The sequence below is a fragment of the Fringilla coelebs genome, assembly GCF_963513975.1.
Source record: "Fringilla coelebs genome assembly, chromosome: 2".
Classification (NCBI taxonomy): domain Eukaryota; kingdom Metazoa; phylum Chordata; class Aves; order Passeriformes; family Fringillidae; genus Fringilla; species Fringilla coelebs.
In genome coordinates this window covers 102,641,426-102,785,604 of record NC_140029.1, presented here as the reverse complement: position 1 = coordinate 102,785,604, position 144,179 = coordinate 102,641,426, and the positions used below count along the sequence as shown (strand labels likewise).

Below are 144,179 nucleotides of genomic sequence, written 5' to 3'. Positions count from 1 at the left end.
TTTGGTTTGTCCATGTTTGGGTTTTTTAATTAAATGTTTAAAAAAATGTTTATTTTTAAAGAAACACACATTTTAAAAGTAGTATTTATATAATTTAGTCACCTTTTTAAATAGAAAAATGCAGTTGACATTGTAAAGTTGCTATTTGCTCATTTGCTCTAGTCTTTTGATCATACTGCTGTGAAAAGTGTTTGAACAAGGGAATCTTTATGTTACTTTAATCTGTTAGCTTTGGAAATCAAGCCCACTTAAGCCTTTCCACCCAAGGAGACAGAAATAATTTTTATTTTAAAATGGCAAGCATGGTAGTGGAGTTTCTCTTCCACTTGTACATCAGTGTTCTGTCCTTACCTTGCTCTGTCTGGTGGAACATGAGCACATAAAGTCCAGAAAGACTTGATTGGACACACTGGGATTCACAGTGGGATCCCACCTGTGGAGATTGAGCTCTTCCCTTCTCATGGTAAATTTCCCAATGGAATTTCCAGCTGAAGAAGGCAGTCTGTTCTACACACCAGAAATTACATTAAATGGGGAAACAATGCTTCAGATCAGCACCTTTAGCATTTATATAGTCAAATAATTTCAGACAGCCAATTCACTGGAACACAAATCTATCTTCAAAACACCTCACTGAGGTCAAGACACCCTGTTGTCATTCAGCCAAGGACAGCTGTGTTCTGTGACACACTTGGTGTCACCCACTAATTCCTGAGCAGAACATTTTCTAACAGAGGGGGAAATGAATGAAAAGAGAAAGTGTTTGCCCTTGTTCTGACCCCAGCAGATCTTGCTGCCTTTCCACAGCAGAGGACCAGCTGGTTTTTCTGCCCACTGCATATCTTGTCTCATGCAGCTCTGTTGTTTATGATGGATTAGAGCTCCTGGGACCATCGAGAATGTTCTTTTTAGCACAACTTGACCTTTCAAATCAAGAGTATATGGAGGGACTTTTGGATGACACATTAACTGACGTTATGGCTGAATCATTCATGGGCTTTTTTAGTTGTTTCTGAGCCAGTGCCTTACACTGCAGTAATGAATTTGGCACTACTAAAAAATACCTTTTTATCTCTTGTATGTTTTTATCCTTTAGAAAAGTATTAGAATATTCTACCTTTTTGTAGAAAATTCTGACAACTCTAGTATTTGGACATATACACTCTTAACACTAAAAGAGTTTAGTGATTTTTGTAGAATGTCTTTATAAAGAGGTCATAAATCAATTCAAACAGGAATCCCAACATTACATTTAAGTGTAGTTCTTCCAGTTTCATTTGAAAGTGTTTTCTGGGGAGAAAACTCTCTTATCTTTTTCTGAGATTGAATGCTCACAGCTGAACTTTTTAGCTTTCACTAAGTTATCCTGCATGTTAGGGTGCTTGTTTAACTCTTGGCATCTGAAATCACTAGGGCTTGGAAATCTTATTTTAGTTTTGTAAAGTGTCATTTTCACCTGCTACCAGTCTTCCAGAAAGCTGGAAATAGGAAATCAAAGTACTTAAATTTATTTTGAAAAAAATAAATTAAAAAAAGAGAGCGAGAACTTGAATTATTATTTTTTAAAATCTCATATTAAAACCAGTTTCATTACAGAGTACAAAAGGCATGAGGCTTGCCAGGTAAAGCCCTTATGCCTTCATTTATTCTGTGACACAGAATTTTCTGAATTTGCAAGAGAATACTTACAGTGTTGACCTTGCAGAAGTCCTAAAGAAGACAGCAGGACATCCAACAGTCAGTGTAAGCAGGCATTTTTATGTTATGTTAGGATGAAAAATTCCAGCCCACTGGCCTTGCAGTCTTGCCCTGGACACCTTCAAGCCAAGGTTCCCACGTCCTACAGTCACAGAGAGACATCTGGAAAGGGGTGGACACAGTATAGGATCTAACAGAGATTTGAAATATTTGCCATTCTGAAATTGTTAATCCCATTAGATTCTACAAGGAAAACTCACATCTAGAAAACAAAATCTGTTACAAAGACTCAAATCTCAGACTAGCACAACTAAACGCTGCAACAACATAAAGAATAGCAACTTAATGATAAAAAGAGCATGCTGACATGAAACTACCTGTTGTGGGAAAGAAGGAGCAATACCTGTGACAAGGCCCAATACTGTTAATACTGTTAAAAATGAAAATGTTATAGGATTAGATACTTGCTTTGCCTGACTTCACACTTCCAGAAACAGACTTATAGAGCAAGTGGTCACTGCTAAAGCTGGACCATCACATTTTTAAAAATAATACCCTACTTTTTACCATATGTATGTAGGCAAAAAAAATATATAAATATACTTTAAATATGGGGAATTATTTCAAGAGCATTAGAAGTCTCATTCTTCTTAGATGTATATTGGATGAATTCCCTTAAATAAAGTTATGACGAAGCTGAGGTACTTGCAGGCAGAAGAAAAGACAAAGAGACAGCCTGATTGAAAGAAATGCCTTTTTAGTTTGATGTAGCCTTTCAATCACTATGTTTCTCACAAAGCCTAGAGAGACAGTCACAAAAGAAACATGAATGAGATACAGAGTTCTACAGAGTTAAATAACAATGTCTATTTCTTCATTGAAGATGGAAAGTGGAATTCTGAGAAGAAAACATGTTTTCAAGATCTAGCGAGGTTTTGAGGAATAGAAGCATCCAAAGCCAATTAGGTTCTTTTAATGACAGTTTGTTAAAAGGAGCTAAAAATGTTAGCACAGTTGGGGCCAGTGAAAGGAGGAAATTAGGGACATACATCTCCATAGTCAGCTTCCTGGAACAGCTCACCTAGTTATTTCAGATCAAAAAGTTGAGAAACAAAACAGGGTGTTTCAGCTCCCAAAAACATACTTTTGATTACACAACAGAAACCTTTCAATTAGTGGTTAGAATGGCACATCAGGAGAATTTGGCAGCTCTAAATCAATAAGCTGACCCTAGGATTTTTTTTTTATTTTGCTTCAGACTATCAGGAAAGGAAAATAATAGCATCCAAGGGGAGAAAGAGTACAGCAACATAAACCATCTGTACTGCATAAACAGAACAATGGTGACACAGATTTTTCAATATTTTTTCTAGCTGCTCTTCCTCGACCTTTCTCCACCTTATTGCACTGCATTTAAACAAACAACAACATTCCTGTGGTAAATCAAAGTCTAAAGTAGGTTATTTCGTGTTTCTGTCCATAGCAGGGAGTTGGAACTAGATGATTTCTAAGATATCTTCTCATGCTGTCTGTGATTCTATGATTTTTCAGCTGTTTTCCAGTATATTCTCACTGTGGTGATCTTCTAACTATAAATTCTTCTCTGTAGGTATGTTCCAGCTTTTTTTCTTTTTCTTCTTTAAACCAGAATGAGACTTGACTGAAATAAAGCTGAGCAGTTGCCTAGATCCTATGGATCTTAGAGATTGTAGATAATGATCTCTCCATAGTTGTTCCTTTTCTGTCAGCACAGACTTCCAAACAAGCTGGGGGTTTTCCTGTGTGTCCCACAGCTTTAAAATGTAAAATTTATTCAACCTTATGAAATTAAACAAAAAATGTATCCAAAAGAGAAAATTTAGTTTTTTCACTTTTCTTCCATCACTTCAGTTTCTCTTGACTATAAGTAAATTAATCACATTCTGTGAAAGGTTTCTCTGTTCTCCTTCTAGTCCATCCAAGGCTAACAATTCATAACAGGGACAGCTAGGAAAGCAATTCAGGAATTAAAGTGAGGGTGTGTGCTAGAGCCATTAGAAAGTGATAGACCCAGGAACCAAATACTGTAAAATCTGGGTAAAATCTAAGCTGTGTGTCAGAAGGCTCCTCTTTTCCCCACACCACAAACAACACAGAAAATAACAGGTGAAGGGACACCCACACCAGTGGGGAGCACAGGCCACAGGTTTTGGCTGGAGATGACTGGGCAGGACACCTGGCCAGGAAGGAGGTTATGGCAACGTCAAGCTGCCCAAAATCCACACATCAAAGACTGCACCAGCAGCTGCTGTGTGAGAGCAGACATTGCTGACAGGCAAAGAGCAGTAGGACACCTTCTCTCCTGAAAATCCTCTCTAAGGAACGTAGCTTTTATGTGCTCAGATGAAACTACAGACTTTCTAATTTGGAGACATCCAAAGACGATGCAAGAAAAAGCCAAGGCAAGGCTTGATCTTGAATGTTGGACCAGCCTCCAGCAAAAAGCTGGATTTTGGCCTTTGTGTGAACAAATAAATAAGGACTCTAACTACAACTTCCTCATGAGGGGAAGAGGAGAGGCAGACACTGATCTCTTCTCTGTGATGCCCCTTCAGCACCTGAGGGATTGGCCTGAAGTTGTGTCAGGGAAGGTTTAGATAGGATATCAAGAAAAAGGTCTTCACTCAGAGGGTGGTTGGACACTGGAACAGGCTGCCCAGGGCAGTGGTAATAACACCAAGCCTGACAGAGTTCAGGAAGCATTTGGACAATGGTCTCAGCCAATGGACTCTTGGGAATGGTCCTGTGCAGCGCCAAGAGGTGTATTCAATGGTTCCAGAGGGTGCCTTCCAAATTAGCTTATTCTGTGATTCTGTGAGTCTATGATTCTGTGAATCTGTGAATGTATAGTAGGTTTTAACATTTTTTTGCTTACAACTCCAAGTTGTGTCCAATTGTTTGTCACCCTTGTTAAGTCCCAGTTTTGCCCTTTCATGATTCTCCAGCAAACTTCCCTGATCAGGGAAGACAGGCATAGAATCCAGAGCCCTCCTTTCATAAATGTGTGCTGAGAGGCATAAGAGAAATGACACGATGCACACCTGTGCAGCACAGCCAGGACATGAACTAGCCTTCAAATGCCACACCAGCAAACCAAGAAGCTCCTGGTCCTGTGCCTGCACCAGCTCCGTGAAGCCACCTCCTGCAGCACACGGCCCACTCCACAAAAACTCAAACATCCATCAGCAGCCAAATGGGAATCTATATGCTCATGCTGGCTCATCCGTGCCTTGCAACCTCCAGGTTAAATTATTGGCATTGCTCCCAGGGAGAGGAGAGAAAGATAAATACCATAGACGGAATTTCCAGTGGGAAATAGGGATTATTTTCTTTTTAATGTACGTTTTCAAGTTTGAAAATTACAAGCAGACTTGCCAAAAATAAGTGTGAGCATGAGACAAAAGGCAGAGCAAGCCAGAAGAAAGATCACTGTCAGAAAAATCCCATAAAAGCAATGCATTACACCATGGAACTTAAGCATCACAGCCCCATTAAAGGAAAAAGTTTGATTGATTTCCTCTCAGCTCCGTGAGTGAGGTCCTTTATCAAATGCCTTTGAAAGTAAGAACTCCTGCTGGGATTTTATATTAAGCAGAGGGGGAAACCACATTCCATTGTCAGGGTTGTTGCAAGGATGAAATCAGTGGTTTGACAACCCAGCCCACAGATACCAAGCAACTTGGAAAAAATCACCATACTTAATAGTTGCCATTTTTCTTTTCTAATAGAAGGTTGAATATTACTTTAAAGCTCAATGGTATCTGTTCTGGTTTGAAAGCAAGACCAGTGAGAGACTCCAAGTCAGAAATACAATTTTTTAGGAAAAGGAAAAAGAAATATAATACAACATGACACCCTGTGGGTCAGGGTGTTGGCAGCAGTCCAGTTGGATTGGTGGCTGCAGTCCACTTGGAGTGGCAAACATGGTTCTCTTGGAGCAGTGATCCTGTAGAAGAGTGTAGTCTTCTGAAGATCCAGAGGAAAAAGCAGCCATTCCTCTGTGAATCCAATGGAAAGACTGACTGCTCTGTCCTGAGCTCCAGATTAGATCCAGGCGGGTGTGCTTAGCTCCTCCCCCCTGGGCAGAGCATCTCATCTGTTATTCTGTGTGTCGTGTGGTGTGTCCATTAAACAGAAATGGCTCCTGGAGGGAGTTATCTCTGAGCCATGTGGCCAGGCATTGATGGACTCATTAACAGGAGAGAAGGGAAAAAAAAAAAATGCCCCTCCTGGTTTCAACAACTCTTCGAGATGGGAATAGAATACATCTTAATATTGTAACCTAGGACAATATCAAGGGTAGATAACATTAAAGCAAATTTCCTTTCCTCTAACTCCTCATTTTCCTCATCATTGTGATAAAGTGATAATTGCCTGGTGATTGCTTATTGTAAAGGCAAGCTCTTCTTGCTTACAAATTTCCTCTTTAGGTCACTGTCCTGACGAGCAGATTCATTTACAATATGAACCATGAGCCTGAGACAACTGTTTCTTTTCAGTTGTATTGAAAATTAAAATGAGGGTAACCGAAGGAATAGTGGTGGAGGAGGAAATTTCCATAGGCATCAGGTATCTTGGGAAGCTACCACATTACCTAAATGAATGGCTGCCATCATCCATCTCTGCTCAAATCCAAAACACCATATAATCAGTATGAGAAAGAAAATTATCTGCTTGATTAGCTGATTAAGGTCCACCAGTCCAGAGAGGGAAAACATTTACCAAAGGCTTCCTGTTCCTGAAAATTACTGGATTTGTGTTTTCAGTATAAAGTCATTTTTGGAAATAAATATTGAGTTAGGACATCACATTTATTTCCATTTACTCTTTACATTGGCTGACATGGACTTATTGTGTAGGCAGAATAGACGAGATCGAATAAAATCTTAGTTCCTATGATGTATTATTATAATTGAATTCAATTATTATAGTATAGTTTATTATTACATACTATATGTAGTGTTATATATTGTTCTGTTTCTTGTATTACTGTATAGTTATTATATTAATGGAAAATGTATGTATTTTTTATATTTTTTAATATCTACTATTATTATATAATATGATTATTCTGTATTTGTTTTAGATTATCTAAAATTAGATTATGTATTAGTTTAGATCAGATATTAGGAAAAAGTTCTTTCATATGAGTGTGGTAACACACTGGCACAGGTTTCCCAGAGAAGCTGTGGATGCTCCAATCCTGGAAGTGCTCAAGGACAAGTTGTACAGGGCTTGGACCAACCTGGTCTAGTGGCAGGCACCTCCCCATGGCAGGGTGTGGGAATGAAATGATCTTTAAGGTTCCTTCCAATCCGAGCCATTCCATGATTCTATGAAGAAATATGAACAGTATCTTCCATATCCAAAATGCCAACAGTGTGTGTTTGTTTATAATTCAGAATTTTTTGCTGAAGACAAAAAGAAAGGAAAGAAGAAAGTGAGAGGAGGCACACACACAAAAGCTTTTCCTTTAAGAGGGCATATGTGATGGGAACAAAAAATTGCAGCTGCATCCAGCAGAAATCTAAAAACACCTGCAGGTGCAGTAGTAAAATAATTTGGAAAGAAAAATATATGTATGTACTGCTCCATGAAATATATTCTTTAACCTAGCAGGAAAACTGCTCAACATGAACAAATTTTGGCAACTACAAGCTTCATGAGATGGATATTACTTATTTACCCGCTGAACCAGAAGTATTTGCTTGCTGTGGTAGAGTCTCCCATAGGCACAGACAGACATGCCAGACAAAGTCAGTTTGGGCTCAGATTCCAGCTCACTTGGACTGCTGGCAGCCTTGGGGCTGCTGTAACCACACCCAGCTGCTGAGGTCCTCAGAATCCCTACAATGAGCAGGGACTGCAGAAGGGCACTGAGCCACATCTGAAGGGACAAGCCCATGTGACAAATTGACCTCACCGGGCAAATCCTCCTTGAACTGACTATTCAGGATGCTACTTTTGCCAGCTTGACAAAAGTCTTCAGCCACCACCACGGGCTTCAAGCCCCCATCATGGGCAGCCTGAGGAACAGCCTCACTAGGTCACAGGCCATAGAATAAGCTGAGTTGGAAGGGACCCATAAGGATCATCGAAATCCATTTCCTGGCCCTGCTCAGGAGATCCCAACAATCCCACCCTGTGCCTGAGAGCATTGTCAAACACTTCTTGAGTTCTGGCAGCCTTAGGGTGTGACCATTCCTGGGGAGCCTGTTCCAGTGCCTGACCACCCTCTAGTGGAAGAACGCTTTTCACATATCAAACTTAAACTTTCCCTGATACTAGTTCTGGCCATTGCCTTAGACTCTGTCACTAATTCCCACAGAGCAGAGAGTCTGCCCACCTACTTCCCCTCATGAGCAAGGGGAAGTTGTAACTGCAGTGAGGTCTCCTCAGTCTTCTCTTCTCCAGGCTGAACAAACCAAGTGACCTCAACCACTTCTCTTACAGCTTTCCCTTAAGGCCCTTCACCAACTTCATGGCTGTCCTTTGGACGCTTTCTAATCGTTTTATATCTTTTTTATATTGTGGTGCTCAAAATTGAGTAGGATGATAATCAATGTTATGGAAGATATTTTCACATATGAGTCAAATGCTCAGGCAGCTGCTTCTCCTTTAGCAATACGTAGCAATATACTTCCTTAAAGGATTGATATTAAAAACAAGAAGGGTAAAATATATTTTGGAATATTTGGAAGCAGGTAAGGTCTGCACCAAAAAAATTCAATCATCCCATCATTCACCTTGAAGGAAAGAAAAACATACAAAAGTATAAGTTGATTAGGTGTTGGCTTATTATGCCTTGTGGAGAGAAGAACCAGAAAATTTTGAAGTCTGAGTGTTCTAATGTCATGATAACCAAGAGCCACTTGCTTCATTTTTATCCTAGAATGTACTGCATTCCAAAACAGTGGTTGAAATGACAGTGGAATATGGATAGTTTTCAGCCATAATTTGGTCTTAAGTTGATATAACAGTTTCTTTATTTGTTCTTCTACAGAAGAACAAATATACATATACATATACATATACATATACATATACATATACATATACACACACCCACACACTGCATTTTGGTAGCATGTGAGAAACCAGCTGGATCACCATACCAGGTTGGATTAGCAGCATGCATTAGAACTAGAATAAAATTTAGAATGTTAAACCCCTATTCAGAGTGTTATCCTTCTCATAAATTCATAAACAATAAATAGATTAAAAAGTCAGTGGGCGTTTGCTCACAAGTCAGGTTCAAACCAGATCAAACAGGATCTAAATAGACAAAAACAATTCAAATGGTTGAAAGAAATTCCAGGAGTTCCCTAAGACCTGCTGTGCTCTTTTTCTTTAAATTTCCACACAGTTGGAGAAATGCTGCACTGTATCTGGAAGGTGAATGGAGCACCACACACAGCCCCTTTTCCAAAACATGGACTACAAAAAAGAGGAAAGAAAAAAGTCAGAAGTATCAAAAAGTCAGAAGTATCAGATCCAGTCTCAGATTATAAAAGGGGTATGACTGTGGCATAGGTAGCAATAGCAATCAGTTGGAAGGAGGCAGTAACACATTGAGGAGAAAAGGTGCTGAGGTCTGAAAAGAAAGACAGAGACTGAAACATTATGTTTGTGATATGAAACAAGTTATTTCTCCTCTGTGGTTAGCTGAAGTTTTACTTCCTCTTTCCATTATAAAAGAATACATGAACATTTTGAGTTACCCACAAGGCTCAGACTCAAAAAGAGAAAAAGCCTGAAGAGCTTGTGGGTTTTTTCCCAGATCCATAGATCAGCTCATCCCAAAAGAAAATGACAGAAATTCTCTAATAATAGATATTGGGGGTACAGTCCAAACGCAAGATACCAGAGCAATGTCTCACTCTTAACATTCTAGATTTGTACCAGAACTCAAATATTGACAGTAACTGAAGAGAAAGAGAAACAATTTTAAGTAATTTAGTAATTTTTTTGAAAGTACACTGAACAGAAACAAGAACAACTAGAAACTATCATGTTCCTTTCTTTGAGAAAGGTGGAGAAAAGAGAAGTTTCACACAGGAAGGTCAACACTGCCTCCAGAAAATGTTGTGCTACAGGTGGTATAAATGTAAATGAGCACTTGGTAGTCTGGAACAGGAACTCAGTGTTTGGGGTTTTTCCTTTTCTTTGGTTTTTTTTTTTTTTTTGTTGTTGTTGTTTTTTGTTTTGTTTTGTTTTGTTTTTTAACTGTAGAGATTTATTTAGCATACTGATACTGCTTTAGTTACAAACTTAAGGGTGCTTGGAAGGACACTCCACAGTAATAGTTTCAGGTGGTTCATTATCTCTGATAGTTTCAGCAAGTCCAGAAGACTCCCTGCCGATTCCCACAATGTTTCTCTTTCTGTCACCTCTCATGCTGTATGTTCCCTGTTCTCCTCATCAGTCCCTAAGTTTCCAACAGAGACACATATTCCTAACTCTGTACACGTTGTGTTTTTTATCCCTGTCGGTATCCATCCTGAAACTGGTTCAAACTGTGATTCTCTGCTCAGAAAGAAAACTGCATCCTCATCCTCTTCCCTCAGATGGTCCCCTTTTCTTCAGGTGTGTTCTTAACTTACACTCCAAATGAAAGAGGAGCCATTGGTGTGATGAAAATCAGGGAGACTGATCACTCTTTGTTACTGTCTTTCTCAATCCTGATTTTTATAGTGAGTAATTTTTATGGTGTCAATTCTACATTTCAATTTTTTACAGAGACATTCAAGCTATCTTGTCACCGTCATATTTTCTGAAAAATCCCCTTGCCTGGGATTTCTCTCCTGGGAAGCTGAGAAGCCTCAGAGGAAAAGGAAAACAATATTATCTCATTTGCTTCTCCTGTGTTTTGCTGCTTTGGAATGTGGTTTGGACATTGTTTACCAACAGGTGCTTGTTTCATTGGTTTCATGTGAATTGTTTTAACTTAATGACCACGCACAGGTTGTGTCAGGACTCTGGAAGGAGTCACAAGTTTTCATTATCATTCTTTGTAGCCTTCTGTCTGTATCCTTTCCGTATTGTTTAGCATAGTTTTAGTATAGCATTCTTTTGTATAATATAGATCATAAAATAATAAATTAGCCTTCTAAGAACACGGAGTCAGGTTAATCATTCCTCCCAGCGATGGGGCACTCAGAAAATACCACACTATCTCAAAACATGCTGCTTCAGGTCTCAAGACTGTAGCCCTCAAGTGCATATGCAGCTGTGTTACTTTTACACTAACTTTTTTTAGAGCTTTACCTTCCCTATATAAATTTCTGACTTGCAGGGACAGGCAATTATCTACTGCACACAACAGTTCTGTGACTGTTTCCCAGATATCTCTAAATGGAGCCCTTCAATCAACTGCAGTTTGATTTTCCACTTGCTGAGAGTGTAAACTGTTCTCATCAGGTAATCTCTAAATGCATAATCAAGGTAGCACGCACTCATGTCATGATATATCACTATAAATGTCTTCATTTACGTTTAAATTTATTTAGCATAATCAAAATATAAAAGGCCATGCATGGATTTTAGACAACTTTAAATGCTTCAAGTTTGTAATACTTGTTTAATTTTTATAATTGCTACACATCTGTCCACTCTCTTTTAAGGACCAATCCCATAAAGCTATCATGCATTAGAATGCTGAGGTTGTTTGCATGTCTTGTGAGCAAAAGCCTTATGATAAATGAGATTAAATAATTATTTACTTCATCAGCTCTTTCACACATCTCTAGATTGCTTGCTGAAACTTTAGATCCTCTAGCATGACTTTTTTTCCATAAAATTCCCTCAGCACACACTGAAATTATGTTTGCTAGTCATTCTTGGAATTGGCAATTCATAAAGTTTTAATTCAAAATTAAAAAAAAAAAAAAAGAAACATGCAAGGATATACACACCAGGTGGTAAAACAACATATTTTGAAAGTAATTTTTTGAAAAATAAAACCACTGAGGTATGTTTCTATTCTGCTATAGGATATCCTTAATACACAATGATTCTGTTTTGGAATTAATTTAACAACTGCTCTTTCATATGCTCACAAAACATGGTTCATATCTCTCTCACATTTCTTTCCTGGTAAGACTAAATGAGCTGACTGAAAAGCTCTGTCTTCAAAACTGTTAGCAGAGCAATTACCTTTTTTTTTTTTAATAAAAGATGTCTTTGGGGTACACAATTTCTGTCTTCTATTTGTATCAATTTTGAGCAGACAGCATTCCATATGCATTTCTTCATTTATTCAAGGATGATGCACATTATACATGGATTGCAGCAAAAATCAGAATTATTAAGTAGCAGGATGGAAGCTGCCAGTGTGATTGCACTTTTTAAATGCTTCACTTGAATTTATTTAAAGTTTCAGCTTCACTCATTCAGTTCCTGTTTTGTCTTTGCCCTTGGGACTATTGAAGCCACTACTTTTCCTCATTACAGCACTGTACCTAAGTGTAAAAAGATAGTTATAATATTACTTTGAAAAAATACTTCAAGAAAGTTAGGTAGGCTTTTTAAGGGACACTTATTTAGGTTATCAACCCCCTATGCTTGCAGTAAGTCACTGACAAATAGGTCTTGTTGCTCTACCAGCCATAATACTGTTTCATTTCTGCACCAAAGTAAATTCTGCATGCATTTGGTTCTCTAACCAACAAGAATTATTTTTATTGCTTCCTATGTACAGGAAACACCAAGAAAAGAAACAAGTGCTTTACAGACAAACTCACAAATACCAAAACTGGTGGTTTTGTTTGCTTGTTTTTGTTTTCTCTTTTAAACATTTCCAACCAAGACTTCCTATTGTTATAACTCTTTCCAGGGGAGTTCATCCTGCTTTAAATGTTCAAAAGACCTTTTTTTACCTCACAGGAACACCCCGGGCCACTGAAGGGCCACAGAAATGCTGGACATAGTAAGGAAACTCAGGCTGAACAAAGTCAAGGTAGCAAGGGGCAAGGCCAATGCCCCTCCTCCAAAGGGATCTAGAACCTGCTCTAGTTACCCTTTAGTAATTGCACCAGTGGAAAACAGGGAACTTGAGCCCAAAGTTAGCCACATGAGCCAGAGTTGTTATAAAGAAAATTGCAAGCACTGAAAAATGTTTGACTGCTGCACCAGGAACTCAGTCCATGACATAAGCTGCTCTTTGAGGCAGATCATCACACCTCACTGCACACACAGTTTTCATCCACTAGCTCCTCCATCCTTCCAGTCTTCCTCCTGTTTGATGCTCAGACCTTCCTGTTTTCCTTCCCACACAACTCACTTCATCACAGATAACAGCATTTGTCATGCCCTCTCTCTGTTCTGTGTTTTCTGCCTCCTGTGCCACTTCAAGCAGTGATTCACAAATTATTCTGTCATTACTTTTATTTTTTAATGAAACTTCCAACAGGGTAATGGTCTTCCAAGTAATAGTTAACTCCAGGCACATATATTGACAACATAAAATGAAATGCTTCTGTTTATACCCTGTGCTCCTCTTTGTGATACATGAAAAGTGACTTAAATGATTTCTGGAAGTCTTTTTGACTCAATTGCTGTTCCTCGGTGGAATCAGTTTCCCACAGCCTTGTAGACCTTGCCCTCTGTAGTCTCCCAGTCAAACCCTGGCAGCCAAGATTCACTATTTCTGCTATTGTTTTCCTTTTAGAAACAGTCAGAAAACACCTTTGTGATGTATAAAAAAGTTACTAAAAAATATTGCAGTACTCTAACAGCAAGAAGATAGCCATGAATGACAGAAAAAAAGAGGACAGATTTGTAAACTAATGGGATAAAATTTTATGTTTGGAAATAAGCTCCAAAAGGCCAACAACAAATTAAAATGCTCCATACTTCTATTCATCACATATTGTTTCTGATTTTTTTTCCTAAGCATATTCTAGGTCTAATGATCTCTTTTTCTCATATATGCCTTTGTTATATATTAACACTTTGTGTCTATGTGAACCCAAAGGAAATAGAAAGGTAAACTCACTATGAAATTGCCAAAAATATTCTACTCATGATTAATGTCTTGCCCTTTAGTTAGAATGAAATGCAAACACACATATTCCTTTTATAATGATTTTCTTAACTTGCCTGTTTTGAGTAACCATATCTCCCTCTAGGGCTAATTCAGACTTATGCAAGACTGATTTGGTGCTGAATAGAAACATCCCTGGGCAAATTATAAGGATTAAACAAGAAATATTTTGTCAGCTTGACTTGTAATAATATGGATGTTGCTATAGTTACTCAGCAATTTTGTAGAACTCATCATTAAAATATCCCATAAGTTCATGTCTCACCACACAAGAGTCTCAGAAAGGCAGTGTAACTTTCAAGGCTAGATTCTGGATATTTTTAAAGGGTAATGAAATTCAACCCTTTTTTTGATGTAATGAATGGGACTTTGAGGAAGAAAGCCTCATTGCCATTGCAATGGATGCAAGGGTTGCTTATTTCTTCGATGATTTTATTTTGAAAGTTACTAACCAAAAGTTTTGTTCAATCCATAATAAATCCAGTAGCAACTCTGAATGAATCACATACTTACAGTAATGTCACACCTTTTTTCTTGTGAGCATCCTCTTTTATGACTCCCTAAAATCACAAAGAACAAGCATGGTTTTCCTAACAGACAAAGTTACAAAACACTAATTAAAAAGTTGACATCATTCTAATATTTATTAAACCAGAAGGTTAGTAACCAATAAAACAGTTGCTAAATGCTTTTTATGGGGTATTTTATGACAGTTAAATTTCTCTTTTGAAAAAGAAGCATATAAGCAAATCAAGCAGCAAGACTCGTTTGTATCCTCCAGCAGTCCCCGAATCAGGCTGTTTTTTCAGCATCTTAAACTGGCAAATCACTGCAACACAACACCTGGCACACCTGACTGCATAGTTCCCTATTCTTCCTTCCTGTTCTCTCATTTGGATTCTTTTTATTTGTTCTTAAAAATTTTGGTGTTCATTTATTTAGCAATTTAGTGTTCACTTCTTTACAGAGTGTTGGTAAACTCGCTATCAAAAGAGACTGTAGATCCAGATAAGCATAGAAATGATCAGAACTTGGCTGTAAAATACTAAACCACAACCTTAGAAAACATCAAACTCTTCATCAATTCCAAGAAAGTGCTAGCTATGCTCAGCCCCTGGCTTTAAAGAACAGTTCTTTGCTATTCAGAATATAGAAATCAAGGACTGGATGACAGACCAACATGAAAGACTGTAATATAAAAAGTATTTTAACAATATTCCAGTTGCAGGGATCACGTAGAATAGACACTGAAACATACCAAGTTCTGGAGATCAAAGAATGTATTTGTTGTCTTGTTTATTAAGATTACTTTAAATTTCTCAGCAGTCATCAAATTTCCAAGGATCCCATTGCAGAAATGAGGCCTGTTGCTGTGAGATATGTGTGTGGTGAAGGGATCTCCATGACTCATGTCCTGAGATATCCAGTGAAGGGATTTCCATGAGTACAAAGGCATGCTGATGGGGTAATAAGTTATCAAACCATTATCACTGCCATTGGCCACTTGGAAGAGGGAGTGATACCAACATATCACAGTTCTATCCTGCCCCTACGCAGGACTCACGGGCTTTGTGATCTCTCTCATTGCAGTAGTCATTTACATATAATGTTCTACCCCGCCATTTATGACATCAATAACAGCACATTTGACTAGAGTCTCACCTCCATGTCTCCCAAAAGTATAAACTGACATTTGAAATCCTCCAGGGTGGAGGAGGAGAATACAATTACCTTCCAGATAAGTCGACATACTTGCTTCTCTCTCCTATCCAAAATAGGGACACCTCTTCAGTAAGATTTGTGCCCTTTTAACTTGGGGACACTTCTACAGAGAGCTAAACATTGATGTTTTGCAGATCTAGTGCACTTATCACATTATCTAGATCAATTTATCACTGCAATAGTAAGAGTCTGTAATCTGTTGCTTGTAATAAACCACACTATTGGTGAATCTGTGATCATGAATGAGATCAGACAGAGTGTGAGCCACACTGTTGGTTCTTCCGGGATCTTATTAAATGCAACCATATTTATGGTGTCAAGTTTGGCACTGGAAATTCAGCCCAGCTGCAGTGAGCACCTCTGAAATCTGAGGATCAGCTGCAAAGCAAGAGGGGTTATTTTCTACCAAAGCTCTATCCTCCTACCACAACACTCATTGGCACAGTTCCAACTCACCACTGGATGTCCAAAGTTCCCAGGCTATAGGAATCACCTTGCATTGTACAATAATAGCTTCTGAATATTATAATAAACAGATTTCCAGAAAATTTAAGATAATAATAATGAAAATGGTTGAATGTGTTATACAATATCATCACAGAAAAAGCCAGTAACATAATGCACTGTATGTAATTACTGGGATGTCACATTAATGACCGTTCTGTACACTGAAAGATAATTTTCCTGAGATTCATATCTGCATTCTGCCATTTTTTAATCCCTGGCAGAACTATTCACAGTGCATGTGTGCTTAAAATTGACATATTCTGAAGATTTGCTGCTCTTTTAATGATATTTGTTACATTTAGCAGAATATAAGATTTCAGATTTAAAATGTTTCCTACCTCATCCCACTATCTAGATCAATATATTAAGCCAGTCTAGCAGAAAGTTGGAGGCAGACACAGGAAAAAAAAAAAAGAGGGTTATTTTAAGATCAAACAAACAAAAAAAAAGTGTTCTATTTTCTTGTATAACTAACAATGAATAAACATTTATATAGTAGGTTACTTACCAAAGTACCTTCCATGTGTTCCAAAGGTACAGGGGAAGAGGGCAAGGATGCTGACTACAGAGAAGAGAAAGTTTATTGACACAAAACAAATTTGCTGCTTAAAAAGAAAAACATGCTGTCTAAATAAGGAACACATCTAGCAAGCCAATGACAGACACTCTTCACAAAGGCTCTTCTTTCTTTTAAGAGAAAGCAAGTTTTTACTCCTAACAGGGAATACAGGAAGCTAATTTAAAGAGTTTATATTTCTTTGTAGGGATATTGCAGCAGGCAATCAACTCCCCAAAGAGATTGAAGACAAATGTTCATTTCTGTTTTGTCATATTTCACAGGTCTCAAGTAATTTTTTTTTTATTCTTTTGAGATATTCTCAGAAGATAATGAGAATGCTCATTGTACACATAGAATTTATCTGTCCTTTATTGGCTTTTTGAGTCATCCTTCTCCAAGGCTTCTCTATATGAAACATAACAAAAAGAAATTAGTGTCAGAGGTAGAAGAATATGCTGTATATTATGGGTAGAAAGTAGAAGATATTGTGATTCACTGTTGAATATCGTAATGGATAGGAGAACAAATTCATAAATTCAAGAAAAGCTTGTTTCCTTATGTATCATAAAAACACATTATTTCCTAAAGGGTGGATTTACTGTCTCTGGATTCAAACAGCCTGCCTTGCCAAAGAAAATTGTAACATTCTCTGAAGGATACCTGATAGAAGTGGCCACAGAATTACTGCTACTGCTAATAAATCTAATAATAAGAATAGCAGAACATGAACACAAATTGAAAAAAACATCTAAAAATATGATGTTGCTACAGACAGCATCAATAAAGAGATAAAGTTAAAACATGAGAGAGACAGAAAAACAAGTGTAATTAGCCCACCATGCAATTTTAAAACTAGGCCGAGGAAAGACATGTAATATGGGTTGTCCTGAGATTTTTGTCTTCATATGCCAGAACCACTTATAACTGAGGTCAATTTCTTTTTGTCTGAATAATTAACTCTTACTATTTATTTTAGGAGCTGTTGAGGCACTCCAAAAACTGAAAAAACCAGTCATAACTGACTATATGATCCTTCTGAATTATTCCATTGTATAAGAGAGGCTACAAGGAAAAAGGAAACAGTCCATAAGGAATTATACTCAGAACTATCAAATAAATAATGTATTAGACAGAATTTATAAAAAGTCTCCAAGAATAATGTCCAGGGAAATAAGTGGAAATATAGAGAGAAGGAAAGAAAAGAAAAGAAAAGAAAAGAAAAGAAAAGAAAAGAAAAGAAAAGAAAAGAAAAGAAAAGAAAAGAAAAGAAAAGAAAAGAAAAGAAAAGAAAAGAAAAGAAAAGAAAAGAAAAGAAAAGAAAAGAAAAGAAAAGAAAAGAAAAGAAAAGAAAAGAAAAGAAAAGAAAAGAAAAGAAAAGAAAAGAAGAAAGAAAAGAAAAGAAGAAAGAAAAAAGAAAGAAAGAAAGAAAGAAAGAAAGAAAGAAAGAAAGAAAGAAAGAAAGAAAGAAAGAAAGAAAGAAAGAGAGAGAGAGAAAGAAAGAAAGAAAGAAAGAAAGAAAGAAAGAAAGAAAGAAAGAAAGAAAGAAAGAAAGAAAGAAAGAAAGAAAGAAAGAAAGAAAGAAAGAAAGAAAGAAAGAAAGAAAGAGAAATGAAAGAAAGAAATGAAAGGAATGAATAAAAGGAGTGTGTCCTGGCCAGATAGTTAGCTTAGCAAAGCAGAAAAGATTAAATACTTGCAGATCTGGGAAAAGGGAAAAGAAAGGAAAAACTAGGAAGTTATCTGGACAGCACTCTTCCTACAGCTGTGTAATAATCAGTGAGACCAAGCAGACAATCATTTAATCTACAAAGAAGACAAGCCTGGCATTTGGCTAAGCCATTCTAACTCATCACAGGCTAGATCAGACTTTCTCTAAAAGCCAACATCTTTTATTTCCAGTCAGACAGAAAGCCATGTATACTTGCCTAAAATGTGTTCTATGCTCTGGAGACAGAGACAAACAAATGAAGCCTATGGACCCTAAGGTACCATAAAAGCAAATATCAGATTTAAGCTGAAGGAAGGTCCAAACGGTAGAATCCAAAAGATTGACTAAGCTGTGGCAATGCATAGAGAAAAGGGAAACAAAAATTAAAACACTGTTGACAGGTAAGGAATGAGGTAAAAAGGAAAAGAGAAAGAATGAAATTTAAAAGATTGTAGGAAAGGCCATCTGAAGGACTCTATCAAGAGTGGTGTGGGGACAAGGAAGGAGAGAGGGAGAGGCAAGGAAAAAAGTAGGAGATGGGATAAATAAGGCAAAACTACATAACATATGGACCTTTGGATTTTCAACTCACTTTTGTCTTCTGATTCCTCATCTGGCACTGATCCGACTGATCAACTTTCTGAAAAGACTTTGGAGAGTGTATGAGGGACTGTGGCTATGTGTGCTGCCTTCAGTGTCCTCAGTCAGCTGCTAAAGCTCTTTTATCTGTTTCAGAGAGAGAGGAGACCAAATGCTCTTTTAATGTGGGTCATGGAGAGCGTGAAAAGATGCTTCATTTCCAAGTCCGAACAGAAGACATAGTCTTTCTTTCAACTACCTAAAAGGTTGAAAATGTAAATGTATTTTTGTTGCTCATACTTGCTAAAACTGTATGTGTATTAACCTTTATTTTTGCTCGTGTCTAATAGTGGCAGCAGAAAGACAACAAGTGCATGCAAAAATATCTTCTGCTGAATTGATTTTGATGAAGGTCCAGAGCATTTACCATTAGTCAAAAATCAGACCTTAATAGCAAGTAAAAAAATTGAGTTTGTCAGCAGAAAAAAGAGTCAGATGTAAGAATAACTTCCTTCAAACTCAACCACCACTGTCAAGTTAAACACCTTGTTTTATTGACAAGTTCTGTAACTTGATAAATACTGTATCTTGAATCTTCTTATTGGAAATATTTTTTTTTAATTTTGACATTCATTTTTTTTTCTCTTCATGCATCTGTTCATTCACTATTACCCATATAAGCTTATTAAAGAAGTTTTTTAGTCCTTCATCTCATTTCTAATTAAGCCTAAATCATTATTTAAGCTTGGAAAGCATCAAGGACACCATTACACCTTACCTGTGTCAAAGCTGAACATAAAGGAAAATCCGATCTAAGGAAATGAAGTTGTGTAAATCACTGGCATCCATAAACATTTATGGAAAATATCTCAAGATTTTGACACATCTGTCCTCCCTCTCCTACCAGACTGCTTATCAATCCAAGCTTCTTAGAACCAACAGCTAAAGATGCCAGGACCCAAACAGTCTAGCCCAGGACATTTCAGTGTCTGCACCTCTGCCCCATCTAATCCTTACATCCCAGCAGCACTGGGACTCCAATCAGAGTAAGGGTTCCAGACATTCCCACCTCCTTCCCCTACTGATGGAAGCAAGGAAATCTTTAAAGCCATAGATATGTTTTCTATTTTTCCCCAGAAATAGCAGAAGTTGAAGATTTTAAAAACCAACCCAAAACTTTCTCCAGCTCTTTGCTCACAAAGCAGATTCCAGACGCTGTGCTGTACTGCAGTTCAATGTAAGCATTTTCAGGGTGTCAGAGTTTCCCCAGCACAAAAATGCTGAGCTTTTAGTTGCTCTCCTGGCAACTCACTTTCAGATCAGATACATTTTTCTGTTGAAAGAGGCACATGTTTTCACAAATACACAGTTCACTTCTTCAATTGGGGTAGTGAAACACAGCTAATGTACAGATATTCTGTGTCAAAACAAACAGCATATCTTTCTGAATACAGTTTTAAAAGAATAAATCTGAAGCTTTCCTATTAGCACTAATGAACACTATTAATTTAAATACCCTGTAAAGAGAAGAGAGAATGGGCATTATCTGTGTATGAATAGTCAGCAAGTCTTACAAACTGCAGAAGCCCTGAGGAAAATTCGTATTCTAAATGAGTCAGTGTGTGATTGGAAGTGATGCATCAGGGAAGCATATTCCATTTTATGCTGTTTATGATGGATTATATTTTGTTTGCCAGCAATTCTGTGTTTTCATGGTTAGCAAGTATGCATCTGCTGCTTCAGCACTCCAAGGTACTACCTTCAATTAATGTAAAATTAAGATATTTATGTCTATGCCAATACAATGGGAAAAAAGGATAGCATAGTTCATATCTCAGTTAAATCAGAGGTAAGGGCTTTTAAAAAGCAAAGAATTATTTTATTAACACAAATATTACACACATATTGAAATCATGTTTGTCTTTAGTTATGGTAGAGTCTAGGTACCAAGGGTACAGTAGAATGTATTTATTCTGCTAAATTTGGTGCCAGACTGCCATCAATAAAAGGAATAACACCCTGAAATAAAGACAGGTCATGTCTTCTCAGTTTTGGAGCTGCCATCATTTTTGCAGTTCTAGTCTTGAAGAGGCACTCAAGAGAAATCAAGAAGTGGCATGCCTTGTCCAGATACAGGCTTGGGCTTATGGAAGATCTTTTTCCCCTTCTTAAATTCCAACTCTTTGCTAGATTTTACTAGCTGGTTAAATAATAGACAGTCCTGCCTTAAAATGTGTCTCTAGTCTGTGCAATTCCTATCTGGGCTTATGTCACCCAGACTTATGTCTAATGTCACCCAGACTTAGCTTCCCTCTCCTTCCACTGCTCTTTCTTTCCCTCATCACACAGTCACAGACCCAAAGGACACCATCCTAAACAAGTAGGGGAACAGGGAACAAACATCCATTCATCACCTCTGAATCTTTCCTTCAGACTCATTTATATTCCAGTTATCTATGGTCAGTATCTTCACATCCTGATTTTGTAAAAAACAGACACTGCTTGTCAGTGAGCTCACTCTGTATAGATTGTTGTATGAAGTCTGCATGATAAAACCTCAAACCCTGAGTGAGGCATCACAGAGGTATGAAAACAGTACATGCAATTTAGTGCCCTGTCCTGGCTTGGCTGTGTGATGCTTGTATCCCCAGTGGTCTCTTCTGTTATGCTGGATAATAAGTTTCCACCTTCAAGAATGATTCCAAGAGCGAAGGGGGAAGAGAAGAAGCGCAGGGTTTGTTATCAGAAGCTGCACTTGCTCCTCCACATTCCTGCTCCTGGACTGTGTTGTCTGCAGACAGACAGACAGGGGCACAGAGCTCTCCTTTGCTTTTAGTTAGTTTTAGCTAGCTGAGGCAGAGAAGTTCCCTGGACTGTGATTTTTCTTTTTGTTGGACCTGTTTAAACCTGCTCTGGACTGAACCCCCAGAAGAGCACCAGCAGCTCTCCCCTGTGTCCCACTGGGCCAGGCCTGGGCTGCAGCATTTCCAGCACCAGAGGGACTGATAAGAGACTGAGTGAGCTGGGCTACAGCCCACAAAGGGACTTCCTGAGTCTGTCATCTCTTTTGGAGTGGCAAGAGGTTTTATTTAATATTGTTCCTTTTTTTTTTTTTTTTTTTTTTTTGTGCTGGTGAATGCTTTGCCTGTTAAAGAAACAGGGTTTTTACCACTTTTCTCCAAGGGAATCTTTTCCCAAACCAGTTGGGGGAGGGGCTGCTTGAATCTGCTGTCTAGAGGAACCCCTTTAGAGGTTTTTCTCCCCAGTTTGCCCTAAACCAGGACATGCCCTCTTGGAAAATTCCTTAAATCTCTTTTGCTTCCTCAAAATGAGGTTTAACACATATTCAAACACACATTTCAGAATGATATCTCTGGTTCATGTATAATCCCTTATTGAAATCTTTCCCAGAAAAGGGTGGAAAAATCCTGGTGTTATATATATCCTACTCTTAATATTATTATCAGTATCAGTACAGACACCATAACTGTCAGGGCACACAGGGCACACAGTTTGCTAAACCACATAATTGAAGAAACCTTGAAGAGAAGATAAATTTGGGAAAAGAGCATAACCTGAGTTCTTATTTAGCACATTAGAAGCTGATACAGGTAAGTTCAGAAAATAGGTGATACAGGCAAGTTCAGAAAACTCTATCCAGTTTTCTGACTCACCAGCCCATCATAAGAGAGTCCTATGTTTACTGCCCTAATAAAAAAAAAACTCTTGAAGTGGTTGGAAATAATTTGACTTCCTTTGCATTCAGCATGATACTGGTTTTGTTGTCTCTCCTCAACTTCAAGTCCTATTAACTACCCTGAAGTACTTCTATTGGCAGGATTAACCATACATCACAGATTGAGCCTGCCATCAAGGAACACCAAAATCAGGGATCTGATCAAGAATGAGGATTCTCAAGAAATTTCTCTTAGGATTTAAATATGATGAATGTTGAGTATCTCATACACTCATCAGTACCTAATGTAGTCAGAACCATGTCTAGCATAGTGTTGCCCATATGATCTCCATTATCTCACTGGAATTCAACTCATTTACATAAAAACCTTGCTGTCTCTTCATCTCCACTGCTACTTCAGGAAACCAGTGAAGAAGTCATTAATAGGAGCTATTTTCTTAAGACTAACTGATAAGGCCAGGAAGTATGAGGAATGCAAATGTCACTCCTGAAGAGCTCTTAGGAGATGTGCTCATCCAAGAGCTACCTAAACAGAATGTTAAAGAGACCCTGAGCTTCCTCCAAATGACACTGTCAACAGAATTACAGAGGAGCAATCCATTCAAAGCCCATGTCTAATACACTCTGGAGCTCCAGAAATGAAATTATTAAAGTTCATATACTAGTCCTGAAAAAGTGAGAAGACACATATCTTCTCTGCAACAGGCAGAATTGTACATTTATCAGTGGGTTAAACAAAGCTCTCTGACTGCTGTGCAAGTATTGCAAATTTCATAAAATGTGGCTTCTTAGCTAATCCTTCTGCTGTGAACTATGGCACAGGGGCTGAGCTAGTAAATGTTTCCACTAGAATAAGGGAAAGGAAAACAGTGCAGAAACTTTGGAGTCCTTACTAAATGAAATTAAATAATGTACAGCCTGTAGCAATCAGCAATCAGACTCCCATAGCTGCAGCTCCCAGAAATGTGTTTAGAAAGGGGTTATACTTTCTAGAAGCATAACTGTGTAATGGTAGAAAGAGAATGTCAAATGTGATTCTTCAAAGAAGGTACTAAATTTTCCCCAAGAGCTGGAAAATGTACAAGGGAAGTGCTGAGTGTTGAAGTTGCTTGAATTTCTTTCTTTATCTATTTAATGACAACCTTTTTCAGAATTTAGGTTGTGATTTAAGCAGACTTCAAAATACTTGTTGTGAGATACATGTGGTAATCATACCTGTTTCAAAGATTTTACCTTAAATTTGTGTCTATTGAGTTCAACTCCATAATAATATAATGGGACAGTGGATTATTGTTTGGTTTGGTTTTGACTCTGTGTGGTCACAAATTACCTTCTTATTTTAGTCATTATCTTCAGAGATTATAATAAAAGGGTTTTTTTAACGGGCAAAATTATTACAGCTAAAAATGTTTCACTGTTCATTTGAGAGGGAGGGAGAGAAACAGAGAGAGGGAGAATGCAGAGTAACACTGTATACTCATTTTGGAGGGATGTGTATTACCACAAGGAAATGGCTCATTTTCTTCTGTGCCATCCACCCTCTTTGGTTAAGGAATCATATCATCCACCACAGACGTGTTGCTTACTATGGAGATTAACATCTCAGCCATCTCTCCATTCCAAATATTATTTTACCATAAAGAGAAATACAGCAGCTAGGAGATTTCCAGCAATTTTTTCCAAACTGCCAAGCCAGAATCCTCTGGTCTTAAAGGCCGTTGGATGATGAAAGATTATGGAGCAAGAAACATCCAGTACTCTGGCCTACAAAGAGTCCAACATAAAAATCAGCAACAGATGGTTCCTACAACTTTTCAGAGAGTAAACCATTTTACCTATTGCCCCTAGCCCACAGAATAACAATGACTCACTGGTTTCCTTTGTTGGTCTTACACCTTCTAATATTTATATAATTTCCACATATCATTTCCACCACAACTTTCATCTTCCTTGTTTCCCAACCCATATAAACTTGGTCAAAACACTTTGATAAAGATACAATAGAAGAACTTGTTTGTGACCCTGGAAGACACAAAAAATTATGGTGCCTGTGCTTTTTTCCTTTTTACATGTGCTGGCTATAATTAATTGTAGTAAGGAATACATTTAACATTAGATTTTGGAGGAAGTTATGCTTTGCTAATCTTCATATTTTATTTCCCATTATAGGAGACCAGGCATTTTTGAGGTGCAGTATACAATAGTCCTGTAAAAATAAAGGTTCTTAAGAAGAACCTTTATGGGCTTCAAGGAAGAAGCAGATAACTAATACTTCCAAGCAACTAATTCATTCAAAACCCACAGAGGCCTGAAAATGAGTATGTAAAATTTGAATGGCATATGAGGCTACTGAGGTAACATTCCCTTTATTATGTCATTGCCTTGTTCCCCTTTGAGCTGAAACAAGAGGGGGGAAAATGAAGGGGCGCATTTTGAAAGATTTTCTTATATTGCATTAGCAACTACCCTTTTCATTTAGCACTTTTCTTCTAAGTTGTTAATATTGATTTTATTTTACACACAACCTAGTACAACAATCACTTGTGGAAGTCTTCCTTCATAATTATAATCACTTCTGTGTTATACTAGAGAAGATGAATATTGATGTCACTGCCTTGAGAATTTGTAATATAATAAAACACTGCTGTACAGCACATACTGTCATTGTTCACCAGCCTCACTCAGTTTGACCAATGCCTGTTAGAATACTTGAGTGATTTTCTTACTAATAAATGGTATTTTTACAGGGACAGCATCACTCTGTAAGCACATGTGTTCTTATCTTTTGTGACCTATGAACAGGGACATGAATAATTCTCTGCAGAATTAATTTTAGCTTTGCAGCATGCTGCAAACTAATACCACAGTAAATAGAGAAATATGTGAAAAAATCCATTAAGCAACATGATTCTGGGATGTTTTTGGCATTTTCTGAGGTTTACAAGTCATAAGTGTTGGCTTTAATTAGAATATTTAAGTTCAATAGAGACAAATATCTGAAGCAATTTTAAGAGAGTATAACTTTGTATTATTAATTAATATTATTGTTACTTATACAGCAGCAAATTAATTGCCTATAACAATACTGATGACAGAGGTAAGCGGCAAACAGCAACTAAATCCTGTGATTTTATGAATAGCGATCATTCAACTATATACCAAAAAATTTAAAAATCAACAGATGTACAAGCAGTTTTGCATTTCCTTGATCAAAATATGTGACTCATTGTTTGTGGATGGCGAAGAATGTTGTGGATGTTAATCAGCTGCTCTTCAGGGAAACCATGGATAGAAAGGGAGGCAGAATCTAAAAGGACTTAGAAAGTTTATTACGCCATGGGCGGCACAGGGGGGAATTGTCCCCAAAATGTGTGACCTCACCACACAAGGTTCTTTGCCTTCTATTTATTTCCCAAAATAATACGTATGCATAACCCCAGCACCTCTCACTCCCACTTTGTATTAAAATGAGGTTATTAGTCCTTCACATGTGTGCAATTCTTCTCTTCAATTGGGTCAGTGGTCTTGAATTGGGTCAGTGGTCCCAGGGATGAAGTCAGGAACATCTTTGTCAGGTCTCTGTGACCCTCTAGCATGATCCAAGGCCCCCTGCTTTGTGATGGATTAAAACAGAGTCCAGGTGTTGGGCATTGTTCTAATGGTTTCAACGTGTTCCTATAATGGTTCACTTGCTTCACTTCTTTCTACAAATGAGCTCATAATCTAACAATTAGCTTTAGCTTAAGCATCTAATGATCATTAACCTATCATCGGTATACCTAACTTCAATATGAATTGGTTCTAAGCCTCAGCTAAAATCTTAAATTTTTAAAATCATGATTCATTAGGCAAACCAGCATTCTCACAGAAAATGGAGAGCAGGACACAAGAGGCACAAAGAAGAGGAAAGACTCTCTAATTTTCTCATTCAGTCCAATCTCATGCAGGAAATAGAGCAAGAGAAGTTTTGGATTTCTATGCTACCAAAAAAGTGGAGCTCCCAATCTATAACTACACATCATGGTTTGAAGGAACCCCAGAATTTTTCATCACCCAGTCTGAAAATGTTGGTTCCTCTCCTATATTTTCTTTCTTTTCAGGTCTTGGGCAATTGGAGTCCCAGATGTTAATTATTAGATGATTTTTTCCATTATTCAGAGTGACTGTATGTCTTGGGTTAGAATGCAAGATGTAACCAAAAGTATGTATTCTATTACCATCTGTATAAGATGTTCAATAGGTGGGGCGGTGTTCTTTATCTTCTCCATGACTCAGCCCTGATAACACCCTCTGGGGGAAGCAGCAGCTGCTTTGTGGGGAGCCATCTCCATAACTGGCCTTCAAGGTCTCCCTGCATGACTCATAGAATTACATCATCCCTTTGTGATATGCCCCACACTGAGAGGATGAACCGAACATTCCTACCTGTCTATAATCTGAGAGTTGGAACACCATGCTGACACTGCTGGATTCTTGGAGGAGCAGAGCTCGATAACCACCATTGGACCTCAAGAGAAGGACCAAATCTTTCTCCAGGATCACCACTTTGAGAAAACCACATCCATCACTCCCAACAGGATTGTAGCCACCATTTAATTGGACTGTAAACACCACCCTGACCAACAGGGTGTCAGGTCATATTTTGACTTTGTCAGTTTAAGCCAGTGTTTCTGTACTATTACCTTTATTTTAATTTTCCTATTAAATTTTAGTTCTGACTTGAAATCTCCCACTGGTTTGCTTTCAAACTAGTACACTGTAGCAGAAAAAGCCAGTGAAGAGGTAAAAGTCAGTTGTTTTGGAAAAACCATCTGGTATTCATGAAGCTGCCTTCTTGAATATGGACTACTCTCCCTACTCTCCCTCATACCAATGAAAAGCATTTCACTTGCTTGACTTAAGCAATGATCAGCCCCAGAATAACATCAGGTCCATGATCTTGTAATATTAGATTTCAATATTTGTAATCACGAGAAAACACAACAGATCATGCTGTTCAAGTAGTTCTTGCCCTAAAACATCTCAGTTCATTAGACTTCTCAATTTATTAGGTCTTTCTTATATTATGTGCAGGAGCAGGTAAATTGCGTGATTATTAGCAGTTCCTATTATTCTGATTATTAGCAATTCAGATTATTTGCACTTGAGATCTCCAGTTCTCAATAATTTATAATTGTTGGCCTTGAGGGCTGCATCAGCTCTGTCCTGTTACAGATGCAGTAAAGCATCCACACAGTCACAGCTCTGACTGCCCATTCCTTCTGCATTCTGGACTGCTAGAGGAACTTCCATGGGACACCCTCACCACACCAAGAGGGAAATTACCCTATGGCTTTCTCAGGTGTCTACATACATGGTATCTAAATGGCAACTCTGAACTAATGCTTATAATGTAAATAAATATTTACATCAGAATATTATGCTTCAAATTAATCACAACATCATTAACGCTGCTACAGATGGGATTTAGGTTATGGGAGGTTTTGAGTGAGGGTTATGAATCTTCCTTGCAATTTGAGGCACAGGGCTTTTTGGGATTGATAGAGGTTATAAGAAAATATTCACTGATCAAGAAATTAATATTTTGGTCCAGCTGTACTCCCAGGTAACACAGTTAAAATATTTCCCTGCTGAAAAACAAACAAAAAACACCCTAAAAAAATCTAAGCCTTTGCTAAGTACCGTACACTTCTGTGCTAAATCTGAGCACACAAAAATAAACATTCAATTTCTCTTTAAAAAATGCTTCTAAATATGATCCTATACCATACATCTTATATATTCTTAATAAGGAAAAATGCAGGGGTTAATGTTAATGGTAAAGGTTTTATCCCTCAGTATTATGCTCTGAAAATGTATACCTGAAAAATGTATGTCTGATACATGTAAAGGTTTATGTGAACAACCCTTATTAGATAGTTGTTTTCTCTCATTATCATGATGGAGTCCAACTCATCTGTGAAACCTGATTTCTATTTTTTTCTGCAAAAGTTAAAGGGCAAAATGGTTTCTTGTCAGTCACCATGATATTTGTTTCTAATAATGAAGACTGGAAAATTATGGTAATAACAATAGAGATATTTTTATGAATACCTAGGAAAAAAACATTTTTAATGAAAAGCCACAGATTTGTTTCAATGGAAAACTGAGACAGAAGCTTCTTGCAATATGATCCTTCTCATGCACTGTTTCCAGTTGTTTAATGAAAACTATTTTACAAGCTAGATACCGAAGGGACAATAAATAAGTTGATGTCTAATATTTTGTTATAACAGCGAAGATCACTTATACAAGTTTAATTTCATTTAATTTGCCTAACAAACAAGGGTTTATCTTCCTAATAGCTTGTGAAGGAGTCTTTTTTATTTTCAAAGTTCAACTACAAATAAAATTATATATTCAATTACTTATCGGTACTTTTCTATGACATGGACAAATTTTTCAGTGCAAATAACAAACCATCTTTTTTATTTGGAAAAAAACCCATATTTTAGAGATTATATTTAAATTAACCATTCTTACAGTTACTGCCTACTGTTCCCCAAAATAGTCTCTCTTTTCAACATAAACAATGGTTCAGTATGATGGCATTTTGGCTGCTCCATAGCTAAATTCACCCTTTCCAGCCTCTTTTTCCAGGCTAAAGCACTGGGGATCCTCAGTCCAGAGGATGTGCGCAGGCTAGACCAACAGAGTGCAGTGTTTTAAGACTTCCTATGGAAAGAGGAATTTTCAGTACAAAAGGGGTGTTATGGGAAGGTTGTCACTAAGTATGACAGATTACAGGTGTGTCCTCTTTTTCCTGGAGATTTCCTTAATAGACACCGCAGTTGACATTGCCTTTCCCAAGCTTCATAAAAGACATAAAATGTCTGAATTTTATCTCCCTATATATCTTCATGTTTTTACAAACATTTCCATCTGGTTTCATAAGCAAAGGCAGCAGAAAGAAACCTTGTATTTAGCATGAACTCCCATGAGTCTCCATAAGGATTAAGGAGGTGCTGAGAGGAGTTGTTATTCAGTAGCTCCGTATTTACTATTCCATTTAGTCAAATGTTGCTAAAAGATTGTAATCTTTCAGAAAACTAAATTCAAATTATTTTAAATTCTTCACACACACACACACAAAAGATACATTGTAATTCTGGAGGCTTATCAAAGCATGACATGACAAACCAAGCATAAGGGAAGATGCAAAGAATAATGCTTGGTACATTATCCTGTTCAGTGATGGAAATAATTCCATTTTACAGTTAATGCTATATAGTTTTTTGTATGCATTTTGGGATTATAGTTACACTGCAGGCAGTAAAAGTATACACTATCTCTTTCTTCCTTCAAATTCTTAGTAAAATAACAAGTTCAAATACCTTCACAGATATTTGTGTTTCTAATTGGATTCCTTCTAGGCCACCTACTACAAGCAACATGATTGAGATGCCTGCAGCAGCTACATCATGAGTATATTGCATAAATAGCTCTGAGAGTTCAGTAAAGAGCTGAAACACACAACAGGTTTCACAAACAAGAGCCTTCATTTGATAAAGGTGAAAAGGTCAATCCCTCAATTTCCAAATTATTTTTTCCTTTTGAAACACTAGAGGATAAGTGATTGAGATGAGGACAGAAGGGAGCAGGTCAATTTTTACTTTTTCTTTAGTATTTATCTAGGTCTTGATTCTAAAATATGTTAAATAAATGTAACAATACAAATTGCAGATGATTATATGCAACACTCACAGTAAATAATACAAGATTACAACAGACAGCGGGTATAAAATGAACTGGAATGAGACAAAATATATTGCTGCAGTAAAAAAAAAATCCAGTACAGTTAGAAGGCTCAGAAATCAAAAGTCCTTTAATAGCATAATGTTGTTTGAACAGCTAAAATGGATTATGATCCCTCTGGGTAGGTGTGTATTTTAGCATCCCACATTATGGTAAAGAAGATAAAAATTCAAGAAGCAGCTGCCATCAAGAGAAAATCTTCAAATAGATTTTCTCTGCTGGCAAAATTACCACTTATATTTTCTACTTTATGAAGAAATACAAAGCTGTGGGTTTGTATTAGGATAGATTATAATTCATGTCAAGAGAACTAGATAGCTAGATAAATAGACTGCAGTAGACAAACAGAAACATTTTATGTAAATGCACATGCTTTAGTTGCATCAAAGGTCAAAAAAAAAAAAGCTACTGTGTGATGCCTGTAGGAGTTTATAAATGTAAAAGTTAGGATTTTCTGTCAAATTAGCTATGTGTTTGCCACAGGAAGTGGTGCTATCTGTAGGTGTTACACTGATTATCCTAGCACTTTAAAGTCTCTCAGACCTCTCTTAAATAGAGCTTCCTCAGATGTTTCATGCTAAAGCAATCCCCTAATTTTCCATCTGGGAGGACTAGTCTGAGCTCATCCACAGCTGCTCAGAAATATAATTTTGCTGACCCTCTCAAAACAGAGGGACAGAGGGGCAGACAAAAGACAAGAGAGGAGATAATTTAGAATCAAGATTTACAGATCCTTCAGTGTCATTCCTTGAGGACTGCTGCTAGCAAGGAGCTACCTCCTTTCCAGCCAGTAGCAGAAGCAACCAGCCTGTATAACACTAAGAGGAAGTAGATGTAGTCAACCTGGCTTACCAGGTCTTTTTCCATGTACATGGCTCACCATGTGTACTGCAAGGTTTTCTTAGTTATGCACAATTTAGTCAATTGTCATCTTTTTTCCATAAAGAAAAGGCAATGCCCTTATTCAGAAACAAGTCCCACAGCAGATGCTTCCAAACAAAGAAGTGCCAGTTCATCTCAGTGAAGCATTTAAGATCTTTTTAAAGGTCAAATGTACTTCCCCCTATTTACATTCTGGGAAATTGTCTAGCCATGCAGTTGTACCTCTTATACAAATAAAAGAATGACACCCTGCATAGGCATTTTCACAGAGAACATTTTAAGCTGTGAAATCTTCTAAGAAACTGAAAGCAAGAGCTCAATACAAAAGAAAGTCAGATTTTAGATGCAGTCCCTGCCTACACATGCCATGGAAGGGGGTAGGCAGGGGGTGAGGGTGGGAAATCACCCTGGCATTGTCTTGCTGCTCAATGCCTGAGCAAAGGTTTTGCTCCAGGGAGTAGTGAGTTGAGCTTTGTAAAGAACATCAGTATCTCCAACAGACAGCACAGCACTGCAGGGCAGATACATCAGGCTCCCTCCACCAGTCCACATCTTCTGAGGAGCACTGAGGAGGAAGGAGAAGGCAAGGATGTTTCTTTCAGTCCAGTAGTTTCAGCAAATGGTAAGCTGCCAATGGTCCCCTCGCATTCATGGTCTGCAGTAAAGGAACCATATTTGTGGGTGTAAAATTACTTTCACCATTTGAGGGAAAAAAACCTCCTAAAAATACCTGTATTTATGCCTGCACTTGTGAGTGGTATCCTTAGGATCCAAGATGGATGGGCTCTGTTAGACAGAAGCAACGAGGCCCCACAGATTCTTAGGATGCTACATGAGGTGACATTTCTACATTGGCTCCATCAGTCCACCCTTGCAAACCTCTCATGCTTTTTTCCTCTGCTTTACCAAGCAGTGTAATACATCCTTTTCTGCATTCTCTTTTACAATTCATCTTATTGCTTGCTAATTCTTCTAATTAAAAAAAACAAAAAAAAAACCAAACTAAAAACAACCCCATCATATTCCTTTCTCTTTCACGCGAGTGTGGTTTTCTTCTACTTCAGTTTTCATTCTTCTCTGCACCACCTACATAATCTTTCTATGCAGTTTCTGTTGACACACTGGGCATATGCCGTCTGTCCTGCAGGACCTTGGTCTCACACTGAGCAGAAGGATAGGGGGCACCCACAACTGAAGGGGAAAGCCTGCTCAGTCCTTGGAGCCCAGGAGGGCTTATGCACAGATTACTCAGTTGGACGTTGTGAGTATCCGCATACACAGAGAAAACCTGTGAAGTACTTAGAATACACTTAGGCAAGAAGACACACCAAATACTGAAATTTCCAAGCTCTTAATAGAGTTCTGCTAGGTACTTGTACAATGATAATCGTCTAGGCTAATCATATGGTCAAATGTGAGCCCATTCCCTAGAGATGGTGAAAATTGTTGATACTGAAGGATCCCTTCCTATTTTCAACAGTTCTTCAAATCACAGATATGCTAGACGTGCCTCATAAATAGCTGCTTAATATTTTTAAGAGTGTGCAGGGTTTTAAAACTAATTTTGCTTTGCTGAAGCCTTCCAAAACTGTTTGCACCTGTCAAATTGTGGGCAACATTCCATATCTGCACTGGCTCTATGTGAGACTGATAGCTTTGCAGCTGGTGCACTTTTCTTCAGTAGTACGAGATTATAGTAGTCTCTCATTAACTTGGTTAAGGAGCTGTGTGCTTTTTTTTTTTTCCCCAAAATTCAAATGGAATAGATTGGGAGAGATTTTTTCAATTCATTAAAAGTTTTTAACATCATGAACTTGATCAAGAAAGAAAAAGTTAATTTCCTAAGGAGTTGAAAATATTACAGCAATACAATTTATTTTCTAAATAAAGAAAATATTATGGATTTGGATGGCTCATTTTTCCATTAGTACAACACTTCAGCTTTTCATGTTACTATTGCATTTACTCTGGATTCTGGCATACATAGTAACAGACCTGAAACCTTTAAAATTACTTGCTGTTGAACTGAGTTGGCTTTTAAAACCATCAAAACTATGTAAATTGCAATGCAATTCCAGAAAACTAGGAAAATAGGATGGAAGTGCTGTGAAAAGAAACTGACATTGTGCTCCTGCCATCTTGTGGCTGTGTTGCACAGAGTCCTAAGAGCATAAACTCATTCATTTCTATACTTCGTCTAAGTTCCACTATTAGCTCTCCTAATCCCTATGTGTAGCACAGGACCGCCAGTAACAGTTGTGTACACATGAGCAGTTCAGATAAAGCATAGCCATGTATCAAAATATTAAACGCTATGTATCAGGACATCATACCCAGAAAGAGATAGAGATTCTTACTTTGTAGACCTCTTTACTTCTCCTCTGGGCTCCAGCCACCCTTCACAAAGGAAAGAAAAATAAATTTTATTACATTTATAGACACAAATATAACAGTATAACAGTTTGAATGTTATATATATTTTTTAATATAACATATATAAGTGTTTTACATAAATTATATATATTATATATATCTTTAATATATAAGCTCTAGTCTATATTAGTAATATATTACTAATAATATATTACTACTATATAATTATATTTTAATAAACCATTATTGCTATATTAATGATATCTTTTATTAATATTATAATATATTTTATATTATAATATTAATAAATTGTATAATCGATAGACCAATAATATCTTAGATATAACATAATAATATATATTATATATTAGTTATGTTATATATATTTTATATAACATATATTAAAGTTATATATATGAATTTTTTATATATATGTGTGTGTGCTTGTGTGTGTTAAAGTATTTTAATGTATTTTTCTCCTAGAAATACATACATTTGTACATATACATACCATTCAAAATGTATGTATTTACATATCTCTGATTCTTAGTTGGACCTGAAGATGCCAGAGGATAAAATACATGGTCAACCTTACTTATTTTAATTTCACTTCTTCCTAAGAAAATCAAGACATATGATTACTTTCCTCACAACTGTTGCTTCCAGGAGCTATCGCATCAACTCAGACAATCTGACCTGAATGCAAACCATTTTACTCCATTCAACAAACAACCATGTTTCCTTTCAGATAGATCCAGTCTGAAATGAAATATTGAGCTTCTTTTCCCAATTGGAAAGCAAAACACTGCAACAGAATTGAAACCTAAGCAGTGAAAATATCCATTTTGCAGACTTTGGTTTGTTCAGCTCATTGTGGTCACGCTCGGTTTACATTAGAAAGCCTTAATCAGATCTAAGCAAAAGCCACCAGCTGATCAATTCAGTATGAATGGAAAGTGCTGGCTTAATTCATGTGCTAGTTTTGCATCTCGGAAGTGATGTTTTGGGAGAGGCTGCTGGCAGTTTCCTCCGTGTCTGACAGGAAACCAACACATGGTTGGTTTTGGGAATCAACAATCTGTTGAACCACTGGAAAATTGGTTCACACCTCTGCGAAAAACACGTGGTAAAGATGAAACAAACCTGGAAATTCCCTCTTTTTCCTTCCTGGGCCTGGAAAGAGAGGTTTCCCCCAAGTCCCGGCCTTGTGGCTGGGAGAGGCCTCCAGCAAGGTAGGGCTGGGCCATGGTTGATAACATCTCACTGACATTAGTGCTGCCCGGGAGCAGCCTTCAGCCAAGGCAGGACAGGGCCATGGTTGATTGATAACATCTCGCTGACATTAGTCCTGCCCAGGAGCAGCCTCCAGCCAAGGTAGGGCTGTGCTATGGTTGATAACATCTCGCTGACATTAGTGCTGCCCAGGAGAGGCCTCCACCAAGGTAGGGCTGGGCCATGATTGATTGGTAACATCTCACTGACATTAGTCCTGGTGGCTGGGAGAGGCCTCCACCAAGACAGGGCAGGGCCATGGCTGACAGATAACATCTCACTGACATTAGTCCTGCCCGGGAGCGGCCTCCACCAAGGTAGCGCTGGCCATGGTTGATAACATCTCGCTGACATTAGTGCTGCCCAGGAGCAGCCTTCAGCCAAGGCAGGGCTGGGCCATGGCTGACAGATAACATCTCGCTGACATTAGTCCTGACCGGGAGCGGCCACCACCAAGGTAGGGCTGCGCCATGGCTGGTTGATAACATCTCGCTGACATTAGTCCTGCTCCGCTGCCCGGCCCAGGCCGAGCCAGGGGCCACAGGGCCCCAGAAGCAGCCCCAGGCCAGGCCAGCTCGGCCAAGATTCTGCCACCATTGAGATTCACTTACAACCTCTGGGCCGGGGGGAGGAGAAGCCATCAGCCCTGGCCTGTTGGCTGCTGACATCCGAGGCGCTTCCCCACCACAGTCGCAGTTCCTGCCACAAGCTACAGAGCCCAGCCGGGCTCACGCAACCATCTGCAGGCCCCAGGTTAGATATTAATTCTTGCAGTGCTTCAATCCTCCCTCAAGTGAGGGAAAAGTACAGGCATATAGAGGAGTAACATGAAGGCACCAAAAAGTCAGTGAAGAAAGAGTAAAGTCCCAGGTGGGAGGGATGTGTAGATGGGAGGGATGAGGAGATGCCCTGATCTTAGGCCTGAAATCCTCTTGTAAAGCTATGGAGAAGGATCTAATTGATACATCACTCTTTCTCCCTGTAACACATGCAAGTATGGGGGATGACTTGTTCGAACTGAAGGCAAAGGCCTCCATGCTAAAGTAAGCAAATGTTGAAGTAGCTGTGACCTCATGAGAAGTTTGAGCAGAGAAGGAGAGAAGAGTGATGACACCCTGTGCCCCCAGAGAGAGAAGAAGATGTCTGTTCTCAGAGATGAGATAAATGAAGAAAACCTTTACTCTTGAACAGCTCATCTTTAAAATAGTACCCTATAAGTTAACATGGCCCATAGCCCCAGTTGTGGGAAAAACTGAAAAAATAGGAGGGACTTCGCAATTGCAGATTTCTCTGAGCAGCTGCTATTCATGGGAATTGAGCCACAAGATAACTTGTGGAGAAGTCTCCATAACATTAACAAGAGGGACGTATCTCCCTAAGTGACCTTAAGAAAGACTATTCTAGAGGTGGTAAACTGACTGAAAATTTTAGGATTTATCTCTGTACATTGTCAGTAGGAAAGAAAAAGTTGTAGGGGGAAGTGTTCTGAAGGTTTTGTTCTGATTCTTATTACTCTTTCTTTTAGTTACTGTTAACAAATTTTTCTTTTTACCCTTTTAAAGTTTTGAGCCTGCTTTGCCTTTCTTCTAATCCTACCTCCCAGAAGGAGATGAGTAAGTACATTCTAGTGAGTACACTAGTGATTGACCAGCACTGAACCTACCACAATTAATTTTACCTTGGAGCCCAAGCATCAATATTTCTCTGTCCTGAGAACTTCAAGCCTGACCACCTAAGATCAAGGCTTACATAGTTCATCTGCCACCAGTTCCATAGAGCTAATAATACACACCCCCACAAAACCCAGAAAGGAATCAGAGTGTGAGCAATGGGTGGCCATGTTCTTGGGGTCCCGCAATGACTTCTTGAAAAGAAGAGGTCATGATATGGGAATTTAGCAGATATTACCCTACAAAGAAGGTCCATGCAATTCCTACTGCAGAGAAGGTATAAAGTGTTTACCATTGTGTCCTGGCCATATCTTACAACAATATATTAAAGGCTCTTATTTTTATGTGAAAGGATTGGCCCATTAGAGCACTGCCAAGACCACTCAGCTGTAGATAGCCCTTTCTCTTTCTGATGGAAAAGGAAAACTACATTTGGAGAGAAAGGATTGAATCAGCATCTTCAGGAGACTGTAACTCATAATACCATTCAAGAATTTTTACCATGGTAAAGAAATTACAGGTGTTCACTGAGAGGATATTGCTGCTGGTTCACTGAATATTCTTTGGTGCCAAGTGACACAAATAGTTAGCAACTGTGACAATTTCTCATACACAGCTGGGATGAGTGGTTAAAATGGAAATTGAAAAACCCATTTGACTCCTTGACTCTGTACAGGAGGGCTTTACCAGCTGTGCAAACAGTTCCAACAAAGGGACTGTACTGACTCACATGATTGGAAAATACAGATCAGACTCCCATTCCACCATCATTTTAACAAAGCAGCTACTGGAAGACTTTACTCCCTTTTTAGAATCACCATAACTGTGTCTCAAAGGTGTGCTATCCCAAAAAAGTGACTGTGACATATGGCATCAGCAAACTGCTTTGCACTCAGAAGTATTCAGTGTGCAAGTGCTTCTCACTTTGATCACCCAGAACTTCATAATAGATAAACTTTATCATGAGCATGTTTACTATATTGTAACCCTAAGAACCAACAGATGGTTGTTAGTAAAAAAATATTGATGAGTCTTACTTTAAAAGTTTGTCTTGCCCAGGCAAAGAGACTTTTTTGGAGATTATAGATCCGTATAGCTTGTAAAAGACATTTGAGGCCTGCTCAAAGCAGGATGAACTCAGAGCCAGCTGCTTAGTTGAATTATGGACACCTACAAGGCTGGAGATTTCACAATCTCTTTAGAACATCTGCTCTATTACTTGAATAACCTTATTGCAAAAAAAAGAAAAAAATAAAATACAATTCTAGTATCTCATTGGAGTTTCCTGTACTGCTCTTTATGCCCTTTATCTCTCAGCCCTTCACTGTTCAACTGAAATAAGACTCTAGCTCCATCCTCATTAAACTTGCCCATTCACTCTCTGAAAGCAGCAATTAAAATCCCCCCCATCTCAGCCTTTTTATCACAACACAGAACAAAGACAGCACTTGGTACACCACATGTTCCAGCCCACTCTTCGTTCCAGTTCCCTCCACGGAACTTTCTCCAGTATGCCTATGTCTTTCTTGTACTTTCTTTGGGGAAGCCCCAAACAGGCCACAGTAGTCCAGCCCAAATGCTAAACAGAAGGGAATGATCACTCCTCTGAGCCTGCTGACTACAATTTTGCTAATACAGTGGATATGGGTGGTTCTTTCCTTCATTGCACTTTGCTCATTCATGTTCAGCTTGTGAACCCCTTTCCTGATAGTCAGAAACCCAGAGTCTGGATGAGGGCTCCATCATTTCACCAATCTGACTACCATAGCATACAGCAGATTCTGGTTGCTATCTAAGGATCCTGAAGTTGAGGAATCAGAGTACAAACAATTTTTGTACAGCCTTTTTGTCCCTAGGATATCAGTTCAGATAGGAATTATATCTTGAAACTTGATATTAATACTATAAAATATTCTTTGCATATACTAAAAAAACCCCAAAACTCTGATGATTATCAGAAAGATGAAGTTTTCAAGTCTTTGTTCAAAAATATTTGGAAGTTAATATCTGGTGTCTTCAGGTTTCTGAAGAATAGCTCACATAAAATATTTGACAGGTAATAACAAGCTCTACTGAAAGGGAGAGTTTTCAGGTGTTCTGAGAAACAGACTGATCTTTCCACAATACAGTTATGTTTCCAGGCACTTTCATTCTTCTGAACAACTTTTTTCCAGCTGAAGTCTTGTGTCCTCTTGTCCTGTTTATAAATTATTGCAGAAAATTGGAGGAGCATCAAGTAAGATATGGAAAAAAGAAATTAGCTTGTTCAGTTATAAGAAAATAATTATAATACTAGTAATAACAAAAATATTATAATACTGAGACGATATTGCTGGCAATAACAAAATATAAAGCTTTCCACCTTTATTTGGATCAAATATGCTGGAGGAAAAAAAGCTTTAACCATGACCAAATACATTCTGCAGATGAGCTGCAATTGGATGAGCTATGAGAATTGAAAACTGAATATATAATACATTACCGTGCGCAAGATCTCCATGAAACATACTTCATTGATGGATGACCATGCCTGATTTTCAGAAAGAAGAGTGAATATATGTGTTTAACTATATTGCAACAGCCCATACCAGAATTGCAGCCCCCCACCAGCATGCATCATCACCAGAATCCTGTAGCAATGAGTACCATGTACAGCAAACAGAGACTGTCTCTGCCTCAAGAAAATAGTATCTAGGACCAGGACAAGAGAAACCAGAGAGAAATGCCAAACAATTTCCAAGAACATCAACATGAAAAAAATTCCAAAATTAGTAACATATTAAAATACTCTGGGCCTTCTATGACTAAAATTTCCAAGGCCAAGTTCCTCTGATATTAGAGAGAAAGCGTGAAATCCACTGGCCAAATGAAAGTTTTAGCACCACTTTAGTAGCAGTACACAGAGAAGAAGTGTCAGTTTTATCAGTTGCTTTTAACTTAAATGCCAGAAGTATGAGTTATTGATTTAAGAGTAGCAACTGGCCTCATGGTTGTATGTTGCTATAGGCCCTAATTTTCTTTCTTAGCTCTTTGTCTTCTGATTTAAGACCTTGAAAGTTATGCATAATTGCATAACTTTAAGTGACTGCTGTAAAATTAATTACACTAAAATTAAGAGATGTGAGGATTAAAGTGGTGTCTGTCACACTATTTCATACTCCTGGTTAAATGCATTTTAAAGATCTTAATTATACTATCACATGTTGTGCAGATTTCTACCTCACTCAGTATAGAGTACAAAGGATTTCTTGGAACACATCACTGCTTTGCAGCAAAATAAGTACTTGCTCATAACACCTTGGTTTGATTTGTCATCGGCACTAGGAGATGTAAACTGAAATCAGAATCAAGATGACCTTCTGAGAAAGACAGCTGAAATCTATCCCACTGAATCACATTTTATCCCTGTCTCTGTCACAGAGATTCATCAGCTGATCAGAAAAATTTTTAAATTATTTTCTCAGGTGTCCACTAATTATAAGTTTCTCATTAAATCCCTGAAGTTGGCATCCAAAACTGAAACATTTTGGACCTAAAATCATATTGTACCTCAGTTTCCCCTCTGTGAAAAGCAAGCTGGTATTTTTACGTCTCTAGACATGTAGTATACTAAACAAATTTATCATAGTTCAACAATCAATATCACAAGTTATTATTTTGTCTTCAAAGAAGGCAAATTAGAGTAAATATTGTAGTGAATCGCACTGTGATATAAATAAAATATTAAATAGCTTCTCACTAGGTAAACATAAATTTGAAACAATAAAAAATAAACAGAATACCTCAAGGAATATATGCATAAGGGTCTTGCTCAGCAGTAAGGTTTCACACACAGAGAAAACCTTCGTTTTTCTTTTTTTATGCTCAAGATACTTGGTCTTGCAGCAGGCTCCTTTTTACGTAAGAGATTTGATTTTTAATATTTAAATTTCAGGTAATCCCCTTCAATTTAGTCACTGATTGAATTACAAATACAGAAGTTTTGCAAGAATCAGCATATTTATATGTGATATTGCCATCAAATTTTAACCTTTTTTTCTTCAGCTCTAGAACAGGGCAAACTCACAATTGCAGCTTATCAGTAACACCTCATAACTACAAGAGTTCCAAATAAATCACTTCGTTTGGTTCAGCATTTTTTGTCTCACAAGACTGTTACATTTTAAAGCTCCTAACACTGGGATAGACTACAGACATTAATCAGCAAAAAAAAAAAAAAGAAGTTTATGGCTTTATTGTCACGGAAACTTGGCTGTTGCTAGTATGTATTTAAGCAGACAAAAGTAATCACTCAGATACAAAGATAATTGCAGCAGGTAAACCAAAGGTAGAAATTTGTATTTACATGACCGTGTCTGTGTTGAGCTCCAAGAAAGACTGTAGCTTTGTGTATTAATAACATTAGAAGCTGATTTTTTGAGACTGAATTTTCATCAGCTTCTGAAAAAGGCAAAAGACTTTCAAGTTCAAAAATAATCTTTCATATACCAGAACTATATGTGGTGTGCTTTTTTGTGGTAGATTGGCTTCAATCCAGCTCCCCAAACTGCCTTTAGTGATACTTATGATTAAGTCTTACTCACTTGTTGTACAGACTGTTTAACATTTAAAAGGAAATTTTATTGAAAACGTTGCTCCTGTGGTTGAGACACTTTTCTTTTTCCAAATTACTAACTACTAATACTTCCTGCACTGATTACTGAACATTCAAAAGAACAGTGGAGGACTAACCAGAAATATCCATCTCATTCCAAGGTTAACCTAGCCCTATGATCCAAATGTAAACTTTCAGACCAGCTATCACAGTTTCAGCTCTTAAAGCTGTCCTCAAATACAACTGATGCATCTTCATGGCCACTTATTACCATAATTAACTGAAACAAAACTTTTGGATGGAAGATGACCAACTTGCAAAATTTTGGTTTTACTGATCGTATACTGGCAAAATGATAAGAAAATAAACTGAGGTTCTATGACTAAAATTGTGAGGATTTTTTTGATAATAGGTGATGACTTACTATATGGAACAAAACTGCCAACACAAAATGTTTTTGCTAAAAGGGAGGTCCCATTTTTAAATTGTGAAAAAGCAATCTTTTTCTACTTGAGGGATTTTTAAGTAAGAAAAAGCATCAAAACTGAATCCATTTAAAAATTCTGGGGAGAGGATATACCAGTGACTATAAAGAGAGAATCACCTGAACATGAAAATTCTGTTTTAATATCCAGACACTAAAGAGGAATGCTAAGCTTGCAAAGAAAAGGTGCTGCTGAATTATTAAAGATGAGGAAGAAGGTAAATCACAGTATGTAGAAAGGACAATCCTAAGAGGTGCTGGAAAGTGACCCTTCAGAAGCAAGAAGCAGCAACTTCTGCTTTTTAAAAATTAAACTCTATGAGCAATCATTCTGACATTTTGGTACAGGGTTCTTCTCCCCCAAAAAATCTGGGCTGACCCCAAATTATTATTCTTTAGTGCATAGAGCAGAGCTATGAGCATATGTGTAGTTCTGCAGGGGACTTTTATACTCAAAAATATTTTAAAGCGATTTTGCTAATGGTACTTGAAAGATTATTAGTAATATATACAGTTGTAAAGCACTGGTGATATCAGCACAGAAAGAAAAACAAATCCTTTGGGTTTAGAGAATATAGGAATACTGAATATTAGGGATGCAGGCTACAGCATTACCAAATAGACTGTGCAGGAAATAGATTCACTGTGGTTACTAGATCTGGATGCATTGCTTCTCATATGAGGTGCAAGGTGCTTGGAAATCCCCAGTGGAAGCAGTTCATTTTGCAGATTCAGGAGACCTTCCTGTGCCTCCTTCAGCCAAGAGCTGCTGCAGAAATGTGGATATCATATGTGTGACATCCCTGTCCACAGTTATAACACTGGGCACTCAGCAGGGCCTGGCATCTTGCTCAAGCTGCCTAGTGGAAATGCATAGTAGGATCAAGTTTCTTTTCTAATTCTCTTTAAAAAGACAGGAAGAAATGCAAATTAAAAATTATGCAGTAATAGCTGTCCAAGAGCCCAATGAGCGTGTATGGATAGAAAATTCGTGTCATACAGTCACACCCACAGGGTAATTAATTGCATCTTAATACAGGTTTGTAAGAAAGTAAGGCTGAATCAACAGCTGGTAGGAACTATATTCACCTACTATTTTTAGAAAAAAACCCACATTAAAAAATTAGGTTAAGAAAAAGTCTTAGTGCAACCAGATATCTGTTAGACAGCCATGAAACCTAATATATTTCTTCACTCAGAACCTTCCTATTTGTTTGTTACTGTCCTCAGCAGTCAGTGTCATATTCTACTGCTGTTCTGAAATTTTATAGAACATTTTACAATTTTATTATTTCTGTAATATCAAAAAAGGATCTGCAACATTTTACTATAAATGGATTGTAAATGAACAGTTTGCTACAAGAAGCAGAGCTCTGACAAGTGCTAGATGCTTCTTAATTCTGCACTTTTAGTCATTCCAGGATCATCAAAAATTCAACAAACACTAATAAGTAGTTCAGCACTAAAACATATCTGAAAATCCAAACATTGCCACTTTCTGTCTTGGTTAAGGTTGATATAACTTTCCTTGGAAAACCCTAAAAGACAACTTTTTCCTCGCTTCTCCATTGTTTCCTCATTCTTTGAAGTAGAACTGGTGAATCTCAAAGGGTTTTTTTAGGTTTTTTTCAATTCCTCTGAGTATTTGGTTTCTTTTACAGTCAGGAGGTTATAAGTGAAAAAAACCAAAACTTACGAAGAGGAGGAAAACAACTGAAGTAATATTTTCCAAGACTGACGTGGAAAGGGAACATTTGGGTATAGAAAGGGTTAGGGTTTTTTCATAATTTCTGTTCCTAATTTCTTCAAGCCTTCTTTAAAAAAATAAGAATATATAAATTACATGTCTACTCAATGTCAGTGTTAATTGTTTTAGTTTCAGTACAAACAAGATTTAAAGGGTGAAAAAATAGTAAGCATATGCATACAAGTTAAATAAGGACCTTGAAAAGTACTACACTAAAATTCACAATACAACTACCTTGCTTCATTTGTTGTTTGCAGTTTTTCTGTTTTCCCTCAGGAATTTAATGCCTATGCTTTTAAATGCTAATTTAGGTGTCTCCCTTATATACGTAACCTGTTATTTAATCTTGTAGTTCAAAGTTTTTCACTTTGTCTGTGCTACTAAGCTTATGCATAACAGAAGTGAAAAATATGATTAATACTACAATCAAGAGTCTGTACTAATATCTTCTATCCAGAGAAGTCATAGGTTATTTCCAAGCTGATGTCATTTGTAGAAAAAAAAACAGTTTTGAAGTCCTGACATGATTGGGAAATTTATAATCTAAAATATATCCTCCATGTTGAGATTTTTATTCTGTGTCCCCTTTTGCCACCTTCATTTTGTGAAATACTTCAGGAGCCTTATGATAGGCACAGCATAAGCAAAAGGTCAAAATTGTCATATAAAAATGAGTACTTCAGAGGCTTATACTTAGAAGAGGTGAATCAAAACCACATCTGTGTATTTCCCATCTAAGCAGAAATTATTGCTGACCTGATATTCATCCACAGTACTTATTTGTGCTATGAAATTTTGCCTTCCACAGCATGTGGTCCCCCAGCTCAGAGGGCTCTGTAGAGAGGCCAAGGCAAGGCTGCACCTGAGCTGAGGATCCCAACTCCACCAGGGAGAGAAGGCTTGGGGCTGATCTTATACAGAGCTCCTGGAACCACAAGTGTGGATGGAAGCCCCAGGTGAGGCTGGTCAGGGGGTTTATGGCTTATTAGTGTACATCAGGCCCTGATAATGGTGACTGAAAAGGAACACAACCATGCCAGGCTACGGGTTCTCGGTTTTACCAGTACATAAATACATGCTAAATATTGGCATGATTGTCCCCAACCAGAGCAAGACAGAAACAGTCATTTCTAACCCAAGAGACACAGGAAGCACAAAAAACAGTTCTTAAATTCAATACTAATACTTCTATAAGCAGCAACTTTTGATTTGTCTATCAAAAGCTGTTTCACAGAACCACCGAAACCAGGAGAGGAATAGGTTTAAAGACACCATCTAGTATATTCACCTGCTTCAAATGCTGTAGAACTCCTTCTATTCCTAAAAGCTGATCTGAAAAATCTCAAGTAATGGCTTTATATAAGGCATAAGCCTAAGATACATGTCCTGTTGGAAATTATTTAGGGTTTTGTGTAGGCTTAACTCAAAGAGTTTACATCAGAGTCTATAATTTCTTATCCTAACAATCAAGAACACAGAGAACAGATCATTTTTTCCTCTTTCTTCTGGTTTTCAAAACTGATGAACTGCTACCTCCCTCATTTCCTTCCTGACTAAACAAGCCCAGATCCTTCAAGATTTCCTTGTAGGTCACGTGTTTTAGGCAGTCAGCTACTCTTGCAGTTCATTTTTAAATCTTCTCCAATTGTTCTGTATTGCCCATGTAGCATGAGGATTGAAAGAAATACTCTGGTTGATGAACACATGGTAAACATACCAGAAAGTTGACCTTCAAGGCACAACCTGGCATTTGTCTTTATTGTATAGCACCTTTTTCAAATTTTTTTTGGAAGTTTACCAGGAACAGTTTGAATTTTAATGCTATCTTCTATTGTCATTCGTGTCATCTGTAAATATAAGTCATGCTCCCTATTACTTCATCATGGACACTAATGAAAATTTATTCTCCTCTTCTGGTGAAGCATCACTAATTGATACTCTGTAAGAACAGGTTTCCAAACAGGTTTGCACTCTACAGCAGTTTCATCTAGATAATTTTTCTACAGTTTACTTATGGCAATGTCATGTAAGAAAGTACAAAAATATGGAAAATCAAGCATCTTTCCTGGCACAAAACCAAGTTCACCTTCATTAATGAAACTGCTTGACTTAATTTGTCAATAATTAATCCATACTTGTAGGGGTTTATAAATTCCTTGTTTTATTATTTTTCCCAGTATTTTTTGGTAGTAAAAGATAAGTGTCTATAACTCCCTAGATTCCCTTTGTGATGTGCCTACCCTCCTGCAGACTTTTTTAGTATCACCTGTTTTCTAAAGGTTTACAAAGAGAACTGTGAATTACTTTAAGCCCATGTCAAGCTTGCTCTCTCATTTCAAATAGCTGCCCCCAGCACAAATCAGCTCCAACAAAACCTGCCTGTAGACCCCATCACTCCCTTTTGCCACCATTTGCACTTTCAGAGGTGTGGAGTAGGAGGTGACCCCCTGCATGACTGTCCTGTAGACCACATGCTGACATTTTCCCAGATACTAAATCCCATGGATAGCTGACAAAAGATGAAGGCAACCCTTCCTAAAGAGCAGGGCCCTTAAAGGAGTTATGCCTGTTCTTACGAAAGTTAAGTATTTTGTGTGTTACTGTCTCATTTCTTTTTGATTCTTTTCCAACACAGCTGAGTGTGGCAGATCTAGCAGATGCTGTCAGAAGTATCTCATCCACTGTCTTCAAGAAAAAGTTAGAGGAAGTCAGTCATCTTCCTTATTGTATTCACTGAGATCACTGAAATACTTTCCTTCCTGAAAGAAATGCAGTCTCTGCAGGGAATGAAAACAGCCTGCCCTGAGGTAGCATAGGTTAAATTCATATGCCATAGTTTTAGATGTCCATTTTCTAGCCAAATATTTGGTTTTTTGTTTGTTTGCAAAATAAAGCAAACACAACTTTAGCAACAATAATCTAAACCAAAGTATTATCACCTATATATTATTATTATCACCTACACAAAAGTCTTTTGAAAGCCAAGGATGCACAATTATTATCATTGTTTTTCCATTCCCAGCAGAGAGGTTAACATGCCCACCCATGCTCTAGATTGAAGAAAGTAAAAAACTTCTCAAGACAAACTGAGAAACTTGATGCTAATCTTTCCGCTATAATCTGGAACATCATCAACAGATTTCCATCTCCAGGTTTAAATAGTCACTTTGAAGCAAAGGTTGAGTTGAAGTGTGCCTGGAATATTTTCCCAGGACAAACATTCTCATCACCAGTTTACCCGCTACGTCTACACTAAGAGCTTTCCCATGTAAAGAGTCACTCTAGAGGTGTTTCAGCTGCACTTCAGGATGAGACCCAGTGTTTGGGGGGGGGGGGGGGGGTGTTGAGGAAAAGCAGATACAGAGAAAAAACAGGAAGAAAATGTGCTCTAACATGCTTCAGTTCACTCATGAATATCCAGATTTTCAGTTTGGTTTATCAATAGATTAATATTGCAGCATACATGAGTATATGGCATGGTTTGACACTGGTGCAATGCCAGTGCCCCCATGAAAATATATTCCCTCTAGTGTCTACTGTGAGATGTGACCAGAAACAGAGCAAAGCAGGCTCCAGCTTAGGAATAAAGGAAAAAAACTTTATTAACTTACTATATACAAAAGAAACACACAGAACTCAGAATGAAAACCTTCCAAAAACATTCCTCCTCTCCCCCACCAAATTTCCAACGCATCTAAGTAAGACAACACCTGGGATTCTCAATTCAGTTACCATCCCTTAGATAACCAACTCTCAGTTCATCAACACCCTTCAGATAATCAACTCTCAGTTCATCAAGAAGAGAGGAGTCCCTCTTGTACCATAGGCTTCCACAGGAAACACAGTTGAAACCTCAGGTGTTTCCATGTCACACGTGGCACCACCTGGAGATAATCTGCCATCATGACATCTTCCTTCCATGCCCAGTGCTCTCACCACTGCACATGCACCAGAGCTGCTTCTAGGGCTCCCCTTTTTAAGGATGCTTTGCCCAGTTCCAAAAAGAGCACAGTCTCTCACTTTCAGGACACCAGTTCCCCCCAGATTCACCCCCTGGGTCCGAGGGGTCTTGAGAACAGAGATCTTCTTCTTCTTCCCTGAAGATCAAGGGCCCTACCATCCTCCTCACCCATTGTCTCTGTTCACTCACTCCTTCACATGACAACACTGAACTCTCTTGGCTCCAAGCCATTGCGTCCCCCCACATGCAGTCTCTTTGTTACAGGAAAATAAAAGTGCTTCTGTCCATGGCTATACAAGAAAAGTCCAGCCAAAGGCCACTCCATCATCTCCTCCCACCTAGGATTCTTCTCAACTTCTTCTGACATCTTTCACTTGACGGACTTTCATCACACTTGCCCATTTCCTCCTATTTCATCTCTATCTCTCTTCTTATTCAGTTCCAGGAGGATCAGTATTTGTAAGCTTTCCATCATCCAAGAAAAGGGTTAAAACCTTGGGCTCTGCCTGCCCAGAACGCTCCCAAGGCTGCCGGGCACCTCCTCTCTGCTCCCCCTTCTCCTTCTCTGCCCTGCTGCCAGCACATCATATTAAATTTTAAGGTGGCACAAGCACAGGCACAGGCTCACTCTCTCTTTCTCTCCCTCTCTCTGGAGAGCTGCCCAATGTCTCTCAGGGTTCCCCCACCCTTCCATCCTGCAGGGGCCTTCACCTCCCTTCTGTGTCCAAGGCCCAGCCTGCCTCACCTGGCCGCATGGATTCCCCTCCCACACCCAGCCTGCAGCCGGGCAGGGCAGGTCTGACCTCTTTCACCCACCAGAACCAAGAGAGCTTCCCCCTGGGAGTTCTCTGCTTTTAACCCCCTGTGTTCTCAGAGGCGTATCCATGTCCTCAGTGGCCACACCAGGTGTCAATACTCAAATCTCATCACCCTTTGGTTTGACCATCAAGCTCCCAAAAAACTCATTTCCTTTTCAAACCAGGACAGTTCATCGGCTCAGATTCAGCTTTTCAATGAAGTTTCATCTGTTCTGCATTTAAGAAACACATTTGCTTTATCTGCTTTTAGCTTTTAGCGGTAATATCCTAATTTACCTCTTGGAACTCAAAAAACAGCTCCATGTTGAAAGTGCTAGAATGTCAGTCACAAACCCTGCTTTAAACAGCACTGTTTTGATTGCTTTCTACTTCTCAATGCATCTCCTCTAGTATTCACATGTTTGTTGAATTCTGGAAATTCTTCAGAAGCCAAATTTCCAGAGACAGTTTTGACAGTCTTCATAGTCACTGAAATGTTGATAGCAGAGGGAACAAGATAGAATCATAAAATCCTTTAGCTTGGAAAAGACCTCCAAAATCATTGAGTAAACCAAGGATTACCATGTTCATTGCTAATCCAAGTCCTGGAGTGCCACATTTATGTGTCTTTCAAACACCTCTAGGGATGGTGACTTAAACACTTCTGCTTGATTTCTTCTTTCAGTGAAGAATGTTTTCCTAGAATGCAGCCTAAATATCTCCTGGCACAACTCTTGTCCTGTCACTTGTTACCTGGGAAAAGAGCCCAATCCTCTCATGGCTGTACCCTCGTGTCAGGGCATTGCAGAGGTGAGGAGGTTTCCCCCAAGTCTCCTTTTCTCCAGGCTGAGTGCTCTTAGCTCCCTCAGCTGCTCCTCACCAGACTTGTGCTCCAGACCCTTTCCCAGCTCTGTTGCCCTTCTCTGGACACACTCCAGCCCCTCAATGTCTTTCTTGTAGTGAGGGGCCCAAAACTGAATACAGGATTTGGGATGTGGCCTCACCAGTGCCCAGACAGAGGGACAATTACTGACCAGATCCTGCTGCTGCACTATCACTGATACAGGCCAGGATGACATTGGGTGCCTTGGCCACCTAAGCACAGTTGGGCTCATGTTCAGCTGCTGTAACCAGCACCCCCAGGTCCTTTTCCTGCTTTCCAGACCCTCTATCCCCAGCCTGTGGCACTGCCTGGGGTTCTTGTGACCTAAGGACAGGATCCAGTAATTGGCCTGGTTGAACCTCAGACCAATGGTCTCAGCCCATTGATCTAATCTGACCCCTCTGCAGACCCTTCCTGCCCTCCAGCAGATCAGCACTCCTGCCCAGCCAGGTGTCATCTGCAAACTGCCTGAGGGTGCACTCAATCCCCTCATCCAAATCACTGATAAAGAGGTGGAACAGGGTTTTCCCCATTACTGAGCCCTGGGGACACCACCTGTGACCAGCAGCCAGCTGGATTTATCTCCCTTCACCACCACTCTCTGGGCCTGACCATCCAGGCAGTTTTTAACTCAGTGAAGAATACACCTGTCCAAGCCCTCAGCAGCCAGTTTCTCCAGGAGAATGCTGTGGGAAATGGTGTCACAGGCTTTATTGCAGTCCAGGTAAGACCACACTCTCATCCTTTCCTTCATTTACAAGGCAGGTCCCCTTCTCATAGGAGGCCACTGAGTTGGTCAGGCAGGACCTGCCTTTCACAAACAGTGCTGCTGGGTCTGATCTGCTGGCTGTCCTACACATGCTGTGTGATTGCACTCAGGATGGTCTGCTCCAGGACCTTCCCCAGCTCTGAGGTCAGGCTGGCAGCCCTGTAGTTCCCCCATACACCTTCCAGACCTTCTTATAGATAAATGACATAATTGCCAATTTCCAGTCAACTGAGAGACCTTTCTGAGTTAACCAGGGCTGCTGGTAAATGACTGAAAGTGTCTGGGATAAAAAATTCAGGAAGCCAAGAGAGTGAGATCAAAATGAGTTTTTCTTTATTGTTACTGATGAAGATTTTTGGAAAAGGAAAAGAAGGCACAGACAGTTTAGGTAGAGGGAACGTGAGTGTCGGAGTGAACACATCAGCAGACGCACATGTAGGATGATAAAGTCCTGATCTTCACAACAGGGCTGAGATCAGAAATCTGCTGAGATGCAGAAATTCACTTTCAACCACTCTTTTAGAATTACCCTTGTTCAGTGGGAATCCCCATTCAATGTAAAAAATCAACTGAGAATTGCCAGGATGAATCATAGCCGTGCTTCAACCTGGCCTAGCCAAAACTAGAGATGCTGTTCCAGACACCTTGGGCTTAAAATCACTAAAAAATGTGTTGCTTTTTTAAGTCAAAGCTTTCATTTGCCATTATTTCTGTATGCATTTTAAGTCCACTCTGCACAAGCCATGTTGCTTCATCGTAGCTCTAAGACTGCAGCAATAGCAAAGGGATACATTTATTCATAAATATATACAAAATTAATAATTCTTTTTAAATTGTTGCCTGTAGTTTGGTGGCAAACTTGATTTCGTTTTTTTTTTCCTCTTTGTGGCAAAAGCATGAAGATTTGCAAAAATGAACATAAGCAGATTTCAAGAGATGAAAACATTTAATGAGTCAGAATGATCACTGAATGGTATTCACATATATCACACAGTAAAACAACTCCACCCTGGGATGCAAGAAACAGCTGGAATTATAAGGGAACTTAATGGCATGTGGTTATCCAAAGGAAATAATAGTCGTCTCACTGCCTTCTCTCTCCATCTCTGATTTAGAGGCCTTAAAATACAAAAAAAATTACTCATTGCAGGTGCAAGTCCCAAGAAGGAAACAGATTACCAGCCAAAAATGAGATGTAAATGGTCTTTAGGTAATAGCCTTTCTTAAGGGTTTGTTACAAGGGATCTAAAAAATCATTTCACTGTCTTCTCATGTGCATCATGGTGATCTCCATGGATCCTGCAGAAATTCAGGTTCTGATCCTACAAACAGATTTACTCTACCTTAAACTTTTCAATAGTCCCATTAGGTTTGCTGAAATTCCTCTTTCATGTGAAGCCAAGTGCTGTTATCAGGATTTCTGTGACTACAGGAAAGTTTCCAAAGCTCATTAAAATATTTTTCAAAGAGGCAGGTTGCTGAGTAGGCCACTAGGAGTGAAAGTGAGATGTAGGACACTTCATGTCGTGTTAAGGAGAACTATACACACACTGAATATTGCTGAAATACCTGAAATTGCTGAGCATATTTTATCTGGACACGCTCCTGAAGAATAAAATAATTTTAAGTGTATTCAAGAAATTAATAGCGAACTAATAAAATAAAAGTAGTGAGAATGGGTATCATTACTTTTACTACACTTAATGCTTCACAAAAAGATAATAGATGCACTGTCTTCTGACATGTTGAACAGAGCAGTTCTCACTTCTGTGTGCACAACCACAATAGTGGGCCTGTGGACCAGGAGAAATGAAGGGAAGGCATCACTTTGTCCTCTCTGAGAGCAGAAGAAAATTTGAGACCACACTCTTCCCCTATGGCTGGTAAGAACCCTGAGTAATTTCATATTAAAACACAAAGTTTCAGCATGAAAGGTGCAAAAGTGAGAGGTTTTAGATTTTCCCTGTAACATTCCTAAGAGAACTGTCAAACCATCCCCACACCAGTGAGATTCTCAGCTTAAAATAACCACAGGCCACTAGAAAAACCAGATTCATTTCTTGAACAGGAACATGAAGAAGTGACACTTGTGTAAGACTCCATATTCTTTCAGTTTCAACTAGGTTTTCATTGTGGGACCTGATTTTTAATTTTGAATAAAAGATATTATTTGAGTTCCAAATTTAATTAAAATTTTAAAAAATTATCCCAGATGAGATTTTCTACTTTAAATAGAGAAATCTATCTCCACATTATTTTTCTAGCCATTGAAACCCTGGAAAATCAAAAATAAGTAACAGTTGCATGTGACAAAAAAAAAGACTACACAAGATTTTCTATTTAATTTAACAGTATGTTTTCACAGTGTCTCTGAGTAAGTGTATGTATCAAGGTCTATACATATCATATATATATATCAACTCTTTGTTCTTAGAAATAGTTCATATTTTCTGTCTTCATATATTTGGATCCAGCTTTTCCAAGTCACAGTGAAGCAAGTGAGAGTCTTCAATAGACACAACATTAGGAACAGCATGAATTCTCTCCAATCTTTATTAATTTTACATAATATTCAGACAAAATAAAACCTACTATTCTTATGGTATATGTCCCATGGGCTTCAGTGTGAAGATCACAAGACACTAGTTAATATGGGTTTGAATAACCAACTATTTTTTGTTGGTTATTTTTAGGAATCCATTCAAGTAATGAGTAACCACAATCAGTTGCTAATGCCATGTCATACCCTGCAAGAAAATTGGCTTCCTACTCCATCAGGGTTAAATTTAATTATATATTCCACATGATAATACATTTCTTTCTATTTAGCTTTATTTTATAGTTTCTTAGCAAATCTGTTCCAAAGGAGAAGTCTGGAAAACTCATCCTTCTTTTAAAAAATAAGTAGGAACATGTATGCCAATGCAAAAGTTTTTTTGTCGTGGTTTTAAATTAAATATCACTCGTGTTTGATATTTAATTAACAAATTACCTTTCTTAGTATCCTACCCCCCCAAAGGAACTGAGAATGCCAGGTTTCTATTGATGTAATTGATTGGAATGAAGCATCTTTTCTTTTCCAAGTCCTTCTAGGTCACCCTACTCCACAAGTTAATCTCTTCACTCTCGTGACCAGTGGCAGGACTCAAAGAAATAGCTGGAGCTGAGTCAGGGAAGGTTTAGGTTGGATATGAGGAAAAGGTTTTTCACCCAGAGGGTGGTTGGGCACTGGGACTGGTTCCTCAGGGAAATGGTCACAGCACCAAAGCTGACAAAGTTCCAGAAGTGTTTGGACAAGACTGTTGGGCACATGGTGGGATGCTTGGGGTAACCTGTGCAGAGCCAGGAGTTGGACTCCATGATCCTGATGGGCCCCTTCTAACTCAGAATATTCTACGATTCTTTGATTCTAACTTTGGCTGAAATCCAAGTTAGACTTTTCTTTAAAAAATAATTTTTTTTTTCCCTGTGCATGTCTCAGAAACCAGTCAGAATATAGTAATTTTGTTTCATAGAGAAAATGTTGTGGCTAAAACACAGTCCTGTTTTTAAAAATCTGATAAAATTGAGTGACATTTCCTGTTTGAAAGATGGGAGCAACAGTGTCTTTCAGGAGCGTGCAATGCCAGAAACACTCAAGTGGTGCAACTGCTTTCATAGCACAGTGCTCTGAGCTGTGGGGTATGGAATAACCTTTGTTTACAGCTCAGAATGTAAAAAAAAGCATTCCCTGCCCTCAATACCCATGTGTATTGTCTTACCTATTTCACCAGGTGGTAGGAAGGCAACATCAGAGGAGGTCCTTAGTGGCACATCTAAATAAAGGTATAATGTGTACTTCTGCAAAGCTGTGAGTAAATTCCTTCCCTATCCACCTTTTTATGTCTGTGGCATTGCTAGATTATGGCAATCCCATAGGTTACGATCTAGATTAGATTAGGTCTAGATTATGGATCCAGTCTGCTAACTCCAAACAAACCTGATCATCTGAATGTAGCAAGCCTTTAAGGGCTCAAGTATGGCTATCATAATTTGGACGTCTGCATATAAACATCCACAGAAAGTTTTGATGTTTAGATCAAGAAAAATGTTCTTGCATTGCACTCTGTAAATAAGAAACTAATCAGTTAACTGCAATCACTGCCTGTCAAGAAAGCCCTCACTGTGCCAGAAGATGTCCAGCCTCTCTCCTTATTTACAGCTTTTGGCAAATAGAGGTCATTACAGGTACATTTACTCAGATGATTTTTTTGAGCCAGCTGTAGATAAAACTGCAAATGGATAAAGTCCATGTAGTAGCTTTCATTGATGGTTTTCAGACATTTTCTTTACTTTTTAACTGTGGAATCTTAGAGACTTATTTGGATCCTGCTACAGCAAATTCATGTATTCATCTGCAATATCATATGTTTAAAATAAATCAATTTTGTTAATACACACCTGAAATATTTTAAAATAACTCTACAAAAACTTTGGAATTGTGTTCATGTTTCTAAAGTTGGTAATCAACCCTGGATCTCAATTCCTGTACCTATATAACCCCCTGTTTCAGGAGAATGCTGAGATTAGTGCACTTCCTTGGGCTCTTCTGGTTAATCAATGATTTAGGATGGGCTCCAGGAATAGGATTTGTCTGAAAAAACGTAGTGTCTAGCATAAATAGACCTGAGCATCTGACATAAATGTATAGGTTTTCTGAGTAGTCATGGAGATAATTAGGTCTTCTACATTACAAGTCATCTCCATCTAAAGTAGTAATCTAAACCAGGCCAGATGAACTGTGTCCAAAAAAGTTTGTTTCTTCCCTCTTACAAACTGTACAGAGGATCCAACACAGACACAGATATCAATATCATTAAAGTCCATCTCATGAGATTAATCCCTTGTCAACAACCTAAACCTGCTTCCATTCAAGCCCAAATGACTTCAGAATCACCCTGCTCCTGTACAAAGTCCCAGGTCCATTAAAATTATTGTCCCTGGAACATCACTGGCAACAAAGGACTCCGTTAGCCTCCTTGTTCACCTGCATAAGCAGTAAATCTTGAGCAAGAACTGATCTTTTCCATGCATCCAGACCTGCTCGGTTCTAGTTTTCGTATGAAATAGTTAAACCCTGCCTAGGCATCTCTTACTTGGATTTTGAAATATCCAGTAGCCTTTGTTGGTAAACATCTGGAAATCTGTGAGGTCACCATGTGCTGCAGTAGGGCAAATGAATTACTGTAAAAATGACTATCAATTGCTTAAATCAGTAAAATTAGGACAGTAAATGTAAAATAAAGCCATATATCTCTAGTATGACATACAGGAGACAAAAATACATGTATCTGGACAAGCTAGTTTTTAGAGTTCGTTTTTAAATGTCTGGTTTTTTTCAAAAATAAAGTATCCAAGTGCCCAGGCAATATATGTTATGCACAAAAATCCATGCAATATGATAAATGGTGTGTCTGTAAGTAAATGAACACACATCCTTATACAGGATTAAAATAAAATCTAAAACAAGATTGAGTGTGTAAGTTTATGAATAAGTGAAAGTACACAAAGTTAGGCATAAGTAAACTTATCTTGTGTTATATGAATCATTCTTGACATATGACTGTAACGGCAGCCTTCGTTAGAAAGGGGAACAGCAAAAACTTCTAAGAAATGAAGTAGGAATGCTTCCTAACGTTCAGTGGTTTGGCATTCTTTGTTTAAGAAGGTGAAGAAGTCATAAACAGAGCCTGCATACATTTCATGAGTCACTTCAGAAATTCAATTTTTGTGCGTGAAGCTATGTCACTTTGAAAAGAGGCTATCTACGTGGAGGGCAAGAAAATACTAGACACACTTCTTGTTATTAGTTTTGGGCTGTCCTTTATAAATGTTCATCTTTCAAAGGCTGAAATTTCAGAGAAATATGTAACCTTTAATACCTGAAGGTTTTCTTTTTATGCTATAATGTAGGTACACCCTATAGAAAGGGATTATAGGATCTGGGGCAAGAGATGTGTGCCTGTGTGTCGGTGAGTTTTAACCTTGTACATTTTCTGGAACCATAAATTAATTTACAGATCTACTGATCCTCCATCTGATGTTGTCTTTTTTTTTTCTGAAAATCATTCATCAACACTTTTAGCATTCTGAGAAGTGCCCACAGTCATCCAAGGACCTACAACAATGACCACCATGGGCTGGCATGGAGACAAAAGAGATAAATCCATGTTAATGCACACACTTACACACTTACAATGATTACATTCAACCTCCAGGGGCAGACTGAGCAAGGTCTTTACATGTCCTAGGAGGAATGGACTCTTGCTTGCAACCAGTTTCTTCATCTCAAACTATCTTCCCTTGGGTTAAGGGGTTTTACAGCTACTGATCTGTCTCATCTCTCCCAACTAGATTATCCCTTTCCATCTCACCAGCTCTGCCTTGGCAGCAAACTTTCTGGACAAATAAATGTTGTTTTGCATGCTGGAAACTGGAAATTCATACCAATTTATCTCTTTGTAGCATCCAATGCACAGCAACACAGTTGTCTGATGTTTTGAATCATTAGAAAGGACTATGTCCCACAAAGTTTCACTTGTGCTTAGTAGGTGACATGGAGCTGAAATGACAGAGGTAAATGTTCTGGTTGATGCCAGATCTTCCTTGTTCTACTCTGCCACCTGTTCTTCCTACAGGATAGGAGAATGCACAAGCTAAAAGAATGAGGTTCTGCTGTAGCTACATTTCACTGGGCGGAGCACAACACTGAAGTGTTGGCTTATTGGGTGTTTTCCTCAGCAAACTTGTACTCAAGATTTCTGTAGTAACATCATAGTTCCAGTTTTCATTTGGGGAGGCTTGCAAGCCCTCATGGCTGCACACAAAGAAAGTGAAAAAAATATCTTAAAATGGAGAATATGTGAAGGAACAGGAAAAAAAATGGTTTACCACTTCTGAGTGAATATGCTGGCATTTTGCTTCTTACCAAAGCTTTTGCACTTGGAGACATCACATAGAGTTGGTCAAGAATCCAGCAACATAGTGCAATTTTATGATGACCATAGGCCTCATGGAAACATTTCTGTTTCAAAAGACTTTTACTAAGTAGGGAGCAGCATTTCCCCTGGTTTCCTGCCACCTCATCTCTCCCAGTGAGCTCTGCTCACTGAGGCTTCTGGCCCCAGACTATTACTTCACTTCCACTAGGACTGCCTCAGGACCAAACTGTCCTGAATTAAAGTAGGACTTTTAAGATGCCTTAGCAGAAACTCCAGCAGTTCTGGAGGAGCTGGAACCTTGGTCCCTGCTGTGCCTCACACAAATGTAGGATTTTATGGAGTCTCTTCTGAAGCCAGCCATTCTCCTGGGCTTTGCACTTCATACCAGGGATCAACCACTCCTGTGTGCCAGCGATTCCCTGGATTGAAATACCTGCCCATGATTTGATGGCTGCTTCTAACAGCCACTGATTTGCCCAGACCTCCAACTGCATCACATTTGAGGAATCTCACTTCCACTTCACTTTCATGCAATGACCTGTGTGTCCAGGTTAGCAATTCTTAGGCTGAGGTAACTTCTGGAATATTCATAGAACTACAACCTACACGGAAATAAGATAGATAGATAGATAGATAGATAGATAGATAGATAGATAGATAGATAGATAGATGAGAGGTAGATATACTCTATACTCTGCGGCACTGCCACACTGTCAGCCAGTTTATTAGGTATAATGCTACTTCTCTGCTCATTTGTGTTTGCTCATATGTGTTGAGGACAGCCCTGGTCTGTAGTATTTTAATTTGTTTTTCTCTAGTTCCAGAAATGTAGGTGATCCAGATCCTACTGTTAACAAACACAAGTGTTTAACCCCACACATGGCTGGCTGTGTGAGGAAGGACTCTCATCTCACAGTCCTCAGTGCTACCCTGTCCTTTTTTAAAGAGATCATGCTGGTACATGCAGCTGTAACTTTTCTCAGGGAAGGGTTTTGTTGCTCTCTTTCTAACAAGACAGACATATTACTTCATCCCTCCCTCCAACAGAGAAGAAATCTGTTGAGGCTGTGACTCAAAATAAAAGTGATGGCCCCACTGAAGACCACTGCCTCTCCTTTGAAGTCCATGTTAAGTGTGAAGTAATAACATGATTTTTAGGTACATAATTACTAGTGGGTTTCTCCAGACAACCTGATGCTGGCACCACATGCTGTTATACCCTCAAGGCTTGATTATTCTAGTTCTGCTGCTGCCACTTAGAGAAGGCTGTGATTAGGAGCCCTAGAGCTCCTCATGGCATTGAAACACCCTGTCCTCCCTGCAGCCATGAGCTTCCAGGATGCCAGCCCAGGAAAGGTAGACTCCATTTTTCCTTTCTTCTAAAAAGCTAAATAGAAGTGAAGTTATAGTGATATTGGTTACAGTGACATCTTTCCTACCCAATGAGTTTCTGCTCCCAGCTACAACTTGTGACACTCCCCTGCCTAAAAATCTTTCTCAGAGGGGTGTTACCTCCCTGAAAGCCCTCTCCACTTGTTCATGTGTTGCTTTTGTTTTACTTACCTATTCACCCATTTCTTGAATGCAGAGTGCTTGTATCTAATGAAAAATTCTAATGACTGTGATTCAGCAAATGAGGTTTTAAATTATTTGTTGTTGTTCTTACTCTATTGCTACTGCTACTTTATTAATAAACTTTATTGATGTTTATTAATATGCCTTACTAGCATTTAAAGAGAAAATACAATTGGGGAACAATTTATAAAGTTATTCCATTTTCCTTGGAACACAGAAAAGCATAGAATACATCTAAACATGTAATTTTTTATTCAACATCCCTCTCCCTCTCTGACACAAAAATACTTACTACCATATTACCAGGCAATCTTTTTTCTTTCATTGATCTCATGTCTCTGTAGTACCAACCAATGTTGTCATTAAGGGTGTCCTGGGAAGGAAATATTCATCATGGAGAAAAAAGCACAAAATCCCATGTACTTTACAGAAAGAAAAATCATTGATTGAAGACTGACTTCTTCAGAAATTTTTGAACTTTTGTATAGCTTGTAAAAATTCCCCACCCACATTACTGTCTCTGAAGATCTCACAGAGCTGCTCCTTCTATTTCTTGCCATAAAACTGTCAGCTGAGTGTTTCATGGTGTGATACAGCTCTCTATCGTACAGGAAATTGACCTAAGTCATTTTCCTGTGGGTATAAAAGAAGGAAATAAACTCCATTAACCCCTTCAGTACATGTTATATTTACACACTTGTAACCTTGCATGTCTTATGACAAAGAAAAACAGTCTCTGTGGGAAACAGCAGTGGCTGCGGCGAGGGTATTTTCTTTATGAACTTTTTGTTCTACTCATTGTGTAATTTATTTATCCACAGAAAATATTTGTGGGTGTTTTCATGTTCTTTACAACGTTGCTTTTAATAACAGCTACAAAATATTTTTCTCATACAAAACTTTAGCATACTCTCTCAGCCTAGAAAATTAACGTCTGTTTTTCTTCTTGATTTGGCAGCCTAGTATGCCCTAGTCTGTTGTTGAAGCAGAGCTGTTCCATGAGCTCAGACCCAACTCTAAATTATCAACTCATGCTAGATATTTCTGATTTAGTTCTTGCTGAAGTCTTTTGCTGGATGAGTAGAGATGGGCAGACTGCAAGAGATTAGGAGCTGTGAAAAAAACAATGCAAATTCATAATCCTTATCTAAATTTTCCTAGACATCTAGACAAAGAGAAATTCTGGAGCTGTAAGGATACCTTGCACTGAGGAATTCCTAATGATTCTTAATGTCCTGCAGATAATGGCTTATCAAAATAGACACTCACTTAGAAGTATTCTTATACTCCATATGGATAAAATGGGGAGAAGACAGGGCAGAGGTCTTTAGCTAACACCATAACAAGAGCTGAGCAGTGATCATAAACTCAAGATTCAAAACCCAAAATATGTACCATTAACTTCATCTTCTGACAGAATGTTTTATCTACTACCTGTGAGTTTTGCATTCTTTTCCAAGAAATCCTTTATCTGTGCTATATTCTACCTGAATTCTCCTGTTGGAACCACTGAATAACACCCGGTTGGAAGGAAATTCAATTACAAGATCAACCTAATCTTGCTGCGCCTGACCATAGGGCAAAGTGAATAAACACAACCACCAAAGAGAACACAGATGCAGCTCAGGAAGGAACAGCATGCAAATCATCTTTAAAGGCAAAATAAGTTTTAGTTAGGGGAAGGATTTTTGACTTTCCAGTAGCACTCAGAAAAAGCTGCAGATGGCCCCTAAAATATTGCCAGCTCTTCTCTTGTGAGGAAACAAGAGGCTTGCCATTCTTTTGCTTTGTATTCAGTCTTACATTCTCATAACTTCTGAGCTGTTGTTCTACTTCCCACACTTTTGCTGAGGATATGTAACCATGTACGTTTGGAATTTAATAATAATATTTCAGTAAGTTCAAACAGTTAGTGATTATTTTTGAAGGCAGATGTCCCTTGGTCCAATTTCACATCTAAAACTACTTGTTTGGGGAAAGGTGGGAACAAGAGAATACAGCATTTCTTTCACAGCACTAAGCTGGTTTATGCAAAAAAACCCCACAATTACAACCCTCAGAAATACAATAAAACTTCTAAGAAAATAAATTCCACAGACTTGCCATTTTCTTCAGCTTAAGTGATCCATAATCTATAGAAGTGTTCTTCTGATTCCCAAAAATTTAATTCTGACTTTTCAGAAGGAAGTGAGAACTGAAGGATTTGACACCTGGTGTGCCCTTGGGGGCAGTTACCTGTGACTGACACATTTTTCTGTGTAACTTGTCCAAAAATCATACAACTACTGTTCTGACTACTCGGGGTACTTATTCTCAAATGCCACACAAGGAAGGCATACAGTGGTAAATGGCCTACAGATAGAAGGAGGTTCCACAGCAGTGAAGGCAGTCAGAGTTTCCCGGTTTCCCCTTCTTATGGCTGCATTGAGAAGGCCCCAATGAAGGAGGAAAGAGAAATGATGCATCTGACTCCATCTTATCAGAAGGCTAATTAATTACTTTATTATACTATATTATTCTCTACTATATTACACTACATCTAAACTGAATCTGCCAAGCACTCCACTCTGCACACACTGCGCAGAATCTCGTCACTGTCACCTGACAGTCCTGACACACACACACACTTGGCCCTGATAGGCCAAGGAAACAAAACACCTTCACTTTGGGTAAACAATCTCCATATTGCATTCTAGTTTGGCACAACACAGGTACAGCAAATGAGATAAGAATATTCTTGGGAAGAATTGTGCCTTGCTTTTCTCTGTGAAGAGAAATGTGGCTACACCTTCTCTGTGAAAAAACAAGTGCAACAGTTGGGCTAGGATGAGAGAAAAAATTCTCTCTTAGTTTTGGATTGAAGCTTAGCTGTGATCCCTACTAAGACACATATCAGATTTTTCAGCTTAGTGAGGGACCTAAAGGGTTTGTGAAGGTCATTTCTCCAAGATGGTGCCATGTTGTCCCATACCTACCAACACCAAGAGTGAAAAAAGCCATAGAAACATAAAACGTCCCTGCTAAGGTTACATACATATTTTTGTGGTTGCAGCTTGGACTAAACACATTTTGGGGTGAATTATTTCCTCAGTCATATTTTCAATGCCTAATGCAATTGTAGACTACATTATACAGCTGAACAGTAAAGCTCCAGTAAGTTCTTCAGGAGGAGACACGTGGAAATTCAACGTTTCTGAACTCTGCTACAAAAGCATCTTTTGCTATTTCATTACAAAGGCAGCACTGCCCTTTCCTTTTTCCTCCTGCCAAGCCCAGCAGGGATTTCTCTTCTACCTGTCCTATATTGTCCCTTCCTTCTTAGAAACAAAGTGGAAAAAGCATGGATGATAAACATAATGAAAAATAAAGGACTGTGTCACAGTCTGCTAGAAATTAAAATTACTGAAAGCCTGGTTCTCCTTTAGGAATGAAAGGCTGTAATAAACAAAACATCCAGAAACTATGCAAGCTTCAACTGTAAGCTGAGGACTCTGTTAGGAAAAATCACATTGGGATATAAATGCAAACATTATTCTTTGATGTCTGGATACAATTTAAAGCACTTAAAAATTAGATTATTTAGGAATTAAAAAATATTTTTAATTATACCTGAATTCTCTTCTGTCACATTTAGACTTATCGAGGATGCATTAAAATGTGTATTTTATGACCATAGCCCATTCTACCAGGTAAAGTTAATCTCCAAAGCAATTCACATTAACATCCATTTCCTTCTTGTCTTAAAACTGCTTACTAGTTCCAGTTTTCACTTCTTTCTGGGACTGAATCTTTCCTTTAAAGAAGTAGAGGAAATCTGTTTTCCATAGGATCCAGCTTTTCAAGCAGTTTTCTCCATCACTGCCTTGTCTTCCCAGGGCTTGGGCATGGGGACTTTGGAGTTCATGTTCAAATTCTGATGTCCAGTTTTATCACTGGGACACCCTCCAAGCTGCACTCCACCATCTGCACCACCTACTTACTGTTCTGGTATGTGCTCCTGGATTCCTCACTGTCCATTTTGATATGAATGGAGGAGGACCACAAGGTTTTCCTGAGCCTTCACATCTCCTGGGGCACTGGCTCTAGCTCTAGGTCCCCAGAAAAGACAAGTTCCAAGGAAGTCCTGCAGAGCATCTTGCTTTTGTGGCAGATTTAGAAAGCAGCATCTCCATTGCAAGGACAAGAAGATGGACAAGAAAGAGAAGGCACTGTTCATCCGTTTTAAAGCTCCACCAGAAAAGGAAGATAGATCTGAGCAATCATATTCTGTCCTCTCTTTGGCTCATCAGTACAATTTCATTATCACAGTAGAAGGCACTTAAAGAGTAACTTGGGCAGAATTTTGGTATCCACAAGAAAAACATATTTTCCTTTAAAAACAATTCATTTTACTTTAAGACCCAGGATTGCACAACTTGAAGAACCAGAAACTGTGGCAAAGGAATACAGGAGAATGGGAAGATGATTTTAAAAAGCTTCAAACATCCATCTCAAATGTTTTAGACTACACAGTGTGACAAGAACTGATTAAACTATATGGAATACTTTTTGGCTAACTGAAATAGTAACATTTCAGGAACTTTTGTTCAAAAATATCTTGTCTAATAAATGTCAAAATTTCCATGAAATATTAAAAGGATACTGAAAATAAAAATTTACAGGCAGCTTTTATTGCAAAGGCAAGTTTTAGCAATTTTGAAATTTTCAATGGAAAAACCCTCTTTAAGGAATAAAACTTAATTCAAAAGGGAGAAGATAAGTCTGGACAGTCTGAAAAAAATTGCAGCTAATTAAAAGAGAAGCTGGCTACATGTAGATTTTTATTACCTTTCCCAATGACCCTTTTTTTAAAGCTCTGCAGTTACTCATGAAGAAACTCTGTTTGAAAATAGTACTTCTGTCATTAAGCAACTTAAATTAAACCTAGCATTTCCACCTCCTCCATTGTCTATTTTCTAATAGAGCCTAAATTGTGATTTGCTCCTGTCTCTGGTAAATTATTTTGAGCCTTAACCACTACCTCAAGTGAAGTTAGTGCTGAGTGTTATGGGTCTGACCAGTGTCACACTCAGCTCAAACTCACCTTCAATCCCATCAGTTTTGGACTGGAATCTATTCCTTGTATGAATATATTTCTCATAGAAGACAGGAAACCTAAGCATCTTTGCCTTGTTCTCCAGGAGATTTATGTTTCTATGTAAGCTGGACAACTAGAAAGACTCCAGGGCTTTATCACATTTCTGCAAGGGGATGTTCCTTTGGGCCTCAGAGTAGCCACTGGAATCATATGAACACACCTGAAAATACAAATAGTGTTTATCCTCTCCCTGGAAATTATGCTGCACCATGCTCAAGTGCAGAGCCATGCTGATAATTGCTGAAAGGTGCAAAATAGAGTTTAGGGAGTGAAACCCAGAGGAGCAGGAAGAGAGCTTGGGACAGCCTCAGCAGCACCCCAGACCCCAGGAATGCCACCAGACCACCTCACAGCATCTGTGGTCTGAGCATTTGGAGCGGCTTTTCTACCTGCCTTCCAACAAATGTATGTACAGAACCCTAAACCCTAAACCTGTATGTACAGGACCCTAAGTAGGCATCAATACCTAGCTGACAGTTATCCTGCTGAATTACCTGTGCATATTGTTCTTAGCAACATTAGGATTATATATGTTGTTTAATCCAAAATTATGTATCAATCAATGTATCAAGTGGTGTTTTCATGCAATTAAAATAATCCCTTACAAACCTGGTCATTTTTTGAGTGGTAAAATGAACAAAATCTTATTGCCTATAGAATTGCAAAATTGTGATATTTAATAAGAGTCAAACTCCAATTATCATCCTTGCCACAAAAGGGAATTTTAATAACGTCTTGTCTAATCTCCACATTTGTTTTCACAGAAATTATAGGAACTTCATATCCTCGAAATACCCTTTCATCATCAAATGTATTCAAATTAATCCCTTAATTTCAAGTTATTAGAGAGGAGACCAGCGGATATGTTCACGGACCTACAAAATAATTCCCTAAGTCTCATCTTCTTAGGAATATAGGTTTTCAATTTATACTGATATCAAGCTAATCAAGCAAGTTAAAAAAAAAAAAGAATATGAGATTAAGAAATAGTCTTGTAATATGATCAGGTTGGTGACAATTTCAGTGTCTAATCTCACACTTCCTTCCCATAAAATCTGGCCCCAATTTTTGGCCCTACATCAAATACCACATGGGAGAAGATCATTGGGGAAGAGGACCAAGTAGCTCAGGACTTTTTCTTTTTCCTCAGTAAGTGCCCAAGAGAAATCCAGCCTTGTTTCAAGCCACAGGAGCAGGAAGAAGACAGAGAGGTGTCTGCCACAGCCTCCCCACCTATCCAGAGGCATGAGCACTAGAGCTCAGCCCTGCTGACCACCCTCCTCTCCTCCAGTGGTGTTCCCAAAGCAGGGGCCCTGGGAGACAAAATTGTGTTTCCAAGAGCTGCTTTGCCTGGGATGTGTCAGGGAAACACCACTGCTCCAGCCACAGCTTCAAACTCGTCTCTATAACCATGGAAGTCAAACCCTATCCCATTTTCTGATGGAACCATGGAAGTGCAGATATGAGGACAAACACCAGAAACTTAAGTGGGCTTACTGGGGAAAATTAGGACGTTTGTAATCACACACCTAAAACAAAGAGAACAACAGTATGTTTAAGATGGGATTTGATGAAATTTTTTTCCTTATATTTCAGTGGTTGGTAAATGGAACTACTGTATTTCATCCATCTTAGTGGGATCTGAAAGAAAATATAATTGAAAGCATCATAGAACTTCCAAAGCTCAAGGCAAAAAGATCCTGTATTCACAGTAAAAATGTATTCATTTTGAAAAGATACAAACCTCAGTGTCTGAGAAAAATCAGGCAGTAGCAGCCACCATTTTTGCTGCTGGAAATTAAAATAAACTGGATTTTTCAGAGAATATGTTCAGAACCTAAGGACTGTATAATATTGTATCTGCTGTCCATTTAGACCAACCTGTCTTTCCAGTCATCTGCAGTGGTCTTTCAATGGTGTTAAAAAATGCAATATAATTTCAATAACAGGTTTCCACAACCCACTGGTTTACAGTCCTCCACATACACCCTAAATTCACTTAAGTATGTCCCTGGTTTTAGAGGTTTTGCAGCTGTTCCAGCTACAGCTGTCCAGTGTCTCTGAACATTTCTTGAGGTTTTTTTTTTTTCCTAGATCCTCCAGGATTAATTGTTACGCAAAAATTCCATGCAGGACAGCCCTGGATGTAAAAGGAATACAGAGAAAAGTAGGAAACACCTCACCACAGTGATCTCCCTCTTCAGTCAGAAGATACTGGCATGAACTCTCTCTCTCTCTCTCTCACAACATACCCGCAATGTGTTTAAGTGTACCAGCACCACTAAACAATCATTTGCATTTATTATTATTATTATTACTCAATTCAAAGGCTGATGTCAAGATGTCTGAGGCAAGGAAAGTACATGGTGCATTTTTAAAAAGTCCTCAATTTGATTGGAGTTTTCTGTTTTCCTTGGGGTTTCTCTACTTTTTTTTTCTTCTTTTTTTTTTTAAGCTGTGTTCTAAGAAAAGGAAAGCGGGGGATTTACTAAAAGCAAGGCAAGTCGGTTAGTTATGAGTCACCTTCATGACTTATAAAGGGTCTCAAGTTGTTTGGAGAGGCTTTCTTCACCTAACTCATGCTGAAGGGATATCAGGAGCCAGCCAGACCAACATATCTCTGTGGCAACTATTCCTGCCTCATTTTTCATTTACCTTCTTTCTCTGTCTCTCTCTTTTGCTCTCTCTCTCTCCTTAAAAAGGAAAAAAAAAAAAAAACAGCCAAGCTGAGTGATCATGGTTAACCTGTGAGATGGAACAAAGGAAGTCTGTGGCCTTCTTGCTGCATTGGTTTTGCTTGTATCTCTGTGTAAAGACACTGCCTCATAGCAGGTAGGTTTTTTTAGCTTGGTTCTTTGGGGTTTGTTTATTTTTGCATGCACTCTTTTTTAAAAGTGAGAAGCTCGTGTGCTAAAGGAGATGGGACCAGGCCAAGGGAGGGGCCCCCAGGGCAGGGCTTAGAGGGCTCAGGAGTCAGGGAGGCTGAACTTCAAACTTTTGCACACATGCAGAAATACTCTAGCAGGCATCCTTACGGAATGTGCCTCCAGCCACCCAGACTCACACAGCCTCCAGAGGATGCAAAGGCAGCTCCTTGCTGGTTTTGAATTCACCTTCACGGTGACTTCATTTACCTGGTGGGACAGCACACACAGGAAAGGTGCCTGCATGCTGCTTGTTAAATCATGCACTTCTCCTTCTGCTCTGAGGTCAATAGTTTAGCAGACCACACAGCATGGAATAGAATTTCTACAGCACTTCAATTGCCTCCTGGAAGAGTTTCAGGATGCATCTGCAGTTACTGTCTTGCCTACAGCCTGTCAGAGGCGTTTTGAGGTGTGGAAAACTAACTGTGTGACTTTTTAAATTTTGACCAAAGAAATAGTTTTGGATAATGTGTCAAGTTTTTGTCCTCACTTCATAAATAAGCAGCAGAGAAATGCCTTCTTTAAAATATACCCATTAGGCTTGCATCATTTACTATGGTTTGTTTTAATTCTTTTTAAAATTAACACGATTCAAATGCTGATGTAAGAACTCAACATAGCTTTCTTGAAATCCCTAATCACATCAACAAAACAGGATCTCCATGCTCATCATTAATACCTGCCTGATGAAAACTCTAAGGTTTTATTTGATGATAAAAATTTGCTCTGGATTTGCTGCAAAATTTTGGCAGCAAATACCTAGGATCAATAATTTATTCTACTGGTTTTTCAATATGGCAATTCTTAATTTACAAAGGAGCAAGTAAAGTAGCTGAAAGTTAGTATTAAAAAAACAGATTATCCAGCTACTGAGCCACAAAGTGGAGGTATGCTTTATTATACAGAAATGTTTTTGGCAGAGAAAAGCTTTTTCTATCTACATACATATCTTTGGAGCTCTTCCAGTATCTTAAAAACCTGAATTCAATATTTTTTAAATGTTTTTACAATAACAGCTTTGCTTTCTGAGAAATTACATGAGAAGACTTAAAAACCTCCTGAAAATGTAAACAGGATATGTGAAAATGGATGGTTGTATACTGTTCACATGTAACAGCCTTTTGTAGGTGATTAAAACATTCATAGACTTGTTAATTGTATTAACTCTAATTCTCTTTTAGTCAAAATTAGATTTTTGCTATTCAAAGCTAAAACTGGTACATTCCTTTTTGGTATTATTTTTTTACAAAAAAATAATACCAAAATGAAATGAAATGAAAATGAAAATGAACTGCAGAACAATAAATATTCAAAAGACACTCTCATACTACCAAAGCATCAGGCTTGGGGTCTACCACAGTCCAATTCTTCCAACATGACTGTGAATTTACACGCTTATACATGAGTTTATATACTTATACACTGCAGATTTCTAGCCTTTGTGAACTGCCTTTCCTCTCACCAGAAAAGGGCTTGGTAGATGTGACAGCACAACCCTAAGCATCAGCAGATAAGGCTTCCCAAAAGGCAAGTTCTAAGTTATCTTGCTGTTTGGAGAACACCTTTTATCTTTCTAAACTGGCTACAGAATTTTGTAGAGTTAGCATTACTTTCCTAAGCTGTACATGCTTTTCCTTAAAAAAAAAAAAAAAAAAGAAAATATTGGGAAGTACTACCAAAGAAGCTTGCATGTTTTCTTCCTATCAATCCAGGGACAAAAAGTTGAATTTTATTCCAGATTTGTGACAAAGAAGCCCCTCCAGTAAATAAGTAAATAAGAATTTGGTCATTGGAACTGGAGAGGCAAAGCTGGCTAAGATTCACATAACCTGACTAATGAGCTAGATGCTTCTAATCCTTCAGTGGGCTACTGTAAGTCCCCTCAGAACCTTTAGGTACCATTAAAAATGTCCAAATGTACAGGGGGAGAAAGTTAAACTGTGACAAATGCTTCTGAGTACTTTGAACTATACTTTTGATGATTCTTCTGAAGGGAATCTGACATTTTAATTGGACAGCTTCCATGGAGGCAGTAGCAGTGAAAGCAGACATGAAGTCTGAAAATGAAAATAAAACACACACCTATCTGAGGTCACTGCCACAGATGAAGGAACAGAGAAGCAGATGAGTGCATGGGACCTAATGACCAGCGGTCAGCAGATAAGATAGAAAGGACACAGGTTTTATTCTGATTACAGGGGAAGAAAGACAGTGCTGAAAAAGGGAAGAGGAAGGTCTCACCAGACCTTATGAGCTTTTTCTTTATTAATGTTGCAAGGGAAATAACAGGGGATTTTATTTCATTATATTTAAACCTGAGGAGATGGTCATGGTTTCCACTGATGTCAAGGCCACATTTTTAGAGCTGTTTGAGAAGACAGCAGGGAGCAATACAGGTATTTGTTCATGTAAAGGAAAGCTGACAGCTGTACAAAAGGCTGTTACAAAGGTTCAGCAAGAGGAAACACGTGTCATTTCTCACCACTTCCTGACAAAGCATGATTTGTATTTCTGCCTTTAGCACACAGAAGCCAGACAGTTTGCAGTCTTGGAGGTGCTATGCAGCTTTTAAGCCCAAAACTGAAATGCAAGTATAGCAACCTAGGCAAAACTATTCCATTACATAAATCCTAAATCATGGGAGTAGAAAAGCCCCAAAGTAAATTCCCATTTGTGGTTAAGGCCTTGTACTTTTGCCAGGAGGGGCTGGCTCTGGAGTAAAGCTGCAGAGACCAAGTGTTGCCCAAAGTCTCTCACTTCTATCACTGCTCAACAGTACTGCTGGAAGTTGGCATGGGCAAGTACAGCACTCATTCAGCTTCTAGAGAAACAATTCTTAGATTATTTAAGTGATCAGTTTCAAAACTATCTCTTCTCCAAGTCTGAACACAGGCAGACTGAAAAGTACTGTCAATCACAAATGGTTGCTGCAAACCACAAATAAAATCATTTGATTTTTAGCAAAACCCATGTAAGACATTAAATAATTAGAATTTGGAAGCATGGTATAAAGAATAGCAATGTGGAATACATTTAAGAGAATGCAAATTAACAAACATATTCTACAAATATTCTAGGGGCAGTAGACTTGGAAGTGACAGAAGCTTTTGGTATGAAAGCTCTTGCTCTATTGCCTAAAGTGATCCTTATCCAAAGCTTAATGAAGACAAATGTAGTGTTTCCACAGAAGTAACTAATGTTTTGCATTGAGCCCTTCATACACACCTTTGCCCTCTGGGTGACATCAAGTGAATAAGGACTTAGGGACTTGGAGACATTAAAAGCACAATAATTGAATTATAGAATAATTTAGGTTAAAAAGATTCTCTGAAGATCATCAAATTCAATGCCCTGCTCTAAGAATGTTCAATGCAGAATGAATTTAGGTAAAACAATAACCTTGTGTTGACAGAAATTACAGGTTTGCTTTCTCCCTTAGAAACAAACAAACAAAAGCCCCAAACCAAAACAAACAAGAAAAAAACCCTACCAAAAATTAATACCTTAACTTGGATCTTTTATCCTTCTCCCTTGGCCTTTGTCCCTCATCTTACAAACACATACCACAAATAGACACAACATTTTATCACAGGTTTAAAAACTGTTCACTTCACTGCCCACAAATGCAAATCTTTCACCACAGCTCTCTATGCCCAACTTTAGTGGGAGTTTACTCTGAACACTCACCAGAGCTCTGAATCATCACTTTAAACCTGAGGTTTGGAAATTTCTAAACCACTTTTTTTCTGCCTACCAAAATTTTATATTCACCTTGGAATTTTTGCTTGCCACTCACATATTGCAGCCATGTATGAGGCTGGTTTCATTTAGAGTGGCACAAAGTGAAAGGTAATTTCCCTAAAATCTCTAAATTAGATCACACTCTTACTATGACATTTTAACTTCCCCTTAAAACATGTGTTAGTAACAGTAAGGAAGTTATAAAAGTACATCAGTTTCTTTAAATTTACATACACAAAAAGATCTCCAAAACTGCCTCATATATAATGTCTCATTTCTCATACAAGCTTTCTTGTTACTTTTTGATTAAACAACAAAAAAGTGGTTGTTTTTTTTTTTTTTTAAGCCGTTACTGGGAGACCAAAGAGAAAACAAACAAGATTCAACTATTTATGAACTCTGCACAGGAGCTGATACTTTATTTCAGAAGGATAGATAAAGAAAACTATATACTTAGCAGAGAACTAAATGGGCATTACTTAGGTCTTTTTAGAACTGCTTGGAAAGACTGTCTCAGCAATTCAACCCTTATTACTGATGTAAGTAACTGAAAATTGTAAAAATAAATCACGTAGTTTAATATATAATGATGATTCTCTATCCTTGCTTTTACTGAGTGTATTTCTATTTCATTATATGATTTCTTTGCAGATATTTGAAACTGCTGTTTTCTAAAATTGTATCTCCTTGTTTGTTTCCAGAGGAGAACTGATAATAGGCTGAAATAAGTAAAAATAGTGTTCAACTTTGGTCAAAAAGTTTCAGCACATTAATTTTATGGTCAAAGCATAAGTTAATGGACTGGTTAATATTATGGAGCAATTAGCAAATGGTTCAACACAGGCAATTATATTAATTCATGTCATTCTAATGTACTGGTTAGAGGTAGGTACGAGGGTGTAGGAGCCCTGCACATGGATTCTAGACCAGCAACTAAATCTGTCCAAAAGGTTTTCTTTCTGCTTGCCCATTTAAACCAGAATCCAAAGGAATATTTGTTGCCTAATCATCAACCTTGTATACTGATGAAACTATGATTGTGTTTTAGCTCTGTTTCACACACCCTATTAAAGAGTCAACTCTCCTGAGAGGCATTTTTTCTTAGTTAAATCAGAAAAGATCAAGTCATTTTTGGTTTTGTTTTTTGGGGAGTTAAAAATATTTTGAGGAACTGGGTTTGTATTAGAAGTCTTCATTAACTGATATCTAAAGGGATACAAAATTAAGGAAGACCATGCTGCAATCTGTATTCTGCCTGTTCACTGCAAGCTCAATGAACTCACTGCTCAATGCACTTTGGTTCTCTCTCTCTAACTAAAACAATGGCAAGTTTGACTGGGTTGAAATGTACAGCAGATGGTTCCTGTGTATTTAACTGCAATAATTTCTTCTCTGATATTTTTCCATCCTCTGCCATAACTTCTTTATATGTATTTTTTTTATTTTTTTCTTTTTTTTTTTCTTTAGGTATGTCAAGGGGAAAACCCAGTGCTTTGAGTTCTTTATGTCTCATACTCCAGTCTCTGGAGTTCTGTTGGCTGTATGTTGTTAATGCTAATCGTGATAGGGGTTTTTACCTATGACTGACTCCTACACGTTAGCATTAACACTGTACCATGCCTCTTACCAGAATTCACACGGAACAAACTGGTGCTGTGGGAGGAGAACAGAAATCATGAATCAGTCAGTGCTATGCTGGGAAAAACCTCTGCTCTACATGTAAAAAGACATGTTGTTCTGCTAACAGGCATGCTTGCTAGGTATAGAGTCTGGAAAAGCAGTGAAAAAATAGTAGCTTTGTGTATTTCCAGGTCCTAACTAGGATGTCAAATGTGTAATATTTTGAACACAACAACTTGTGCTTTACTATATCACTTTTTAGCTTTTTTTGGTTTTACTTCTGACACAAATATTTCATTTCTTCATTTTTATTTAGGAAAGAAAAAATATGGATTAAACTTCTGGTGTGTACAACTTCTATTAATTTCTATAGAATTTAATTATACATAAGAGAAAAACTGACAGAAAACGTTTCTTTCAGATTCCATTGTCGGTTCTTTAGGAGAAATGGGTCAATGGGTCATTGGGAGAAAATGAAAGTATCTTTAGTTTACTTTAGGATTACCTGTGCATTACAAACTTCAAGAGGTCTTAGAAAATTGTAGAGAAACAGGAAAGTAGTGTTATATTTATTTTGTGGAAGGTCAAAATAGTTCCTGAATATTCACACAAAACCTGAGTGACAGAGTCAGTCCTTAATACTCTCTCTTATCTCTACTTAAATCTGCTTGGGGAATAGCTTAGCTATGAAACATTAATTTGATGGGAGAAAAAAAGGGAAAACTAAAAAACTCAAAGTACTCACCATAAATTAAGAAATATGGTTAATGTTTGTGATGTATCAATATGAACACCTCTTTCTGTTAGCAGTGCTCTGCCGGTGAATCCCCAGTACAAGGAATGATCACAGAGCGCTCAAGACCACAAAACTTACAAATCAATCGTCTCATAAAAAAGTGTCCCATACAGAGTCTCACTGAAAGTGATTTTTACATTCAGACAGAACTGCTGCAGGACATAAATATTTTCCAAATCAGGCCCTAGGTTAAGTGGCTCCCCCAGGATGCATACAGCTGAAGGGGCCATAACCACCAAAAAGGAAAAGCCACTTTTATCCCTTCCAAAGCCACAGCTCTGAGAGGGAACTCTCAAAGTGGTGCAGCATATTTTGGTAAAGAAAAGCATACTCCTATTAAATTTCCAGAGAAAATGGCTTTAAAAGCAGGAAGAAGATTGTGGCAAAAGAGACTCCAGAGACAATCTCATTTCTTGGGTGACCCTGAAGCTCAGGTGGATTTCCCTGTCCATTCGAGGCCACATTCAGCAGCATTGGTTTGCTGAAGCAAAGATGATCCTAGAGCTTCTATGCCGTATAGACACATGTCAATTGAAGGTGTCTTTAGGAAGAAAACAGATCTTTTCCTTCACCATCTTGATTCATAGCCATGCCATAAAAATCAAGTATTTGTTCCCTCACATTTTCTCTCTTTAAAATGTGAGTAACTTGCAAATTAAGAAATAGATAGCTATTATAAATATGGTCAAATGTTAGACCAATTATGTGTATTCTTTCTGCATAGTTGGTTCCCCAGAAAAGTGGACATAGTTAGGCTGTGGATATTATATTAGCAGATACTAAAATAATAGGTTTTCTTTTCACTCTGAAAAAATGTTAATGCTGTCCATGACTGGGGTTAATTCTTGTGAAAAACCACAGCATGATAGCATTACCATTTTCAGATGGTTGGTGCTCTTCAAGAAATACCCACTGCCAACTCTTCCCAGCAAACACCTTGATGCTGCCAAGCTCCTGTGTCTGTAAATACTAATAAAATAAATGTAGCAAGTTCACTGGCTTCAAACACAACAAAGTACTGTGCTGAGTGGAGTAGTCCTAGCTAAAAAGCAGTAGAAGATACCAAAGAGCAGTAGAAGATTACTCCTTGACAGAAGTTAAAATTGAAAGGGAAACTTGTTCTGGCTGCTGTCATGAAAGGACTTGATGTCTACTGATGATTGTTTTCATCACTTGCATGTGTTCAATTTCCCAGGGAAGACCTTTACAGCCTGGTAAGAAAAAAAACCAACTCTTTCTTAGCATTTAATGCCTTCTGTTATTAAATAAGTCATACTATCTCCCAATTGCCTTTTCTATCTTCAAAATCCATGATAATGTGATATACAGAATATTTCTTTGGAAGAAAATTTCTCAGTTGGTTATATGTGTCAGCTGATACTGCTCAGCCTTCCTACTGCCACCTCTCAGGATCAAGACACCACGTAGCTTTAACCTTAATATAAGGTTTTCTTTTTTTTGGATAAAACCAGTAAAGAAAAGTGAAAAATTAAAAGCTTCAACTCTTTTAAACAAGATGCAGGAGGAACAACTTGAATGTGAGAAGCCATGAAACTACTGCTGAGATGTGCAACAACAAAGAAGGCCTCAGGCCTTTTCCCCTATCACTACAGAATCCTGGAATGGCTTGGGTTCAGGAGACCTTAAAGATCATCCTGTTCCAACCCCCCTAGATCAGGATGCACCAAGCTCCATCCAGCCTGACCTTGAATATTTCCAAGGCTCAGGTACTCACAAGTTCTTTGAACAATACGTTCGAGTGTTGCACCACTTTCACCATTAAAAAAATTCTTATTTATTCCCTATCAGAATCTGGCCAGTACCAGCTTCTGCTCATGTAAATTGGCCTAAGTGACCCTGCCCTCCCCTTTCTCCACTTTGCAGCATTGTGTCCTCCAAAATACTTCCTTACTTTTAGCTGGTCCTGCAGTTCTTTTGCTGAGTAAAAATTGCCTCTTTACACATAGAAATTTAATAAAAAGAAATAGTCAAGAAGGGGACTTGGCTAAATTCTGCAGTCTCTTTTGCCCATCTATCCACCCCTAATCCCTGCAGTTTCCTATAGCATTCAGGATAGAAAATAACATCTACTTTCTTGTCTCTTTTTGAACTGATCCATGATAGCGTCTTCTGACTATTTCCAATGGAGAAGATTGGGCCAGGCCCCAGGGAGGGCAGGAGAGTGCACAAACATCCAGAATCCACACTCATTCAGAGCTTCACCATGTCCATTTCGGCATTTTATATAACCCCATATGTTTAAGTTTGGTATACAGTGATAGTTGCAGGTATGTGTCTGAGCACAGCCCCAAGCAGCCAGCCAGGCTGGAACCACCCTGCAGTTCAGCTGAAGTTCAGAAAACCTAAGTCAAAAAGAGACAGGAAACATCACTCTGGCTCACCTGCTGCTGAGCCTTCTCAGCAGACAATTTCAGTATTTTATACACCAACAGTCAATGGTAAAATAAATGGCCTTGAGCTCAGGGTTGTATCTCCCTGCTGCTCTGTGGCTGCCAGGGGAACTGAGCACTGCTTCCATTTGTTCTCATGCTCATTTCAGAAATGTTCAGGACTTTTCTAGCAGTGCCATCACTTAATACAGATCAGGCAGAGAGTACTCAAAACACTGTATGAGCCATCGCCCCCAAAAACCACACGTTTTTCTCTGCACATGTGGCTCTGAATCCCATATTGGCAGAACAGACTTCAATCTACATTCCTGTAGATTACTGTTTCAAAATCTGCTATGGTGAGAAAGAAATGAACACTATTGCCCAGTTCTCTTAACTGTTGCTGTGCTCTGTGAGGATCCTGGTGCTTTTCAAAGGCACCCTCCAGCTACATCTCTCCCTAAGGAAGACCTCTCTAATGGACACCATGGAAGCCAAGGTGTGAGGTAGCACAGAATTCTACAGAAGTTTGAGCTCCCAACATTTTATGCACGACCTCCAGGGAAGGGTCTGCTACAGACGTCAACAACATTTTCAGTATTGTAGTCACACACTTAGAAAAGTCCTTTTTGTGGGGGTTCACCTGTGGGGTTACTTTCCTGCTGCTCCAACCAATAAATTTCAAACCCCAAACATAACAAAAAAACCAGAAAAAAAACCTCTCCCCAGATGCCCAAAAAAGACCATGCCAGAAAAACTCTGAAATTCCAGACAGGGTTAAAAAAGGATACTCCTAAGTGATAGCGGCCATCTCACCTTCCTCTGCAGCTGGTGGAATCCAGGAGGAATTTTGGATACCCAAAATGGCAAGCAGATATCAGGGGGCTTTCTGGGTTGTAATAGAACAAGCTTAAGATTCAAAACAGATCACCTGGACTGGATCCCAAAATTCAGATGGCAAAATTTCACCAGTCTTGCGTTAATCAAAAATGGCAAGTACTGCATTAAACAACAAACAAAAACCAACCAACCAAGCAAAACTAAAAGAAAACCACAACAAAACCCAAAAAAAACAACACAAAGAGCAAATTTCTGTGTTTCTTAAGACAAGAAACAATGCCTGCTTCTTCAGCAGCACCAGAACAACAGGTTCAAAGCCAAAGTACGCTCCAGCAAGTTCAATTTAATGAAAATATACAGAATGTGTAAATGCATATGTGTGTATTGAAGGTAAACTTTGAATCAACAATCTTATTTAAAAAAAAATAAGCATCTGATACCACTATAAACAGTCCTCTGCAACATTAATCAAGAGGAAAAAACCCCATCTGTTTTCCAAGTATCCTGAGAAGACGTGGGTTATACCTAAATATATTTTACTGAATTACTACCCTGCTCTCACAAAACTGTGGTGTCAACTGATTAGGAACCATGTGATGCAATTAATGGTAAAAATAATAACTGGGATGAAATTCAGAGAAAATATTTGCACTTCAAAAAGTAATAAAAATTTCCTCTGGTATAATGAGGAATAATATATTATTCCTAATGAGTTAGGGATAAAAATACAAAACATATGAAAACATCATCTAACAAAACCCTCTTGCAAAATTTAATTGAAGTCACCATATTTAAGTATCAAGCAAAGAAAATGCATAATAAATCTTAGTACACTAGGAATCCAAGTAATGAACTAACCTCTTGGTATTACTCTGGAAAATTATCTTTAACAGCACTTGTGCAGCAGAAAGAAATCATTAAACTCCAAGAACTTTCTGGCCTTTACAGACTACTATTTTTTATTGATAAAGCAGTGGAAATTATACCTTTACATACTTTTAAGGTTATCTTTTTAAGATACTATTTGTCTCAACTTTCAATTGCAGTAGGCAACAACACATGGATGGACACATGCAATTACTGTTGCCACAGTAAGGACAGGGGCAACTTGCAAGTTATTGCAGATAAAAAATTAACTTCCTTCACCCACCCTTTTTTTCTTTAAGGAAACCTTTAAAGGGGACTGAAACCTTTTGTGTATACCTGTGTCTATACCTATTTATGATTTACATCACAGAATTCGAATTAATTACCCAAGACACTTTTGTAGGAGGCACAAACAAGTAATGTAAAAATTCACATTTTATTATGTACATTTACAGGTTCCACTTGATTTAAATTGATACATGTTTTCCTTCTTCAGTTCCATCTTTTGCCTCAAGAGATTGTGCTGCTGTTTCCAAATATTCTTCTTCAGTGACCTGCAGAAAGATATCAATTTTGTTATATTTCTAAAAACTATTTCACTTTCCTTGATCCTGAAATTCCTCCCCTCATACTGTCATGGTAACAAGAAAGGACAATCTACAAAGACTATTATCTTCTCCAAAATTAAACAACCTGAAGGACAAGAATATTCAAACTAAGTGCAGGGAAGATGCCTTGGCTCAGAACATATCCATGGCTAACAAGTTTCAGAAGACATGAAGTACTTTTTTTTCTGTCTCTTACCAAACAAGTAAGTAAAATTATTGATCGAAAGGCTCTACAACAGCTACTCTTTAATTCTTACAAAGACTTCCTATGTTTAAATATGTCTTGATATTGGTTATTTTGTTATATGTGGATTATAATATCTTATAGTTCCATTTACCTTGAAGTATTTTTTAATTGGACAAATCCTATCAATCAAATAATATATGTTTTTAAATGGTGCAATGCTTTTTAATAACAGACCTCAGAAACAGTGCTACCACATCCTTTAATAAACAAGCAGTTAGATTTCTGATTTCCATTCACCTGTGAATATTTCCATTCCTAAAGATGTGTTCTTGAATATACTACCTACCACTAATCATTCACAGTGTCCTCTATCAAAGCATACCTTTGTATTTGGTAACCTGTACTTTACTTACAGTGTGAGTGAGACTTACCAGCCTCTTTGATCTTTCCACCAGTTTGTGCCACACAGTGTGGTGAGCCTGTGTGAAATGTCATTAAATGCTGTTAGCAGAGGTAAAAAATAATCTTATCATAGAATAGATGTATAGAAATGATGGCACAAAACCATAATTTTTAACCAGTCTGAAGATTATGGGCTGCTGTTATCTCATATTGGAAACAGAAACTTGTCCTTGGAATATGAGGACCTTCACTGACATCTACAAAGTTCAAATGTTCCGTTTTAACAACTTAAAATTTTGGTGTCCAATTTGACCATATTCATGTGGGGGATGTGAATAAATGTCTACCCATCACATGCACCATCCCTTGTTCCACATCCATGAAGTGTTCTTGGCCAGGCTGAATGGAGCTCTGAGCAAGCCAGTCCAGGGGAAGGTGCCCCTCTCCTTGGAGTTGGAACTATATAAACTTTAAGGTCCCTTCTAACCCATAACATTTCATGGTTCTATAATTCATCCACTGTGTGGAATCCTTAAGGAATTAATTGGCAAAAAAGGGAATTATGCTTAGGAAGGGAACACAGAGATCAGCTGAGGACCCCTTGAAAACTTCCCCAACTAAGACAATAGTACGTGTCCTAGATCACAAGGTCAAAATCATGTAAGTCAACACGAATGGGAATAAAGACTCCTGCCTCCACCTTCAGTTCTTTGTCTAAGACTCATTAGAGTTAGGATATTTTTTGTTTTACTTTGGTGTCATGAAATTCTATGAATGGTATATTTATCATGAGTATAAATACAAAGTTCTGCTCTTTTAAGCACTGTCAGTAGCCTACATGTCAGAAGACTGGCATGCACAACTTAGGCAAGCAGAATGAAATATCCATGCAGGAATTATACAACTGAAACAACACCTTCTGTACTGAAAAATAACATCATGGGCCCTCTCATGCAAATTTTTCCAGTTCTGACTACACATCCACAACTGTTTCAGGAAAATGAACCCCAAATATCCAACACAGTCACAATCAGGGGCCCTCCCTTTCCACGGCTCTCAACTATGAATTCCATTTAGCTACCAATACAACACCTAACAAAAATGAAAACACAGCTAAAATGCTCTAATTTAAAGAAAGAAAACCTGTGCAAAATGGATTACTTACCTTCAAATGGACTGGCAAGGACACACCCTGGAATCTCCTTATCAATTCAGACCGGTCAGTCTCAAGATTATGGGCTGCTGTTATCTCATACTGGAAACAGAAACTTGTCCTTGGAATATGAGGACCTTCACTGACATCTACAAAGTCACCAAACCTGGGGGGACAAAAAAAACCCCAGTTTATATACCAAATATATTTCAAGCAAAATACAAGGAGATTAGGTTTTATTTTTGATTAGCAAATTCCAACCAACAGAAAGAAAATCCACACAAATCCCAAACCAAATCTAAACAAATCTCCAGCTCAGCATTTTTAAGTTTCCTAAACCAAAACTACAGGTCACACAATTTCCTTAAATGAACTTAGAAAATTTAAACCTCAAGTCTAGGAAAGGATCTTAGGTTTAAAAAGTCTTTGCTGCCATGTTGGCTCTAAAACTGGGATGTCATTCACCAGAAAAAGATTTGTCTCCAAGATCGGTTTTCCACACTACAGTGCTTACAACCTGCACAGTTATTTCCCTGTCCAGTTCTTGGAAAACTGCAAATCAAGTAAGAAAAGAGAGACAGCATAGTACAGCAAAGAAATACTGAGAATGAACCTCTCCCAGAAAGCAATAGGTAAGCCCATTTTCCCCTTTATTGAGCAAATCAGAATGGGAGGAAGGAAAGAATGACACAACATTGTTCTAGAATTTTAAGAACCACCACTGCAAAGACATCTGTTCCTTTAGATAGATGATGCTCCTTACGATAGAACAAAAACAAATTAGGAACTCTTTAGACATCTACACAACTGAATATCCTGCAATAGCCTAAGAGAACTGCCTGAGATACAGGCAATTATCCTGCCTCCAGGCTAAGAACTCTGTATCTTACACTGTATCCCCAGGATGCTGTTCTATTCTCATCTCCACCACCACAAAGCAGTAGACTGTAAGTCAGGAAGACCTTGACAACTTTGAAAGAAAAATCCATTATACAATGCTAACTCTTGTTTTCAAACCAGTATTTGGTCTGTGTTTTATTTAGCCTGTCAAGCTCTAGAGATTTATTTAGTTTTCATGTAAAAGCACTGAAAAAACTTCTCTGGCACTTACCACCCTTAACATACACAAAATAGAAACATAGTATCAGAAAGTATCACAAAATAATGGTTATATTAAACATACCAAGACAACAAACCACAACAACTTAAGACAGACCACAGACAGTAATGAATACAAGTGATCTTTAAATTTAAAATCATCCCAAGTAACTTGCTCTTCTCACTTGCAGAGAGTACTTGCAATATACTCAAATGGTCCAGTGAATCATTACAGCATGAAAGTTCAGTTGTGCTTACCTATGTAATGGTACAATTCCGTCCATATTCTGAGAAGCTTTTCTTTCTATCATCTCCATTTTGTATCTGGACAAGAAAAAAAATTGTTTTAAAAATCCTCACCTTTAACACCTTGCTCTTATAAGAGCACTTCAGAAACTAATTCATTTAAAATTCCTAAAAATCATGCTTGTATTTATGTGAGCTTTGAGACTGGTTTAAATTCCTAATGAGAACACATCTTTACATTAACAGACCTCTTAGTTAACCTCAGTTCATGGAAAAATTACAGAGATTTTACTAAGCACTACTGAAAGGCACTTTAAAAATAGTGCAATCATCAGGCACAGTCAACATGGGATCCTGAGATAGGATGTCTGGGAATGGTTTAATGCTGTGCTGGGAGGCAGTTCAAACTGGACACACCAGGAAGCATTTCCTTAGGACACAGTGTTCAAACACTGAACAGGCTTCTTGGAGAGGTGGTTGATGCCCCAAGCCCGTCACTGATTAAGAGGCATCTGGGAATAATTTGCTGTAACTTGTCAGCCCCACATCAGTCAGCCAGCTGAACTAGGTGGTTGTTGCAAGTCCCTTCCTATTGAAACATCTACTCCAGTCTCTTCCGTGCATATTTTATAGGAGGGCTATGCTCACACAGCAGTTTTATTCAGAAAGATACAATGGACCTACTACTACAAATAAGAGTTTTTCAGGTCACCTGTAAGACTAGAAGACACCATGACACCACCTAAACTGACTTGATGCAATGTGCAGCCCTTAACAGCTGGTCTCCTGCAATACAGGGAAGCGTTCTCTGTGCTTTCTATACACAAAATCTAAAGGGACCATCAAAAATCAACTCCCACCTGCTGTCAATGCAGCCAACAAAATGGAGATGATGATCCAAATGTCACATTAAAATGACCTTCAGCATTAAGCTAAAAAATTAGCTATTTTGCAATTTCAGCTTCATTGTAGTTTAATTTTGGTTCACAACATGATAAATTATTTCTCATTTCCCCCTACATCTCTCCACCTGCCAAAAAGCTGTGGACCAGAAACATGGCTGAGGTACTTTTTTCAGCAAAGAAGACAAGAGGTTTTGAACAAACCTTTTTTTATAGCACAGACCAAAGTATTTTACCCATTTTCCCCTATACAATTCAAAAACTGCATTTCATTAAATCTTCATTTGAAGATACCAGGACATGAAAAATATGCATTTCTTTAAATATGGAAGCCTTTCAGAAAAGGCTACTATGTCAAGGCTAACCACCAGAGTTTCAACTTAATAGTAGTGGAATCTCAAAGCTCACTAGTGAACAGAAGAAGTCTCAGTCTTTCAGTTTGTCAGGAAACTACATCCAGTAAAGGTGCCTGGTGCTGGCCTCTGAAGAGAACAACAAGAACTAAGTAAATTGGTGTGAGTAAGTTGGTGGGAAGAGAATGGAGGCAGGCTCATTCAGAGCAGTGGGAGAAGTACCTTCTTACTTCATCCATCATATTTTAGATTTATAAAACCAAGCAGAGATTTGACTTGATTTCTAATTTCCTCTTTGAAAGAAAGGCCAATTCAGACACTCACTTATTATGCTGAAACATTTCACGTGCTACTTTTGCTTCAACGTGCAGTGTTTCAAAGGGCAGGTCTTGATGGATTAGCTTTTTGGCATCCCTTGTAAGAGAAGAGAAGTTGTCCTAATAAAAGAACATAAAAACTGTAACCATCTTTTCACAGCTGTAGTGAACAGATAAAGCACAGCAAACACTAAATATTTCTCAAAGCAACAAAGATCATCTACTATAAACCCTAAATACAGCAATTTTACTGTAGGAGTGTCTTACTATTATCATAAGAGAACTACAGATCATCACTGTTTTAGTGGACAGACTCAGTGCCCAATCATTTCAATGAGAAATAGGCATTTTCCATCAAAAACAATATATATTAATTAAATTGCAGTTTAATTAATAGGCACTAGGCGTGTTTAATAGTAGGTTTTCCTGACATGGTACTACACACACAGTCTTGCTACTGTTGAATACTCATCTATAAATCTTGTTTCCCAGAGTAGAGTCTTCACTTATAAATAAGCTATATTATGATAGATCAAAGTGAAAAAAAGGTAATGAATGTTTAATAAATAAAAATTTGTCATCTTGGACCAGAATCTGAGGTTCTGCATAATTCAGATTTACTCGGAAATAAGAAATTGTTATGAGGTGGAATTACATTTAAAATGTCATGTAGAAAATATTTCTAACTAAATTACTTCAGCCACAAGATCATATTGAAGAAAAATTCTGCATTGTACCAATATTGCTTTGCTAGTCATACACCCCACTGCTGGTTTTTGGGCACAAGAACAAGAATGGGCCCCAGATGGGCAAAACATTAGTGATCACAAATGGTTGTGAGATTTAGAGCATTCAGATTATTAGATTTACTGCAGAGCATGAAACATAAGCAAGCTATTAAGGAGAGCTGCAGCTGAATGTGCTCACAGATTTTATTCAACAACAAACTGATTCTGCTGTAAGCCACCAGAAAATATGCCTTATACACACTTTTATTTTCAGAGACTCTACTCACACAAAGACTGTGGCTGCATCTACATAACCAGGCAGGAGCAGCTGAGGAGGAACAGATCTGTACAGTAACAAATATGGCATGGAGGCCCCAAAGGCCCCATCAATTGTTTCTGAACTTGTACCTCAGACTAGAATTTTCTCTAGCTCCACAGACCTAAAGCCTGAAAGCATGTGGAAGACAGCACAAGGTTTATTTTTGTCTGAAAGGAAATTGAGAACACTCTGCCATAGCACCAGTGTGTGGCAAATGCAGAGATCAGCTTCCAAAGACTATTACAAACGTGCACTAACAAAAAGGGAAAGAAAGCTCTGTCTCTTCTCCCCTACCAGAAAAGAACTGGACAAGGACACAAGCTCTAGAACTTTTTGGGTTTATGCCTGAAAAGTACTTACATTTGTTGGTTTCCAGTCATTCAGTTTATTGTCCAAAACCACATCATAACAGAAAGCTCCAGAGATCACTGCAATTCCAATCCAAAGATAAAAATATTCATGTTTGTAACAAAGTATGCATCTCACAGTCATACTATATTCTTACAACAAAATAAATTAGAAGAAAAAACAGAATTACTTCTAGAAATTCATCATACAACAAAAGTTTTCTACTCTGATTATACTATAGAATGACAGATTGAACTTGTGTTAATTTCACTTCACTGAATGAGAAAGTAATTTGAAAGGAGTTTTAATGCAATGTCAGTATAAGAGAATCCCAATAAAGAGGGGAAAAAATAAACTGCTTCACAAAACTGCATCTAACACTGCAAAAAAAACCAAAACCACTCACTTTAAAAATACTTCACTGTTTTTCCATTGTATGCCTCATACAATAAATATGAGCCATTAAATTATAGAGTAATTTTTTGCATAGAGAAATCAGACAATATTAGAGCTGTTTATCCATGACACAAACAATGCATAAATTTCGGTAAAGGCAACACAAATTTATCTGACAGCTGTTAGAACACTCTTTTGTGTATATTGACTTATGGTTATTTAGAAATCAAATATATGAACCCAGTAAGATGACATTATTTCCATACATGCAGCATAATGATATAGCTGAGTATATCCAAAATTATTCCAAATTCTGGTAGAACTGAAATATTTACCTGTACTTATCAATCACAACAAATGCTAAAATTTCTAAAAAGAGAAGCAGTTATAGCACTCCACTCCACATGACCAGCAACCAACCTTCTCATATATTAAATGCATAATGATGCAGGTTTTGTTATTGAAACAACCTCTTGTGCATTTTTTCACTTTTCTAAATCTTAAATCAGATCACAGATGAGCAGAAGTTGTTACTAAGCTTGTTTGTACCTCAATAATCTTCCAATTTGGTGAAGACATTGTCATTTTTAGAAAGTCAAGTGATGGACAAGGTTATGCAGTTATTAGAGCAAATTCTGCAGAAACATGTCTCATCACATCTAGAAACCTTGCTCATGTCACTTCACAATACAGAGGTTTAGTTAGTCGTTTCAGCTATGAAATCCTAAGTGATCTGAAACCCAGTGGCCACAAGGACCTATTTCTGAACATTGATAACAAAATTGGTTTTAGTGTGGTTATTATAAATTAAAGGCAACTACAACAGCATGTAATACACATATCAATGCTAAGTACCATCAATCATTGGAAATAATTTTTTCTAAGTTTTCACCTGAGAAGCAACAAAAGACAATCAATATAAAACACTTTTCCCACCTGGCACTTCTGGAGCTTTAACTAGGTTGACTGAATATTCATCCTTGAACGCCCGCTTTAGCACACACGCCATGATCATGGCACAGGAACGCCAATATGCCTGCAAAGAGAATTTCAGAACAGGAATTCAATGCCTAGAAGCTAATTATTCAAAAAAAATCCCCCCAAAACTTAACTGGATGATGCACAAACCTAGCTGCCAACCCAAGCATTCCACCTCTGAAGTGTTCAAGGCCAGGGTGGACAGGGCTATGAGCGACCTGGTCTAGTGGAAGGCATCCCTGCCCTTGGCAAGGGGTGGAACTGGACGAGCTTCTAATGTCCTTTCCAATCCAACCTTTTCCATGATTCTATGATTACTTTCTTTAGTATTTAAACTTCTATTCAGAGATGATTCTCCAAACAGAATCCAATAAAAAAAATCAAAACTGCACTTAGAATGCAAGCCAGATGTAACCCTGGAGATATTTAAATCTGAAGTCCCAGAATAGTACAACAGTTGAAAGGAAAGCCAACAATTCACCTAGCCCACACTAGTCCAGCTAATGATAGCCATGGTGCACCATGAAAAAGACATTAAAAATGTCTGAACTTTAATGACAACAAAGTTCAAGAAAGCAGACAGGCATGGAACTGAAAGGTGCACACAGAACCAAGAATCAAGAGGTCATAATTATGGCCACCTGCAATGAGATAGGGTCACCTACAATGGAACAAGATAATAACTTACCTTGTTTACTTCCTCTGGATCTTCATCCTTGAAGGTAAGGAACTGAATTTCACATGATTTGGTCAGGGGTCTGTACATGTCCCAGACTTCGCCATCCACAAAAGCCAGAACAGAGTTCTTGCAATGCCATTCACTTAAATCTAAAGAAAATAAAAAAAAAAAAACCTAAAGTATTAGTTAGTTATTAACCATATTTTTCAGGATCAGCAGTTCAGATTTCTAACAAATGCAAGTTTTATACTTGTAAATGACCTGGAAGGATGAAGTGTGAAATAAGCCTCCAAAAATTAACTGTTTCCATTTCAACTGGCAGCACTACATTCACCATGAGGGGCTAGTTCAGAAGTCCATCCACTTACGCATGGCACAGTTATACGGCGTGGACAGAGCCTTGTTCATGACAAACACGCTGCCAGGGTGCGGCTTCCCCGTGTATTTCACTTCGATCTTCTCAATCCGTGGGTGAAGAGACAATTGTCTCTCTTTCTCTTTGGTGAAGAGCTCATTTCGCATCCGAACCACCTCATCAGGCGTCAGCCGAGAGAAAGCTGGCGCGGAGATGTACCCTGGGGACAGGAGAGACACTGAGTTACCAATCATCCCAGAGCAAGCAACCCTGGGTGAGTCCAGCAGAGCATCCCTCCTGTGAGGAAAGGCTGAGGGAGCTGGGGCTGTTCAGCCTCAAAAAGGGATGAGTGAGAGGGGACCTCATCAGTGTCTGTCAGTGCCTGCAGGGAGGGGTCAGAGCAGGGACCAGGCTCTGCTCAGTGGGGCCCAGCAATGGGACAAGAGGACACAGGAAGAAACGGATGCACAGGAGTTCCACATGAACATGAAGAACTTCCCTGTATGGTGACCAAACACTGGAACAGACTGCTCCCTAACTGCAGATATTTCAGAACCATCTGGATGCAATCCTGTGCCATGTGCTCTGGGATGATCCTACTTGAGCAGAGAGGTTGGACCAGATGACCCACTGTGGTCCCTTCCAACCTCAACCATGCTGTGACCCATTCTGAGTTTTCAAAGCCTCTTTAAAAGGTTTTGGTTTCTACAATGCCACTGATCACCCACCTGTCCATGTCAATATGTACAAGGTAGCACTTTTGCAGCTCCAGCACGCTGGGACCCTGCACTGCCTGCCCAAAGTCACAACAGAAGACTCTGAGGCAACAAAGGGGTCAAAAAGATGATGAGAGGTCTCAAGCATCTCTCTTATGAGGAGAGACCGCGGGAGCTGGGCCTGTTTAGTTTGGAGAGGAGAAGACTGAAAGGAAATCTCATTAATGCACATAAATATCTCAAAGGCAGGTGCCCAGAGTTTGGTGCCAGACTCCTTTCAGTGGTGACCAGCAATAGGATGAGAATCAATGGCCATAAACTAAAACACAAGAAGTTTCACTTCAACACCAGGAAGAAATTTTTTCCATGGAAAGGGGCAGAGCACTGGAATAAGCTGCCCTGGAAAGGTGTGGAGTATGTCCCTGGAGACATTCCAAATCCACCTGGACATGTTCTTGTGTCACCCGCTCGTGGTGACCCTGCCCTGGCAGGACTGGATGATCTCCAGAAGTCTCTATCCTGGGGCAGTTGGTCCTGTGCAGAGGTTAATGTCTCTCCCTGGCTGCAAAGGCCCTTCCCTCAGACAGGCGGCCTAATAAGGCCCCCTCAGCCCCAGCCCCTGGAAGCACGGCCGCAGTACGAGCCCAAGCACGGCCGCAGTACGAGCCCGAGCTCGGCTCTGCCCCGCACTCCCGGCTTCCTCCGGCACTCCCGGCTTCCTCCGGCACTCCCGGCTCCCTCCGGCACTCCCGGCTCCCTCCGGCACTCACGTTTCCCGGCCCGCAGCCCGCGGCCGGCCCACGGCGCGGCCATGCTCCCGCAGCCCCGGTGCGCCCTCCCCGCGCTCCGCCAGGAACACCGGCTGCAGCCGCGCCGTTCCGGCGCTGTCCCGGGCGCGGCCGCCGGGCGGCGAGAGCCTCCGGGCCCCGGTGCCGCCGCCACCTCCAGCGGCCCCACCGCAACTCCGAGCCACAAAGTGTGCTCTGCCTTGGAAGGGACCCGCAACGATCATCGGCCGGTGTCATCCTGCTGGGTGAGAGGCTGGCCATGCCCGGCCGTGTGCTCTGGGAGCCCCCCGAGTGCTGGGCTCACCCAGAGCCCCGTGGGCAGCAGGGCAGGGAGGGGATTCTGCCCCTCTGCCCCCTCTGCTGAGACCCCACCTGCAGGGCTGCATCCAGCTCTGGGCTCCCAGCACAGCAAGGACAGGGACCTGCTGGAGCCAGGCCAGAGGAGGCACCAAGGGGATCAGAGGGATGGAGCAGCTCTCAGCAAAGGCTGGGAGAACTGGGATTGTTCAGCCTGGAACAGAGAAGGCTTTGGGGTGTCCTAGTTGTGGCCTTCCAGCACCTGAAGAAAACTTACAGAAAAGAGAGGCAAGACTATTTACCGGAGCTTGTAGTGACAGAAGAAGGAAAAGTAGCCTGGAAAGAGAGTAGGTTTAGATTAGATATAAGGAAAACATTCTTCCCTGTGAGGGTGGTGAGGCCCTGGTACAGGTTGCTCAGAGAAGCTGTGACTGCCTCATCCCTGGAATTGTTCATATCTGGTTGGATTGGAAGGGACTTGGAGCAACCTGGTTTAGTGAATGGTGTCGCTGTCCGTGGCAAGGGGTTGAAACTAGATGACCTTCAAGGTCCTTTCCAGCCCAAACCATTCTGTGAATCTAGGACTGTGATTCCAGTCCAGCTCCTAGCCCTGCACAGGACAACCCCAAGAATCCCACCACTATGTGCCTGAGATTGTGGAGTCACACCATGTTTGCTCAGAAAAATTCTGGAGTCTCCCTCACTGGAGATATTCCACAACCATGTGGACATAATCCTGTGTCATGTGCTCTGGGATGACCCTGCTTAAGCAGGGATGTTGGACCAGGTAGTGTCTCCCAATTCCATTCTGTGATTCTGAGAGCATTTTCCAAACACTGTGAGCTCTGACCGTCTCGGTGCTGTTTCCAGTGTCCTGCAGAGTAGTTCTGAGCATTACTCTAGGCAGGAACATCATCCCAGAATGTTGTACCTCCACCACTGGCTGCCTGCTCCCCTTTGCTAACACTGCCCACCTGCATTGGGTTGGCATGGCTAGGCTTTGGGAAGATGTGGCAGTTTCAGTTTGAAACCAGGTGGAAACACCAATTTCCCTAGTGGTTTAGGTTTGCTAATTTGAGATTTTTCGGCCAGTGCACTAATTAGTGTGGTGGGTTCAGTGCTGGTCAATCACTAGTGTACTCACTAGGATGTACTTACTCGTCTCCTTCTGGGAAGTAGGATTAGAAGAAAGGCAAAGGAGGCTCAAAACCTAAAAAAGGTATAAAGAAAAATTTGTTAACAGCAACTAAAAGAAAGAGTAATAAGAATCAGGACAAAAACCTTCAGGACACTTCTCCTCCCCCTACAACCTTTTCTTTCCCACTGACAATGCAGACAGACAAACTTAAAATTTTCAGCCAGTTTACCACCTCTAGAACAGCATTTCTTCAGTTCACTTAGGGAGAGAAGTCCCTCTTGTTAATGTTATGGAGACTTCTCTACAAGAAAACATGAATAGCTCTCTCCATGAATAGCAGCTGCCCAGGGAAATGTGCAATAGTGAAATCACTCCCATGTTCCACAAGCTTTTCCTGCAGCTGTGTTTATGGGCCATGTCAGCTTATGGGGTACTGATTTAAAGGTGAGCTGTTCAAAGGCAAAGGTTCTCATTATCTATCTCTGAAATTATCTTCATCTCTAGGAACAGAGATCTTCTTTTTTTCTCCCTGGGGGTACAGGACCTTCATCACTCTTCTCTCTTTCCCTGTTCAAACTTCTCATAGGATCACAGCAACTTTAACATCTACTTACTTTACCATGGGGGCCTTTGCTTGATATCTCCAATTTGAACACTTTCATCTCCCCATACCTTCATGCATCATAGGGAAAAAAGAGTCCTTCTCCATAGCTTTACAAGAAGATTTCAGCTTAAAACTAAAGGCATCTCCTCATCCCTCCCATCTGGGACTTGACTTCTTCACTGACATTAGTGTCTTCATGTTGTTTCTTTACGTGTCTGCACTTCTGTCTTGTTCTCTCACTTGAGGGAGGATTGAAGCACTGCAAGAGTTAATATCCTGCCCGGGCCTGCAGATGGTCACTAACCTGGCTGGGCTCCATAGCCTGCAGCAGGAACTGCAGCTGGGAGCACTGCAATCTCAGCAGCCAACACACTGGGCTTCTCCTTTCCCCTGCCTGGCAGCCAAAAGCAGTGCCCAGCAGGTGCCCCACAGCAGGGGCCACCTGGCCCAGCCTAGCCAAGACAAGAGCCGGGCCAGCCATGTCACCTCTTTGCTGCCAGGAGAGAAAAGAGAAAGTTCACAGGTTTCTTTCATCTTTAACGTGTGTTTTTCACAGAGGCACATACAGCTTTCCAGTGGTTCAATTGACTTTGTCAATTCCCAAAGTCAACCACTGATTGGTTTCTATCAGAGACACAAAAGAAGCTGCCAGCAGCCTCTCCCAAAACATCCCTTCCATGATGCAAAACCAACACAGAAGCGGAGTAGGGGAGCTACAGGGGAGCACCCCTGTATTTTTATTGAGAAGATACCAGAAGCTTTCCTGGTGTCCAGCAGAGCCAATGCCAGCTGGATCTAAGGCAGTCCCACTGCTGGCCAAAATTAACCATCAGTGATAGTGGTAGTGCTCAGGGTTAACAGATTTAAGAAGGGAAAAGAGTTACTCTTCAGCAGCAATTATAGGCAGGTATGGAAGGACTGAGAATGCGTGAGAGGAGCAGCCCTGTGGACATCGAGGTCAGTGCAGATGGAGAGGGAGAACATGCTCCAGGCACCAGAGCAGAGATTCCACTGCCCACACTGGAAAAATGTGGGTCCTCCTCCTGAGGATCAAGCAGCAGCAGAGACAACGTGTGACAGACTGACTGCAGCCCTCATTCCCCATCCTCCTGCACCACTGAGGAGGGGAGGAGGTAAAGCTGGGACATCAAGAATAAAGTTGAGCCCAGGGAAGAAGAGAGAGATGAGAGAAGACTTGTTTTTATTTCTCAGTTCCCTACTCTGATTTGTCAATAAATTAGATAAACTTTCCTCGGTTTAGTCTGGTTTGGTGCTGATGGTCATTTGTGAGTGATCTTTCAACCTGCAAGCCTTTCACTTTATTTTCTCTTCCCTGTCCAGTTGAGGAGGGCAGTGATAAAGTGGATTGGGGAGCACTTGGTGTCCAGCCAAGGCCAACCCCTCACACCTCCCAACTCTCCTTCCTACCCAAAAGATTGACTGCAAGTAGAAACTAGCTGCTGCCCATGTAGAAAAAGCATGGTACACATCAAAAAAAATAACTTTGTGAAATAACTGAAGAGTTCATTTTGATGCTTTACAATTTAGCTGATGATGGTCTTCATTGCAATCCTCAGCTGGCAATGATATAAGTAGCCATCATGAAGCCAGTGTCAGACAGTTACACTGAATTAGTGTCATTAAGAGCTAAAGCATGTAATTAAACTCAACATCAAAAAAATAAAAGACATGGCATTTTCCACTGTGGAAACACATCTGTGGAGCAGTGGGAGAGCTGGGTCCCCTTGGTTTGGTACCTGCACTGGCTTCCCTCTTCACCTGGGCTCTCATCCATAAAACCAAGGGTGTGAGTAAGGTAGCTATTTGTGCCTTTGGTTACATTATTTGATAGGTTAAGAATTTCAGCAACTCAATCATCCTGCTTCCTCATTTTTAAAATGAGTTAAATACAAGTTACGTAGAATGATGCCAATATTTGCGTAATTACACCTCAGCTACACCATTTCTCCTGTTAACTCAAGGAATCATATGCAGTCAATGATCACATGACAAATAATTTTGGTTTAAATGGTTAAAAAACCATAAGCAAAACAAGGTTACTAGAGTAGGGTATAAAAAGAACTCTTCTATAAGTAGATAATTCAGAATGTTCAGAGAATGAGACACAGAAACAACCCTGTTCTGTCACTTTGAGGGAGTATTGAATGACAGGAGTAAAGTTCTACTAATACTGCACACTTTATTATACATACCTATATTAAACTGGCACTTCCTAATCTCTAGAACTTCTTTTATATACAAGTATTTGCAACTTTTTATTCAGCTGAATCTTCAGGAAAAAAAAATTATGGTGGGATATCTGCTCTGTCCTTTTACAAGTCTGGTGTAGCTCTGGAACCACAATGTAGATTTAAAAAAATCTGGGATTTGTAACACACTGAAGACTACAGAGAGGAGCAAGGTTATGTGCCTTTTGGTAAGCCTCAGCCAACAGAATGGCAGTGCAAAGCTGTCTCACCCAGAGAACATCAAAATACATCCAAAAAGTGCTGCAAATTTTACCCAGGGTTCATTGAGAGCAGCTCTGTGTAGAAGGACTTAGGGGTGATGGTTGATGAAAAACTGAACATGAGCCAGCAGTGAGTGCTCATAGCCCAGAAAGCCAATTGTGTCCTGGGCTGCATCCAAAGGAGCCTGGGCAGCCCACCCTCAATGCCTAAAGAAAAACAAAGAGATCGCTCAACAGAGCTGTCCAAGAATAATTACATTCTAACAGTCTTCATAAAGCCCTTCAACTTTCAGGAAAACCATGTCTATTATTTTATAATAGTCAGAAAATAAGAGGTTTCCCTCTGAAGCAACAGACACCCTGTAATTGCTCTTATGCCATGGTATGTGACCTAACAGAAGAGTGTAAGCAACAAACCATGACTGTTTATCAGCCTCATAGTCCCAAAGCCAGCTCTGAGCTCGCTTAAAGATTGCTTCAAAAGTAAAATTGGCTTAAAAATTCCTGTGCCTCCCTTTGCCATTCTTGGCTGTTTCTTTCTGCTCATCCTCTAGGTAAACAACTGTAGCAGCACTGTACAAGGCACTGAATGCAAGGTCGCTGAAGTGATACAATTTGCAGAATGAGTACTGCTGAAAGATAATGTTTTATTCATATGATTAACATTATTTCTTATACTAATTTTCATGCACAAGCAAAGTGAGAGCAGTTATCCATGGCCAGAAGCAGCAACAACCTTGTAAGATGCAGTGTAGCTACATCTTAAGAGGTGTATTCTTCATAGCACCATGGAATTAATAGAATCATGGAATCACTGAAGTCAGAAAAGGCCTCCAAGACCATCAAGTCCAATCTTTAACTGAATACCACCACATCTACTAAACCATATGACAAAGTACCACATCTACCTATTTTCTGAACACTTCCACCACTTCCCTGTGCAGCCTGTTTCAATGCTTTACAACCCTTTCTGTGACAAATTTTTTTCGAATATCCAACTTGAACCTCCTCTGGCATGACTTAAGACCATTTTCTCCTGTCCTGTCACTTGTTACTGGGGAGTAGAGACCAGCCTGGCTACACCATCCTGGGATGTAGTTGTAGAGAATGATAAGATCTCCCCTCAGCCTTCATTTCTCCAGGCCAAACAACTCCAGGTTCCTCAGCCATTCCTCATCAGACTTGAGCTCCAGATGCTCCCCCAACTTCATTGCCCTTCTGGACATGGTCCAGCACATCAGTGTCCTTCCTGAAATAAGGGGCTCAGAACGGAACTCAGGTTTTGAGATGTGGCCTCACCAGTGCTGAGTGCAGGGAATGGTCGCTGCCCTGGTCCTGCTGGCCATACTTTTTCTGAGACAAACCAGGTGCCATTGGCTTCCTTGGCCACCAGGTCATGTGCTGGGTCATGTTCAGCTGCTGTAACCAGCACCCCCAGGTCCTTTTCCTGCTTTCCAGCCACTCTGCCCTAGCCTGTCCTGCAGGGGGTTGTTGTGACCTAAGGGCAGGACCTGGTAATTGGCCTGGTTGAACCTCAGACCCCTGGCCTCAGCCCACTGATCTAGCCTGTCCTGCTTCGTCTTGCAGACCCTTCCTGCCCTCCAGCAGATTGACATTCCCACCCAATTTGGTATTATCTGCAACTGACTGGGGATGCCCTTGATCCCCTCATCCACGTGATTACAAAGATATGAAACAGGGTTGTCCCCAATATTGAGCACTGGGGACACTACTGGTGACGAGTTGCCAACTGGATTTAACACCACTCACCAGAACTCTGGGCTCTACCATCCAGGCATAATTTTACCTAGTGAGCAGTAAAGCATTATGAACACTGTGGCAAAATAATTCTGAATTCTCCACCAGCAGCATGGTGGCTAATGCATTGTCCCCTGTTGCTTAGGCAGAATTGTGTCCAACAGTGCCATCCTATGTGATGATCTTTTTTGGAAATGTACCTTTAATTGCTACTGAGCTGCCTACTCAGTGGCAATTATCTTGCAAGTTCAGTTAAAAAAAAAAAAAATAAAAAGGCATTGATTCTGTACTTTGCACCTCAAATATAAATCATACAAGACATTCCAGAAAATGAAGGTGGGCTGTAGGGAGTTTCACTGAAAAATGCTACTGAGAACAAGTAATTTGTATTGCTCTTCACTTGTTCTACCCTCACATTTTGTGGCCTTCCTGGTTCAAGTTTGGCAGTCCCATTAGGTATGAAATATTTTAACAGTCTAATAGCAACACAGTGTTCTATCACTACTCTGGTCCATTGCATTACAGCCAGACAACTAATCCATGGCATGCTCTGTCTTTAAACAGCCATCAATGACACCTTGGAGAAAGAAAAAGTCTCTGAAAATGTTTTTTTTTTCTTCTTTTCTCAAAAATATACTTGCTCACAGATTTTAGTTTCAAATTACAAAACAAGCAGATAATCTGTCAGATAAATCAGGTTTTTTCCCCCAGATGTGAGTTAAAACAATTCACATGAAGCAGCTATTAAAAATAATAAAAATCCACAGAACTCAAAGTAGACAAGGCCTTCTGTAACCAGGGGAGTGGACAGCCATTAAAGCAATACCCCAGGACATTGTAAAAAACCAGGTGTGGTGATAACTAAAATTGCAAAAGAAAAAAGTGTCCCTTAAATTGGAAATATCAGCCTGTCTACACACTTACATACGGCTGCTAATTATTCTTTACACTAAAGGGCAAGGCTTTCAAGCTGATAGATTCAATGTACTGCAGCTGGCAGTCAAAGCTGCACAAAAAAATGCATAGCACATCAATCAATGAATTTTAGAAAAAAATAATTTGTGATACAGATTGTAAAATATGCATATTGGCAATTGAGCTAAATTCAATGGTGTCTCTTTTAGCAGTTTTACAAAATAGTTTTCTATCAGCTTGTCCCATAGCTATGCCTGGAATCACATCCCAATGGTCATTTCGCAGCTGTGTGCTACTGTAGTCAGCATTTATTAGAGCAAATATATGTGACAACAATTTAATGTGCTTAGAAAAAAGATGTGTACAGAGATCTTATCCACAGGCCCTCACACCAAATCTCAAATGGCATCTCTGACCATCTCAAACATAGCATTTCTCTTTTTAGAAATATGAAAAAATCTGTTTCTTCTTCCTCAAATAGGGAAAAATATTCAAATGTGTCTTCTTGATCAAAGCCTGAACCATGTGAGTTCCAATACCAGTAAGCTCTCAACTGTCCATATAAAGAATGATAGGCATGCTTGTGCACAGGAACACTTTTTTTTTCTGTGTCTTTCATCTTCTCCCTTTGTGACTCCGTATTCTTCATCTTGCCCACTGCTACTCTTATCATTATCAGGCACAGTTATCACCAAACATGCTGGGTTATTTTCTATTATAGATGAACCAAGAGACACTAAAACATTTAAAGAGCAATGATGGTAGGAAGGCACAGGAAGAAAAAGGAAAAGCAGCACAGAACTGCCATCCTTTATGCTTTGACTGGCATTTCAGTCTGCAAACAAGAGAACAGCTATTCCCAGATCATCGGACATCTATACCACTGGCTTATCAACAGGATAAAAATATGTGCTTTCTTACATGGAATGAGGGTTGCATTATTTAATTTTCTTAAATTCAGTGAGTAAACTTGAGATATGCCTGAATGTGACTGACTAGGGAAACAGGGTCTTTCATTAAACTTTTTTCCAAAGTTATTTTTAATGGCAGTGCAGGGATGAACATTCATTATGTCTCCTGCAACTATCTTCTAGTCTGTCACATGTAAGCCATAACAGAGAACAGATTCCATAGAAATTGGCATCTTACTCTTCAAGGTGCTAATTAAACAGCCAGTTCTCTTCATGTACTGCATTGCTTTTGCCCCTCTTCTATACAGGTTTTCAAGAAGAAGAATCAGTCATCTTCCTTGCTAATCTATCTGTGATAGGTGTTTGAGTATCCACATTGCAACACCTTTGCAACCAAATTTAGCAGTTCCAATTTGTTATACTGATTTTTTGTTGTTGTTATTTTATATCAAAGCTATTCTAGAAATCTGCATGCAAATTGTTGAAGAATAAATCTAGACAGATTTTTTTTCCCCCTGCAAAATAAAATATATTTTGAGTGGATAAATCACCAAAAGGAGTATTCTCTTAATATAATTTTATTTGTCTTTATTCATTTTTAGCATCCTACAGCTAGGAAAGATAAAATGTTTCCCAAGTGAAGAGCCAGAGGCTTATGGTCTTTCACAGAATCTTTACAAATTATTTTCCAAGACAGTTTTTCTGTTAGGTGAGGAGAACAGAACTCTTTGACAGTGTGTCACGGACTGAAGTGGTTCATGCCCTAAACATTGTTATGAAGGAGATTTGCCCTTTATAGCAAAAACTGTATAAAGAAGCTACAACCTCAGAAGCCCATCCCTCCTTGAAGATGCCTGACTGGAACTTTGGACTGTGAATAAAGCAGCCTAGATAAGATAAATGCAACGTTATGTTCAATCATCTCAAGTCTGGGAAGAAACAAACAAGGCTGAGGGAAAGGAATGCATCCACAAGAAAGCCAAACCCAGCAGAGAACCGTCCCTGGCTGGGTTTGGGGAGGGGAGACCACAGCCCACAGAGGCCAGGTTTGCCCAGACTCCCCCAGCCGAGGGGTGAGGAGGAGGTTTTGGATGTGTAGTGTAACCTCTGCTCAGAGGCACTGAACACCCATCCTCCCTCACAAACCAGCCCAGCTGTGCAACCCCCAACCCCATAGGCCACATCCACGGGACATTCACATGGGAGAGAGCTGACTGGGTGTCATAACCCGTCAGAGAACCTGAAAGTGCTCCCCAGGCCTTGCACCACAGGACTGCATGGATGCAAAATGATGCAACAGATCCAGAGTCTGCTCCAAGAGACTGCCTCCTTCCAGGGGAGGTACCTGGGCATTCTCAGCTGGCCTGGCCCGAGTGTACATTAATCCATTCGATTCTGTGCTTTTTAGGGGGGACCTTCACCACCCACCAAGGCCAGCTGGAGAGGATCAACAGAACATTGTTGGGATTCACACAGTAGAGATATTTTCTTTGATCTGTCTCTGTCATTCTCTTTCTGTCCCCCCACCTCTTTTCTATTTCTTTCTTTCTCTCTCTCCTCTCTCTCTGTCTCTCTCATACTTCTAATTAAATGAAACCCATATTATTGACTTTGGCATATGGTCTTGTTTGCACCTTAATTCAAGCAGAGGCATTTCTAATAACTCTAAAAATTGGACCGTAACGCAGTGATGGTGCAATAATAAAAGAGGTAAACTCATTATTAGAACAGATGATCATCAGCACTTCACATTTGCAATAGAAAGTTTCATTAAAAAGAGGAAGAATTCCATTGCAATGTAAGAATGTAGATTTATCTAAAATATTGCCTAATAAAAGGAGAGCAGTCTTTCATTTTATTAATTCCTGGGATTGCTACAAAACATCCAAATCTTGAAATCATGTTGCAATTACACTCAATTTTTCAAGGCTTTTCTATACAAAGAACTTGACTAGAACAGCTATCACAAAATAAGATAGCTATTCTTGACTAGCATTTTGTGTGCAGATGTTAATTATAGACTATTTTTATTATTCTAAAAAGGAGTGTCTCTGGAAAGTTCTCCAAGAATAACTGTTAGACTGAGCATCTCAAACAAATTCTTCCATTTGGGGCTCTGTGTGTTATTTAACGAAAACATTTCTACTCCAACTTTAAAAGGTAAGAAATATGAATAGCACTCTTGTGCCCTTCTAACAAAGTACTTAACAGTATTTTTAAGAATACAATTGTTGAGCAAAGTACATAGAGAAAAACTGTATATATTAAATGAACTATGTGTATTACAACCACTTTTCCAGTAATTCTGTAAATGCCTTCAAAATACTAACATTTAATTGCTGGTGTTTCGTGTAGTTGTATAAAGCAAGCGGAGAAACCATGATCTAGTAATTACTGATATAAAAGAAGGGAATAGAAAGAAAATATTAATTGTACTAGAAAAAGTCAGATAAATATGGGGGAAACACTAGGAATTTGCTTCACTTGCAAGAGAAATGAAATAGTGAACAGAAGAAAGGAACTTCAGTCTGACCTCATTTAAATGGATTTGCTATAGTATAAGAGCTATGTTAATGAATCACAAAATCGCAGAAAGCTTTAGGTTGGAAGGGACCTTAAAGTCCATCTCATTCCGCCCCCTGCCATGGGCAGGGACACCTTTCATTAGACCAAGTTGCTCAGAGCCCCACCCAGCATGGCCTTGAACACTTCCAGGGATGAGGCAGCCACAGCTGCTCCGGGCAATCCATGCCATCATGCTCACTGTAAAAAAATTCTTCCGTATGTGTAAACCTAAATTTTCCCTCTTTCCGTTTAAACCCATTATTCTTTATCCTCTCACTACATTTTCTGATGAAGAGTCCCTCTCCTGCCTCCCTTCAGATATTAGAAAGCTGCTGTGAGTTGTCCATGCAAACTTCTCTTTTCCAGGATGAACAGCCCCAAATCTCTTAGCCCGTCTTCATCGGGGAGGTGCTTCATCCCTCTGATCCCCTTGGTGCCTCCTCTGGCCTGGCTCCAGCAGGTCCCTGTCCTTGCTGTGCTGGGAGCCCAGAGCTGGATGCAGCCCTGCAGGTGGGGTCTCAGCAGAGGGGGCAGAGGGGCTGAATCCCCTCCTTTCCCTGCTGCCCACGGGGCTCTGGATGAGCCCAGCACACGGGAGGTTTTGGGCTTCCAGCACACACGGCTGGGGCGTGTTAGTTTTTCATCAGCCATCAGTATTAATAACATCCTCTCGCCTATACTTTAATTCCATACTGCCATTATAAACATTCCCCATGTTTATAACTTTTCCACCAGACTCTTGCCATATTTAAATGTTATATCAAGACAACATTTCCATCACTGTCTGACTAACTAGTAAAACAGTCCTACTGAAATCAATGAACCTTTGTGCTTGCCTATGATGTGCTGACACGCAAAAAACTTTTCTGTTTTCAATGGGACAGTTTTGATTTTATTAAATGCATGTCGTGATGCCAGTAATATATGCTGGACATACATACATACATACATACATACATACATACATACATACATATATACATACATACATACATGCAGATTTTTGAAAAGAAATATTTCTTGTGTTCTGTGTACATTTTTTCCACATGAAAAATAAACTAAGAAGCTTTTGCCATGAAGAGCATCGTGGCATCCTCTTCCTTGCTCTCCATTAAAATAGCTGTTAGAGATTTTATTTATAAATGATCTTTCTGCATTTTGTTGCCCTCTAACAAAATATAGCCGACATTGCTGTTCTGATTACCAAAAAAAATACTTGTGATACTTTTCTTGTTATAGAACTGCTTTACATCAGTGGTAATGCATTCTTAAGATGTCATTGGAAACTACTCACATACACTATTGACTGTCAAGATGAGTAATTTTCCTTGATTCATAAATTTAAAGAACCATTACACCACCTGTATATTTAACAAAAAACTCTCCTAGTCTGGTGTAAAATAATAACATAATAAAAATGTTTTGAAGGTCACCGTGTGACCCATCTCCTGCTGTAGGTGGGATTCTGTCCAATCCAGCTGTACAGAGAGGCACAAGGAGTCACTGTGACTTCTTTCGCCTTAAAACAGCGCCTCGCCCTCACATGGCTTTTTTGTTAGCCGGAATATCCAAATGTTTGTTCCGTGATTTCACCCCGTTATCCCCACTTCCTCCTGGAGGCATTTGCCTGCGTGAAACGCACCAACAGGCTCTTCTTTGAGAAATCAAATCTTTTCCTAACGAAAAGTTTATTCTGTTGCAACAAATGTCCTTGAGTTTATGAAGATGTCCCCGCTTAAAAATAAATAAATTAACAAAACGGAGAGAACAACTTCTGGATTCAACACAGCACAGTCCCCGGGATGCGCGGGGGCATTGCGGGGGCGGTAGAGGAGAGGGATGCTCTCGGCACCGCACCCCGCCGCGGCTCCCCGCTCCGGGCGGGCGGGCGGGCTGGCGGCCAGGGCACATCCCCGCCTCAAGCCCCGGCTCCTGCGCTCCGAGCGGGGAGACGCCTCCTCGGACACGTTAAAAGTTTGGGGCGGCTCCGGCTCCGGAGGAGGCAGAGCACGGCCGGGCGCTGTAAGAGCTCCGCGGGCGCCGAGCCCCCGGCCCCGGGCACCGCCCCACGCCGCCGCCGCCGCCGCCGCGGGAAGATGGCGAGCCGCAGCCTGCGCCTGCTGCTCCTGCTTTGCGTGGGGTTCCTGAGCTGTAAGTGTCCCTGTCCCGCGGGGATATCGCGAACCGCCGCCTCGGGGGGTTCCCCGGGCTCCCCGACCCGCTACGGCGCCGGGCTGCGGGGGGACGGTCCCCGCGGGATCTCCGTGTGTGTGTATGCTGAGGGGGATGGCTCCCGGAGGTGCCGCTTCCCCTCCCTCATCCCGGAGCGAGAGGAGCCAAGTCGCGTCTCCAAGAACGAAACGCGAACGAGCGCGTCCCCCGCCACAGCCGGGGCGGTGCGCGCTGATTCTTTCCATGTGTCTTTCCATGTTTTCGCGCAGATGTAACCTGTTTAAGGCCGGCCTGGTTAAGTGCAAGTCAGCCGCCTCTGCCGCCGTGCAAACTTTAGGATGCGGGCTGCATAGTTTGTTTTTCTGATGGCCTTTGCAAGGTGAATGAACAAGGGGCGGGAGGGCGGTTTCTGTTGCCGGCGCTGGATGCTGCATCTTCGGAACAGACTTGAGTTTCCAGTATTTTTATGCTCCTAACTCCTTAAAAACAAAAGCGTGAGGTTAGAATAAGTTGAGCAAAGACTCCCCCGCCGGAAAGCACGCATAAATAATAGGAAAAAGGAGATACGTGCAACACATGCCTACAGAGAACCACTGAATTAACACTACTGTTAGTAGTGGCAGCTGTGATAAGGTTGTCACTTTCAGATCATGTCTTACAGTGCTTCTGTTCTATGGTTTTTTTTCTGCCCTACTGATGTTTGGCGAAAGGGCAGTACATGAAAATAGTGTTTTGAAAAGACTTATGTAGCACTGTCTTCCAATGAAATGACCACCTAGGACCAGCCCAAGATGGGTTCTCAATCCATTGTAGTTGTGGAACATCCATGGTACTGATGCTGGGTATATTTTGAGGTTTACCTTTCATTCCTCTTAAGAGAACGTTACCTAACAGAAAGCTCTGTGTGTGCAAACTCCCTTTTTTTTTTTCCCAGAGTTCTGCAGTGGAGATCCTTGAAGTAATGCATGTCTGATAGGTCTTTGGCTTGGAAATTTTTTGTTTCCTCTCTTTTTTCTCCTACAAGACCTTATGGATATATTGGGCTGTTAAATGAATAGCTAGTGCAGAAATTCTCTTTCACATCGTAACTAATAATAATAATAATAAACATGGTTTTATTTTTTTGTTGTTTTTTAACTTAATTTCTTCTTAATTACATGATATATCTGAGCAGGTGAAACTGCTGTGATTTTTTTTTTGGCAACAGGTTTCAATGTGTTCGGGCTGCTCACCCTTCTGGTTAGTTGTCTGTTGGCAGTGCTGGCTTTGGCTGCTAGCTTGAGCAATAAGTAAGGTGATATTTTGTTTATTTGTTTTGACTCAAGAAAACCCCACTCCTTATTTCTCAGAAATCTTTCACTCAGATACAGAGATTCTAGACCAGAGAAGCCTTTTGTTTCTTTTTCCCCCCAACCCTGACAAAAAGGAAATGATAGAGCATGCAATACAGTGCATCAAAGTCTAGTGCCTAGACTGTTATCAGACTTTGAGGTTTCTTCTTAGTGGGCTTTTTTTTTCCCTTCCTGTCCCAATTCCAAAGAGACACTGGGTGGAAAGCAAGTTTACAAGCAAGGTGCTGATAAGAACCTTTCTTTTCATGAAGAAAGTGATTGTAGGTGCATGGCTGTGCAAATGCCAATTGTTTGTGAGAGCCAGAGGAAACCCAGGAAGAAATCCAGGCAACCAGAAGTCTGCTGCTGCTCCTGTGGCTGGAGTGTGTTTACATGAACAGCAAGGCTGAGTAATTCAGGTGGCCAAGTCAGGCATATGGGCTGAGCAGTCTCTTATGTGGGACCCATGTGCTCTGGAGATGGTGGGGAATGGGCAGAAACTAGTGAGGAAAAGGAAGCAGTGGTTCATACCTCACAAGCAGGGTAGGGGTTGGCCTCTTCTCCCAGGCAACCAGCAACGTGGCAAGAGGATACAGCCTCAGACTTAGTCAGGGGAAGACATCAGGAAGAACCTGGAAAAGGTAGTTAAGCATTGGAGTGGGCTCTCAGCGAGGTAGTAGGGTCACCATCCCTGGAAGTGTTCAAGAAGCAACTGGATGTGGCACTCAGTGCCCTGGTGTAGTTGTGAAGGTGGTGATTGCTCAAAGGTTGGACTTAAAGATCTTAGAGATCTTTCCCAGCCTAAATGGTTCTGCAATTCTGTGGTTAAATTGTGGAACAGGTATAGAGAACTTTCTTGGTAGCTGAGATGCAGAAATCAAAAGCTGTGTAAGTTGGTCATAGAGCATCAGCATAGCCAAGGCAGATGATGTTTGAATTGCTTTTCATTGAGAACTTGCTAAGAAATATTCATGACCTGCAGAAATTGTAGTTTCTGTGAGCTAATCTTCCACCTTTAATTTAGGGAAAGTAAGGGGGCTGGGAGTCTTTAATCATGTTCTCTCTCAGCACAAGCTTCTGGAATTGACATCTCAAAGTTGTAAAAGTGCCACAGCGTAAGACTTATGAGCTCTGTTGGCAAGACAAAATATGTATGGAAATTGTTATTAACCATCATGGCTTCATGGGAGGAGATAGTCTGTGCTGACCAAATGGCCTTTCTGAGGAGCATCTGGGTGTGATTTTTCTTAGTATTAGGGCACATTGAAATTAGACTTCAGGTGCTGATGCTGGAAGCAAATGCAGTACAATATGTGTGTGTGAGGACAATGCAGAGACAATAAATAGTAGTCTTACCTAAATATTTGATGGAGCTCACTGGGGTAGTTTGAGCAGTAAGTAAAGTGATATTTTGTTTATTTGTTTGAACTCAAGAAAACGCTACTCCTTATTTCTCAGAAATCTTTCACTCAGATACACAGATTCAAGACCAAAGAAGACTTTTGTTTCTTTCCACCCCCCGCAACCCTGACCAAAAAATCATAAAGCATTACTGCATTGCTGTAGCAGTTGACAGTGGAAGTGTTTAAACTATGCTTTCTTGACTATATGTGATACACAACTGATGTACTCAAAATTGAGACTATTGTCAACCCTCAGCCTTTTGTTAAACCCTCTTTGTTTGCTGGGTTAGCTCAGTAGGAACTGATTTCTAAATTAGGCCATATTCAGGTGAGATGGGATTTCTTAAATTTGTAAGACTGCATACTTCTCTAGTAATATCTGTTCAGCATAATGCTATAAAGCAGACAGCCTGGTTTTGGAGGAGGAGTAGGGGAAGAGGCATCAACTGGATGTTCATTTTCTTGCTGGTTTAGGTGAGAAGCACTATTTCTTTGCTAAAGGCTGCTCAAGATTTAGAAACATGCACAGACTCTTAGACACTACAACATAAGTTCTAGGAGGATAATAAACTGCTAATATATAAACAAACAAATAAAAACTAAGAACGGAAAACCAATGTTCGTTTCTAGTCTTCAGCCTAACATTTTCCATTTATCACTGTGGTGAGACTGCACAAGATACACATATGCTTCTAAAACTGACACAAATTGACATGGCAGGAAAGACTATTTCTGTCTTTAAAAGGGATATATGCTTCTCTCTAGTTTATTTAATAACCTTTACAATTTCACCCTCTTGCTTAGATCATCACACCTCAGAAGAAACTGGCTGTGAGTTACTGCTATTTCTCTCAGAAATCATGGCTTTTGCTGCATTTCAAAACAGCAAGTCATGCTGTTTTCCTTAAACCTGGGCCTGCTGCTTAGAAAGGGCTCTGTATTCCTGAGAGGTCCCAGCCACAAGTGTTGCTGTTCTGTCTCCCTCCTGGTCTCCAGCATAGAGGAGGCAGGGACAGCTCTTCCTTGGTTGGCCCCAAGGTATCATTCTTCTAGGCTGCTGGCCCCACAGACTACAATTGAATGTGCAAAAGAGAAAATGAGGGTGGCTGTCTTCCCTCACTGTATGGAGGAGAAAGAAACATGCCTGGAAATGTTACATCAAGACAGTTGCAATTCCTTGTTTCTTTTTTAAGGTGGATGAATTCAAGAGGAGGATTTGGTTTTGTAATTGCTTGGCCTCTGAGGTTCTGTTTTCCCAGCTTCAAAGTTGCAACAATTCTTTGTTCATGTTGTAGGATACATATTTCTGGTAATTGTGAATATCATAGGGCATCTGGCATCAATAATGACAGTTAAAACCACCACTGTGAGTCACAGATCTAATTGAGCCTGGATGAGGTCTTCCCATTGGCTATTTAACTGAATTACACAAAGATATTTGTGTGATTATTTCCTGTATTACACCTCTAATTACTGCTGCAGCCTATTTTGGCAGCTGCCAGGTTCTGTTTCAGAAACTGGCTGATGCCAGTGCAAATGATTTGGTGAAAATACAGAAGTGGCTGAATTTTGACATCATCTTTTCAGTTGATTGATTTAACAGAACACCTGGTTTCATCTTTCATGACCTAGAGCAACCAAACTTGTCTGCGTTCACTGGCTAACTCCAAATGTTATTTGGGGTGTGTGCAGACCTGTTTTTGAAGAAGTGAACTAAAACATTACAGCAGACACTTACCCTTTCCAAGGGTGCCCCAAGTGCTTTAATTTTTTCTCAAGTGATGGTGGTTACTAAGGAGAAGTCTGTAAGACAGAAGTCCTCTTGTGAAGTATGAGAGAATCTTCTTGTACATCTGATATTAAGAAAATTCAGTTTCCTCATAAATTCACATGAGTAAATAATAGTATTATTTCTTCCCTGAAGATATAGTGACATGTATGTGAACCTTCTGCAGTAGCAGTAAGCAAGCTTCCTTTGTTTGAGGGGGAAGAGATTTGGGTTGGTGGTGCTTTTAGAGAGCCAGGAACAGCTAGCAATATAGTTCTGCAGTTGGGATGTAAAAGTTTCCATCTGGTATCATCTACTTCGAATCCATCAACACTCAAAATGAAATCCTTGTGTTGGAGCACTTCTGAAGACACTTGCTCCCTGCACATGGTGAACCCTTTTAGGAACACTTTTCTTAAAGTAAGACTTAGTGTCATATACTTTCCCTTAGAAATGCTAGAGGTGACTCCAGTACAAATGCTTATGTAAAGGAAGGTTACTTAGAAAATAAGTATCTTGTATATTAAAGCAATTGAAGCACAAGGCAGACATATGTATTTGTCCTTGCAGACTCTTTGCCAGGGCCATATGGGATGGCTGAACTCCCTTGAAGTTATATAACAATATCAAGCAAAACAAAATTTGCATAGTGTCCTTGTGGATATGTACAATGAGATGTCTTACTGCTCTTTTTTCTTGTTTTGCTGGGTTTTTTTTTTCCACCATGTAAACTTTGTGGCAATTTTGTATATATGTGGGAAAAGAGATGGTTTACAAGTTCTTGCTGTCTAGTTCAGGGGCTAGTTTGGTTCTAGTTCAGTACCATGGGGAGAGCACTTTAATGGAAACGGGGGGGGGGGAAATGTTATGTGGAAGCTGTTTATTTTGTTTCAAGTCATTCATTCTATTCTGGTTAGCTCACCCCCTCTCCCACCCCACTTTTGTTAAGCTAACTTTGTTACAGTTTTACTTTCTAGCATGTCTTCTCCCATCCCCAGTACTTTTGAAAGAACCATCAGTTTCAGCAAAGCATTTCTGCAGAAAAGCCTGTCACATCTTCCTCAAAGCACTGTGATTGTTCTGTAATTCAACTTCAGGAAGCTTAAAGCAAATATTATGGTGTCTTGTAATCAAGACAAATTATTTGTTTCTTTCATCTAAATGCCGTGCTTTTTTTAGGAATGGAATATATATTTCAAAGAATGAGACAGCAGATGAGGCTGGAGAAGCATTTGGATGATTGCCATTGCTTGCATTCACCTGTATTTCCAAAGTCACTTTTTTCCTGGAGGATTCCATCTAGTTTTGTGACCTCTATGCTCACAATATATCATCAAGCACTCAAGTGCTTACATAAAATTTCTTTAACTGGGCAGAAAGTAAGCTTGGCAGCTGAACATCTGGTCCTGTTCACTTGTTGGTTTCTGACACAGTGGGAGGTGGAGGAGCTTTTGGAGAAAGAAGAAGGGGAAAATGGCAATTTCTGAAAAGAGCAAGTCATATAACAATCGTAGTTGTTGAAGCACTAGTAAGTCTGTAAACCTTTCTGGTTAATAAAAATTCAAGCAGGCATCCAATTTCTCCCAAAGATTTTTTGTAGGGAAAAAACATGAAAAAAAAAATTCGGTACTGAACCTTTTTGAATTTATTCCTTTTTAGAAGTTCAAAACTTAGCAGTTTTCAGTAAGAGATAGGAAAATAAAACTTGAATTGAAATAGCTACAATTTGATTCTGATTGCTTAAAGAGGTACAAAATGGTGAGATTTGATTTGGAAAGAGCAGACCCTACAAGTAAGAAGTTTCAATAGATATATTTCATAGCTCTTGGGTGGATTAACATCTTAAGGATTGAAAATGCTTTTGACCCCATCCAAACCACTGAATCAGATTCAAAGGGGGACAAAACATATTATTGTCTGGATGGAAAAATGATGTATTATTTTTTTTAATACTAGATAATTTTAACAAAACAGGCTCTATTTGTTGTTCACAAACTCCTGATATACTACTTGGAGGTAATGATGGAAAATTCCTGAGAAATTACGTTTGCTCAAATGAATACAATATACAGCCCAAAATTATTGTATCTCAGCCTGCAGAAAGTGCCCAGTATGAACTGGGAGACAATCTTGGGGGTGTTATGTGGACTTGTGTATGTTTGTTAGAGTTGGACAAGTGTTTGTGTTTGGCATACTTGTAAAAATATGAGGAAAATATATGCAGTGTGAGAAACAACCTCTCACTTTAAAATTTCAGAGGTTTACTAAACCTAAACAAATACAACAAATGACTGAATTAAGAAGAAAGAGCAGTGCTGGGAGCATGGAACTAAACCACCACATGCTCACCCACAGCATGGCTGCTCCACCTTTTATACTCCTGGTGTTGCATCAGGTAACCCCAGCCCCTCCCAAAGCCCATCAGTCAACTCTTCACTGTCCATTGGTGGAGACTCCTTTCTTGCAATTTGATTGAAGGTCAGGTGTTGCCATGCTGTGCCCCCCCAGCAACAAACCTGCCCTCCCCATAAATGCCCTGGCTACCAAGGCCATCCCGTGATAGCAATAAAATGGGAGGGGAAAGAGCGCTATGGGGAGAACACATCACAATAACATAAATATACATCAATAAAACTTCTTAACATACACATAATATTAATCTCTTCATTGTGAGAGCCACCCATCACATTACCCTTCTATAACATGCAGAAAAACAGCAATTTAATGCCTACTATGTGAGGCAGACAGCAGTTTGCCACTAGAATGTATAGACAGTACTTGTCTCTGGAGGCCCTGTCCCATAACTGAAGCCTTCTAGTAGCTAACAAAAATGAGTTAAAAAATGTTGGAAGTCAGGATTTTTCCTTCTTTTTTTTTTTTCTTCTTTCTCTCAGGGAATTTTCTTCCATTTGTTGCCTAAGAGATGATAATGATGATACTTATGAGACAAAAGATGTGGCTGAGAGGAGGAGGAGGAGGAAGGGAAGGGTGCAGTTGGCCACCCTCTTAGCTGGGGGCTTTCTCTTGGGAAGTGCAGAGGTACCATGTGGTTTTGGCTGGTCACTGGAGCTAGGTTCACCTCCTTGCTCTCTCAGTCTGGGACAGAAAAGAATGGTCAGACTGGTGCTGCTGTGGGGAGAATTTGCTGCCTCCACAGAGTTCCGTCCTTCATGTCCTTCTCTGCTTCTCTTACTGTGGGTGAGGCTTTGATCACAAGAGGGGCCATTGTACTGGTACCTTTTCAACACCGACCTTGCTGGAAAGGACCCTCACCATCATCTTGGGTGCCTTAGCAGAAAACCTGGGATCATTGTGGAGGAAGCATCTCCTGGAAGCATCTCCCGGCTGCCATGTGCAGCTCCGCTGTCTTCCCTCGCTTTTTGCTACACTTAAACCTATCAGCCGTGCCTGCCCAGACATGCCGCAGCTCCAGGGTTTTTGTCTGGAGCTTATTTTGTCACCCCAGTTGTGCTCGCCTGTGCTGTTCCAGCCTTCTGCTCTGAGGTTCCTGCTGCAGTACATATTGCCATCTGGGAGGGCACCAGGACTGGCTGGTGCACGCCTGCCATGATTTTCCAAAGGAATCCCCCCTTTTCCATCTCTCCCGCCAGCCCAGCCGCCATGCCACGCGGTGACACGGCCGCGCCACAGCGCCCCCTGCAGCCGCGGGGGACTCATCGCACCTGCGCGGCCGGGGGCCAGCAGCACCCCTGCTGGCCGTGACCAGAACTGCACCGGAGGGAAAAGCGCTCCATGGACTGAAGCTGTTTTTGGGCCTGGAGGGATTTTTTCTGCTGCTGTTGTTGTTTGTTTGCATTTGTGAGAAACAACTGCTCACTTTAAAAATTTTTAAAGGTTTATTTCAACCTAAACTTCAAAAAATACAACAAGAGGACTAAATAAGGAAAGCCAGCACTGGAAGCCTCCCCGTGGCTGGCTGCAACATCGCTGGCTCATCTTCAAGATGGATGCTTCGTCTTTTATATCTCTAGCCTCTCCTAGAACCTTGTCAGTCAACTCCTTCCTTGCTGTCCAGTGGTGGAGGTCACTTTCTTACATTCTCATAGGAGATCAAGCACTACCATAGTAACAAGCCAACCTTCCCAAATGCCCAGATTGCCAAAACCATCCCATGATAACACATGCTGGGGGAGGACACATTGCAGTAACATAACTATACATTTATAAAACTTCTTTTAACATACATACCTATTCACATACATACATACATACATACATACATACATATTCACCCCTTAATTGTGAGAGCCAACCATCTCATTACTCATCTATAACATGTTGTTTTATATATTTATATATATATATATATATATATATATATATATATATATATATATACTTTCCAGTAAAGAAGTGTTATTCCTTTTCCCATACCTGAAAGCCCTGTAATTTTGAAGTCATAATAATTTGAAGGGAAGGGGGTCATATTTTCCATTCCAAGGGAGGTTCCTACCTTGCTTGGCAGGCACCTGTCTTTCAAACCAAGACAAAAAACATCTCTAAAACTATATCTATAGAATGTATTGGTGTGTTCAGGTGCATGCTCTGGGTCGCTCTTGTGCTCTAGTACCCTTACTGTTTCCATAAAATGGTCTTAACAGTAAATATTGATTCTTTGCACCTTAAACTATCTAAGCTGATTTTTCTGCCCTTTCTCCAATCTTTGAGGAGGTCACCAACAAAGGAGAGAAATTCTCTTAAACTCCTGGCTATTTTGTGTCTCTTGTTTAATGTACCCCTGAGACAGATTGACTGGGATTTTGGGAAGTGTGACAGGACTTTGGTTCAGCTTTGATGCTGTCCAAAACAATGGTGCTGAGCGCTTCTGAAACTGGGATTCAAGCAAGCTGCCCAAGTTATTTAATAACAAAAGGCAATATTCTGTATTTGGGCAGTCTGGTTCCCTGCCTAAATAGAGAAGAGTCTGGGTGGGGATAAGAAGTGATGGCTTTGGTGTAGCAGGACATAGGAGCACTGCTGGCCAGGAATCCCTGCACTGCTTCCCTCTGAGGGTGGTAAAGCCCTGGCACAGGCTGCCCAGAGAAGCTGTGGCTGCCCCATCCGTGGAAGAGTCCAAGGCCAGGCTGGGTGGGGCTTGGAGCAACCTGGTCTAGTGGAATGTGTCCGTGCCCATGGCAAAAGGGGTGGAACAAGATCTGGAAGAAGGTATATTCTTTAACAACTTCCACCAGGTAAATGCCTATTGTTCAATTGCTTGAAACAAATAAGTTTCCAGTCAGGAATTTATACTGCACATTAACAACTCCATCTTGTTTGAGATGTTTGCAACACTTGTAGGAATGATTAAATAGAAGAGGATTATCCCTAAACCCAAAGTATTAGATTATAAAAGAGACACATCTCTGATGTAAAGTAGGGAGATGCATCTGTAGTGGAAGTATGGTTAAATATCAAAAAGTGGCCTTTTGGGCAGAAGTAGTTAATGGTTTTGTTACTTGCCAGTCTTAGAAGCCTTCACATAATTCCACTTCTAAGTCAATTGCCTTTTTTTTTTTTTTCCCTTCCTTTCATAAATAAGATCTATGTCCTGGATATCAGCTAGTGCCCTTTGAATCACGTGATACAGAGGTTTTCTGAAATGTATTAGGCATAAAGAGTAAATGGAATTATTCTCTCTGTGTTCAATGAAGTGTTGTTGAAATGATGGCTCAGGGGTATTTCCAGAAGTTAATGTACTTGTCTTCTATAGCTGTTGTCTTCAGACTCTTTCAGTTGTCTTCAGTCTCTTGTTTTGGGGGATAAAAAGTTGTCTGGGGAAGCTCTGACAACAGGGAATCAGCAATATTTGTAGAGACTGACTAAAGATTTTTTCAGCTTTGCTTATTCCCTGCCACTGCACACTGTTTCTTATTTCGTTTATGTTCCAGCTGTATCTCTTGCTGTGTTGTCAAAACAGGAACAATCCACATGCAGTTGCTACTCACTTTCCAGTTGTGTTTAAGTTCTTAGCCACCTTTCTAAGGGGTAAGAAGGGAGGGGAAACAGTGCTACAGAGGCTTTGCCCAGTTGCTGAAAGACAGTGGCTTTCTAACATAAGTAGCTTTTGGGAGGACTGATTTTTGTGAGAGAAGAATGAGGTGATGCTTCTGGAAGCAGTTGCACATATTTAAAGTTTATTCAAAGCTTTTGAAAGCTATGTGAAAGAGAGCAGAGAAAGAGGATGGAGACAGCCAATTCTTTTGTAGGTATAGACTTTGAGGTGCAGAACATATTTCCTGAGCTAGCTCTGTCACAAGGCACAGTATTTAAGTAGTATGTTCAGTGTAGATATATTAGTAACTTAAACACTCTCAGTTTTGGAATGGGACTAATCAGTTTTGAAATGGGAAAAATTATCTACTGCTTTGTGTTGCTGTTAAAGCTGCAATCTTGCATCTGTATGCTGTGCTTGAATCCCCTGTACCTTTATGGAGCCCTGCTGAAATCTTGCATGTTAAAAAAATCTGGTTATTTTAGATTGCCAGTTGTGTTGACTGAAGGGTAGACAGCTCATTCTTAAGCTGCCTCTGCTGTGGGATGGGATACATGTGCTGGGTGGACAATAATCTCCAAGGAGGTTTTATGGCTAAATAGAACAAGAGGCTCTGTTATAAAATTAGATTGTTTAAGTAGAAGATATGTCTAGACTTGGCTATGAAGAGTTGCATACAAAGAGTTGCATTACATATCTGTAAATTCTGAAATGGATAATCTTTCCTGTATAAGAGTAATTAATTTTGTCCTGTAAAGAATCCATTCTGTTTCTGCCCTAACAGAACAACACCTGATGCTCATAAACAATAAAAACTTACGGGCTTATTTTTCAAAGGTTCTTTCAGCAAAAATGTTGAACTCTGACTGAGTTGGCAATGAGTTTCTCTTTGGGAAGAGAAATGCTGGTAGCAATGTATTATTCAACAAGCCATCTTGTTCCCTTTCTTGATTTCTTGGCCACTCATAGAACTGCTGATGCTCTGTACCATCCAGGCTCATTGCAATAAGTTCAGCCCTGCAACAACAGTGAGAATAAATCTGTAAATGTGCTAGATCCTGTTATAAAACAAAACTATTCTGTGAATTTAGAGCTGAACTCTGAAGACCTTATTTTGTGATCACAGTATTTATGCTGATGCCTGAATAAGTTGTTTCCCAGCATAGTCCTTGGACTGTTCTTCAGTCGAAGTGGTATTATTTTGTCTTAATGTAATCAGAACCAGGGCAACAATTGTTGTCTAGTCCTGGGCACTGGTGAGGCCACCCATGAAATCCTGTGTCCAGTGTGGGCCCTCACTGCAAGAAAGACATGGAAGTGCTGGAGCATGTCCAGAGAAGAGCTTGGGAAAGGTCTGGAGCGCAAGTCTGATAAGGAGCAGCTGAGGGAGCTGGGAATTTTCAGCCTGGGGAAAAGGAGGCTCAGGGGGCAACTTCTCACTCTCTACAACTCCCTGAAAGGAAGGTGTAGCCAGGCTGGGCCATGCTCTTCTCCCAGAGGACAAGTGACAGGACAACAGGAGTGGCCTCAAGTTGTGACAGGGAACATTCAGGTTAGACATTGGAAAGAAATTCTTCTTGAGAAGTGATCTCAAGCATTGGAATGGGGTGCCCAGGGAGGTGGTGGAATCCCCACCCCTGGAGGGGTCCAGTGAATGACTGAACATGGCACTCAGTGCTCTGGTCTAAGAGACAAGGTAGGGATTGGTCACGGGATGGTCTTGGAGGTCTTTAAGCCTTAGTGATTCTGTGACTTCTAAAGGAAACTTTAAGCAATAATTGTGTCACCCAAGTTTCTAGAGCATCAATAGGCCATGAGCAATTGGTTAGAAAGGGAATACAGGCAGAAGTAGGCAAAGTACATGACAAAACATTAGCTTAAAGCAGCATATATGCTTATATGGAAGGCATGGCTTAATAAAATATGTTGATCTATTGACTCTAACAAGTATTCTAGAAATGTAATGTTGATTTCTTCTAATCAACCTTCTCCTTTGAGTGTGAAAAACATCTGTTTGTTCTAGCTTCTCTAGCCATGTGTTAGCCTTAATGGAATTAGAGTGGCTTCAATCTTGTTCAAATGTGCCAGAAGAAGTTTCTATAAAATTTGGTATTAAACAACTAAATTGATGATATTATATGTGTTATCGAGGTTTTGCAGACAGCCACTTTAACCATCAGACTTTTAAGCACAGAAGTTGTGCTGGAGATAGTAGTGACACAGGGGGCAGAATCCTTAATTACATGTGGTTTACTCTAAAAAAAAAAAAATCATGGCTTTAAAAAATAATTTTATTGTGCTTTTACAAAATTGCAGGATTGCTTACTTTTTTTTGTTGTTGTTTTATTTTTGTCTCAGTTTGAGGCAATTTAAAGGAGAACATTCTGGAATGAGTTGCCTCCTCTAAAGGATTCCAACAATTCCTTTTCAGCAATAGAAATGAATACTAACAGATGAAAATAAAAAAACCACACAACAGTTTATTAACAAACAGAATGCCCACAAGGCAGGGGAAAAAGTAAATAACTGCTAGATATCAAACTGTTAGATTTCACCCCCCACACACTGGACCAAAGACCCAGAATGCCAGAGATTACCCGCTCTCAACATGCAATACAGGATGGTGTCAGCTTCTGTCTTGGGAAGGCAGCAGCTTTCAGGGAGCAGTTCCAGCAGCAGACGGAGGCCTGGTGACTCATCTGGCATCAGCCTTCTCCCCAGGACAAAGTGCAGCAGATCACAGCAGGTAAAGCAGCTGGGCTGGAGCCTCTCAGTGTGTTTTCTTCCCAGCTCGGCATGGTTCATGGAGTCTTGCTTCCATCGGAGCAGGGCAGCTCTACTCCTGCTGACACAATGTCCCTGGTCTCTGACCAGGAGCTGCTCAGTTCACCTTAAGGCAGCCCAAAGGCTGCTACTGCAGCATCTCTGAGCCAAGGAAGGAAAAGTTTTTGCCTGGGCCAAAAACCAAACCAGGCCAGCAAAACCCACGCTGCACAGAGCCATGAAAATGCTGGGCAGGAGATTTTAAAAATGCTCATACAAAAGCAAAACTCGTCATCTCCCTGGTCCCCCACACACCAAGTCTTGGCCTACAGGGTGTTAAAGATACAATACCCATTTTTGGGCACAGACCTGAGGATTGTGGAATACACTATCGTAATAAATCACTTTAAGACAATTTTGCAACACTGAAACAGCTTAGTGTAGGTACCTGCAGACAAGATCATCAAATCCCATTACATGAAGGAGCAAACCACTGAATTGTGAATATTGGCTCATGTACTGAGCTTTCCCTTCTTCTGATGCAAAGCTGCAAAGTGTTTCATCGGGGAAATACTTTAGAGGACGTGACTCCTAAAACATCTTTCCTGTGGAAAACTGTGATGATCACAGAGTTAAAATTTATGCTTGATTTAAAAATAGATAAAGCATAGACTTTGTTTATTCCCATTTCCTGTCTAACTTTCCAGTGTTGTTCTAATGTTTTCTAATCTGAATACCTGTATGTTGCTTTGCTTGTGTAGCTTTTACTGTGATGAAGACTGTAGTGTTTTGTAGTTGGGTTTTTAAATTTTCTTTTTCCCCTTTAAGGAAAACTTGGCACCTCTTATACTGTGACCTATTGTTCCTAGCTCTACCTTCCGGAGGATTTCTTCTAATCAACCTTCTCCTTAGACTGTGAAAAACATCTTCTGTTTGCTGTAGCTTCTCTTGGTGCATGTTAGCCTTAATGGAATTAGAGTAGCTTGTCTTGTTCAAATGTGCCAGAAGATGTTTCTATAATATTTGGCATTAAACAACTAAATTATCTATTAAAGGCCTGTAGAATTAAAGTTAAAAATATGCGTTCATACTGTAAACTACAAAGCAGATTGAAGTTACTGGTCATCAAACTTAGCTCTTAGTTGCTTCTGCCAGGAAGGGACTATTGAGCAACCTTGGCAACGTAAAAGAACTTGTGACTGAAAATGGGATGAGCAATTTGGCCATTGCATTTGGATTTTAGGAAGGGTTCACAATATCCTTTTAGCTGTGAGAACTGGTAATCATGTTCCCTGCTCATATTGGCAAAGAACCTGGTCCTTAGTCTGGAGGACAAAAAGCTTAAAAACTAGGTTCAGTGCTGTCTAATACGATGCAGTCCTAAAATTCATGGTTCAAGTGACATTTACACACTGGAAACATCTCAGAAGTCCTTAATTCACAAAGCATTACACAAGAACCTTGCTGAATATTTAGAGAGCAGACTACCAGTGTTGGAAGGACCTTTTTTTTTCTTTTAAATGGCCATGCTAAATAGAATGAAGTCATAGTAGTGTGTCCCAAAGTCAGCAAAATTTGAGTGGGAAAAAGCATCTGTAATGCCTTTTTAAAAACTCACCTCCAGGAGTTACACACATTGCATATAGAAGTATATTCTAGGTCAATATTTGCTTCAGAGAGAATGGGGGTTTTTAAAAAATTAAACAATTTCAGATGTGTCATCTCCTTCATTGGTGGAACATAGTGGGATATAAGGTGGCAGTGCTGACTTGGTCATTATACTTTGCTGCAAATGAGACATTTGTCTGTAGTTGGCCAAATTAGCTATCCTGCCTGCTATTTGAGATGTTTGCTGTGCACAGTTCTGGTTCATTAGCTACTCCTATACCTTTAGAAGCCAGAACTTAATACAGTGTTATATACTCATCCTCTGCAGTGTGTTTTGCAGAAATACTGAGATTAATCAAAAAGGTGTTGAGAAGATCCATTTGAGAGGGACTGAAGATGGCAGACAGGTTGAAACTGGATGATATTTAAGGTTTTTTCCAACCCAAATCATTATATGATTCTATGATGCACAAGAAATTTGGTTCCAGTTTAAATTAATAGGACTAACTACAGGATGAGACGCCCTGTCACTTTACCAATGTATTTTCTTAGAACAATTTTAAATTATGCTGTCAAGGTGTTCCTCCTGAACATCTGGAAACATGCTCCAACAGTAAGGGAACTTGTCTGACTTCACTGGTTCTGAATGAGGAAGGATTCTAGTTTCATATGGAGTATACTGGAATTGTAAGTAATACTGGTTGATACAGTTTGAAAGTAAACTAAATCTGTTTTCAGGATTTTAAGATAAATAACGGGTGTATTTATAGGTTTATAAATGAGGTGACTTCATGAAAGTGTTTATTCTTTCCAAATTGTTTGGCAATTCCAGCAAAAGTCACTTAAAGGTTGTAGGAGACTTCAGAGATCTTTATCGCAAATTGGGGGCCAGAATGGTTGTGTTCATTTTGGGAGTGATGTGGTATTGTTTGTTTCTTCTGGTTTTCCAACTCTCTTGTGTTTCAGAGCTGATTTTACAGTTGGTGTAAATCAATCTTGGTACTTGACTTCAGAGGAACACACTGGTTTGCGTTGGATGCCAGGCTTTATTTTGCAAATTTAATAACATTGTGCAGTTTCACTAGGTGATTGCACAGGGAAGTGTTTCTTCTGGATTGTTACCCCTAGAAATGCAAAGGGAAATCTGTTTATCCAGCTTCAGCTTTGCACTGTGTGATATGAGGGGGGTGGGACAGCCATGGTAAGGGGCTTCTACACCAATGGCCCATTCACGTAGTCTTTTGAAAAAGGGTGGCACTAGACACATGTTCTCAGCATCCTGATGCATCTTAAAATAGGCAACAGCTGAAGCAGCTATAGGCTCTCACTGCATTTACAAGCTGTCTTTGAGCTGCCAATGAGTTGCTGTGGAAACCATTGCTGAGCAGGACCAGGAGATGGCTAGAAAATAGGCTTTTTTTGAGAGCCTGACTAGTTTAAAACCCCATCCCCCATTTGCAGAAGCACCCTCTGAATTGCCATGGAGACAAGAGGAGTACTGGTGTTTTGAGACTTGTAAAAGTGCGAGCTATAAATATTTATTTGGCTAACAGCATATGCTTTCTGTGGTGTCTCTCTGTTGGAATAAACTCCATGCTACATTGAACCTTTGCTAGTTGCACATTCTGTGCATTCAAACCCTTCCTCTCTTCTGTGAGTAGGAAAGAAGGAAGTAATATAAACATTGAAGGAAATTAAATTTTACATTTTGATTACTAATTAGAAAGCATTAAATTATAATTTTTTCCTCAGTATTTCCCCCCTCATGCAGTACTCTTTCAGTTTTGGGGACTACTGAAAGCACTTAGGAGGCTGTTGAGTTTATCTAAAATTGTTGTATGTCTGTGTTCAGTTTTTCAGAAAGGCTGACCTAAATAATCTCTTGCTTTTTTGCCCTGTGCCACTTGACTTTTTTTTCACTTCCACTTTCTTCTGTACAAGCACTTCAAGTTTTGTGTTTCCAGAGCCAACTGTCCTTGGGGCTCTGAAATTAAATTAACCATTCACATGACTTTAAATTCTTAGGACTCCCACTGATAACTTTAGATAATTGGCTCTGAAAACTTCAAAAGTCTTAACAAAAGTCTTTTGTTACTTTTACTTTAAAGACTTTATCTTTTTTTTTTTCTTTTCCTTAACTTGAAAACTAAGACTAAAAACACCATGACGAATGTGCTGACTTTCCAGCTTTCCCCACAAAGCTAAGGATTAAGGTAACTGAGTGACTGAAATTCAGGGGTTTTGCCTTTTTTCCCCCCAGAGATGTGGGATAACTTCCTCTAGCTCTTGTTCAAAATTTGAGGTCTTAATGCTGTGTTTATGTTGTTAACTTAATCACAAGGTCACAGAATGGTTTGGATTGAGGGGACCTTGTTGGAGACTGAAATGTTGTGGTTTATGGCTTAAACATCTTTATGAAGGACTTTTGCCTATTATAGCAAAGGTGTATAACAACAACACTGCAGCAGCAAAGCCCACCCTGGATGGGCTTCTGGACTGAAAACCCTGAACTGGGTTAAACCACCTAAGGCAAATTGAGATAAAATGACACCATCGTGTGAAGCATCTGGAAGAGCATCCACCACAGGGCCCAGCCCAGCACCTCTGGGGTAGAAGCCCCAGCCCCAGGTTTCTCTGCTGCCAAGCTCCCACAGATCCCTACACCAAGGCAGGGAAGGAGGACAGGTTTTGGGAGTGTGGCACGGCCTCTGGCCAGATGCAGGGAACACCCATCCTCCCCCGGGCAGACTGGCCCAGCTGTGGGGCCCCCCACCCCTGGAAGCCACATCTGTGTGAGGGACAACCACGTCAGGGACAGCTGAGGGGGTGCCATGGCTCACCAAGGGCCCCCCACCAAAGGGGTCCCCAGACCCTGCACTGCAGGAGATCCTACGTGATGGAACAGATCTGCAGTCCTGCAAGGGACAGTGCCAAACTTGTCCCCCTGCCGGGAGGTACCTGTGTGTGCCCACATGCACATATAATTATCCACTGGATTCTACCACTTCTTGGTGGGGAACCCTCATTGCAAGAAGACCAGATGGAGGGAAGCAGGGAGACATCACTGGGGACCTTGTAAGGGGTGATACATTTCTACTTAATCTTCCTTCCTTCCTTCCTTCCTTCCTTCCTTCCTTCCTTCCTTCCTTCCTTCCTTCCTTCCTTCCTTCCTTCCTTCCTTCCTTCCTTCCTTCCTTCCTTCCTTCCTTCCTTCCTTCCTTCCTTCCTTCCTTCCTTCCTTCCTTCCTTCCTTCCTTCCTTCCTTCCTTCCTTCCTTCCTTCCTTCCTTCCTTCCTTCCTTCCTTCCTTCCTTCCTTCCTTCCTTCCTTCCTTCCTTCCTTCCTTCCTTCCTTCCTTCCTTCCTTCCTTCCTTCCTTCCTTCCTTCCTTCCTTCCTTCCTTCCTTCCTTCCTTCCTTCCTTCCTTCCTTCCTTCCTTCCTTCCTTCCTTCCTTCCTTCCTTCCTTCCTTCCTTCCTTCCTTCCTTCCTTCCTTCCTTCCTTCCTTCCTTCCTTCCTTCCTTCCTTCCTTCCTTCCTTCCTTCCTTCCTTCCTTCCTTCCTTCCTTCCTTCCTTCCTTCCTTCCTTCCTTCCTTCCTTCCTTCCTTCCTTCCTTCCTTCCTTCCTTCCTTCCTTCCTTCCTTCCTTCCTTCCTTCCTTCCTTCCTTCCTTCCTTCCTTCCTCCCTTCCTCCCTCCCTTCCTCCCTCCCTTCCTCCCCTCCTCCCCTCCTCCCCTCCTCCCCTCCTCCCTCTCTTCCTTTCTTTCTCCCTCTTCTACTATTAAATAAAATATATCAATTTTTTGGTACCAACATCTAACCTTGTTTGGTTTTAATCACATTTTTTTGTATATTCAAACTTTTCTGCGTTTGATCCATTTTATTCACAGTTAGTTCCCTTTCTTCTTCTCTGCTTAGAGTGGATTGCAACAACCCTAAAGCTCATCTAGTTTCAATCCCCTTGCCATGGACAAGGACATCTTCCACTTAACCAGGTTGCTCAGAGCTCCATCCAGCCTGGCTTTAAACACTTCCAGGGATGGAACATCCAAAACCTTTCTGAACAACCTGCTTCAGTGCCTCACCACCCTCACAAGGAAGAATTTCTTCCCAATATCTAATTTAAATCTGTCCTCTTCTAGTTTAGAGACATTCTTCCTTGTCGTGTCACTACATGCCCATGTAAAATGTCCCTATCCGTGCGTCTTGTAACCCCTTTAGGTACTGAGAGGCTGCAATAAGGCTCTTTTCCAGGCTGAATAATCCCAATTCTCTTAGCCTTTCCTCATAGCAGAGGTGTTCCATCCTTCTGATCAACTCTGATCAGTCTTCTGGACTGGCTCCAACAGGTCCATGTCCTTCCCATGCTGGGGACCCCAGAGCTGGATGCAGCCCTGCAGGTGGGGTCTCAGCAGAGCGGAGCAGAGGGCCAGAATCCCCTCCCTGCCCTGCCATCCAGAGGGTTTTGGATGCAGCCCAGGACGTGCTTGACCATACTGACATGTGACTGACTTCACACAATGAAGCTGAGTTTACTCCAGTTGTTTCAGGTTATATTTTGATGCCTAAACCACCAGCTTCAGAGATGGGTTAAGGGCTTTGGGTAGCTCAGAAGACTCCAGCAGAATACTCCAGCTGTGAATACTCCCAGTCTCTCTCCAGCATGCCTACTGGAGGTTGGCATTCACCAAGCTGAACTGATGGAAGGGGAAGGCTGCATAACACAGACCCTGACAGTAGCGTGGGTGGGGAAGAGTGGTGTGTCTGAGCCCCAGGTGCCTGTCAACAACTGCCAGAGTTAACATGGTCCTGCCTGCTGATGCCACTCTAAGCAGGGTTGGTAGCCTTTGGGTTGTAGCAGCCACACCTTGGATTACTAAGAAGAATGGGAGTACTAGTCTGGGTGTTTTTTGATAATTCATAACTAATGCTCTCCAAAGGTAGGCAGCTTTTCCTTCCCCTTTTATGGACTGTAGTCTGTGGGCTTCTTCTAGAGAACTGCTGAGACACTTGGATATTCATTAATCCATGGGATCAGATGGGATCCATCCCAGGGTGAGGAGGGAGCTGGCAGATGAGCTTGTGAACCATCACCGCTCTCCATCATTTACCAACAGTCCTGGCTCACTGGGGAGGTTCCAGGTGAATGGAAGCTGGCCAATGTGATGCCCATTCACAGAAAGGGTGGGAAGGAGGATCCTGGTAATTATAGGCCAGTCAGCCTGACCTCAGTGCCTGGTAAGGTTATGGAACAGTTTGTACTGAGTGCCATCACACAGCACTTACAGGATGGCCAGGGTATCAGACCCAGCCAGCAGTGGTTCAGGGGGGTAGGTCGTGTTTGACCAACCTGATCTCCTTTTACAACCAGGTGACCCACCTGGTGCACGCAGGAGAGGCTGTGGGTGTTGTGTACCTGATTTCAGCAGGGCCTTTGACACTGTCCCACAGCACATCCTGGAAAAGCTGGCAGCCCAGGGCTTGGACAGGGCACTCTCTGCTGGGTTAGGAACTGGCTGGATGGGCCCAGAGTGGTGGTGAGCAGTGCTGCATCCAGCTGGGGCCAGCACCAGTGGTGTCCTCAGGGGTCTGTGCTGGGGCCAGTTCTGTTCAATATTTTCATTGATCACATGGATGAGGGGACTGAGCCTTTCCCTGGTAAATTTGCAGATGACACTGAGCTGGGAGTGTGTGTTGATCTGTTGGAGGATAGGAGGGCTCTGCAGAGAGACCTGGAATGACTGGATGGATGGGCAGAGTCCAGTGGGATGGAGTTTAATAAGTCCAAGTGCCGAGTCCTGCATTTTGGCCACAATAACCCCCTGCAGCACTACAGGCTGGGGACAGAGTGGCTGGACAGTGCCCAGCAGAAAGGGACCTGGGGGTGCTGGCTGACATGAGCATGAGCCAGCAGTGAGCCCTGGGGGCCAAGGAGGCCAATGGCTCCTGGCCTGTGCCAGGAACAGCGTGGCCAGCAGGAGCAGGGAGCTCGTTCTTCCCCTGTACCTGGCACAGGTGGGGGCACACCTTGGGTGCTGTGTCCAGCTCTGGCCACTCAGTTTGGGAAGGACCTTGAGACGCTGGAGCACATCCAGAGGAGGCAGCGAGGCTGGAGAGGGGCTGGGAACACAAACCCAGTGGGGAATGACTGAGGGAGCTGGGGGTGCTCAGCCTGGAGAAAAGGAGACTCAGGGGTGACCTTATCGCTCTCTACAACTTCCTGAAAGGTGGCTGGAGCCAGGTGGGGGTTGGTCTCTTTATCCAGGCAGCAACTGCCAGAATGAGAGGTCACAGTCTCAAGCCGCGTAAAAGGAAATATAGGTTGGATATTAGGAAAGAGCTTTTCACAGAAAGAGTGATGAAGTACTGGAATGGCCTACCCCAGGAAGTGGTGGAGTCACCATCCCTGGATGTGTTTGGAAGAAAAGACTGGATGTGGCACTCAGTGCCATGGTTTAGGTGAGGTGTTGGGGCATGGGTTGGACTCGATGATCTTGAAGGTCTCTTCCAACCTAGTCATTCTGTGAATTCTGTGAAGTATGGCAAAAAGGGAGCCAAAACAGGTGTGCTTAAATGATGTGACAATGGCAAAAGTCCAGGTATCATTTGAGTGCCTTGTGGTAGGTAGTTTCATGGCTGAGAAGTTTGCATCAGCACCTAATTCTGTAGCTGAGGCTTTATCCTGAAGTGGTCACGTCTGAAGGATGGTAACACCAAACAGATGTCCGGTTTCCTATTCTCTTTCAGGGACTTCAGTAATAGAATTGGCTTTATTCTTGAGATGCTGGACTTCCTAAATTTACAGTATCCTCAGAAACCCTTTGTTAAACTTTCCTTTAGACCACCTGTTGTTTAGAACTTGGCAAAACAAATGCAAGACTGTTTTTTCTCTTGTCCTTATAAGTTTGTTTTGATTATGTTCTCATGTAATTTCTTCGAGGCACACTATTTCTTTTGATTTGATTTGACTTATATGTTTTTCCTTAATGATTCGTCTAGCTAGTAGTTTCAGTTTACAGCTGTGAGTGTTTATCAAATGGAAAGTGTGGTTTTTTGGAGTTTACTTCTAAACAAACATAGCTACTGACACGTAAAAGCAGCTTTTTTTCTTTTTTTTTCTTTGCTGGTCTTTAAAAAGCAGCCTGAATAAAAGGTTTACTGGTACAGTAATATGTCATCTTTTCACTATTGCTCTTTATATGGTGAATTAAAAGCCAAAGCTGGAGACTTGGATTCTGAATATTTGGCACAGACATTTCTCAAAGGATGTCTAAGGAAAGAGATGCTCTAGCTTTAAGGACCTCTTCTGTTTTTCTGCCTGATCAGAATATATAATGGTTTTAATATAGTCAGCTGTCTCTGCACCACCTTACATTACTGCTTGAACTTTACAGCTTCTTAAAAAAGGTCATGTATTTGTGTGGTTTGTGTGTGTGAGGAGGAGGGCTGTGTGTACCTTGAACTTCTTTCTCTCCCTATCTCCCCCTCTTTCTCATATTTTCTCCTTAATTGTATTGTGTAATAGAATCTTCATGTATTCTATAAATCCCTTGATGTAAGGCTAAATATGGACTTTCTGCAATTGCAAGCTCCCACTAAAAAACATTCAAAGTAATTCTGTAATGACTTCCATAGCGGAAGGTAAATACCATGGTCCTGCCCCAGAAGTCATAAAATGTGTTTTCCTTTTGTGGCTTCATATTCTGTGAATATTTTGATCATGGCAGTGAGCTGCATGACACCTGTATTAATGAGAAGGAGAGAAATTTCCAGGCCCATGAAACAGAGAATGTAATACAGTGGTGAATTGCATGTACTAGAGCTGTTTTGTGTCCAGACAGAAGAGGCTGATGAGACAATAATTTATAAATGGTTTTATCCACACATTGGACACCTAGAAAGGCTTCCTTTTGAAGTGTTATCAAGCATTAGCTGTTGTCAGTCTCAGAATAAAATGCTTCTCCCCATCATGAAGGAAGATGTTATTTCAATAGATAAATGTGATTTGTTAACTATTGGCGTCTAGAATACGGGGGAAGAGGGGGCAAGGGGGAGATTGTTCTAGAAATATGGTTTGGGTAAAAGTCATTTTTCCCATAAATCTAGATAGGGCCTAATAGGTTAAAAAGAAAATTACTTGCTGATTCCAGGCTTTTCTAGACCTAGCCTGAACAAAAAAAGGAGCTGGGCTGTGTATGGACTTGCAGGAGAAATGGTTGCTTTGGGAGGAGCTGGAGAAATGGTTTCCTCCTCCAGTTTCAACAGGGTGTCAGGGGGCTTATACAGAGGATTTTTAAATTTCTTTCTTTAAAGTTCAGTAGGAAAGCTTTCTTGGAGGGATGGAAAAAATTTCTAAGTGCTATTTGTAGTGCAAATAATTTTTTGCTATTTCACTATCCTCAGAGTACATAAATGTCATTGCTAGATTCTTCATGTCTTTTTTATTTCATATTATAAACTTCTGATTATAAATTTTGGGGTAACAGAAAGTGGATAAAATTGAAACATATTACAGACAGGATAGCTACACACAATTTGGATATTTTGGTAATGTGCACACATGAAAATTCACTTTACACTGTCAGGTGAGGCTGTGTTCTTTTAGCCACAGGAATTGTTGGACATGTATTTGGAAGGAGATGTGAGATAGGGAGAAAGCACCACAGAGAATCCATGTTGGAGCAGGCTCCTGGCAGTAACTGTGACCTATAGAAAGCAGCCCATACTGGAGTAGGGGAGAGCATGCAGAGGAGGAGCAGCAGAGAAGAGCACATTCCCACAACTACTGCATTTACTCTGTTTTAAACTGGCAGTAAACTTAATTTTTTTTCCTAAATTTAGTCTGTTCTGCCTGTGATGATAACTGCTAACTAAACTCCCTGATTCCCTGTCTTTCTATTGACCCATGAGCTTTTTAATCTTATTTTCTCCCTGGTCATGTTGAGGAGGAGGAGCTGTGTGGGTGTCCAGCAGCCACCCAAGGTCAACCCACCACAATATAAAGTGAATGAATAACTGAACTCTTGCTAGTGCCAGGGCCTCAGATACCATTTCTGAGTGTTACTCCATGACTCTGAGGCAGTGGTTATAGATACCTGTAGAACTGTAATTTGTATTTTTAAAGGATGCTGAAAAAACTCTAGAAAATTAAGGAGGAAAAAGGCCATAGGAACAGAATGACTGAAGAATTCCCTCTGTTGTGTCAGACTTAAACCATAAGGAAGGATCTTTAATTGAGAAGAAAACTATGATGGGGTACTCTGGTGTATGGGATCAGTACTGTTTAATGTCTTCATTACTGACATAGACAAAGGGATTGAGTGCACCCTTGGCAGATTTGCTGATGACACCAAGATGAGTGGTGCTCTTGCCACACTTGAAGGATTTGATTGTCATCCAGAGGGACCTGGACTAGCTCAAGAAGTGGCCCATGGGAATGTCATGAGGTTTAAAAAGACTGAATTCCAGGTGCTCCACCTGGGTCAGGCCAAGCCCTAACATCAGTCCAGGCTGGGGGATGAACAGAGCAGCCCTACAAGAAGGACCTGGGGGTGCTGGTGGGTGAGAGGCTGGACATGCCCTGGCCATGTGCACTGGGAGCCCAGGAACCCTCCGTGTGCTGGGCTCATCCAGAGCCCCGTGGGAAGCAGGGCAGGGAGGGGATTCCATCCCTCACTCTGGTGAGACCCCACCTGAAGTACTGCATCCAGCTCTGGGCTCCCAGCAGAGAAAGCACATGGACCTGTTGGAGCCAGTCCAGAGGGCCACTAAAATGATCATGGGGATATGGCATGCCTCCTGTGAAAATAGTCTGAGAAAATTTGGGTTGTTCACCCTGTGAAAGAGAAGGCTCTGGGAACACCTTACTGCAGCCTTTCAGTACTTACAGTGGAGTTACAAGAAAGATGTGGACAAACTTTTTAGTAGGGCCTCTTGTGGGTTAGGACAAAGGTTAATGGCTTTAACTAAAAGAGGGTTGATTCAGACTAGATAGAAGGAGGAAAGGTTTTACAGTGAGAGTGGTGAAACACTGACACACATTACCCAAAGACAGAGTGGATGCCCCATCCCTGGAAACATTCAAGGTCAGGCTGGACAGGGCTCTGAGAAACCTACTCGTGTTGAAGATGTTCCTGCTCATTTGCAGGGAGCTTGAACTAGATGACCTTTAAAGATCCCTTCCAATACAAACCATTCTGAGATTCTATGATGATTCAAACAAAACTTTGAGCACCAAAAGCACAAATGGACTCACTCAAGGCAGAAGTGAGGCACTAACTTCAACAAAAGTAATCAACTGTTAAAAGACAGCCATAAGAATCAAGAAATTGTTGATTTGTTTGTGTCTTCAGGTCAAGACTAAATATTCATCTGCTAGGGTGTGTGCAACTCTTTTTAATTAAGCAGAAATTATTTAGGGATGGACAAAAGAGGTCCGTGTGCTTAAGAACATCTAATTTTGCTATTTTCCTAGTTTCTATCAGTCAAAAAAAGATTGTTTTTAACCAAGTCAAGTTTCTAAACATTGATGGAAACAGGTTCTCAGTTCTTGTCCACATCCACTAGCAATTGTTCAGTTGGCTGATGCAGACGGAGGAAATAGACTGTATTAGAAGTGTCTGTGCTGTCTTCAAAACTAGTGCTAAACCAAGAGAACCTGAGATGCTTCTGAGAAAAAACAAAAAAAGTAGACCTGTGTAAAGAACTGTGTTCAGTTGTTGTTAAGCACTTGCTAGCCTGACGTGGATTAATTGTAATACCTGTGCCCAGCTCCTGGTAGCTGGGTGGGGGTTGATGTAGATCTAGTGGTTATTTCACTTGTTCTTCCTGGAATTTCAGTGTTCTCAATACATGAGTGTGAGGAACCAATTTAATTTTGAGTTCTGTCTCAATATTGTTTGAAATTATCAGTGTTATTGGGGGGGGGGGGAGCCACTGTACAAGTGCTACTTGCAGTGTTAGAGTTCAGGAACATGTAATTATGGAATGATTATATGCAGGTGCTTTTATTGAAGTGCTCTGGGTGTCAGGGGTACAGACCCAAATCTGACTTCGACATGGTTTTGAGCTGAACATGTTTTGTATTCTGTCATTATTTAACTTACATATTAATTATTAAACTTACATTGTTCTGTTGTATAAATTGATTTCATCCAAGCATGGATTTCTCATGATCTCCCTGAAACCCTCAAACATAGTTTCTCATGACTCTATTTATGATTAAACAATAAGTACATCTAATTATTAAGCAATCATCACATCTAACAATCATATCATTTATCATGTACTGATTACACAGGTGCAGTTTCACATGCTCTAGCAAACACAAGGCCTAACATTTCCTAGGGCCTACCCTTAACATTTTCCCAGGGCCTACTAAGCCTAACTTTCTTTCTAACGCCCTGAATTTTCCATGATTTTAAAATCTTTTACCATCAGCAGGAGGCAGCTAGGAGAAGATGGAAAGCCCTGTCTGTCAGGAGACTTTTCCTGGCAACCATCCCCCAGGCAGTAGGAGACCTCTGAGGACACTGACCTCCAGGGGGGTTCTCCAGTCAGATGGTGAAAGGACGATGGCTGCACTGCCGTGCTGGACTGGGCCAGTGATCTCCTCTCGGCATTGCAGACCTTGGGAGGAGCAGGGGTGTAAAAGTAACTGTGTCAGATTCAGAGCTTTTTGTCATTTAGCCCTGACTAGCTGGTTCTTTTGCCCCCATTTTTGCCTTTGCTGGCCTTGCTTGCCCTCGCTCTCTCGCTGTCCCCCTCCCTGGCTGGACACTTGCCGACCATTTCCTGTGTCCAGCCCTACCGCCGCATCTCCCTCACGTGCTCCAGCTATCACCTCTCCTGCCTACCTGCCTTCCTGCCCCATGCCCTGCCTGCTTCATCTCCTGCCTGCCTTGTTCCTGCCCGAGCCACCTGCTTCCAGCTCTGCGTCCCTGACCTAGCCTGTTGCCACGGTCTGCGCCATGGCGCTGCCCCAGGCTCTGCACCTCCTGCCCGAGTGCGCACTGCAGGAGCTGTGCCTTTGCTCCAGGACCTGCAAAGGCTTCTCCCAGTGGGACGTGTGCCCACGCCACCTGCCAGCTGGACATCAACAGCCCACTCTAAGGTTCTTCTGGTAACGCCCATTTTTTCTCTCAGTCACCTCCCCCCTCCCTCCCATTCTTTTTCCTTCTCCTTGTTCATTTTCTGTCTTTTCTATTCTTCCTGAGTAGGGCAACATCCTTTTCACTACCAATAAATGGTTCTCAGATAGACTACTTGCCTTGTTTCACACAATTCCATCCTCAGTCACCTGTTTTAGAAGAACCCCATGCAGTTCCCCCTTAGTGGAATCCAACGAGACATCCAAGAATGTATGGGGATTTTTTCTTTCTTTGAGTTAGAACTAGATAAATCTTGATTATCTTCCTTCCAATGTGTCTTGGTTTGGAAAGACAGGTGCCTGCTAAAGGAGACAGGAACCTCCCCTGAAATGGAGAATGCAAACCCTCCCCACCCCTCCCAATTGGTATGAATTTTAAATTAAGGGGCTCTCAGGCAAAAAATATGGGAGCAGGAAATAACAGTTCTTTAATAGGGAAGGAAAAAAATAAAATGATAAAATAAAACAATGCAATACACTAGAACAACACTGACAAAGTCAGAACTCAACCTGACACCCTGTGGGTCAGGGTGTTGGTAGCAGTCCAGTTGGAAAAGGGGCTGCAGTCCTCCTGGAGTGTCAGGCGTGGTTCTGTTGGAGCAGGGGATCCTGTAGGAAAGGGGTGAATTCTTCCTCCACAGATCCATGGAAGTAGCAGCAGCTGCTGTTCCTCTGGGGAGTCCAGTGGAGAAGAGCCGTGCTGGTGTGTCAGAATCTCCAGATTATATCTGGGTAGGAATGCTTGGCTCCTCCCTCTGGGCGGAGCATCTCACAATGGGATGTTATAGTTCTTATCAGTCATGTGGTGACATTCAATAGCCCCTTATCAGCTGATGTCCCCTGTTGATTATGTTCACTCAGGAAGAGAGATAAGGAGCATTGCCCACTTGACACCAGACAACTGCCATAGAGATGGCAATAGAATACATCTTGCCTTGCAATCTGGAACACCATTTCAAGAAGAATTTGAGATAATTGCCAATTACTGTACATATTTTTTACCCTGTAGAATCTGTAAGTGGTATTCTTCAGAGAATATGCATACCTTGTAAGAAGAATGTCATGGAAAATACACTTACGGATTAATAGATGTCTCCCCAGTTATAAACAGACATTGCCATAGCATAAAATGTTTACTGTTTATATAGAACTTCTAACATGTTAATATCATTATGCTATTGTAAAAAATAATTACTTATTTTTTACAGATGCCAGAACCTGGACAAAAAAGATGAACCGTTCAAGGCCAGCCCTGGTCTAGCTCTTAGTTTGTACTCTTTCTCATAGGCAATGTCTAACTTGTACAGTGTGAGGAGGTCTCAAAAATGTTGCCTGTAGCTGCCAAAGCACAAGCAATGTGGTTTGTGTGAAATCACAAATGTTTATTGCTGAATTGTCTTTTTTTGCTGTCCCCTTGCAGATCCTGATGTGTCTGGAATCTCCATTGAAACAGATAACAAAAATGTAAAAGCAGAGGAGTTTAAAGGTACAGTTTGGGCATTGTTGTGATAATTTTTAATATATACACAATACATGCAAACTGTGTACAGAAGCTGTGCAGTTGTTGAGGTTTTCTTCCTCCATCCTGAGGGGTCTTGTGCCTACTCTCCCCCACTGATTCTGCCTTATCTTGATCTTGTTCCCATTTTCTCTTACTCGAGGTGGGGTTGACCCAGGTGCTCCCCAGAGATCCTTTTCAACCTCACCTGTTCTGTGGTTCTATGACTTGTTTGTCAGTCCTGTAACTTCTGCCTGGTTTCCTTCCACACAATATTATGGGAGCTGATGGAAAGGAGAAACATTAAATATCTTACAAGACAGAAAAGTGAAGGACTAGAAAGGACAGATGTGTTAGTTAATTGTAAGTAACAATAATTGAATGGCTATTTTTACTTGTCAGTAGCTGTAATGGCTATTTACATAGTTATATATGTATTTACATATGTGTCATATATAAAATAGCAAATTACTTCTAATATTGAGGTGGAGAACTTGCAGAGGAAAAGAGGAAAACCTATTTGCTGGGTAGATGAGAAAGGGGAGTACTGTAGTGTGAGGTTTGTTATGTGGGTTTGTTTTTTGAATTTGGTCTGAGTGGAGAGAGGTGGGAATTTGGGATCAAAAAAACTGTTCTCTGAGCTTTAAACCTTATTCAGCTTCTTGAGGTAATCATCAAATATTTTAGAGGTCTCTAAAATTGTCATCTGGACTTCTGTTAAGTATGCTTCTCTTGACAGAATGCATTTAGAGCTCAAGGCAGGCAAAAGCAGAGAGAAATGCTTCAGCTAATATTAAAGCTTGATTAGGTTCTGTCTTTTTATATGGAATATGGCTTGCATTTTTTTCTTTTGTTATTGGTACATTGGATGGAACCAGTTTAGCACAGCCCAGATGCAAAGCCAAATTCTCAATGTGTAGCAGCACCAAGGGATGGTAGGGCCGATAGACAATTACTCCACTGAGTGCAGCTGGTCTGAAATGCATTCTCCTTTTCTCCTCTGACTCCTCTTACTGTAGAGGAGGATGGTCAGGCACTGGGACAGGGTTCCCAGGGGAGTGGTCATGGTACCAAGCCAGACAGAGCTCAAGGAGCATCTAGGTGACGCTGCTAGTCATGGTTTTGTTTTAGGTAGTTCTGGAAGGAGCAGGGAGTTGGGGTCACTGATTCTTGGCATTCCTTCCAACTTGAGATGTTCTATAATTCTATCACCAATGATAGCCTCCAGACCAGATGTAAATCCAAATTAAATATTGTGCAGATTCCTCCAAGATTCCAGAGGGCTTTTGCAGGCCTAGCAGTACCAGTGCTGATGCACAGTATCCTGTGGACCTACCTTAATGCAAGTCTGGAAGATACCTCTCCTGACTCCATTATTATGGGAAAAAGCAAGAGAGGGGAGCTATAACTAAGGACAATTTCATTATGTTGTCTCTGTTCTGTGCACACTCCCTTTCTTCTATCCATTCCTTTTCTCTGAATAAGATTAGTGGGTGGGCATCAGTGCTAGGGGTTTTTTTCTGAAACAAAAACATGTGGCACGCTCATTTGAGACAGAGGTGACTTGTTCAGCTGAGAACACTTCAGCTGAGCTGTCTCTGTGTCAGCTAATAGAGACCAGCTCATTTGACTAGCCAGCTGTCACAAGGCCAGTAGCAGAAGCAAGCTGAGCTTGAATGATGGTTTTTCTTTGTTAGAAGCATACAAAAACAAAATGGGAAGGAAACTAGCAAATCTTAAGATTCAGGAAGCCTCCACCCATACACTCAACCTGAAGTCAGGAACCTCAGACTTCCTGAGTGCACAGTATGTTTTTCAAAGCAGCCAGTGCACGTGTAACATGTTTCTGGCAAGGAATGCCCTCCTGCCTCAATTTTTCTTTCAAGTCTGGATATTTTTTTCCCCTGTGAGGTATCACCAAGGCTACCAGTCTGGGTTTTTGTTTCTTTTCAGAGCAGACCTAGGAAATCAGATTCTGAAAGGCAAGGGAGTAGATCTGTCTGTAGCTCCTAATTACCTTCCAGCCTCATTTGTTTAGACTGGAAAGGAGGATGATGGTTGATTGTGTTTGAGCAGTGCATGTTGGCACTATGAAAGCTAGACAGGCCTTGTCAAAACTATAAAGGCTTTTGCTCTGGATTTTGTGGCCTGTATTAGAAAATTAGTAGCTTACAGGTAGCAAGGTCTATATTGCATTTGTTTCTTTAACCATCTTACTGGAATATTTTTCATCTCCTTTAAGTTATACATTTAAACAGAAAAGCTATTGATACTGAATTCAGAATGGTAATTCAAAATATATGTTTGTAACAGGGTCAGAGCCCCCTTTTTTTAGGGGTGATCTGCTCAGAAATGTTTAAACTAAAATGAGGGTAGTAATAAAGAATGTAATTGATAAAGGAGATATTCCCATATTAGATGGGGAAAGTAATAAACTGTTTTCAGCATGGGAATCCCCAGCATCTGTAGTTTGACCTAAAAGCCACTGAAGTACAAGAAAATTACTGTTTTCTTTTTCCCCACTGTGTTTGTGTAAATCTGGAGAAGCATCACTTTGAGAAGTAGATCTGGCCATTGCTGACTGTACAAGTTCTTTTGAAGGAGGAACATGAATTTCATGGATCCTGAATGTATACCAACACAATACTAAAATCTCTAATTTTCCCTTTTGTCTTTTTTTTTTCCTTCCCTCTAGAGGCTATTCTTAGTTGCAAACACAAATTTTCGAAAGGGATGAGTTTAAGAATAGAGTGGAAGAAAATCCAATCTCAAGGAGTCTCATTTGTCTACTACAATAGTGAATTTACAGGTACAGTACTGCAAATGGATGGTTTAACATGTCATTCTCTAGCTATTGACTCTTTCTTGGGGAACAACACCAAGAATAAGACTGAACAAGAAGGCTCTTGACTGTTCATATAGAAGGGCTGTCATTTTGAGAAAGAGAATTCTTCTCTGGGGAAAAAAAAGACATTTCTTTATAAAAGCATTAATTATTAGTTACCTTTTAATTAAGTTAAATATAATAAAATTAAAGACTAAGAAAAATGGTACTGCAGATTCCTTGGGATTTTTCAACAATGAAATTATATGTAGATGTAAACTCCCCTAAACTACTGCAGGCTCTGCACTCCTATCCTAAAAAGAGGTTTCTGAAGCCTCCTGTAAAGCAGGAGGCTTAGATATGAATAATGCAGCATTTTTTATATACATAAAATATAAACTCAGCTGTATATTATAAATTATTTGTATTCTTTTCAGAAGTAGAATTTCTCTTTGTATGTTTTGAAAAGGACTTACTTAAGCTTTGTGTGTTGGAGAACATATGAGTCTCTGTTACACTGTACACAATAAATGAAGGCTGAGAAGTAAAATAAAAGCGCAGAGATTTTTGTTAGTTTGTAGAGCTTGCAGATGTGTTGACCTTGATGAACTTGTTTTTTTGCTGCATATATTTCATTTAGAGAAACACTGGAACTCATGCTTCTGTGTGTGCATGTAACTTTCATAATAAGCTGTAGAATTTAAAAAACTTCTTTATTGTTAGAAGTCTGATGGCAGTATTTTTGCTAAATCCATCCAGTTTATCTTGCCATGTTAAAATGTCAAATATTCTGCTGTGGTCACACAACTTTTTCTTTAAGGTAAGTTAGTGATTGCCATGTCTGTAGTGGAAAGGGATGTCTCTCACTACTGCTATACATATTTTCTTGAAACACCTGCAGAAAAACGCATTCCATCTTCCAAGTGAATAATGTATGGCAGATGGAGGTTTTGTGAATTGAGGGTGGCTTTTTGGACTAAATGGAAGGTTCATACTCTTTTGAGAAGGGGATTACATATTGCTCTTTGCTGATAGGTAACTAACACTGAACAAATGAGCAATAGTTTCATGTACAGTATGATGTAAAATATCAATAAATTGTACATGATTTCAGAATAAGCCAATGAGCCATAGATATTTGCTTCAGTGTGAAAGAGGGGAAATTTATGTTAGATATTCAGAGGAAACATACAAAGGAAATTCTTCCCAGTGAGGATGGTGAGGCACTGGCACAAGTTGCCCAGAGAAGCTGTGGCTGCCCCTGCCTGGAAGTGTTCCAGACCAGGTTGGATGGGGCTGGGAACAACTTGGTCTAGTGGAAGGTGTCCCTGGCCATGGCAGTGGGAATGGAACAAGATGATCTTCAAGGTCCCTTCCAATCCAAACCACTCTGTGATTCTATGATTCTGTAAGCAAAGGGCAGAAACCTCTCTGTCTGTTCTCCCTGAAGGTGATCTTCGAGGCCGAGCAGAGATGCTGAATACAGGTATCCGAATTAGGAACGTGACTAGAAGGGATTCTGGGACCTACCGCTGTGAAATCAGTGCCAAGAGTGAAGAGGGGCAACACCTGGGAGAGGCTACTATTACTCTCACAGTATTGGGTACAAACTTTATTACTTTGGTTTTTTAAAGAAACTGGATGATGTGGGGTTGGGATGTTGAAGGTTGGGTTGTCCACTCAGTGTGTGGCTGCTGGGTTTTTGGGTGTTCTTCGGGCTGGGTTTATAAACACACTTGCACATGAACGTTCTACAACATCACAAAACAGCTTGGCAAAAGTCACATTTGCATTAGAAAGGGACACAACTAGGCTTTAATTAAATCAAAGTGAGTTTCAGTTCTCTAAACTGAAACCGCTCAGTGACTGAGAATCTGGATAAGATGATCATGGTGTTTGGCACTGGAAAGTCAGCATCTGTCAACACTTATCAAATATTCATAAGCAGAAGTTCATTCCAAGATGCTACAGTCTCGTCCTGGTTTTGGAAGGAGAGAGTTTTTGTGCAATGACAGCCAGAGAGCTGGCAATCAGTGGACTTTATTTACAGAAGAGATGGTGGTGCCTACTGGGGAGGGCACCTTTGTGGGTCTTTGTTTTCTTTCCCAGTTAAGGAATCAATGGAAAAGTGAATACTGAGCATATTGTTCTCACACTGGGTTTGGTATTTGTTGCACTGGATGATTGGTAAAGGCCAATAGTTTTCCTGTTTTACCCATACAGGGACAAAACAAAATACTTTCTTTTGTAGATTCTATATTTGTCCCATTAAAACTAATAATAATTGATCATTAAAATTTGTACATAAAGTTTCTATGTTCTTCATAAAAGATGATAAATGCATGAACTTCTGATTAGCATCAACAATGAGGTAACCCCACTTTTTTCTACTCTCTCAACAGCTTTCCTGTTTTAATTGTGGCTTCTTAATTTAAAGTTGAAGTCTTTGAAGCCAAAGGAGAAAGGGTGGGGAGGCGGAAGGTGTTGCTTACAAACCTTTTTGAAAGTTAATGTAAATTAGTATTCCATTTGGTTTTCTTTATCTTTTTATCTTAAAATCAACCAAGAAAAAACAATCAATACTAGTTAAGGTATCAGTTGTTCTTTTAATGTTCTGTGGATGCCTCTTCACCATTATTTTTCTTCTATATAATGTTAAGTACCAAGAAATAAAAAATTAAGCTTCTTTTCTATTCACATATTAAGAATCAAAAAAGATATGTTCATCTTCATAGGAGAAGGAACAAACAGTTCTCCTGCATCTGTGTGGGGGATTGTTCATTTTTAATTTAAACTGGAATGTAGTAACCAATTAGTTTTGGTCCTCAGACTGGGGTTTATAAAGTGCCTATGATGACTGCTGATGCCTCGGTGAATCTTTCTGACATTCACTTCTCAAAAATTTACTCCTTGTAATACAAAAACTCTTTTTCCTCTTCCTCAATTCTGTTTTTAAATACTAGGGTAGGGAAGGGGCCAATTGCTGGACTACAGATTCCAAGTTATCCCATCTCTATCTGTGAACAAGAGGTTGCATACAACAAACAAAGTGAAAAACTCTGGGGTTGGATGAAAGTGAACAGATTGGAGAGAGGATGACACAGCATATGGTGGGGGGAGGCTGGCAGTACGCACCTCTTTCATTTTTAGCAACTCATAAATTTTACTGTGCTCTCAGTAGCAGGGTTGTGCCTTCCAGCCCTTCTCCTACACTTCATTTCATTGATGTAGTAGTTATCAAGTGCTCACCTCCTCACAATGACTGTTAGCCTGCTGTCATGTTGTCAGGATCCCATTAGTAAAGTTTTTAGAAATGCCCCTGCCCAAATCAAGGTGCAAACGAGACCAAATGCCAGTGACAATAGTATGGGGTTTATTTAATAGTAAATATATGAGAGAAAGAGAGAGAGAGAAATAAGAAATAGGTGTGAGGGACAGAGAGTAACAGGGACAGAATAAGGAAAAGACCACCCCTCCATGGATCCCGATGAGTTTCACTGATCCTCTCCAGCTGATCTTGGTGGTGAAGAAGAAAAGCATAGAATCCAATGGGTTAATATACACTCAGGCTAGGTAGGAAAACCCAGGCACCTCCCTTGGGGGGCAGGGGGGAGTTTGCCACTGTCTCTTACAGCAGACTCTGGGTTTGTTGCATGACATGCAGTCCTGTGGTGAAAGGCTTCAGGAATGACACTGGGGAGCACTTTAGGGGACCTTTGATGGATTAAGGCACCCCCTCAGCTGCCTCTCACATGAATGTCCCGTGGGTCTGGCCTTCCCAAGGCTGGGGGTTCCATGGCCAGTTTGTGTAAGGGAGGATGGGGGTTACAGCACACCAAAACTTCCTTCCCCCACCTCAGCTAGGGGGGGGTCTGTGCAAACCTGCTCCCAACAAATGGGTCAGTGGGCTACTGTGACAGCTATAGCTGGTCTATAGCTGCACAGATAATTAGGCCACAACAGATACCAACTCGACCAGCCTAGCTCGTTAGAGAATAAGGAGTAAAGAAATCCCCCGGTTTTAAGTTGATAGGCTGAATTCAAGTTCCAACAAGGGCACCCCAGCCAATTCCTTTGAACCAGGAACGCACCCATATTGTTGGCCAGTGAGCTGGGCAGAGTTAAGACCTTTGACCAATAATATCTGTAAGCACAGGAAATTCAAAGCCCACACAAAGAGGGTACACATCAATAAACTCTGGCTGTTGCTGCATGAACCTCGCTGTGTATATGTCACATTCCTGTCTCCACCATCAGTGACAGGCTACAGCCTCCCTCGCCCCAAAGCAAGCCCGAGATGATTCTTAGCGTGGCTGCTGGGTTTGACTCACGTTCTTTTCCTTGTTTACTTTCTTGTTTCAGGGGATTGAAGAATGAGTTTTCACTTTATTTAATCTCAGCACTTTGAATTTCAGTCCAAAGTTCCAGTCGGGTATGTTCAGGGAGGCTTCTTTGGTTGTAGCTTCTTTATACAGTTTTTGTTACAATGGGCAAAACTTTATATCAATGTTTGAGCCATGAACTATTTCATACTCTGACACGTGTGGACAGTATAAGTACATGTGTAACAAGTTCACTTTCACTGTCCAGTTGCTCCAAATACTCCAGTGTGTGAGGTACCCAGCTCCGCAATGACGGGAACGGTCGTGCAGATGAGTTGTAAGGAAACTGAGGGCTCCCCTCCATCTGAGTACCAGTGGTACAAGAATGGTGTTGCCTTGCTGGAGAAGACAGGAACAGGCACTGCTAGAGCAGCAAACATAACTTACACCATGAATAAAAAGTCTGGCACTCTGGTAAGTGTAATAACCAACTCTGTCATAGACAGCTATCAAGGAGACCAAATTTACTGTTCAGTAAAGGGGTCTAAATCCAAAAATTCACAAGGTCGTTGTTGGAGGTCAATGTCATGCTGAAATGTGCTGAGAAATGTAGAAGGTGGTTTCTGCCTCAAACCAGTGACAAGCCATAGACATCGAATGATACACACAAACTGGGTGAGGTGCAAGACTGAGAATCTAGAAATACATGACAAATTTTACCTTGTCAGTTGGTAAACTAGTGCCAGGTGACAATGAGGTTTTGGTATGGCAACAAAGATACATTTGACAGAACCTTAAATTTGGTATAGTAGCTTCATACACTTCAAGGGGAGTGCAGCACTCAGGGCAGTACAGAATCTCTGCAATCCAGTGCCATTTACAAGTTCCCATTGAGCACCTGTGAAGTCAGGGGGAATGAGTTGGGACTATAAGTAAACTTAGTTCTTCATTTTAATTGTAGTTTGTTTTTTGTGGTTTGTGGTATTGGGTTCTGTTTTCCTTCAGAGCTGGCTGTCTCTCTCATTCTTCCCCCATTAGCTGATCCTTCAAAAGAACTTGATGCTACTTAGGGAGCTGAGATTTTTCAGAAGAGTTGCTCCAAGAACACTACTCTTGTGCAAAATCAAACATGGAAACTGAAGTATGACTAAGCATTCAGATGTTCTGAATGCTCATCACGGAAATCAGGTGGACTACTCAAATTTACTAATCACTTCTGAAAATATCAAAGTATGGCATACATTAAAAAGAAACAGTTAACAAGTCTAATAATTAGGAAAGTAGAAATACTGGAATTGACATGAGGTCAGTTTCTAGCCATCTCTTTGTTACAGATCAAGTGAGAGCTTTAGAAAAGCCCTGCCTTTGGCTTAGACTTTTTGCAGCAGCTCTGCTTAGGTGACCTGCACCTAAATCGCTCTGCCTCACAAGTTTTTAAGAGTGGACAGTTTGGTCTATTATAAAATGAGTTACTTATTGAATTAACAGAAAGTAACAGACAAGAAGCCTTAAACAGTTATCTATTACACAGTGTAAAATAAAACAACTACTAGTAGATACCATAAAGGAGTGCATGGCATTAAGGTACCTATATTACAGTTAGCAAGGAAATAGTATCAGTTAGGAGTCAGTGTAACTTACCACCGAATTGCTGATAGCATACACATTGTCCTTACACTCAGCCCCCAGGAGAAGAACCACAAAATGGGGTCCTGACTTTGGGGGGGAGACCCCACACATTTCCAGGGAATGTGCAGAACATTTCTGCTTTGTGAAAATACGGTGTAGCTTTTATAATTTGTAAAGTGAAGTGTATGTCAGTCAGAAATTCCAGCTTGTCTTTCCATATCTGCTTCCACAGCAAGATGTTTACTGTCAGCTGAAAGCATCAAACCCATGGCAATGAAATATTCACTGCAAGATAAACTGTCCTGATTGAGTTCCTTCACCAAGGCTCATGTGAGGCTCATGTGAGAGCAAGATGCTCTGAGTTATTGCACCAACTAACAAGCAACAGATAAGCTCTTCTGTGGTGGGGGGAGATGTCCTGCCACAGTCTCATTTTCATTTCATTTTCATTTTTACAGTAGTAGTATTTGATAAATAGTACGGTTCAGCATTTCTCTGTTGGAAGAAGACAAAGTGCATTTTTGGAGGGTTGAGAACCACCCTACCAACTCTTTACTTGTGAAAAATTTCAGTTGACAATGCATCGTAAGTAGAATGTGTAAAGTTTTTTGAAGGATCAGTTAATGGGGTTGTTGTTTTGATAAAATGAAGAAACTGTTTGCTTTCAGGTATTCTGAAATTAGAGCATATGTAAAAAAGTGGATATTATTGGAAAGTTCTGGTCCACTGAAAATTAACTTCCTTGTAGATATACTCCACTGAGTTAAATGTCCATCTAAAGGAACCTCTTAGGCAACAAGCAGAAGTTGAAGGACCAGGGAATGTGACCAGGGAGCTGTTACAAGTTGAAATTGATCAGAATTTCTTACTTGCCCTCAGGGTTTTTTGGGTTTCATTTAGTTTAAAACAAACAAATCTACACTGACATGTGAAAATTTTTATCCTACAGGATTTTTTTTCCCCCTGTTCTGACAATGATTTTGGACTCTCTCTTAACAGCTGTTTAATACAGTTACAAAGAATGACACTGGAGAGTATTTCTGTGAAGCCTCCAATGGGATTGGATTATCTCAGAAATGCTCAGTGAAGCGCATGCAAGTTGGTATGTGTTAAACAGTCTTGCAGTAGGATTTATGTCATTGCATGGTACAACTAAGAATCTAAGACTAGATTGAATTAAATATTTTTATTTGATTATGGCATTTGGAGGGAGGAGAAATAACAAGTTCCTTACCACCGTAATTAGCATTTAGATTGCTAAACACTGAATTCACAGAAAATCATCAGACATATGAGAACTTTAATATTTCCAAATGCTTTTGTGGAAGGCTTACAGAAGAGTGTGCCAGTCCACTGGGGTGTTTTCTTCACATAAAGCCTCCCTTTTGGGATTCATTCATGGGAAATCTTAATGTAACAGTCTGTAATAACCCAAAATGTGTGAGGGGGTTTTTTGCAAAATATACAACTGGTTCTTGCAGATATCACAGGAAAGCAAGTGGTAACAAATCCTGATAACTACTGCAGAGAAGATCCTGGCCAAGTGTTCCATAAAGCAGCACATGGAACTTCCAAGTTCCATATGGTGCTTTCATGGAACTTAGCTGGAAATCGCTGTGTCATGGGTTTTACTGCATTCTTGATGGATTATGAGCAAATGTTCCTCAAGCTACTGAGATACAATCACTTGGTGAAAATATGCACTTAGTCCTAAATTGCTGTCACCCTAAATTGTACAAACATTTGTTAGGTTTTGGGGTAAAAATCTCAACCATATATTAAAATATGCTTAAAGTTAGGATCCAAATAATTGGAAACATAACAAAAACCTATGAAAATGTTTCTGGTTCTTGATAATTTTGGTTTTCCTAAAATGTATGATAGTCTGAAGCTCTTAGTATATCAGGATATGGGTGTGGTCTTTGTCATGGCTGAAGTCAAGCCATCACCTTAAAAATAAAAATTGCCAGATGTTTCAATAGCCTGCTGTAGAATTTAACTTCAGGCAACTCAGCTTCACTGTGTTGTATTTTTAAAGCCTTGCTATTTAAAAATGTAAAAATCACTGCATTTCAAAAAACTTATTTGAAGAGTTCTTTAGAAGTGGAACTCAATTGCCATCAGCTGTTTCAGTTGTGCTAAGCAAATTAACTATATGAAAAAACTTGCTTTAACCCTTACAAAATTCCAAGATGTTTTTCCTCAGAGACATATGACTTGGGTAATACTTATCTGAGGTGGATATGATAAGGAATATGTATCCCTTGGTCCTTCTTATTCTTGCCTTACTTTTGACCCAAACTAAGTAGTTAATGCATACCAAGCACTTCTGTTAAAGTGGCTGTGGCACATTAGTGCTTTTTTACTGCTTAAATACATCTAACTAATTAACTTATGCATCTTGGGCCAAAGCCCACCTCTAGATACAAAAAATTTCTGTGGTAATTAGGGAAAAATCCAGCCAGTGGAAATTTTTACAATTTAGAACATAGGACTTCTGCTTTATAATTACAGATGACCTTAATGTAAGCGGTATCATTGTGGCTGCAGTAATTGTGGCTCTGGTGATGGTGCTGTGTGGCCTTGGAGTATTCTATGCCCAAAAAAAGGGCTACTTTGCAAGTAAGTAGAATAAAATCACTCCTTCCTTGAGTCAAAAAATGTCTTTATTTAGCAGTGTTTCCATGACACTCTCTCTTGCCCAGAGAAGCTGTGGGTGCCCCATCCCTAGAAGTGTTCAAGGACAGGTTGGAGGGAATCCTGAGCAACTGGATCTAGTGGAAGGTGTCCCTGCTTATGGCAGGGAGTTGGAACCAGATGATCTTTAAGGTCCCTTCCTACCAAACCATTCCATGATTTTATGATTCTGATGACGCCCTCCTTTCCATGAAGGTTCTAACTCCATGGTACTAAAGCTGGAGAGCATTAAAACAGCAATATTTTGTGCAGACATTTTTATTCTGCCAACATCTATTGCAAGAGGTACTTTGCAAATGACATGGAGATGTTTGTGCAGTTGCTTAAGGCTAGCAAACAACAACCTACAGAAAGCAATGAGCTTGACTCTGGTTCTTGGAACCTCTCCACCCTAGTTTTGATAAGGAATGACTAAGAAAGGCAAAATAAATTTAAACCTGTTTTAGTCAACAGTGCCTGACCAGCTAAGTTCGGATGAAAGGGAAACTAAATTAACTGTCTTCTTCCTCTGGGTCATGGAAAAAGTTTGCTTTTAGGGATTGCTGCATAAAGCTTGACATCCAGCAAGCCTCTCTGTAGCCTTTACACTGGTACCTATAGGCTTGAGCACAGCAACAATAGGTGTCAAACACTGGGGTCTGAAAAGGTCAGCTCCCTGAAATTACCAGAGGTTACAGAGCTGCTCATTAGAGTTCACTTGGAGCTTCATTTACTCTTGAAACCTAAGCTTTCTTCTGCCTAAACTCACTACACCAAAAGAGACATTTGGTTCAGAAACTCCTTCTAGAAACTGAAGAGCTGAATATTCTAGAAATAACTATTTCAAAGAACTTTAAAACAGCTACGGAAAACTGTTCTTGTGCTAATTCTTATTTTTTTTCCTTTCTTTTTCAGAGGAAAGTTCTTCCCAGTAAGTATGCAAGTAGTACATAAATCACTGCAAACCTCATTAACATTTCAGATGATTTAGTAACTATAATGATTTTTACAGCCTTTCTAACATGATTTTTGTGCAATAGCTTTCTTGATGCTGAGATAAAGCTGATCCTACACACTAGCTGGTTTCCTTAATCGAAACCAGTGTGCTGGTCAGAAAATGAATCATTACATCGCTGTGGTAAATACACAGAGTCTTTTTACATAGTTACAGCTTAGACTTCTAACTCAGCTATTCATGTGTCTCCTCTTCAAACTAGACAAAAGACAATCAGAACCAAATTGAACTGCTCTCATATCTGTATCTACAAGTTATTTCAGGAAGTGTTTTGTGAAAATATAACTGGTAGAAACTTGCTGACAGTACCTGGTCTGTTCCTTTGATATGGATTTATTTCACTCAAATTTCTTAGTAGCAAGTCAGAATTCTTCAAGCTATTTTAATTCTGGCCATGAGCTAGACAAAAAGTGTAACTGGAAGACTTGGAAAGACAAGCTAAAGAAGGAGTTTGGCAGTGGTTTATGAGATAATGACTGATACCTAAAACCATTCAATGGATTTGTTATTGTAAGTTTTTTTCTAAGAGGAGAGGAAAAATCCCTGAGGATTGCTGGAAATCTGGAAAAATGCATTCATATATAAGGCTTCCAAAGGGGTAAACCCAACACCAGAAAAGTCACTATTTAACCTGTATTCCTTTCCTGATCTGTTAACAGAAAGAAGACAAACTATCAATCTACAAGTGAAAAGGCAAGTCTTTTGTGTTCACTAGTGTGTTTTAGATATCTTCAAAGTTCCTTAGATCTGTAATGTCTTTCCACATGTACACACACTCCTCACTTCTGCTGTGCCTGTACCTGGCGACACTTTATCTGCATTTACAGCTTCCTATTGCATGGTCTTAAATGCAACACAGGTGCAGCACTTTGCTCCATACTTTGCATCTTCTTGTACATATTGATTAACTAACTGAGACACAGTCCAAGACAGCAATGAGAGAAAGATTGGGGCCTAACTCTTCTAAGAATAATGTGGGTCAAAATACTTGACTAAATATGGAAGCTGAATTTACTACTTCCACCCTCACCTCCCTGGGTCAGCTCAAAGGGCTTTAACTACATATACATCTTTCCAGCTTTTCAGATTGGTGCAAAAGGAATAGAGTTCTAAGTAAAACTTCAACTAGGAGTGACTTAATATCACTATCTACAGTTCAAGGACGAGAGGAGTTAAAGTAGCATAAGTAATACTGATGTAACCTTAATAGATCCCTGAACACCACCCATTTTCTTAATCAAAACAAACCATACTAAATTGCATAAGCTTAATCCTTGACCTAGTATGTATATAAGAAACCAACTGCTTGCTCTGAGTGAGAAAGATAAAGCTTTGAAGAGCTATGGTATCTGTTTATCATTGTTGATGCACTTAAAAATCTGATGTTCTGAACAGAGCTGTTTGTATTTATGAATAGGTTGCTACTTCTGTGTAGAGTGCATTTTGTAGACCTCCCATCTCAGAAAAGAACATTTACTAATAGCACATCAGATACATTTCTTGTCATGCTCAGTGCCTTCCTTTCTTCTGAAATGTACACTAATATTAACCTGCTTAAAATCTTTGAGCTATTTTTCATTGTAACCTTGTTTGTTTTCTTTAGGATTTCAAGCATACCAAGTCCTTTGTTATTTAGAAGATTTCAGCCTCTGTGAGGGACATCAAATTACTACTTGTTATACAAAAGTATCAATGTCCTGGTTTCAGCTGGGATAATTTTCTTCATAGTAGCTGTGTTTTGGATTTCATGTGAGAATAAAGTTGATAACACACTGATGTTTTAGTTGCTGCTGAGTAGTGCTTACTCCAAGTCAAGGAGTCCTCAGATTCCCATGGTGTTCCAGTGAGGAGGTACAAAAGAAGCAGGGACAAGGCACAGCTAGGACAGCTGATCTGAGTTGTCCAAAGAGATATGCATAGAATCACAGAATCATTGAATAAGCTGAGTTGGAAGGGACCCATCAGGATCATGATGTCCAACTCCTGGCCCTGCACATGACACCCCAAGAATCCCACCATGTGCCTGTCACGTTGTCCAAACATTTCTGGAACTCAAACAGGCTTGGTGCTTAGTGACTGCCTCCACGCCAGAACATCACACCCAGTATTTAAACTGGGGAAGTTGGCCAGGAGGAGCCAACTGCTGCTGGGGAACAGGCTGGTCATCAGTCTGTGGGTGGTGAGAAACTGTTGTGCATCACTTGCCTTTCTTGGGCTTTGCTCCTCTCTCTCCTTTTCACTGCAATTCGTATTATTGTTGTTTTTATTATCATTAGTATTATTAGTATCTTATTTTACTTTGTTTCAATTATTAAACTGTTGTTTTCTCAACCCACCAGTTTTACTTTTTTTTTTTTCCAGTTCTCCCACTGGGCTGGGGTGGGGACAGTGAGCAAGCAGCCACATGGGGCTGAGCTGCTGGCAGTTCTTTTTGGCACCCAACGTGGCACTCAAAAGGTTGAGATAAAAACAGATCTGACTAGAGCATGTTAAAACAAGTTTGTTATGAGCCTTCATTGTATTGGTTTAATAGTTGCTGGTCACCATATTGATTCATTTGCTCTAGGCCTGGGCTAAGGTTATCACTGTGTTGTTCTGTGTTGTACTGGTTTGTGATATGATAGAATGGCTGGTCATGAGCCTGTCTGGTGTGTGTCCCCACTGTCCTTTGGGAGCCATCTGCTGGAAACTATCCACAGTTACATCTGCTGCCTTTTACCCTCAGAGAGCCAACCCATGGGTATAACACCTTCCTTCCCCTCCAGGATGATTACAATAGCATTTGAGAATTTTAAAGACTTTGCATATCCTGTGACTACCCTTGAAACCAACCTGGTCCTTTTGGTAACAATCAGTATGTTGTTGCACATGGTTCAGGCCTTCTTTAGGCTTAGGAAATGATCTGTGACAATCGAAACCCCCCTGACATGTACTGTACCTACACAAACTTAACAAGAGGCAACCACTCAATCCTTATTCCTGAGTGAGCTGCAGGATATACATAAATATTTCAGCTGTTGTTCTGATGAACATACTACCACCTAGCTCTTCCAATGCTGGGATAATGGGACTAAAGGACTGGAATTAGAGCATAGGAATCACTTTCTAAGCAAGCATTGACAAGGTGATTG

General features: G+C 40.0%; 2 protein-coding genes across 3 annotated transcripts; one reads left to right on the top strand and one right to left on the bottom strand.

Moving 5' to 3' along the window:
- Positions 1-75,969: 75,969 nt before the first annotated feature.
- Positions 75,970-87,276, bottom strand: MRPL39 (mitochondrial ribosomal protein L39). Its single transcript, XM_084226926.1, has 10 exons — positions 87,207-87,276; positions 85,734-85,940; positions 85,375-85,514; positions 84,645-84,744; positions 83,325-83,392; positions 81,925-82,037; positions 80,358-80,423; positions 79,014-79,167; positions 77,878-77,925; positions 75,970-77,205 (listed from the first exon to the last, which is right to left on the bottom strand). Exons 1-10 carry the CDS (start codon positions 87,247-87,249, stop codon positions 77,119-77,121), a joined length of 1,026 nt encoding a protein of 341 aa, XP_084083052.1. The 5' UTR covers positions 87,250-87,276; the 3' UTR covers positions 75,970-77,118.
- A 12,619-nt stretch (positions 87,277-99,895) lies between these two features.
- On the top strand, positions 99,896-143,361 carry JAM2 (junctional adhesion molecule 2). 2 transcript variants are annotated; one of them, XM_084226387.1, is made up of 9 exons: positions 99,896-100,033; positions 128,505-128,570; positions 131,278-131,391; positions 132,857-133,009; positions 135,997-136,202; positions 138,357-138,459; positions 139,872-139,983; positions 141,708-141,741; positions 142,652-143,361. In XM_084226387.1, exons 1-9 carry the CDS (start codon positions 99,979-99,981, stop codon positions 142,682-142,684), a joined length of 876 nt encoding a protein of 291 aa, XP_084082513.1. In that variant the 5' UTR covers positions 99,896-99,978; the 3' UTR covers positions 142,685-143,361. The 2 variants fall into 2 exon arrangements, with proteins under 2 accessions (XP_084082513.1, XP_084082512.1); XM_084226386.1 differs by lacking the exon at positions 142,652-143,361 and having other exon boundaries at positions 141,708-142,120.
- The last annotated feature ends 818 nt before the right edge of the window (positions 143,362-144,179 follow it).

Coding starts and splice junctions, on each gene's coding strand:
- MRPL39 (XM_084226926.1), bottom strand. CDS start 87,249: ATGGCCGCGCCGTGGGCCGGCCGCGGGCTGCGGGCCGGGAAAC. Junction 85,941..87,206: donor CGGGCTGCGGGCCGGGAAAC/GTGAGTGCCGGA, acceptor TCCTGTCCCCAG/GGTACATCTCCGCGCCAGCT. Junction 77,926..79,013: donor CCTTGCCAGTCCATTTGAAG/GTAAGTAATCCA, acceptor CATTTCACACAG/GCTCACCACACTGTGTGGCA.
- JAM2 (XM_084226386.1), top strand. CDS start 99,979: ATGGCGAGCCGCAGCCTGCGCCTGCTGCTCCTGCTTTGCGTGGGGTTC. Junction 136,203..138,356: donor ATAAAAAGTCTGGCACTCTG/GTAAGTGTAATA, acceptor CTCTCTTAACAG/CTGTTTAATACAGTTACAAA. Junction 139,984..141,707: donor AAGGGCTACTTTGCAAGTAA/GTAGAATAAAAT, acceptor ATCTGTTAACAG/AAAGAAGACAAACTATCAAT.